Consider the following 143165-nt stretch of genomic DNA (forward strand, 5'->3'; position numbering starts at 1 on the left):
GACATTCTTCAGCATTCTTCAAAATAATCTGTATAAAGAACTGGACTTGTGAATCAACAAGCCGTACACAAACAGCTTTCAACCCCTGTCCCTCTTATCTGAAGTCCTCACCAGTTACCACTACCCTCTCACCCTCCCGAACATGGCCATGCTATAAGTATCTAAGACGCATAGCTTCTATACAGTCTACCCAGCTATAGAAGAGAACATTCTGTAGAGATAACATGGAACAGACAAGGAGGGGCCTCAGAATTGCTGATGCTTAACTGGTGCATGAGTCTACCTCCATCCCTCAAATATACTGGGCTGGCAGGATCTCAAAACATGGATTTTGTTTAGGGATTTGACCCTTTTGTCTCTCAATTTTTTGCCTAAAATGACACACCCAAATCTAACTGCCTGTAGCTCAGGACCTGAAGCAAGGATATGCATATTCTTGATACCATTTGAAAGTTTGTGGAAATTAATGTCGAAGAATATAACACATTAGATCTAGCAAAAGATAATACAAAAGAAAAACACATTTTTTGTGGGTTAAAATAAAATCATCTTTGAAATGCAAGAGAAAGGCCAATATATGACTTGGGAATCTAGGCACAATTTAGATTTTGGCCACTAGATGGCAGCAGTGTATGTGCAAAGTTGTTGACTGATCCAATGAACCATTGTATTTCTGTTCAAAATGTTGCATCAAGACTGCCCAAATGTGCCTAATCAGCTTATTAATACATTTAAGTTCATAACTGTGCACTCTCCTCAAACAATAGCTTGGCATTCTTTCATTGTCATAGCTACTGTAAATTGGACAGTGCCGTTAGATGAACAAGAACTTAAGCGTACTGCCCATATCAGATACGTTTTTGTCCTGTGAAATGTTCTTGTTACTTACAACCTCATGCTAATCAGCCCATGGTAGCTCAACCATCCCAGATTGACACAGATCCTGTAGAGGATAATATGTACACATTCTAAAATGAGTGCCATTGGAGAACATAATTTAAATTTGTGACTGTCTGACAGTTACAGCAAAATATATGAACAAAAATATAAACACAATGTAAAGTGTTGGCCCCATGTTTCATGAGCTGAAATAAAAAGATCCCAGAAATGTTCCATATGCAAAGAAAGCATTTTTGGGCACAAGATTTGATTACATCCCTGTTAGTGAGGATTGCTCCTTTGCCAAAAGAATCCATCCATCCACCCAACAGGTGTGGCATACCAATAAGCTGATTAAACAGCATGATCATCACACAGGTGCATCTTGTGCAGGGGACAATTAAAGGACACTAAAATTAGCAGTTTTGTCACACAACACAATGCCACAGATGTCTCAAGTTGTGGGAGCGCGCAATTAGCATGCTGACTGCAGGATTGTCCACCAGAGCTATTGTCAGAGAATTGAATATTAATTTCTCTACCATAAGCCACCTCCAACTCAGTGGGTGGGCCAGTCTCCCAAGTGAGACTCGCCAGAGACTGCCCAGCCATGTGACACCCATAGATTAAGAATTCATGAATTTATTTCAAATGACCGATTTCATTATATGAACTGTAACTAGGTAAAATATTTGAAATTATTTATATTTTTGTTCAGTATAGATTAAAACATTGCCCTGTGATTTTGCCACCACTGTTAAAGTGGTGCAGCAGGGGCTACGGATTTCAGGGCAGACTGATACAGAGACTAGACAGATACAGATGCCCCAGTTATGAAAAAGATGCCCCAGTTATGAAAAAGATAACGGCTGTTTGGAGGCCTGAACACTTCCTGTTCTATGCAGCCATCATGCTCCTGCAGACACCCTATGATACAGGAAGTGGTGCTACGACACAGTCCAATATGCCAAATCCAACCAAGCAGCTATTGAGCTGAACTGGTGTGGCAACAGCGTCATTTCACAGAGAAATTTAGAGATTAAGAGAAGTTTCCTTAGTGAAAGATAAATAGTGATAAAATGGAGCTTGTTCACATCAGTTTTTCCAGAATTCCCAAACACCTTAAAAATCATTACTAAACTGCCACTGTTCTTATCATTCAAGTCACAGCTTTATTTGATTTTTCGAAGCACAGAAATATACATTCATGTTATAATTCTTTAAAAAACTAAAAGTGACAGTATTAATGAAATCTTAAGTTTTTTGTAGAGATTAAAAGCTGCACACCCATGCAACGTTTACTGAAGTTAGAATATTCTGTGGTAACACCTAGTAGCTACTGCAGATCGAGTTCTTTAAAGAAAGACAACGTTCTTTATCAAGAATCAAATCGATTAAACTGGAAACATTGTTGGAAAAACAAAGTTGTTATTTGGATAAAGTGCCTTTTCATAGATTTGGATAAGCAAGTTCCTAAAACGTTCAAATACTGCATTAAACATGTGGAATATTGTGTGGATATGTGTGGATAATATGTGTGGATATTAAACATGTGTGGAATTATTGACCAGTTTGAGACTCCTCCTCCACACCTACTTCACATGGCTCACTTTTATTTAACAATAAGAAATGACAAAAACCTACGAGGGTTACTTTCTCCTCACACTATGGGCCCGCCTTCAGTCATTACCAGATACATCTCAAATGCAGATAGCCTTCCCTTAAAAAATAATTACTGTTCAGGTATTTTACACGCAGTCATATGCTTGGAGAACTGGCACGTTTCACAGTACATTAGAATAATTAGTTTGGCATTTTTCTATCCCTTTTTAGCGCAGAACAGTATTGATGGCATCTTGCACGCATGTACCTTGGCAACAACTAAAGCTCAGGCCCAGCCTTACCATAGACAGCTGGTAGTACCCCCCTCCTATCAGGACCACACGAACCCCACCGTGGGCCTTTCTTCACACACACACACACACACACACACACACACAAATTGGTGTGAAAAATTAACAAGATACCCTTAAAAGCAGCAGCCCCCAAACTCTCCTCGCATTGGGAGTGATCCCAGTAAAACGCCAGTGTGTGAACGACGTGACTATGAATGATTGGTTGTGAAAAGGTGTTGTTCTGGACACCGACATCTCCATGTCTCCTCTCCACAACATCTCCGCGTTGGTTCGTCTTCTCTCCAGGTTCAAAGCAGACTGGCGCATGGGGGGAGGGGTGTCTTCAGGGGGTATGGGGATCTCTCCTCTTCTGGAGCCTCTGGACCTTCTCGGTCATCCGTTTGGCACTGTAGTAGGACAGGCTTAGGCCCATGATGGCGAGCATCATGGCTATCTGGTTGACCACACGGTCCTGTGGCTGGGTCTGCACCTCACCCGCCACCTGTCTCTAGAGAGAACACACAAAAGGCGAGTGATCAATGCATGGGTCGGAGAATATATCTGGAAAAACTAATGCCTAAAATTTTGCCTAAGTCAAAGATTGTATAAAAAGATAATTGAATGTGACGAAACATGACAATGTACAGAAATTAAAAGAGGTAATAAAAGCTTCTTCCTTTCATAAACGATACCAAAAACCCAACTTCCCCAACACCACCAGCGTTCCACAGTGCCCTGTCATGTGCCCAGGGTTGTGGTTAGAACAGTTATTAAATATTTAGAGGGCAAGGAAAGATTTTAGCAAAAAAGGGGGCACAATGTTCTTGGTACACAAGACCAAACTCCTTGCACGCTATACCAAAGGGCAGGTGCAGAAAGTTCCCTCACATCAGGAGGGTGTGTGGACAATACAGTCTCCCTCTTTGCACTCCATTATCCCTGGAGGGCCTCAAAGCAAATAAGATAGGAATCCATTTTAAGCTCAGGCGTTTAGAGAGCACTGCCATATCTTCAGTGAAAAAGGACTCTGGATACACCCGCAAGATAGCAACTACACTACATGGATAGAAGTATGTGGACACCTGCTCGTTGAACATCTCACTCCAAAATCCTGGGCATTAATATGCAGTTGCCCCCCCCCTTCGCTGCGATAAAAACATCCACGCTTCTGGGAAGGCTTTCCACTAGATGTTGGATCATTGCTGCAGCGACATGCTTCCATTCAGCAACAAGATCACAAGAGAGGTCGTGCACTGATGTTAGGCGATTACGCCTGGCTCGAAGTCGGCATTCCAATTCATCCCAAAGGTGTTTGATGGGGTTGAGGTCAGGTTGAGGTCAGGCCAGTCAAGTATTCTACACCGATCTCGACAAACCATGTCTGTACAGACCTGGTTTTGTGCACGGCGGCATTATCAAGCTAGAAAAGGGCATCTGCCAGATGGTGAAGTGTAATTCATCACTCCAGAGAACATGTTTCCACTGCTCCAGAGTTCAATGGTGGCGAGCTTTATACCACTCCAGCCGACACGTGGCATTGCGCATGGTGCGGTTGCAAGCCTAAGAAGCTCCCGACCATTGTGTTGACGTTGCTTCCAGGGGCAGTTTGGAACTCGGTAGTGAGTATCGCAACCGCTGACAGGCGATTTTTACACGCTATGAACTTCAGCACTTGGCGGCCCCGTTCTGTGAGGTTGTGAGGCCTACCACTTCGCGGCTGAGCCGCTGTTGCTCCTAGACGTTTCCACTTCACAATAACAGCACTTACAGTTGACTGCGGCAGTTCTAGTAGGGCAGAAATTTGACTGATTTGTTGGAAAGGTGGCATCCTATGACGGTGCCACATTGAAAGTCACAGAGCTCTTCAGTAAGGCCATTCTAATGTTTGTCTATGGCTATGTGCTCGACTTTATATACCTGTCAGCAATGGGTGTGGCTGAAATAGCCAAATCCACTCATTTGTGGGGGTGTCCATATACTTTTGTATCTATAGTGTATGTATGGAAGTGGGATTAGAGAGGTCTGGGGCTCAGAGGGGTTGGGTTAAATGCGGAAGACACATTTCAGTTGAACTGACTCTGTTTCCCCACTTTCCCTGTCAATGAGGATGTTAGAGACATCTGATTGCCTATGCCCACCTGAAAGCTCTCTCACTAATGGAGAGTATTGATTTAATAACCACATGGATAACTTCTTGTATCTGAAAGCATTTTAACCATCATAAATCCAACCATAAATCCAATCAAGAATGCAGAGAAGTGCTCACTTCCATCACACATATTCAAATCCTCCAACTACAAAGGAAATCAATTGTCACAGCAACATGTGGAATTTCACATAACAGCGAGTCACTTTCATCTAAAGTCTGTACTGGGGTCTTTGTTTTCCGAATTAGTAAAAATAACAGAAAACACTTTACACAAATGACGACATGCATCACATTCATGACTGTAAAGGATTATTGCGGTGGAGGAGGAAATACTATCGCCAACATTAGCGTTGATGCTAATCATATCAGTGGCTTTGTTGATGAAAGCAGATTGTGGGTGTCAGATGGGGTGGGGGGTCCTGGGAAAAGCGGCTACCATTATACACCAGGCCCAGATTCCCGCCTGGCTGAATTCAACATGGACTGACAAGTTAGTGTTGGTAATGCAGTTTTAACAACTGGTCACATACCTCGTTTAGAGTCTACAGTAGAACTCAGGCAAAAAGGGGGAAAACACTACTTACATTTTAAGAGGATTAGAGAGGCAGTTTTAATTTGCTTTCAGCTACTGGGTGTGAGCAGGGAACCCATGGCCTTGGAGTAACACTCAAATACTCTGAAGTGATCCATTTTTCATTTCACTTACATCCACATCCGAGCCAAGGGGGGGTGTCACTGCTCTCACTGCTCTCACCTTGTGTCACTGCTCTTACTTTCCAAGTCAAGTGAATCATCTGAGCTGGCATTTCCTAAGTCAACAAGTACTCTATTGAAAAATCAGTCATGGCCATTATTGTTATTCAAGCCTAAAGACCAGCAAATACAAAACTGTTAAAGGGAGAATAGGAATTTAATTGACTGGGTGGGTGCGGACATGGTGTCCAGATGATTGATTACTAATGTATCTGCAACACAATACTGGTATTTAGTTTTTCTGAAATGGAATGTTTTTTTTTATTTATTTTTTACAATCAAGTGTTGACGCTTCCATATGGACTGCATCTTTACAGGATTCAGTGCTGACTCACCGTAACAAGTCATATCAATAAGTAGACCGAATCGTCAATATATTTCCATGAATTCATACAGTATTGGGCACACCCAAAACGAAAAGTTCATCAATAGTTTACAAACCTGTAGGAGGCGGAAGTATCCAGGTGTCAGTCTGCCCAGTCTGATGATCATGTCTGTAGTGGGTCTGGGGTTGGTTTCTTTGTTCGGTGTGTTGATGCAGCTCTGGTCTGGAGACCTGCAGAGAAAGAGATAATGGAGTCACGCCATCTGACCACTAAGCCAATAGGAAACGATAATTCATCCCATGTGTAGAGGCATACTGATGTTTTCAGAACCATCCAAGTAGAAAACAATAGCGTAAAACTAAACTTTGTTAAAACACTGAGGGGGGGAGAGAAGAAGAAATGTGCTTACAAATGAAACCAAAGCCGCTCTTCAAGTTTGATACCGGCGACAGACTGGCATAATGAGAAACGCGGCCGTTCTCTATGCTTGCAAATAAACTCAAACCATTTGAACGGCTTCAAGAAAGGGAACAGTTCTTGCCTGAGGCGAAGACTAAGAACAAACCCAGTCTCCCTGATCCGGTCCAGTGCAGTCTAGTCTCATTACAGACAAACCCATTCAGAAAAAAGTACCGTCGTCAGGACTAACATCTGGTCTGGTTTTGGACCTGACACAGTTTCTCAGAACCTTTAAATTTTTTTTAATAATGATCTCAAATCAGCACATCTGAACTAGATCTGACAAGGGCAGCAATGATGCTATTCACGAAGCCGTGAACTTGACCCGAAAAACATTTGGGGGGGGGGCAAACACTAAATAGATCCTAATTAACTCGTTATGCCATCATCTAAATGCATCTCTCCATGACCAATAACATGGGTCCTATGTCGAAGTTCACCAATCCGTGAACATCGCATCAATAACGACAATTTCACTGGGGAGGCCAGGGGAAAAGCTGGCAGTGTGCAGGGAAGGTAGAAACATGTGAGGTATACATCTGCCAACCTGGTTGTGATTACACCCTTTTTTTCAGGCAAAAAAAAGAGGAATGCGCCAAACAAACCAAAAAATTACTAGAAATGTCAGGTTTCCGACTTGCTCCTGGGCAAAAAGCTGTCCGGAATGTAGTCGTAAAAAAAAAAAAAAAAAAAAAAGTGGGATCCTCCACACCTTCGACAGGCTCTGTGTTAAAGATCTTGTAGCTGCTACTCCAACTGGCCAGTCTGAATTCCAACCATCTAGCACCCAGACAACCGAAGAGCACCTGGTAGTTTGGGTACCCAACAGTGTGACGAACTACGGAGAAAGCTTCGGCTTTATGCTCCGCCCTATTATATATCCCAGTCTCACCCAACCAGATCTGCAGACTTGCCCAACACACACACACACACACACACACACACACACACACACACACAGCTGTCAAAATGCATCACTCTCAGTGGCTTGCGCTCTAACACACTCAAGCCCAACCCTCCTCCCCACCACAATAGTATAAAAACTCTGTGACCTGTCAGATGGTATTTGCTCATCCAGCCAACACATTGGAAAGAGAGAAAAAAAAAAAAGTGTTTATAAGCTTAACAGCACACGTCTAAGGAAACGTGTGTGTCAACGCGTTGGATTATGTAACATTGATCTGCCCTCTCTCCAACAGTAGCAGAAATATCAGGATTTTCCTTCCAGAATTGACCACTCCTTGTTCATGTTGACTTGGAAGAACAACATCATTCACATTAGTGGGTCATTTCACCTTTATGATTGTGGAGTCTGTGTTACATAAGCTCCTTCCATTTCACTGGGCTAATATTTGCCGTTTCTCTTCCAGAAATCTTCCAAACAATGATGTAACCAATGTTGACTCCACCTAATCGTTGAGTCTTCACCATAATCTTACTTTTAATTATGTTAATGGCTTCATGCCAAATTATGGCATTGCTCGACATCCATACTGTTGATGGACAATGACCTCACAACCTTGTAGTAGTATCCCATCACGCCATGCTAGATCAATGTCCTTTTGGGCAATGCTACTTGATGAGTTCTATATCTTTGAGGGGTTCCTTCACTACTCAACTATCAAAGACGTGTTACTACAGAGATTCATGGCCAAAGCCAGCTACATCACCTTGTGGCCAATATCACACAGTAGACCAATCAAAAGCCTTCTTTAAATCTGCCAGCAAAGCAGGGGTCCGATAAACAACCTTAAAATAATCTGATTGTTGGGTCTCCATTCAAGTAATCCAATTTGGGGATTCAATTAAAGTCAATCTATGGTTTTGAACAGGTTCTCTGTCGACATTCTCAAAACTAATAAAATAACATACAGATATCAATTTATCCAATGTAATTCAATTGACAAAAATCAGGGACAATTGTCTGGTAAACCAATTTTGGGAATTGGAACTCTGGAATGTTTTGAGGTAGAGGTTTGGATATCGGCTAAATCTATTAAAAAATATATATGAGTACAGTGAGAAGACATCCAGCCTCATCAATACATCCTCTCAAATGACATGCGAATTCCCAGACCTTTTTGGGTTATGATCTTTGCAGTGAACATGGCGTCAGATCACGCTATAAAATGCCTGCTTAAGAGCTGCTTTCAGACCAAGAAGAAAGGGACAGAGGCTGCGAAAACACACTAAAGGGGGATGGGTTGGGGAGAGAGAGCTAGAGCAGCAGCCCTCTGCAAAAATGACCTAATCTCTCTCTCTGTCTTAATTCCAATTTAAGGGCTTTATTGGCATGGGAAACATAGGTTAACATAGCCAAAGTAAGTGAAGAATAAAGTGAAATTAACAAAAATTAACAGTAAGCATAACGCTCACAGAAGTCCCAAAAGAACAGACATTTCAAATGTCATGTATACACACACACTGCTCAAAAAAATAAAGGGAACACTAAAATAACACATCCTAGATCTGAATGAATGAAATATTCTTATTAAATACTTTTTTTCTTTACATAGTTGAATGTGCTGACAACAAAATCACACAAATTATCAATGGAAATCAAATTTATCAACCCATGGAGGTCTGGATTTGGAGTCACACTTAAAATTAAAAGTGGAAAACCACACTACAGGCTGATCCAACTTTGATGTAATGTCCATAAAACAAGTCAAAATCAGGCTCAGTAGTGTGTGTGGCCTCCACGTGCCTGTATGACCTCCCTACAACACCTGGGCATGCTCCTGATGAGGTGGCGGATGGTCTCCTGAGGGTTCTCCTCCCAGACCTGGACTAAAGCATCCGCCAACTCCTGGACAGTCTGTGGTGCAACGTGGTGTTGGTGGATGGAGCGAGACATGATGTCCCAGATGTGCTCAATTGGATTAAGGTCTGGGGAACGGGCGGGCCAGTCCATAGCATCAATGCCTTTCTCTTGCAGGAACTGCAGACACTCCAGCCACATGAGGTCTAGCATTGTCTTGCATTAGGAGGAACCCAGGGCCAACCGCACCAGCATATGGTCTCACAAGGGGTCTGAGGATCTCATCTCGGTACCTAATGGCAGTCAGGCTACCTCTAGCGAGCACATGGAGGGCTGTGCGGCACCCCAAAGAAATGCCACCCCACACCATGACTGACCCACCGCCCAACCGGTCATGCTGTAGGATGTTGCAGGCAGCAGAACGTTCTCCACGGCGTCTCCAGACTCTGTCACGTCTGTCACATGTGCTCAGTGTGAACCTGCTTTCATCTGTGAAGAGCACAGGGTGCCAGTGGTGAATTTGCCAATCTTGGTGTTCTCTGGCAAATGCCAAACGTCCTGCACGGTGTTGGGCTGTAAGCACAACCCCCACCTGTGGACGTCGGGCCCTCATACCACCCTCATGGAGTCTGTTTCTGACCGTTTGAGCAGACACATGCACATTTGTGGCCTGCTGGAGGTCCTTTTGCAGGGCTCTGGCAGTACTGCTCCTCCTTGCACAAAGGTGGAGGTAGCGGTCCTGCTGCTGGGTTGTTGCCCTCCTACGGCCTCCTCCACATCTCCTGATGTACTGGCCCGTCTCCTGGTAGCGCCTCCATGTTCCGGACACTACGCTGACAGACACACAGCAAACCTTCTTGCCACAGCTCGCATTGATGTGCCATCTTGGATGAGCTGCACTACCTGAACCACTTGTGTGGGTTGTAGACTCCGTCTCATGCTACCACTAGAGTGAAAGCACCGCCAGCATTCAAAAGTGACCAAAACATCAGCCAGGAAGCATAGGAACTGAGAAGTGGTCTGTGGTCACCACCTGCAGAACCACTCCTTTATTGGGGGTGTCTTGCTAATTGCCTATAATTTCCACCTGTTGTCTATTCCATTTGCACAACAGCATGTGAAATTTATTGTCAATCAGTGTTGCTTCCTAAGTGGACAGTTTGATTTCACAGAAGTGTGATGGACTTGGAGTTACATTGTGTTGTTTAAATGTTCCCTTTATTTTTTTGAGCAGTATATGTGTTGTAATAATGTACAAATAGTTCAAGTACAAAATGGAAAATAAATCAAATATGGGTTGTATTTACAATGGTGTTTGTTCTACACTGGTTGCCTTTGTGTTGCAATAAGTCACAAATCTTGCTGCTGTGAAAGCACACTGGTATTTCACCCAGTAAATAAGTCTCTCACATATGGTCATACATTTGGCAGGAGGTTAGGAAGTGCAGCTCAGTTTCCACCTCATTTTGTGGGCAGTGTGCACATAGCCCGTCTTCTCTTGAGAGCCAGGTCTGCCCAGGTCGGCCTTTCTCAATAACAAGGCTATGCTCACTGAGTCTGTACATAGTCAAAGCGTTCTTTAAATTTGGGTCACTCACAGTGGTCAGGTATTCTGCACTGTGTACTCTCTGTTTAGGACCAAATAGCATTCTAGTTTGCGCTGTTTTTTGTTCATTCTTTCCAATGTGTCAAGTAATGATTTCATGATTTGGTTGGGTCTAATTGGTGTTGCTGTCCTGGGGGCTCTGTGGGGGTCTGTTTGTTTGTGAACAGAGCTCCAGGACCAGCTTGCTTAGGGGACTCTTCTCCAGGTTTGTCTCGCTGTAGGTGATGGTTGTTATGGAAGGTTTGGGAATCACTTCCTTTTAGTTGGTTGTAGAATTTAGAATTTTCTGGATTTTGATCATTAGCGGGTATCGGCCTAATTCTGCATGCATTATTTGGAGTTTTTACGTTGTAAACAGAGGATATTTATGCAGAATTCAAATCACTCCCTCTCTGACTCAAGAGCAGTAAAAATGTGAGCACATACAGCAAGCCCCCAAACTCACAGCCAATGACAGCCTTCTAAAGCTCCTTCCTCCCTCCCATCTTCCCACATAGTCACTCCCAGTACTGTTCCCATCTAAACTCCAAGTTGTTCAAGAGGTTCATTCTCTCCTCAGAGTCACCGATCTGACAGCAACGGCTCCGTAGCAGCATTACAAATCTGATCGATTTAAAAAGGTTTGTAATCTCCATTCTCCCCAATGCTTACTGGGCTTAAGACCTTCCCTCTACTTCACATGACTGTAGTGTGTGCACTAGTTCCCATAATTTCCTCATTCGAGCAGCGATAAGCCATGCCGACGTAGAGCATGCGCGCATTGACTGGCTTGTCCTCGTTTCTGTGGCGTAGAGTGGAAATCAGATCTGGTCAAGGGGCTTGCAAAAAAAAAAATGGTCAGAATAATGTAATCCTTCATCAAGAGGGGAAAGCATCACCACAACCCGCACAGTCAAGCCCCCTATGTCTGTGGTTGTCGTGATTCACAGTCAAGCCCCCTATGTCTGTGGTTGTCGTGATTCACAGTCAAGCCCCCTATGTCTGTGGTTGTCGTGATTCACAGTCAAGCCCCCTATGTCTGTGGTTGTCGTGATTCACAGTCAAGCCCCCTATGTCTGTGGTTGTCGTGATTCACAGTCAAGCCCCCTATGTCTGTGGTTGTCGTGATTCACAGTCAAGCCCCCTATGTCTGTGGTTGTCGTGATTCACAGTCAAGCCCCCTATGTCTGTGGTTGTTGTGATTCACAGTCAAGCCCCCTATGTCTGTGGTTGTCGTGATTCACAGTCAAGCCCCCTATGTCTGTGGTTGTCGTGATTCACAGTCAAGCCCCCTATGTCTGTGGTTGTCGTGATTCACAGTCAAGCCCCCTATGTCTGTGGTTGTCGTGATTCACAGTCAAGCCCCTATGTCTGTGGTTGTCGTGATTCACAGTCAAGCCCCCTATGTCTGTGGTTGTCGTGATTCACAGTCAAGCCCCCTATGTCTGTGGTTGTCGTGATTCACAGTCAAGCCCCCTATGTCTGTGGTTGTCGTGATTCACAGGCAAGCCCCCTATGTCTGTGGTTGTCGTGATTCACAGTCAAGCCCCCTATGTCTGTGGTTGTCGTGATTCACAGTCAAGCCGCCTATGTCTGTGGTTGTCGTGATTCACAGTCAAGCCGCCTATGTCTGTGGTTGTCGTGATTCACAGTCAAGCCGCCTATGTCTGTGGTTGTCGTGATTCACAGTCAAGCCCCCTATGTCTGTGGTTGTCGTGATTCACAGTCAAGCCGCCTATGTCTGTGGTTGTCGTGATTCACAGTCAAGCCGCCTATGTCTGTGGTTGTCGTGATTCACAGTCAAGCCCCCTATGTCTGTGGTTGTCGTGATTCACAGTCAAGCCGCCTATGTCTGTGGTTGTCGTGATTCACAGTCAAGCCCCCTATGTCTGTGGTTGTCGTGATTCACAGGCAAACCATCAGCTGTGCTTGAAGGAGTCCCAGGCCCAAAATTAAATTGTGGGAGTTTTTCCAGAAGTGGCACATGCACCTAATCTGAAGTGAGTCTTGCTCTGAAAAAGGAGGGCCACCACTTCCATTACATGTCTTTGCAGTGTGGCTTGTAAACAAGACCTTTGGACACTCAAGACCATTAGCACAAGCCATTTGAAGTCAAATCAAAACCAAAGGGCGTGTGATGACAATCAATCGTCAATTGGCATTGAGACATTGATTACATTGCTTAATTCATGAAAATGTAAAGATCACATAACGTATGATGCTTCTAGGAATCTCATATCAATACATTATCACCATATGATGCACTCTCGACTAGTGTGGGAGGGGTGGATAGGGGACGTATAGTCTTATCGGAGATACAGCAGAAGTTAACCAGAGATCAAAGTGAAGGGTTTAATCAGTTTAGTCCTGCAAAAAGGTCAAACTTACGCATGACCACACACACACACACACACACACACACACACACACACACACACACACACACACACACACACACACACACACACACACACACACACACACACACACACACGGTGAGAGGTGAACATTTTGGGACGGCAGGTAGCCTAGTGGTTAGTGTTGGGCCAGTAACCGAAAGGTTGCTGGTTTGAATCCCAGAGCTGACAAGGTAAAAATCCGTTGTTCTGCCCCTGAACAAGGCAGTTAGCCACTGTTCCCTGGTAGGCAGTCATTGTAAATAAGAATTTGTTCTTAACTGACTTGCCTAGTTAAAAAAAAAAAAATAGGCCTATTGTACATTTTAAAACACAACAGACAGCAAATTCTAATGACAAACACCCACGTGTGAAATTATGCCCATATGTAATTAACTGAAAAAGGTGTTGCTGAATTTCACATACCCCACCCTATGTGACCCTCCCCTCCAGACATGCCAGTGCCATTTTAATCACCCCATTGTTCTCCCAGCATTTCCCAGTCAAAGCCCCAATACCGCCACCTCAAACCTGGAAGGGAGGATTGCTGCTGCCACCTGCCTCTTGCATGTGTGAACTACCACTACAGTTGTTACAGTATTCACACATATAGTTGTACTTTTTTCAGTTAAACTAACAAATGTAGTAAAACCTTATTGATTTACCATGTTTTCTGAAGAGATTTACACAAGAGTTTAATAATCCTATGAAATGCATCAATTGCCATCAAATCATTACCTAATAAATCTAGTTGCCAGGACACCAGGGTTAACACCCCTACTCTTACGATAAGTGCCATGGGCTCTTCAGTGACCACAAAGAGTCAGGACACCCGTTTAAAGTCCCATCCTACACAGGGAAACGTCTCCAATCACTGTCCTGGGGCATTGGGATATATATATATATATTTTAAAGACATGAGGAAAGGGTGCCTCCTACTGACCGTCCAACACCACTTCCAGCAGCATCTGGTCTCCATTCCAGGACCAACCCTGCTAAGCTTCAGAAGCAAGCCAGCAGTGGGATGCAGGGTGGTATGCTGCTAGCAAGAACCAAAACAGTTGCACCGTATTTCATAGGCTGTTGAAACAAGACGCTTTCCAATTTAGCAGACATCAACAAAATACAATGAATACATTTAGATAAGCAGTGCTGCAGAGTAATTGGACTGGCCCAGCGTCGTCTAGGTTTGGCAGTCAATGTAAATAAGAATGTTAACGGGCATGCCTAGTTACAAATTAAAATAATTGCTCTCAAGGGTGATAAACTGGCAAAACTAAGGCTGTTCACATAGGCATTCTGATCTTTTTTTCCCCCACCAAATTGGTATTTTGACCAATCACATGAGTTTATTTTTACAGGGACAGTGCACATTAATCAACGTTTCAGTAAATGTTCTGGTTTTAGCCAGCCGGCTAATTTTCAACCGCAGTCCCTGGGCAGGTTATTCAAAACAATTACAATACAGACAATCAGTGAGCAGCGAGCAGAGAAAACATAGGACAAGCAAGACGTAGCATGCAGACAGAGCAACACAGCACAAAAAGCAACAAGACAAAATCCATTTCCAAACATGGAAAGCAACAGTGTTTCCACACCTCACAAGCAACAGACATGGAAAGCGGCAAAACACAGCTAGGGATTATGTTCACTAGTCTGACCGGCCTTGAGGCATGTCTTTATGTTTTTGTGAAAATGTGATAGGTGGTGCAGTTGTGTCTCTGATGGCAGTGTATTCCAAACATGGAACGCGCTCACGGAGAATGCAGATTGACTAAAGGTGCTTTTCCATAAGTAAACTATACAGTCACCACTCATGGCAGACCTTGTGGATCTGCTCCCATATGTTTGGGTTTTCTGTTTAACAAAAGTACTGAGTGGAGGGGAAGCCAGGCATTTAGGATCTTGAATACAAGACATGCGTCGGTGTATTGCACAAGATTTTTCTGAGGATGTAACAGTGATGGCTATTGGGCTTCCTATCAAGCGCCTGTTCATAGACAGACACTGGGTTTAAATGTTGTACAGCAAGCTTGGGCCCAACTAGTCAAGCAGTATGTTAAGTGGGGGAGTATCATAGATTTGAACTACAGTTTTGCTACCTCAATAGTCAAACAAAGTCCGCGGCCCTAGCAGAGTAAGAGGAACAACTACTTCAAGAACTACTTCAGAGCGAGTGACGTCACCGATTTAAATTATTAGCGCGCACCCCGCTAACCAATTCACATCGGTTACATATGCACATATATCACTGTATCATCTGCATACATTTGAACTTCAGGCCCAGTACATACAGAAGGCAGCTCATTAATGTACAAGCTGAACAGGAGGGGCCCCAGTATTGACCCTTGGGGCACGCCCACATCATAGCTAAGAGTGGGAGACAGCTCATTGCTCACACACCGAGTTCTGCCTTCAAGGTATGATTTCATCCATCTCAAGGTATCGGGGGAAAAGTTGAACTTGGACAACGTTGTGAGGAGAACCTCATGGTTAACAGTATCAAAAGCCTTCATTAGGTCCAGAACCACAGCCTCAACAACGCCCCCGTTGTCTGACAGGGCGGCAGGTAGCCTAGTGGTTAGAGCAACGGGTCAGTAACCGAAAGGTTGCTAGATCAAATCCGAGCTGACAAGGTAAAAATATGTTGTTCTGCCCCTGAACACAACAGTTAACCCCCGTTCCTAGGCTGTCATTATAAATAAGAAGTTGTGCTTAACTGACTTGCTTAGTTAAGCGGTTCAATTTTTAAAAATCTTGGACTTCACATTTTCCAGAAGAAAGCAGTTGGCCGTTTTTGTGGAGTGTTTTGCTCCGAAGCCAAACCGCATGGAGTGTAATGTGAAAGGGCTGTTGATGTGGGCAATCAGTTGTTCTGCTACACACTTTAACACCACAGGTAGTATACTAGTGGGCCTGTAGTTACTCACGTCAGCAGGGTCACCCGATTTAAAGATTGTCGTTATTATGGCCAAATTCCAGACCCATGGAAACACCCCCTGACCAATAGATGTGTTGGTGACCTTAGTAATGGGGCCAATGAGTGAATGTAGTTTGTAAGAAAGGTAGAGTCCAGCCCAAACACATCTTTGGCTTTAGAGTTCTTTAGTGACCTAATCACCTTGCTCCACTCCGACTCAGAAACCGCCCTTAGGTTGAGTGTCATTCACTAGCACTGAGCCCAAGAAACCAGTGGAGGGGTTCTGTGTCAGTACCCTGACAGAGTCAACAAAGTAGGAATTGAAGGCTATTGCGACTGCATCCTGTGTTAAATTGTCATTCACCATGATATCAAGTATTTTTGCAGTGTTACTATGGTCTTTCCCTGTTAACTTTTTTTTAATTTTTAGATTCTCCCAGATCAATTTAGAATTTCCCTTCGCTGCACCAATTATGTTAATAAAAAAAATGTTTGCCTTGGCCTGTCTGATTTATTTCTCAACATGGTAAATCTACATCTGTCATGCTCTAATTTGTACTTTAAGGATATTTTTAGAGCATGATCTCGTTCTTTCATCAGTTAGCAGATTTCTCCATTTAGCCAAGGAATAGTGCTCTTTTGGCCAAGTTTGGATTTGATTTTCTTTAGGAAGCCATTTGTTGTAGTCTGGATTGTGGATAGAAAAACCTAAGTATTTGCTTCCACATCTGTATAGGACAAGAGATCATTCCAGTTCATTACCTTAATTACGTTTTCAAAATAATGAATAATTCTTAGAAAGCCTGGTCAACTCAGAATACCTAACAGTAGAGGTTAAACCTGTTCTTAGAAAGCTTTCTGGCTATAAGTGTCAGAGTATGATCAGATAGCCCAGTAACCATATTGAATTATTTAGTCAGTCACGCTCTCTGGTTTAATTACTGAACACCAGATCAATCTGTGTTTTAGAGCAACAAGTCACCCTGGTTGGCCCTTTAACTAGCTGCGTAAGGTTAAAGGTATTAGTGATCAGTTTGAGGGTTTTCCTACAAGACTTTTCTTCATAATGAATGTTAAAATCTACCATTAAGATGACCTCTTTCCCCAAAATCACATTCCCTCAGCATGTTATTAAACTGATCAAAAACACTTTTGGTAGAAGGCGGTCTATACATCCCAATAAGGGTCAAATACATTTGGTGAGATAGTGTAATGTTTAGGCCAATACATTCTAGTTCATTATCACATGACCACTCAATTTGTTTACATCGTATATGTTCTTTAATGTAAATCATCACACCCCCTCTAACTTCAATCCTGTCTCTCCTGAAAACATTGTAGCCAGGCACAATCAAAGCAGCATATGGAGTTTTTAAATGGAGCCATGTCTCTGAAAGGCAGAGGAAGTCAAGGTGGAGTCTGTGAGAAGATGTTGAATGTATCACTTTTTGGAGTGTTCAAGTGCCCCCTTTTTAGTCCCTTGGGATTAGCTCGTGGGTCCCAGATAACTCGAGTGATTGAAAAAAAAGTTTCATTTTCTGTGTTTGGGCTGCTTGCACTGGATGCAGGAACTAATCGCGTGCGAGAAGTTGCGTCAGGGATCGCGTATATCGACTTGGATATGTTTGGAGAGTCAAAATCCAATTTGGAGCCGGGTGACTCGAGAGAAACCATGGGACTATAGCACTCACCCACTTCCGCAGCGGCGACGATCAGTGGATCCCATCCACTGCGTTCCACTCCAGTGAGTATCGCTGGCTCGGTGAAGTTACGCCCAGGGTTGAGTTGCACATCCCCGGAGGAGAGCCGGAGGGTAGTGAACAGGTAGTTTAACAGTTTCCAGTAAATGTTGGGACTTGTTTGTTACTCCAAAATGGTTCAGTGGAATGGGGAGCGAGGTATACTTGGCCACTATTCAGAATATTACGGTATGCTGTGTTCTTACTGTCCGCTCCCGTGGAACGGTGAGCCAATGTGTTTGGTGTTGGTATTCTCCGCCAGTAGATTGATTGTGTCATCCCAGCAAGGACGCACTGAGATCAGTAGGACAGCTACATAACTGACAATCGTGGCAATGTACTGGAGAAAAAACGCATAATTGCGCTTTAAATCTTTGCATTAGTTACTTAGCAGGAGTCGGCGTACACCTGCTGTTACTTTATCTAAAACATCATCTGGAGAAGCCTCCCTTCCGTCTGCCGTCTATTACGTCAAATCTTTTTTAATTAACTGGATCTGATGGTCAAAATATAAATTGTGAGAAAAACAATATTGGGCTGCCTGTCTAAGGAGTTTAAGTGGCTCATCACCAAATTAAAACCCACACCTATTAATTCCAAATGAAGAGTTAAATTTAACCAATCAATAATATCTATCCCATTGAACGGTTATACTTTAATTACAAAAAAGTTAGAAAAAAAAAAAGTATAAAATAAAACTTTGCCTAGCTGCTCCATCCATATGGTTAACCAAGTCATATTGTGACGTAAGAATCAGTTCTTCCCCCCCAAAATGTTAACAATTCAATTTTTCTACCCCTCCAGTACGTGCTCATGTCCATTGTTAGTTAATTAATAATTGAGTCAACCAATTACAAACAGTTGCAAATCAATTGTGGACACAAACTAATTTTCGTGCAAAAGTGTCATTTAAATAGTTGTAGATTGAACTGACCTGCAACTGTGCTCGGATTGAGCTGGTTTAAATGTGCTCAAACGAGGGAGTAAAAGCACACGATGGTCACGTAATCAAGCTATATAGGAAGCCAGGCCAGCCTATAGATACATGAGGTGGGTGGGGCAATCTGAGCCATGAGTGCACAAGACATTTAAGTGTGCATACAAGTCACACAGACCCCTCTGAATGGAATGTGCTCAGCTCGCCTAGTGTGATCGATAACACGTATTTCTAGTCAGAGAAAGAATGTTTCTTTATTGGTAATTAATACGTTTGTCCTATACATGAAATGTATGTTGTAGCCCTAATGAAACAGAAACAGACCGTGTTTGGTCGATGTGGTTGCGTTTGAGGTTCCCACGTTTTTATTTCGGTTTATAGGCTACATCATTGATTGACTGTTGTTGGAGTATTGCTTTCGTTGAATGGAGATAGGTTATTGGCCCAACGAGCAACATACAGACATTTAGCACACAAAATGGTTAGTTTAGTGCTCTGCTGCGTAGGCTAGTTGTATGTAGTTGAACTCTTGTCTAACGCAGGGCTGGGCAACTCCAGTTCTCGGGAGCCTGATTGGTGTCACACTGGTCTAATGCCATGGTGATGGAAGACAGAAGCTATACATTATTATAAACTGGGTGCTGATTGGCTGACAGCCATGGTATATCAGACTGTATACCACTGGTATGACGAAACATTTATTTGTACTGCTATAATTATGTTGGTAACCAGTTTATAACAGCAATAAGAAACCTCAGGGGTTTGTGGTATATGGCCAATATACCACGGCTAAGGGTGGTATCCAGGCACTCCACATTGCGTTGTGCGAAAGAACAGCCCTTAGCTGTGGTATATTGGCCATATACCACAACCCCTCATGCCTTATTGCTTAAATAGACCTAAATACATTTGGAATGTTCATATCCATTCCTCTTGTCAACACTATCCTAGAACAAATAGCAGAACTCTCAGAACCCCACCACCTTCCTCTTTCCTTTTAGGTTGCTTTCCCCTCCCCATAATTTGTTCTCCTTGTGAGAAACTTTCCCACTCCCTCTTCCCAGCTAGTCCCATTTGGGTAGTCACCCTCAAATAACTGCTAGTAGGCCTATGTGTATAGCTTAACGTTTGTCTTTGAGGATGCCATCCCCTCACCCTTCATGCTCGTCACATGAACTCAGCGGATGAGGTTTGCAGGGTGGAGATGGACTACCATCCCTTGTGATGTCTCACTAGTTGTTTTTTCAAAACATATTTACAGTGGATGTTTCTTTTCAGTTGAAAAGTCTGCTTTCACATTGTTTTCATGTTAATTCCCGTTTCTTGTCCATTAAGTGCCTCCTGACTATTGGGAATTCCAATAGGCCTACAGTATTTGAAAAGGGCACACCAGTCCAATGTGTGAGACCTGCGCGATAGAGAGCACCTTCACTATCCCTTACCAGAATGACAGTGGAGTGTGAAATCCTCATCTGTTCATTTTGATACATGACATACAGGCCAACCCCTGGTATAGACAGCGTCAAGGCCACATGTTTCAATGTTTTGCTTCTTTGCTGTTTGTACAGTCCTCCGCTGACTCAGGTTTGTACTGTATAGGCTTGTGTTGTGGATAGCGACACTCACAGGTTTACATATTTTTGCCAGTGGAGTGAGTGTTGTGTCTGTGTGTGACATCCCACTGTAGGGAGAGGCACATCATACACTCTCCTATTTGGTTGAAAAGATATAGCCACTTGCTTCGGCTATTTTTTCCTAATTCCCACATTGGAATGGGGAGACTATCCTTCTAATTTACCAAAATGTGTTAGAGCCTAGCCATGCTGATGTTGCAAAGTTTGGGATGCAAATGGTTGGATGTATATTAACTCTAAGTACAATATATGTAAATTGAAAACACTAACAGGTCTCTCCTTCTGTCAATTCTAGCCACTGACAAAAGTCCCTTAATTCTGGTCAGACACTGCCCTCTATTGGAGGCTAAAAGATATCACATTGATGTCTCAGCACTCCACCAACCCGGCCTTTATGACAGAGTGGCCAGAGGGAAGGCACATGACAGCCCGCTTTGAGTTTGCCAAAAGGTACCTAAAGGACTCTCAGACCATGATAAACAAGATTATCTGGGCTGATGAAACAAAGAGTGAAATCTTTGGCCTGAATGACAAATGTCATGTCTGGAGGAAACCTGGCACCATCATGCTGTGGGGATGTTTTTTAGCAGCAGGGACTGGGAGACCCAGTCAGGATTGAGGGATAGATCAACAGAGAAAAGTAGAGATCCTTGATGAAAACCTGCTCCAGAGTGCTCAGGACCTCAGACTGCGCCGAAGGTTCACCTTCCAACAGGACAACGACCCTAAGCACACAGCCAAGACGTGGCTTCGGTACAAGTTTCTGAATGTCCTTGAGTGGCCCAGCCAAAGGCCGAACATGAACCCGATCGAACATCTCTGGAGACCTGAAAATAGCTGTGCAGCAACACTCCCCATCCAACCTGAGAGCTTGAGAGGGTCGGCAGAAGAATCTCCCCAAATACAGGTGTGCCAAGTTTGTAGCGTCATACCAAAGACGACTCTAGGCTGTAATAACTGCTAAGGTACTTCAACAAAGTATTGAGTAAAGGGTCTGAAGACTTACACTACCATTCAAAAGTTTGGGGTCACTTAGAAATGTCCTTGTTTTTTAAAAGAAAAACACCTTTTTCTGTCAATTAAAATAACATCAAATTGATCAGAAAGAGTAGACATTGTTAATGTTGTAAATGACTATTGTAGCTGGAATCAGCTGATATTTAATGGAATATCTAAATAGTCGTAGAGGCCCATTATCAGCAATCATCACTCCTGTGTTCCAATGGCACTTTGTGTTAGCTAATCCACATTTATCATTTTAAAAGGCTAATTGATCATTGGAAAACCCTTTTGCAATTATGCTAGCACAGCTGAAAACTGTTGTACTGATTAAAGCAATAACACTGACATTCTTTAGACTAGTTGAGTGTCTGGAGCATCAACATTTGTGGGTTTGAAAATTGGCCAAAAACAAATAACTTTCTTCTGAAACTCATCAGTCTATTCTTGTTCTGAGAAATGATGTCTATTCCATGCGAGAAATTGCCAAGAAACTGAAGATCTTGTACAACGCTGTGTACTACTCCCTTCAAAGAACAGCACAAATTGGCGCTAACCAGAATAGAAAGAGGAGTGGGAGGCCCCGGTGCACAACTGAGCAAGAGGACAAGTACTTTGGAGTGTCTAGTTTGAGAAACAGACGCCTCACAAGTCTTCAACTGGCAGCTTCATTAAATAGTACCCGCAAAACACGTCTCAACATCAACAGTAAAGAGGCGACTCCGGGATGCTGGCTTTCTAGGCAGAGTTCCTGTATTATTGGCCAGTCTGAGATATTGCTTTTTCCTTTGCAACTCTGCCTAGAAGGCCAGCATCCTGGAGTCACCTCTTCACTGTTGATATTGAGACTGGTGTTTTGCAGATACTATTTAATGGAGCTGCTCCTTGAGGACCTGTGAGGCGTCTGTTTCTCAAACTAGACACTAATATACTTGTCCTCCATTTTAGAATAAGTCTGTAACGTAACCATGTGTAAAAAGTCCAGTGGCCTGAAATACTTTCCTAATGCACTGTATAACCCCTAAACCATGCACTACCTTTATGGGCATCAAAGGGAAGGGATTTTATCTATGTATTTTTCGTACAGGAAGGTGAGGACAGCAGCTGCTGTCCCTGCCCAATAGGAAAGTATCATATCCAGAAAACATGTGGATTTGTGCAAACTAGCACGTCAACAACTGTGACAAAGAATGTTTGCTGAAATGATTTGCTATGTTATATTGAGGTCTAAATTAAGCAAAAATAGCCTTTTTATCATTTTATTCAAGAACATTTAAAATTTCATAGGCGTCACAATAGCTCTTTCCACTGTTTTTACAGAACAATTTAATAAAATAAACAATAGAACAAATGATTAAGTTCACATTATTAATTTTGTGTGTTGACCTAATTAATACAAGTTAGTGATTACTTTCAAACGGTGTCTTTTGTCTCCTGAATGAGAAGATCTGATGTTGATTCAAAACATTTGGTATGTAATTAATTCATATTACTTGTACAATAAAAAACTAAAAGGAGTGGCAAAAACCCTATTCCTCTTAAACATTTTAGAAACACACTTTAGCTGCCTTTAATGTTTAGATTTTATGTTGGAAAATAACATTCAGCAGTAAAAAAATAAAACAGGGTTAGAAGTTTTTTTTATAGGTTTTTAAAACTTTGACTGGATATGGACGGTATTCATTTAAACAAGGCATAAAAAATGGATATGAACGTGACAACCCCTTGGAACAGCTTCATTACGTCAAATGTAAGCCCACAATGAACTATAAATGATATCTTTTAATATAAAAAAAACTTGGTAAAAAATACTTATTTTAAACTGTACAGTCACCAAGTACACAGAATGATCACAACTTCAAACAGTTCTTCATTTGGCGTCTCCAGCGGCTTCAACCTTCGCCTAGAAATGGGAGGGAAATGGACTTATTTCAGACCTACAAAAATAATTAAAACAAAAAATAAATGTTTGTATGCCATAAGAAAGTTACCGTTGAGCTGTTATTTTCAAGAGAATAGAAAATAAGAAACAAACTAAATACATATATTTAAGTGCATCTAACCCCATAGGCCTACTGTGTTGTTGTGAATATAATCCCCCCACCCATAAAGATCAGTTATTTTTGTTCAAATCGATTCAATTACATGCACTAATTTATGCCAGCAGGGCAGAAAGCAAATAGATTACATAGCGTCCAGAGGTTATATGTAATAACAGCTTAATAACAATTTCCACAGAACTGCTTGGTTAATATTATTCCACAATTCACACATAATTGAGTTGAGCACCCATCAAATAAGTAATGCATGTAGAGGTGGACTGAATGAATCACATCCCCATTAAGGGACACTGTGGTTTATTTGTGGTAAGGGCGACTGATGGATAGCAGATAAAGTCATGTACAGCCTAAAGCAAAACAAAATCTAAACCCTAATGGGGGAGAAGAATCACATTGAATAGATAGCAAACAGATCCTTTCAGGACACAAACCTCAGCCTTGGCATCACCGTTCTCAGCTGCCTTCTTTCCTTTGACTGGCTTCTGAAGAAGAAAAAACACGTTTGCCACTGTTGACTATTGAAAGAGTAAGTGGATTCTCTCCCCTCTCACTTCCTTCAAGATGTTATGCATCTTGTCAAATGTTCAGCAGTGCCAAATATTTGAGATTATTTTTCTGATGCTTTCCCTCATGTGGCTGTTAAACAATATAATAAATAGGACAACTTCTGAGTTGATGCCAAAGGTCATGAATCAATAACGCTTAGGCTAAGAGTTAACACAACCGCTAATAAACTCTAGATGCGAAAACAGCACATTGAAGAACGCCAAGTTTAAAACTTTATTAAAAGACAGATTAAACAAATATTTAACATACTTTGGGTGCTGCTGCTTTTTTGGGTTTGGCAGCCGGCTTTGGCGCAGGTCTCTGCAAAAAAAAGAAATAAGACGGTAATTAGTGTAAGTAAGACATGAGTTTGCAATAAAAAGAAATATACAGATCCTAAAGTGTCCTATGTCAATGGTACTACTTACAGATGACAAACGTGCTGAACGTCTTGCAGGCTGAAAAAGAAACACGTTACATATCTAGCAATGACTCAGTTACTACTATAACGATCCCACTTTTAAACAAACTACAACGTTTAACGAATAAAGATGATATAGATGTATCCGCAAATTACAATTCAAAAGCAAATGTCATGCTTTATAAAAGGGGTTCAAAGATGCAATGGCACATTTGACAAAGCACCAACCTTTCATATCACCCTTTATGTATATAAGTGTTAACAAATTAGCCGTGAAGCATTTATGTAGACCTAATTGCTCAAGACTTTATGAACATCCTATACAGCATTTATAAGTGTAAAAATTACAACGAATACACAAGCTAACAGTTTAGAATTAATATTGTGAATATTTGTATGCATACCTCATCTCCCTTGGTAGCACTCTGAAAATAAGAAAAAGCAGAAGGAAAATCTTTAGAAACTGGGAGGAAATTAATTCAGAAAGCAAATTTTAAATACGCTGAATAATAAATAAATGTAGCTAATGTATCATAGTACAGCATAGGTCCTTTTCAAAAAGTAAGATAACTGGAGCAGGTGTTCTGTCCATTTTTGCCCTCTCTTATTCTACAGAGGGCCCCTTTGATCAAAATGAAGCATCACATTCCCAGAGAACATGCTGGGCTTTTGTATAATGTATATTTTGCATAACGGATTACATACACCACAGTGGGCGAGAGAGCCATACATTTTTATGACCTACATTTCCGCTGTTCTTGGCTACTACTGACTTCGAAGGATTTCCCGCGCATATTCAAATTCAAATCCAAATCTGTCCTGTCACAACAGTCGGGCGCGCTTGGCACTTCCTTTGTTTTGCGTCAATTCGCGCTCGACAGCCGTCAACAAGATGAAGTTCGCGCTCAATAAATCTACCTAGCAACATTATTTCGACGAAGTTAATGCGGCTAAAGATGCAGTGATGTATTTAATTTAAAAAATACATATGTTTTTTTATTACGTGGAGGTTCAACGATAAACCCAATAGAAAAGGTAATTGAAAAGCACCCGCGCATATGCTGCTTGTGCATTCACATTAGAGATGCTAAACAATGTTGGCTATGCAAAGATGGCAGCCTGACGTTGAAATTTTCAGTGCCAGGGTAAACGCACTGAAGTTAACCTTAACTCCCAGCTAATGTTAGTTGGGGGAAAAATGCATTCGCAAGGCATTAGTATTAGCTGGTAAAGTAGAGGATTCATATGATTGCATTTAAGCGTTGCGACGGGTGTAAACTATTGAAAAACGACCAAGCATCTTTTCCCACCAATTTTTGTGGCTCACTGATTCAAGCCTGCCTCAAAATGACAAGAAAACTAGACACCGAGATGCTCACATGCAGCACATTGAATTACACATATTAATAGTTAAATCGTTTATATGTATGAAATATCTCAGTTGAGCCCCGCGAGCTTCTGCACAACTTCCAAGAAGCACCAAGCGCGTGATGCACAAATCGTACTTAGCTTTTGAGTGCATGGACTAGTCATAGGTATGCTCAATGTAGGACGAATAATATTAATAAATATGGTTAATATCTTTACACCTTATTTCTTATGTAATTGTATTTTTTTTAAAGGAATATATTTGACTGCGTTGAGAGGATGACCCATTTTGCCGCCATTTCTAAACGACGACATACAGTACTGATGAAGAGACCAAATGCAATTTAAAAACGCCAAGATGCAAGCAAAAAAATAATAATACAAATATATTTGTTAGCCGTAAAATGAAGGATTCCTTACCTTTCTTTTAGGCATGTTGATGATTGTTCGGGAATTGCAACACAATTTTTTTTATTTTTTAAATGTGAGTTGTTGGCTATCTCACTAAGCTCTTCTAGCCACGTTAGCAATGCAACAATGGTGAATGTAAAATAATGACCGAATGTAAAATATAAGATAGAAACCGGTTTGAACCAGTTTTTATATTTTAAGTCATACATTGGATGAAAACAAATCACGTGCTTGTGGGCGTCTCCATTTTCTTAAAGAGATAGTGCATGATAAATACCACGGCTGTAACAAGGTGGTGTGGTTTCTGCAGCAAAGACAGTACAGTATAGGGAGAAACTGCTTCTCCAATCAAAATCCCCGATCACGCTTGTAGGCGATGTCATGGAGACGTTGGCTTGCTAAACTCATGCGCAGAAACACAATCTTGTCTCAGGTTTGTCTCGCGTCGAACTGCGCATTTTACAGGCCATCAAATCAAAGGCACCCCTTCAATGTAAAGTAGTTTTTGTTGACAAATGAAAACGTCTCAATTGGTCAATTTCACGAAGTTGGGGTAATAACATGTTCAACTACTTAATACGTTTATAGGTTGTACCTACATTTCCAGAAAATGAACAGCTAAGGAAGAATGTTTCACTACTCTTTTGACTTCTTTAACCCAAAACCCCGGCATTGTCTGCTTGATCTGCTTCACAAGCATTCCCGGCAGTCTCGCGATGTTGCCCCTCTGGGTTTAGAAACTTTGTGTCTGCAGTGTGCATCACCCCGTCAATGATACAATATAAAACAGACTATAAAAAGTTTTAAAAAATCATCCATTCGGATGTACAATTTGTTATGAATATAAGTAATGTAATGAACATTACACTAAATTAACAATCACGTTTATTCAGCAAGATAAAGAAACCTGGTAAAAATATAGTTGGTTTACATGACAAATATGGGCATCAATGGCCATAACAGTTATTGCACAATGACATTAATTGAACATTTGACTTGACCAGTCCAGCACACATACCCTATAAACTCAGCAAAAAAGGAAACGTCCCCTTTTCAGGACCCTGTCTTTCAAAGATAATTCGTAAAAATCCCCAAAAACTTCACAGGTCTTCATTGTAATGCATTTAAACACTGTTTCCTATGCTTGTTCAATGAACCATAAACAATTGATGAACATGCACCTGTGGAACGGTCGTTAAGACACTAACAGTTTACAGACGGTAGGCAATTAAGGTCACAGTTATGAAAACTTAGGACACTAAAAGAGGCATTTCTACTGACTGAAAAACACCAAAAGAAAGATGCCCAGGCTCCCTTATCATCTGCATGAGCGTGCCTTAGGTATGCTGCACATGTGGCCAGGGCAGTAAATTGCAATGTCCAAACTGTGAGACACCTAAGACAGCGCTACAGGGAGGCAGGACGGACAGCTGATCGTCCTTGCAGTGGCAGACCACGTGTAACAACACCTGCACAAGATCGGTACATCCAAACGCGGGACAGGTACAGGATGGCAACAACAACTGCCCAGGTTACACAGGAATGCACAATCACTCCATCGATGCTCAGACTGTCCGCAGTAGGCAGAGAGAGGCTGGACTGAGGGCTTGTAGGCCTCTTGTCAGGCAGGTCCTCACCAGCCATCACCAGCAACAACGTCGCCTATGGGCACAAACCCACCGTCACTGGACCAGACAGGACTGGCAAAAAAGTGCTCTTCACTAACGAGTCGCGGTTTTGTCTCATCAGGGGTGATGGTCAGATTCGCGCTGATCATCGAAGGAATGAGCGTTACACCGAGGCCTGTACACTGGAGCGGGATCGATTTGAAGGTGGAGGGTCTGTCATGGTCTGGGGAGGTGTCACAGCATTATCGGATGGAGCTTGTCATTGCAGGCAATCTCAAAGCTTTGCGTTACAGGGAATACATCCTCCTCCCTCACGTGGTACCCTTCCTGCAGGCTCATCCTGACATGACCCTCCAGCATGACAATGCCACCAGCCATACTGCTTGTTCTGTGTGTGATTTCCTGCAAGACAGGAATGTCAGTGTTCTGCCATGGCCAGCTAAGAGCCCGGATCTCAATCCCATTGAGCACGTCTGGGACCTGTTGGATCGGAGGGCTAGGGCCATTCCGCCTAGAAATGTCCGGGAACTTGCAGGTGCCTTGGTGGAAGAGTGGGGTAACACCTCACAGCAAGAACTGGCAAATTTGGTGCAGTCCATGCGGAGGAGATGCACTGCAATACTTAAAGCAAATGGTGGCCACACCAGATACTGACTGTTACTTTTGACCCCCCCTTTGTTCAGGGACACATTCAATTTCTGTCAGTCACATGTCTGTGGAACTTGTTCAGTTTACATCTCAGTTGTTTAATCTTGTAATGATCATACAAATATTTACACATGTTAAGTTTGCTTAAAATAAAAGCAGTTGACAGTGAGAGGATGTTTATATACACACAAAAGTATCTGGACACTCCTTCAAAACTGGAGTCGGCTATTTCAGCCACAACCATTGTTGACAGCTGTATTAAAATCGAGCACACAGCCATGCAATCTCCATAGACAAACATTGGCAGTAGAATGGCCTTACTGAATAGCTGTGACTTGCAATGTTGTACAAGTCAGTTTGTCAACTTTCTACCCTGCTTGAGCTGCCCTGGTCAACATTAAGTGTTGTTATTGTGAAGTGGAAATGTCTAGGAACAACAACGGCTCACAAATCACCATCTGGCAGTCGGACGAACTAATCTGGGTTTGGCAGAACTGTAAAGGTTGGAGAAATAATGGTCGGGGGCTGTTTTTCATGGTTCAGGCTAGGCCCCTTAGTTCCAGTGAAGGGAAATCTTAAGGCTACAGCATATGACATTCTAGACGAGTCTGTGCTTCCAACTTTGTGGCAACAGTTTGGGGAAGGCCTTTTCCTGTTTCAGCATAACAATGCCCCCATGCACAAAGCGAGTTCCATACATAAATGGTTTGTCGAGATCAGTGTGGAAGAACATGACTGGACTGCACAAAGACCTGACCTCAACCCCATCGAACGCCAACTTCAAGACAGGCCTAATCGCCCAACATCAGTACCCGACCTCACTAATGCTCTTGTGGCTGATTGGAAGCAAGTCCACGCAGCAATGTTCCAACATCTAGTGGAAAGCCTTCCCAGAAGAATGGAAGCTTTTATATCAGCAAAGGGGGACCACCTCCATGTTTTTATTTATTTAACTAGGCAGGTCAGTAAAGAACAAATTCTTATTTACAATGACGGCCTAGGAACAGTGGCTTAAGTACCTTGTTCAGGAGCAGAACAACAGATTTTTACCTTGTCAGCTCAGGGATTCGATCTAGCAACCGTTTCAGTTACGGGCCCAACACTCTAACCACTAGGTTACCTGCCGCATATTAATGCCCATGGGTTTGAAATTAGATGTTCGACGAGCAGTTGTCCATATACGTTTGGTCATGTAGTGTAGCTGGTGCTGTGGTAAATGGTTGCCTCCGATGTGTATCTTCTCTGGGAGCGAGTACTGATTTCATTGTGAATATCAATCCAACAAGAATATCTATGGCATGCATTTGACGGACAGATTTTACAGAACTTATATAATTATTAGCTCTTTACCAGACTTCTCTTTTTATTAGACTTTGATCAGACTTCTCTTTTAGAATATACACATAAATATCCCACATACAGCCCCATAGGGGTAAAATCACTCATACAAAATAAGAAGTTTAAAACCACTCAGCCCTTTAGGGAAGAGGAAGAGAGATGGGATTGCTCCCCCAATTCAAGATGGGGAGCATTATGTTCCTCTCATCCCCTCTTTATGCCAGAGCAGCTTGGCTGGTTAAGTCAGTAAGGAAGGAGTCTCTCTTGTGCTGGAGTGCACCAAGGAAGTCCTGAACCCGTTCCTCTCGGCTGGCAGTGTAGTTGAGCAGTGCTTCCTGTCTCCTCTGGGCATCCAGGGGCTTTCCATTGCCGTGGTGCTGTAGGAGGTCTGCTAAACTGGCCCGGTCTGCCTCATGCTGCTGTAGGGCCTGTCCCTCTCTGTGTTGATCTCTGGCTTTCTGCAGCATACATAGGGATCAGTCATTCAAGCAGATCACAGTGTTCCATACAACACAGTAGTTTACTACAGGTATTCAGATGATCCTTCTAATGAATTCTCGCTCAATTCTGTAAATGCAACTTGAAAGAATGTGGCAAAAGTGCACACATGTTTAGAGATTGGATAAATATCGTACGGTGGAATGTACTGTATGTGGGGGATGAATGAAGGAAAGAGAGAGATCATACCTGAAGAGGTCTGTGATTGAGCTGATACTGCAGAATGGCATCACACAGGTTCCAGAAGGAGTACTCTGGCCACAGGACTGACTGGAACACTAAGCAGGAGTGGGACGTCTGCAGAAATGGCACAGACAAAACATATTCAATTTCTGTCTGCAGCGTTCTATAAACATTTCACCCCACTGAATAATCCCCATGGGTAACACCAGACAGCCTACATTTACAAAGAATAAGTCACAAGGTAGTGGGGGAGGCAGCTAAACCAGAGGGTCCATTGTCTGTCAGTGAAGTCACTAAACAGGAAGTAGGTCTAGTAGGTCTTGCCTAGCATCCAAAGAGGATGCTAGGCAAGAGGCTAATCTCATTTGCATTCAACATCACGCTGGAAACAGTAAGGAGTGTCTATCTCCTTACCTGCCACAGCAGGAAGTCACTGAGTCGCACCTCTCCAGACGTGCGAATGAGCAGGTCAGGATTGGGAGAGTTACTGCTGTACAGACACCGACTCAGCAGGGCCTCCGACACATCACTGGACACAACAACCGAGACAAGACAATAGAAACAAGCAGAGAAAAACAAGTCAGAAAACAAATCTAGATCTGTGATTATGCAAATGTAACAATTATATTTGAGAGGGCCATGAATGCACTCTTATGTAATATTCCTCTTCTGAATCACTGTTGAAGTAGTTGACCTGGATTTGATAAGTCCCTGCTCCACGCCCCAAGCCATCTCTCTGACAGCATTAGCGATTTCATGTCTTGAGGTGTAGGCAAAGCACACGTTCAGAAAGCATCTGTTGGCAAAAGAGGGTGGGCCGTTAATGAATGAGTTATTACAGCTGTAAGTAGCCACTCCTGAAGACATCTTCGATGACTGAACAGAGAAGCCCATGTGTTGTTTTACGCATAGAGAAACAACTGCAGTCCAGCATCTGCAGTAAACCTTGACGCATTTGTCAAAACGGCAATGGTTTTCCAGATGGCTGCACACAAGCTCACAGCCACCTAAGAGACGTGAGGAGCAGCAGGATGATGAGGTGGCGATGCCTACTTGTTATGAGTCCTGGTGGCCACCACAGCCCGGGCTATGTGCTGCTGCAGGTCCAGAGGCAGTAGTGTCAGGTCTCCCAACACCCGGATGCACACCCCATGCTTCTCCAGATTATCCCTGGATTGGAAGAGAGCAGACATGGCCAAGTCAGGGTTTCCTTCAATTGCTGGCTTTTAGTCCCCCCCCCCCAAAAAAAGGAACAGATGATAAATAAAACTGTTGCCGGCCAAAATGACCCCATTGTAAAATAATTTATGGAAATACCAGTCGGTCTATCGGTTAATTTGCATAATTTTGTAGAATTCAATTGGTGTGCGTATTTTGGTTAGTCATCATGCATCTTATTAATTCAACAACTACCACATGCACACAGCATAAAGAGACTATTTTGAGAGGGATGTCTCCTGCGACTACTGCATTTATAAGCTGGAGGCAGTATGCATTTTCAAAACATACTTAAATTGTTTGAACTCTGCATGTTTTACTTCATATTATGAGGCATGTCCCATAGGACGGCGCACAATTGGCCCAGCGCCGTCCGGGTTTGGCCATCATTGTAAATAAGAATTTGTACTTAACTGACTTGCCTAGTTCAATAAAGGTAAAAAAATTAATACAAATAAAAGATTGCTGCAATGTAGCCTATAGCCACAATCAGACCATGGAAACATGGAGGCAATTCTTTTACAAATATTTTAGACAGCGTGTGATTTAAGTTTGGGAAAGCTTACAATTTATCCAACCATTTCTACCAATTCTGATTTTTATATGCGCATTTTCATTTAACAGTTTAATTTCAATAATAACATTTTTGTTTCTCAAAATGCTAAAAATCTAAATTAAAATTCGACTAATGCGAGAGCACCTACCTCTGCCATATGGACACATTGATGATCCATTGGCAGCTAAATCACTGGGTCTGGCCCGACGCTTTCGCTAGTGAACTTGCAACATCTTATCAACTAGCCTATTCCAGGCCCTTAGAGTTTCCCGCGCCGTGTTTTATGAAGTTAGAACTGGATATATGGGCTCATCCGATCATTATAGTTTGCTCTTTGACACCGACGCTTGGTGATTATCGAGGGAAAGATTGTTTAAAATAGCCTACTGTGAGGAACTATAGTTTTAGTCTTTATTATCATTCGCAATGGATGTTAAAACGATTTTGTTGACTTTGATATATTTCTGTATTTATACCCCCCTTTCTTGTCTCAACATTTGAAATTATACCCAAGACACTATCTTCACACATATTTTAGATGCTTTTCACTGACAACCACAACTCAATATTCAGCAAGGCCTATTTCCACACTCACTGACCACATTGAATGAGTCCCAAATAGGCATAGGCATACGAGCTTGTGATTTGAAACAATCCACAGCAAATGTTTTAAGAAGATAATGATCCTCGATTCTTCTGATGCTAAGTCATGCTTTCTGGTGAAGTATTTTGAATGATTTGTATTAATTTCTGTATAGACAGGAGCAGTTTATATAATTTGGGCACATTTACTTCCCTAGTCATAGCTCCAGTAAATTTCTCAAATGGCCGGTGAATTTAAATCTTCCAGGTCACGTTGCCTGGCGCCAAGTGACACCCTGGGCCAATTACTGAGACACAATCTCGACGAGGAGGATAAGGTAGCTATGCTGCTTTCTCTCCCACTCACTGGGTCTCCAACACCTATGCATCTTTAATGGCAGTACTCTGGCTCCTCGGTTCCGACACTCACTGTTCTTCTAGCAGTCTGATAAACTTCTGCTTGGCCAGCTCCATGAGGCCGTCCACCTCGTCTTTAGACCGCTTGAAGTTCTCGATGCTGAAGGCATACACCGTGACCTCATGGATGCTCAGGTTCAGGCACCAGCGTAGTGTCTAGAGGAAGGAGCCACCAAGGTTGATCACCAGTAAAGCCAACATGAGAGTAGAATGTACAGTGGGGAGAACAAGTATTTGATACACTGCTGATTTTTCAGGATTTCCTACTTACAAAGCATGTAGAGGTCTGTAATTTTTTATCATAGGTACACTTCAACTGTGAGAGACGGAATCTAAAACAAAAATCCAGAAAATCACATTGTATGATTTTTAAGTAATTAATTTGCATTTTATTGCATGACATAAGTATTTGATACATCAGAAAAGCAGAACTTAATATTTGGTACAGAAACCTGTTTGCAATTACAGAGATCATACGTTTTCTGTAGTTCTTGACCAGGTTTGCATACACTGCAGCAGGGATTTTGGCCCACTCCTCCATACAGACAGTCTCCAGATCCTTCAGGTTTCAGGGCTTTCACTGGGAAATACGGACTTTCAGCTCCCTCCAAAGATTTTCTATTGGGTTCAGGTCTGGAGACTTGCTAGGCCACTCCAGGACCTTGAGATGCTTCTTACGGAGCCACTCCTTAGTTGCCCTGGCTGTGTGTTTCGGGTCGTTTTTCATGCTGGAAGACCCAGCCATGACCCATCTTCAATGCTCTTTCTGAGGGAAGGAGGTTGTTGGCCAAGATCTTGCGATACATGGCCCCATCCATCCTCCCCTCAATACGGTGCAGTCGTCCTGTTCCCTTTGCAGAAAAGCATCCCCATCAGACCACATGACCGTCTCCCATTCCTTCTCTGGATCATCCAGATGGTCATTGGCAAACGTCAGACGGGCCTGGACATGCGCTGGCTTGAGCAGGGGGACCTTGCGTGCGCTGCAGGATTTTAATCCATGACGGCGTAGTGTTTTACTAATGGTTTTCTTTGAGACTGTGGTCCCAGCTCACTACAGGTCATTGACTAGGTCCTGCTGTGTAGTTCTGGGCTGATCCCTCACCCTCCTCATGATCATTGATGCCCCACGAGGTGAGACCTTGCATGGAGCCCCAGACCGAGGGTGATTGACAGTCATCTTGAACTTCTTCCATTTTCTAATAATTGCGCCAACTGTTGTTGCCTTCTCACCAAGCTGCTTGCCTATTGTCCTGTTGCCCATCCCAGCCTTGTGCAGGTCTACAATTTAACCCGGATGTCCTTACACAGCTCGCTGGTCTTGGCCATTGTGGAGAGGTTGGAGTCTGTTTGAGTGTGTGGACAGGTGTCTTTTATACAGGAAACAAGTTCAAACAGGTGAAGTTAATACAGGTAATGAGTGGAGAACAGGAGGGCTTCTTAAAGAAAAACGAACAGGTCTGTGAGAGCCGGAATTCTTACTGGTTGGTAGGTGATCAAATACTTATGTCATGCAATAAAATGCAAATTAATTACTAAAAATCATACAATGTGATTTTCTTTTGAGATTCCGTCTCTCACAGTTGAAGTGTACCTATGACAAAATCGGCAGTGTATCAAATACTTGTTCTCCCCACTGTATTTCTAATGTATTTGGTGACGGCCCTATACAAATACATGTTATGATGGTAATGGTGAAGAATATGCTTGAAGTGCAGTTGCCTACTTGTGAAAGCTCATGCAAAAGACACAGCATGAATGAGAACAACTATGATAGAACGAACAATAACTACATCATGACATGACACCGATGTCCCCTGGGAACCTCACCTCTGCCAGTTTGTCAAAACCCTGTGTGTGTCCCTCCTGGCGCTCCACCTGACGCTTGCGGGCGTAGCGCCGGTTGCCATCCATGATAAAGGCCACATGGTTGGGCATCGGGCCAGCCTGGGAGAGACCAGGGGGTGGAATTCCATACAGATCGAACCATATTACATATCATGAAAATGTGGTTGTGATTTCATTCATTCAAATATCCTCAGAAGAGATGCATTTGCAAATAGTTAGTCATACCTTCAGTATGTTGGCTGAGAGCTTCTCAATGAGGTTCAATTCACCTTCCCTTATCCACGACATATTTAAACTCTGACACCCCTGTGGAGATATATGCATTACAAACATTAGAGATACACATAAACAGATACCTATAAACAAGCAATTTATGAACAAGGTTAGCCGTTAGGCTTGTATGACAAATCCAGCAGTCCCTGGTTTGTATAGCCATGGGCTGCATGAGACACAGTAGTGAGAGGTATGTAGCATAGTTACATATAGAGCATAGGCCTAGTTAAGTGGGGTGCAACAAACGTAACAGCAGTGCATTCATCGACAGTTAGTAGGATAAGTTCTTCAGAGGCCACTACTTTCTAGTCTTGAGCTGTGCTACAGGGGACTTTTACCACATACCAGACGTACAGGGAGGTGTAAAATGATTGGCACCCTTGATAAAGAAGAGCAGAAATGACTGTATAAAATAAATTATTCAAATACTGAGCTATATTGTATGCTCCAAAAAATTGGGAAAATATATTATTTTATACTAACACAATTTCTCGGAGAAAGCTATTTTGTTTAACAAGTAATATTTTTTTTCTCAATAAAAGGTAGGGGTCAAAATGATTGACACCCCAGTTGTGAATACCTTTCAATACCTCAACTTGCGGGGATAATGGCACGGAGCCCTTTTTGGAGAAGACATTGGGAGGAATCTTCGACAATTCCTCCATACATAATCCTTCCAGATCCTTGATATCCTTTGTCTGCGCTTATGGACTGCCCTCTTCAATAGACCCCCGCAGTGGAGGTGTCATCATACCTAGAGGTCAAATAGGGAAATGGTTCTGAGCAAAACGATTGGAACCATTTCCCTGTTTGACCTCTTGGTTTTTGGGTATTATGACTCATACTGTGGTACTCTATTCAAACCACAGGTTTTCAAATGGGGTTTATGTCCAGAGACTGAGATGGCCATTGCAAAATATAGATTTTCTGGTCAATTAACCATTTCTTTGTGGATTTTGAAGTCTGGTTGGGGTTATTGTCTTGTTGGAAGATTCACTTGCAGCCAAGTTTTAACCTCCTGGAAGAGGCAGCCAGGTTTTGCTGTTGACCTTAACAAGGAAGCAGAGGAAGCAAAAGAGCCCCATAACATCAAAGACCCACCACCACATTTTACCATAGGGGTTATTTTCTACTTATGCATTCTCATTTAGACAACAATCCCACCACTAGTGTGTGTGTGGCTAAAGAGCTCTATTTTCATATCGTCCAACAAATGTAAATGCCTCGAGTTTGCTAAACAGCACTGGCACTTGGATTGGAACAGGTGCTTTGGTCCAATGACATGAACATAGAGCTATTTGGTCACGCACACACCAGTGGTGGGTTTGGCCTAATGTTGTCATGATACCAGAATTTTGACTTTGTTCGATACCAGGTTTTAGTATCACGATACTCGATACTATCGCAATACTTGCTACCAAAACGATACCACGGCAAAAACAAGAAGGCATATTAGCAAAAGTCACAGAATGGCACTTGATCCAGATCTTCTGAGTTCAATATCATTACATTTTAAAATGTTTCATTTAAATTTTCCAAAGACAGCCATGCCAGCATTAACACAGGGCTCTCCAACCCTGTTCCTGGAGAGCTACTGTCCTGTAGGTTTTTGCTCCAACCTTAATCTAGCGCAAATGATTCTAATAATTAGCTGGTTGATAAGCAGAATCAGGTTAGTTGCAACTGATGTTGGACAGAAAACCTATAGGATGGTAGCTCTCCAGGAACAGGGTTGGAGAGACCTGCATTAATGAATCAATGATAGTATACAATCAATTTGACTTTGTTTTTACCAATCTAACTACATAACAACATAATGGTAATCATTTATTTGAATTGTAAATCACAATTGATAAACTGGGTAAATCAAGATGTAGTCTAGGCCTAATCACAATACAGGTGAATGCATATTCAATAGGAGTGTCTGCATGCATTGAGTTATTGAGGGTTAAGGTTAGGAGTTTTATTTTATTTTACCTTTGTTTAACCAGGTAGGCTAGTTGAGAACAAGTTCTCATTTACAACTGCGACCTGGCCAAGATAAAGCATAGCAGTGTGAACAGACAGAGTGACACATGGAGTAAACAATAAACAAGTCAATTACACAGTAGAAAAAAAGAGTCTATATACATTGTGTGCAAAAGGCATGAGGTAGGCGAATAATTACAATTTAGTCACAGGCAGCAGAGAACTGGAAGGAAAGGTGGCCAAATGAGGTGTTGGCTTTAGGGATGATCAGTGAGATACAGCTGCTGGAGCGCGTGCTACGGGTGGGTGTTGCCATCGTGACCAGTGAACTGAGATAAGGCGGAGCTTTACCTAGCATGGACTTGTAGATGACCTGGAACCAGTGGGTCTGGCAACGAATATGTAGCGAGGGCCAGCCGACTAGAGCATACAGGTCGCAGTGGTGGGTGGTATAAGGTGCTTTAGTAACAAAAAGGATGGCACTGTGATAAACTGCATCCAGTTTGCTGAGTAGAGTATTGGAAGCTATTTTCTAGATGACGTCGCCGAAGTAGAGGATCGGTAGGATAGTCAGTTTTACTAGGGTAAGTTTGGCGGTGTGAGTGAAGGAGGCTTTGTTGCGGAATAGAAAGCCGACTCTAGATTTGATTTTAGATTGGAGATGTTTGATATGAGTCTGGAAGGAGAGTTTACAGTCTCGCCAGACAACAAGGGAATTATAGATGTCCACAAATTCAAGGTCAGAACGATCCAGGGTGATGATGCTAGTCGGGCGTGCAGGTGCAGGCAGCGAATGGTTGAAAAGCATGCATTTGGTTTTACTAGCATTTAAGAGCAGTTGGAGGCCACGGAAGGAGTGTTGTATGGCATTGAAGCTTGTTTGAAGGTGAAATAGCACAGTGTCCAAGGAAGGGCCAGAAGTATACAGAATGGTGTCGTCTGCGTAGAGGTGGATCAGGGAATCGCCCGTTAAAGGGTTAGGGGAAGGGTTTGCTAAAAGGGTTAAGGTTAGGCTTAGCTAACATGCACAGTAGCTAAAACGTAATAAGTAGCTGATAATTAGCTAAAATTTTCCATGATGAGATTCAAACACCCATCCACCTCAACCAACCACCCTGCTCTCGTTTTTTCCTACCTTATGTAACCATACCAAACATAACATCATACTAATTTGAGTGTCCTGGATTCATGTCTAGTCTATGAGACCAGCCTGAGCTACTGGTATCTTATTGCATTGTAAAGTGTTCTAGCCTGTAATGAACATTGTTTTGTGAACAGTAATTAACAGTTGCAACATTTCTAAATGCTGTGTTGCATTATTTAAGTGTGTTAACTTCTGTGAAGCATAAGTGTGGCGCTAACGTGATGCAGCCAAGACTCCCAGTGAGTGCAGTGGTTCCTCAGGACAGGCTAGAGCCAGCAATGAGTAAGTGAAGCAGGCATGAAGCGCTCGCGCTATAATGGGACATCAGCTGCCCTGATAGACAGACGTGTTCCTCTCTCAATCAGTAGATGACATGAGACAATTTATATAAGTACCCGAACGTTTAAAACAATTATAGTACCTTTTTTCATGTTCTAGTTTTTTTAAAGTACTGAAGTTTCGGTTTACCGTGAAACACTAGTTTGGCGTCAATGAGAATGCATCAGCAGAAAATAACCCCATACCTACTGTAAAATATGTTGGAAGACATCCACATCATTGGCTCCTGGGGGGCAGTTTTTGTTGGGGGTTAACTACCTTGCCCAGGGGCAGAACAACCGATTTTTACCTTGTCAGCTCCGGGATTCAATCCAGCAAACTTTCGGTTACTGGCCAAACGCGCCAACCGGCCAGGCTACCAGAACAAGGGAGTCAATCATGTTGACCCTTGCCTTTTTGAGAAAAACATGTTACTTGTTAAACAAAATGTATTTCTCTGAGCAATTGTATTAGTATATAATAATATAATTTACAAAAAATGTTGAGCATACAATATAGCTCAATATTTGAATGATATATTTTAGAGCCATTTCTGCTTATCTTTATGGGTGTTAATGATTTCGTACCCCACTATCTGATTAGTTCTGATACACGCGCCACTAGTCTCCATGCATGCATGCATAAACGGGATATGTTTAACAATTAATATTCTGATAACTAGCTATAGGACTATGCATCTCTGATTCATGTAGATCAAGTCTGGGATAGCTACATAGTTATCATAGCTACGGTAGCTAGCTAGCTAACACAACTCAATCAAACCGGACAGGGAGCGATAACCAATGATGAACACTGTTTGAAATGTACAAAGCAATTGCACATTGCACTAAAATGGTCGATTTCATTCATATTGTTGAAAGAGATAATGAATTATCAACGTTATGAGCCGTATTATTATTATTTTTTTTTTTACATATTTCACAAACCTTCCAACTCACAGTTTAAGATGACGTCCCCTTCCTTATTCAACGGAGTGACGTATTCAAAAGACCAACAATTTCCGCCTGGAACTGTTTGTACAGATTTCTCTGCATGTGGATTGACAGGAAAGTTGTTCGGGTAAATTGATGTTCTGTGGGTCGAATAGGATATTTAAACATTTACTGGATAGGTTTCAAATTGGACTCAGTGCTATCTGGTATCTTGGGACGTCCCTACTGAAGTGGAATTTAAATGGGTTAGGGGTTTCCCAAACTCCGTCCGGGGGACCCCGTTTTGTTTTTTCCCCCTAACACTACACAGCTGATTCAAATAATCATCAAGCGTTTGGTTGTTTGAATCATCTGCGTAGTTCTGAGGCAAAACCCAAAACGTAGACCCCTTGAGGTCCTCAGGACCGAGTTTAGGAAACGTTGATTGGGTAGGGACGTGCCAACAATTCGGGATAGCACTAACCATGTACAGCTCAGCTGCTACGCCAAGACAACCCGTACAGCAGCCCTCCAGTAGAGGGCGACTACAACAACTCGTGTACAGAATGCAACATCATTCAAAGTCAAAGAAGAGGTTTCAGAATTCGGGGAGGGGGGGGGGACTGACCATTTTTTTTTGTTCCACTGGAGAATCGTTCTTGAACAGTGAGCATGAGCATAACAGACCGATAAGAAACCATAGCGCGACAGTTCATCTTATCAGGCCAGGTAAAGAGAGGAAAGAAACCCGATGCAAGGTATCGCACAAGAGCCGTTCAGACAGCGATTCTCTGGTCATCAGACAGGCAGCTTTTGTCGTTACAACTCTGCGTGTCTGGGGTACTGGAAGGGAAGGGGTTTGGCGAGTACGGAGAAGACTACACGCCGAGAGGAGGGGGCTGGAAGTCTGCAACTCTTCCAGCCTGGAAGGGCTGGCGCTGTGGCCATAGAACCCTGGACTGTCTAGTGCCCGCGCGGTTAAGTGGATGGGATGGAGCCGGGACCGTCTGGCGCTGGTATGTCTCTCTCTCTCTTCTCTGTCAAGGGTGGAATTTTTGCTTATCTTCAGCTATAGCAGCATATGGTAACATGCAACTGCCCATCTTTTTTGAATATCTGGTGCAGCGTTCTCTTATGCTAGCTAGCTGGCTGGCTGAAAAACCCGTCCATCACAACGATTGTGGGTATTTTTCAACCATAGCTCGTGGACTATACGAAATGAGGTATCATACCGAGGGACGGGTCTTTTGGTGCACTGAAAATGTCCAGGGTCAGGGGCGGGGGCAGGGGGGCCGTGGGAATCTTTGGCGTGGAGACACGAGGTAAAGCCCGCCTTCACTACTCAGCACCCCTCTCACTCACACACCCCAAATTACCAGGCTCTCTGTTTTGGCAGTCTGTCTTCAACATACCGATTTTGGAATGATGGAAAAGTGCACCGATCCAAATAGAATTACTTCACACCCTACCAAAATGAATCCACAATGAACTAACTCATGTCTATGTGCACACCCCAATTAGTTATGTTTTTGAATACTGAAAGGAGTAGCTATTGGACAACCTCCGTACATTGTGATTATTATTTAGATTAGTACATGCTATAGAAATGAAACCGCCATGGAACCTCCTTTGTCAACATTTTTACATCAAGGTCATTCCAATTTAATGTTCATATTTGGTAATGCTAGAGTTATTTACATCTTAGTAATTTAGCAGACACTTATCCAGAGCGACTTACAGTTTATGTATTCATCTTAATATAGCTAGGTGGGACATCCACATCTTAGTCAAAGTAAGTACATTTTTCCTCAATGAAGTAGTTATCAGCTTAGTCTGTGCTAGTAGGGGTGGGAAGTTAAGTGTCAGTGTTAGTTCACGAAAGGCAAGTTATGGCATATCAAAAAGCATGTGGTGTTTCACTTCTGTTACTTAAAGTGGGCAGACAGCCATACTATTGTAAATATTATGATGACCTGTGATATGATGCTGTGCTTTAGTCTGGTCTGAAGTCCAGTCTGCATAATCAAATCTTTTAGTGACTCCCTAACCAAGTCTGAAGTTGATCACGAACATAGGAGATTTAGTGACCAATGGAATGTGAAAGTTGATATCACAAAGATTGGTCCCCAGGTGTTAGTGTTAAGCACTAGTTATGTTAGCAAAAATTCACTGTCATTCAAATGGAGTAGGCCAATCGTTTGACAGCTTGTTGACACTTAAGTATGGAGTTGTTTGTTTTCAGAGAGGGGGGAAGGGGACAAACAGCTAATGACCCCCCCATTAAACACAGACCCTGTCCTCAAGACTAGAGTTAAGCTACGAGAATGTTTTATACCTGTACCTCAGGACAGCATTTTAATATTTATTTAAACTTAAACCTATAAATGGTTAACTATTAGCTATATCACCATTCCAAATCGCTATTAGACATGGGATCATCTCCAGTGATGTCAGCAGGGAATAGTGTGTGTAATTCCATGTTTCAATGAAAAAGGACCCTGGCCTAAACCAGACACCAGGGAGAAACACACACAGTTGACATGGAAAGGGCCCCAGTGCCAGGGAAAGACTGCTATTGTCTGGGGATGTGTGAGCCCTGGCTCCACTTCTCACCATCTGCCTACACTGGGGTGGGGCGGGCTGTGTGTGTGTGTGTGTCTCTGCAATTGTGCATGTGTGTCAGTGTGTTTAGCCTACTCGGTGTCAAGACTGTTGAGACTTATGCCGTAGGCGTAACAAACACACCTTCAGTAGAATCTTCCTAGTCTTATGTGGTTTATCATGCCAGATTTGCCAGTCCGTAGTTGGCTGCTTTTTCAAGGCCTAGTGAGCGTATACATCCTTGACTGACTGCTATGCTTGACTACAGGATTTCCAATGCTTGCCTTTTAAACCACAAGTTCTCCGCTCAGCTCAGCTATAGGCCTCGCATGTGAGAGAGATTAATGACTGAGGAGGAGGCTGTTCGGACATAATGTGGAAACACTAACGCTGCTTCAGGATGAAAAAGGCCAAGGTCCACACACACACACACACACACACACACACACACACACACACACACACACACACACACACACACACACACCCAATGCCCCTCCCGGTTTCCTGATCTCCATGACAATGCCAGTGTTGATGTGGAGTCTCCATGGTAAGCCTGGGAATGTTGGGGGGGACCTCTGTGTTTGTGTGTGGTAGTGGGGGCTCGCTCTCTCTCCCCAGCCCCCCTATCTGTGTGATGGAGGAGGAGGGCAGCTGGGTCTTTGTTGTGATTGTGAGAGGGCTGTTCTCTGGTGAAGCAGAGGTTAAGACATGGTCTGGACAGGGCTGGGCTGGGCCGGGCCTTCTCTCGGGCAGGGAGGAAGGCAGGAGTCTCACATTTTACCAGGCCGATCTGAAGTCATACACCTCTCATACTTGTTTTCCTCACTACAGTTTGTGTATTGTATTCACTCTCCGCTCAATAACAAAGTTTCAAATGATGTTTGACAAGAGGCTAGCAGTAGCATTCATGTCAAATGAAAACATCTCAAATGCAGGCTTTTAGTTGTCTTCTGTGACCGTTGGATTGTATGCCTATGCTACTGTCGCTAACTAGCTAAGGCACATTTGTGATCATTCCATCTTATTTCGGCAGAGGTCATATAATTATTTTCAATACAAAATCACACTAGAAGCCCTTGTGAGGCTAGCCTACTCCTCCGCTACCTGTTTCTCACCCTGCCTGCATGTTTAAGGAGATGTCTGTATCTTTCTCTGTCTGTCCGGCTTGGAGTATCCAGCGTCGCCCTAATGTATTATTTTTCTCTCTCTTACCCTTTAATTATCATTGAACCACCCCTCTCCCTTCCCTTCTCTTTCCTTCACACCCTCCTTCCTCTCACCCTAATCGCTTTGTTCCTCCTCCCCTCTCTCCCGCTATTCTCTCTCTCTCCACATACCCCTATTCCTTCATTCATTATCCCCATATTTTGCCGCTCAACCTTTTCCTTCCTGTCCGTCTGTTGCCCTTTTCTTCCTCTCGACTTCTTCCCGTCTCTTCCTCTGACTCGTCATCCAACTTATGACCCATCTCTCTGACTCGTCATCCAACTTATGACCCATCTCTCTGCCCGTCATCCAACTTATGACCCATCTCTCTGCCCGTCATCCAACTTATGACCCATCTCTCTGCCCGTCATCCAACTTATGACCCATCTCTCTGCCCGTCATCCAACTTATGACCCATCTCTCTGCACGTCATCCAACTTATGACCCATCTCTCTGCACGTCATCCAACTTATGACCCCTCTCTCTGCCCGTCATCCAACTTATGACCCCTCTCTCTGCCCGTCATCCAACTTATGACCCCTCTCTCTGCCCGTCATCCAACTTATGACCCCTCTCTCTGCTCGTCATCCAACTTATGACCCCTCTCTCTGCCCGTCATCCAATGCCCATGCTCACTTTTCTTTACTCATTACTCCATTTATTTCATCTCCCATACCCACATCCCTACCGTTTCTGCCCTTGCCTAAACTTCCGACACCCTTTCCCTAAATTGCCCATGTCTGCCCCTGCCCCTCCAGTGCCCATGGGGCCCTTCCCCCCACCTCTGCAGCAGGTGTTCCAGGCACCCCGCCGGCCGGGCATGGGCACTGTGGGCAAGCCCATCAAGCTGCTGGCCAACTACTTTGAGGTGGAGATCCCCAAGATGGACGTGTTCCACTACGAGGTGGACATCAAGCCTGACAAGTGTCCCCGACGGGTCAACAGGTAGAGTAACGTGTCACCCTACATAGTCTCATGTGCCAGACCTCGTCCCCTGTGGGCAATAGCCTGGGGAGTGAGGTTACCCAACTCGACACCTTTCACCCAGGTGTCCCCTACTATAGGTGATGCAGTGGTCTACTTGATGGCTAACATTTTCCCAATGTTTTTTTAAGAACCACAGAATATGGACTGTAGAACTGAGCCATAGTCAGAAGTTGGAGGACCACACTATGTAGAGGTCCAACAACTTCTCAAGGTGATTCAGAGAGAGACTCACAGTTCATTAGTGCACCATGACTATGACGCTCTAGTCCAGTGTCCACCGTTACCTAGCCAGGACATGACTAACGGTCTTCGAGAGATCCGCATTGTAGGGTGGTCATTATTGGCCCAATATATTCTAAAGCCCAGACATTGCTTTCAATGTTTGGCCAATTGAGCTGCCTGCGTTTCTTTCCTCTGCTTGATTTGACTGAGGATTTCTTTCAGCCGTTGTACAACCTCATAAAGTGTAACTCCAGTTCTTTTATATCCAACAAAAAACTGGTCCCAGAAGAGAAGCTTCTCTCTTTCGCTCTCATTTACTTGTTTAACAGAGAAACTGAGTTAAATGTGAAGTTTTTACTTTGGATGATGAAAGTGTACGAAGTATACACACACCGACACACGTCTCAGAGCTTCGTTCTTACTTAGTAGGAGTTTTTTCAGACAAAGCGTCCATGCAGGCATGCGAAAGGTCAACCCAACATGACCTCTCCTTTTCAACCCGTCCACTCTACCCCCCACACTTAGACGAAAGCGAAGGCACCATGTGTTCAGAGGTGCTGTGGCCCCACAGCTACCTCCCCTACCTTCCTTTGTCCTAGGGATTCCCCCACGACCATGAGACATCACTTCTCACCAGCTGTATCCTGCTTGATCCACAACCAATCGAATCGGGTCTTCCTTGCTCCCCAGAAAACACCCATCCTAAATCCAGATTTCTGATAGGATGTTGGGTTTAATTTGGAGCACTACATTTCTTGACAGATGGTAGTCTTTTGTGGTTTTGTCACCTCTGGTGGCCATGATGGTGACCCTGGTGTGTTTGACTCTGTGTCGCCCCCTGCAGGGAAGTGGTGGAATACATGGTGCAGCACTTCAAGCCCCAGCTCTTTGGTGACAGGAAGCCGGTGTACGACGGCAAGAAGAATATCTATACGGTGCTAGCACTTCCTATTGGAAGTGAGAAGGTAGGCATGAGGGAGAGAAAGTGTGTCCTGTACATTTCAGCAAGTCCCGTTCTACTCCTGTCTATATCCTTTCAATCGATGTATCCTGTAACCCATCTCCCCTCCACCTAATCTCTCCTCCATTCCTCTTTCTCCATTGAGGTGGACTTTGAGGTGACTATCCCTGGGGAGGGGAAGGATCGTATCTTCAAGGTGTCTATCCGCTTTCTGGCCACAGTGTCATGGCGTCTGCTCCAGGAGACGCTGGTCAGCGGGCGCCTGCAGGTACCCCTGGACTCTGTCCAAGCCCTGGATGTGGCCATGCGCCACCTGGCCTCCATGAGGTACGGTACACTAAGCACACACGTGCGTGTATACACACACACGCGGACAGGCGGGTAGGAGGGCACGCGCACACGCATGCAAACACACACTATAAAAGCAGGGGCAGAGAAGCTTGTGGCTAATTTCAACGCTAGGATCTATGATGCACAAACTACACACACGCCACAGGACAGCACTCTGTGTGCATGTTGTCTTCAAACTAATTGAAAGGCATATGTTTGCCTTGAGGTGTGAATAATTTATTTTAGCAAGACATTCCTGTCAAACTTGTTGAACAGCGATTTAGTTTTAGATTCTATTATATTTACATCTCTAGAGTTGATGAACAGAACAACAGATGCCGGATAGCTGAGAACTGTGTAAAGGTGTCCCATGAACAAAATCTAATAATCAGACAGTGACTTGGAGGCTTGACTAGATCACAAACACAAGCTGTTGAATCATTCTATTGGGCTTATGTCTGCAAAGCCTTATAGGTGACACAGAATTACTGGACATTGAATCATGCTGCGGTGCTGAGACTCAAATGAGTCATTCTCCATAACGTCATTTTTTTTTTTTGTCATCCAGGTACACTCCGGTGGGACGATCATTCTTCTCCCCACCTGAAGGATACTACCATCCCCTGGGTGGGGGGAGGGAAGTGTGGTTTGGTTTCCACCAGTCTGTACGCCCCGCCATGTGGAAGATGATGCTAAATATTGATGGTGAGTCGGCTGAGTCCCACCAGACAAGATCTACTCGAGGGTATGAAGTCACAGATCATAAAAAGTTGCATCTACATGATGGAATGAATTTTTAGGTAATTTTTAGGTAATTTTAGGTATGCTCTTAAAGTTCATTCACAGTGGTCTATGATTTAACATCTGTTTTGTGTTGTGTACAAATTCACTGCAGATCAATGCTTAGAAATTACTTCATTCTATAGTATTGGGTTGTGTTCATTAGTCACCAAATGGAAGAAAACAGACCGAAACAGGATCTAAGTTGATTTGTCCTACAAGAAACTCATTTTCCTTTTCTTCTGAAACAATTTCTTATATGTTTTCACTTGCATGCCCTAGCGAACACAACATCCACCTCTACGCAGACGACACCATTCTGTATACTTCTGGCCCTTCTTTGGACACTGTGTTAACAACCCTCCAGACGAGCTTCAATGCCATACAACTCTCCTTCCGTGGCCTCCAACTGCTCTTAAATACAAGTAAAACTAAATGCATGCTCTTCAACCGATCGCTGCCCGCACCTGCCTGCCCGTCCAGCATCACGACTCGGGACGGTTTTGACTTAGAATATGTGGACAACTACAAATACCTAGGTGTCTGGTTAGACTGTAAACTCTCATTCCAGACTCGCATTAAGCATCTCCAATCCAAAATTAAATCTAGAATTGGCTTCCTATTTTGCAACAAAGCGTCCTTCTCTCATGCTGCCAAACATGCCCTCATAAAACTGACCATCCTACTGATCCTCGACTTCGGCGATGTGATTTACAAAATAGCCTCCAATACCCTACTCAATAAATTGGATGCAGTCTATCACAGTGCCATCTGTTTTGTCACCAAAGCCCCATATACTACCCACCACTGCGACCTGTACGCTCTCGTTGGCTGGCCCTCGCTTCATATTCGCCGCCAAACCCACTGGCTCCAGGTCATCTACAAGAACCTGCTAGGTAAAGCCCCCCTTATCTCAGCTCGCTGGTCACCATAGCAGCACCCACCTGTCGCACGCGCTCCAGCAGGTATATCTCACTGGTCACCCCCAAAACAAATTCTTCCTTTGGCCACCTCTCCTTCCAGTTCTCTGCTGCCAATGACTGGAACGAACTACAAAAATCTCTGAAACTGGAAACACTTTACCTCCCTCACTAGCTTTAAGCACCAGCTGTCAGAGCAGTTCACAGATTACCGCACCTGTACATAGCCCATCTATAATTTAGCCCAAACAACTACCTCTTCCCCTACTGTATTTATTTATTTTTCTCCTTTGCACCCCATTATTTTTATTTCTACTTTGCACATTCTTCCACTGCAAATCTTCCATTCCAGTGTTTTACTTGCTATATTGTATTTACTTTGCCACCATGGCCTTTTTTTTGCCTTTACCTCCCTTATCTCACCTCATTTTCTCACATCATATATAGACTTATTTTTAAACTGTATTATTTACTCCATGTGTAACTCTGTGTTGTTGTATGTATCGAACTGCTTTGCTTTATCTTGGCCAGGTCGCAATTGTAAATGAGAACTTGTTCTCAACTTGCCTACCTGGTTAAATAAAAAACAACCCAATGATTAGGAATAACATAATCCTATACCACTGTGCTTCTGTTTCCGCTGCACTTCACTTCCATTGACTGAATGCATTACTTACTGCTCTCTTTCTCCCTCTAGTGTCTGCCACGGCCTTCTACAAAGCCCAGCCGGTGATCGAGTTCATGTGCGAAGTCCTGGACATTCGCAACATAGACGAGCAGCCCAAGACCCTGACCGACTCGCAGAGGGTCCGCTTCACCAAGGAGATCAAAGGTGGGCCGTTGAACAGTGAGTGAGTACCTTCCACACGCCATGCCGCCTGCCTCTCACCAATGCCCCCCCCCGAGACGATCCCCTCACATCACTCCCCACTCATCTCACCACTCCTTCCTCACTCACTCCTTCTCCCATTACTCATTCCTTCCCCACTCACTCCTTCTCCCATCACTCATCCCTTCCCCACTCACTCCTTCTCCCATCACTCATCCCTTCCTCACTCACTCCTTCTCCTATCACTCATCCCTTCCTCACTCACTCCTTCTCCCATCACTCATCCCTTCCTCACTCACTCCTTCTCCCATCACTCATCCCTTCCTCACTCACTCCTTCTCCCATCACTCATCCCTTCCTCACTCACTCATTCTCCCATCACTCATCCCTTCCTCACTCACTCATTCTCCCATCACTCATCCCTTCCTCACTCACTCATTCTCCCATCACTCATTCCTTCCTCACTCACTCCTTCTCCCATCACTCATTCCTTCCTCACTCACTCCTTCTCCCATCACTTATTCCTTCCTCACTCACTCCTTCTCCCATCACTCATTCCTTCCCCACTTACTCCTTCTCCCATCACTCATTCCTTCCTCACTCACTCCTTCTCCCATCACTCTCTCCACTCCTTCTCCCATCACTCTCTCCACTCCTCCACCTCTCACTTCACTCCTTATCTTCTCTTACTGACTCACTCACTCCTCCATTTCCTTTTCTCAACCTTCTTTTGACATTCATCCTAATGCATCCTTCTCTCTACCATGCCCCCTGTTATTTCCTACCCCAGGGCTCTCCCCAGAATGTTTTCATAGTGTAAAGCTCATCTTCAGTTAGTAGCAATCCTTATCACCCCTCTGTCGACTCTATCCTCAATTCTGCATTCCTGTATTTCTATAAAACGGCGTGATTGAAAGCAGTATTATACGTTTTCATAAAGAAATACATTTGAAAGTCCACATGATGGCGGTAAAAAGTGAAAGACTGGTAGAGCAGCACTTCTGTGCACACAGCCTATGGGGAGAACTCTGTCCTTCCCTTCTCCTCCACCCTCTCCCCATCTACGTCTGTCCCTGTGCCGTCTGCTGGCTCTTATCTTTGTGTGTCTGTGCCCTGCTGTCGGTGGGCGTTACCAGGTCTGAAGGTGGAGGTGACTCACTGCGGTCAGATGAAGAGGAAGTACCGCGTCTGCAACGTCACGCGACGCCCCGCCAGCCACCAGACGTGAGTCGCATCACATGGTTGATCCTACTGATGCTTCCCGGAGAAGGGATGTTTTGGGTGGATGATATGTCTGAGATAATTCCAATAAAAGTCATGACTAGAGGTCGACCGACTGATTTTTCAACGCCGATACCTATTATTGGAGGACAAAAAAAAGCCGATACTGATTAATCGGACTGTTTTTATTTTTATGTATTTATTTATTTATAATAATGACAATTACAACAATACTGAATGAACACTTTTTTTATTTTAACTTAATATAATACATCAATCAAATCAATTTAGCCTCAAATAATGAAGCATGTTCAATTTGGTTTAAATAATGCAAAAACAAAGTGTTGGAGAAGAAAGTAAAAGTGCAATATGTGCCATGTACAAAAGGTAACGTTTAAGTTCCTTGCTCAGAACATGAGAACATATGAAAGCTGGTGGTTCCTTTTAGGTTGAGGTTATTATAGGAATTATATAGGAATTATAGGACTATTTATCTCTCTACTATTTGTATTTCATATACCTTTGACGATTGGATATTCTTATAGGCACTTTAGTATTGCCAGTGTAACAGTATAGCTTCCGCCCCTCTCCTTGCCCCAACCTGGGCTCGAACTAGGAACACATCGACAACAGCCACCCTCAAAGCAGCGTTACCCATGCAGAGCAAGGGGAACAACTACTCCAAGTCTCAGAGCGAGTGACATTTGAAAAACTATTAGCATGCACCCCGCTAAGTTGCTAGCCATTTCACATCGGTTACATCAGCTTGAAGCATTGCGAAGAGCTGCTAGCAAACCCACGAAAGTGCTGTTTGAATGAATGCTTACGAGCCTGCTGCTGCCTACCACCGCTCAGTCGGACTGCTCTGTCAAATATCAAATCATAGACTTAATTTTAACATAATAACACACATAAATGCGAGTCTTGGGTCATTAATATGGTCAAATCTGTAAACTATCATTTCGAAAATAAAATGTTTATTCTTTCAGTGAAATACGCAACCGTTACGTATTTTATCTAATGGGTGGCATCCATAAGTCTAACTATTCCTGTTACATTGTACGACCTTCAATGTTATGTCATAATTACGTACAATTCTGGTAACGTAGTAAGCAACGAGCCAGGCAGCCCAAACTGTTGCATATACCCTGACTCTGCGTGCAATGAACGCAAGAGAAGTGACACAATTTCCCTAGTTAAAAATGTATGCTAACATGAATTTCTTTTAGTTAAATATGCAGGTTTAAAAATATACTTCTGTGTATTGATTTTAAGGAAGGCATTGATGTTTAAGGTTGTGTACATTCCTGCAGCGATTATGCTTTTTTCGCAAATGCGCTTTTGTTAAATCACCCACCGTTTGGGAAGTTGGCTGTCTTTGTTAGGAAGAAATAGTCTTCACAGTTCGCAACGAGCCAGGCGGCCCAAACTGCTGCATATATACCCTGACTCTGTTCCACAGAACGAAGGAGAAGTGACACAATTTCCCTAGTTAAAATAAATTCATGTTGGCAGGCAATATTAACTAAATATGCAGGTTTAAAAATATATACTTGTGTATTGATTTTAAGAAAGATGTTGATGTTTATGGTTAGGTACAATGGTGCAACTACAGTGCTTTTTTTCCGTGAATGCGCTTATTAAATCACCCGTTTGGCGAAGTAGGCTGTGATTCAATGATTAATTAACAGGCACCACATCAAGCTAGATAAACTAGTAATATCATCAACCATGTGTAGTTAACTAGTGATAATGTTAATTGATAACAATAATTTATTGTTTTTTATAAGATACGTGTAATGCTAGCTAGCACCTTACCGTGGCTCCTTGCTGCACTCGCATAACAGGTAGTCAGCCTGCCACGCAGTCTCCTCGTGGAGTGCAATGTAATCGGCCATGATCGGTGTCCAAAAATGCCCGATTACCGATTGTTATGAACTTGAAATCGGCCCTAATTAATCGGCCATTCCAATTAATCGGCCGGCCTCTAGTCATGACCCATAAATCATCGGTGTCAGTTGGGATATTGGTCTTTGTGATTCTGAGTAAAGATATGGTCCATGACCAGGATGGATGTTTTTTTTATTATCCACCTTTTTTTCTAGCGTTTAGTGAAGACACCAGCGCTTTTCTAGAGGCACTTGCACGTGGTGACTATGATCAAGTCGCTGTGTTAGTCAGTTTTGATGTCTTTATTACACATTCCCTACCAGGTTTCCCCTGCAGCTTGAGAGCGGACAGACGGTAGAATGTACGGTGGCCCAGTACTTCAAGCAGAAGTACAATCTGCAGCTCAAGTATCCCCACCTGCCCTGCCTCCAGGTTGGTCAGGAGCAGAAGCACACCTACCTGCCCCTGGAGGTGAGAAATATGGGACCGCTGACTCTTCTAGAGTGAATACATTTAATCCAGTCCAGTTGCTTTATGTGTTTGAGATGGAAATTCCTGCTTATATAAAAAGCTCAATGGTTTTTGGTTTTGTTTCGCTGCAGGTGTGTAACATAGTAGCAGGGCAGCGCTGCATCAAGAAACTGACAGATAATCAGACTTCCACTATGATCAAAGCCACGGCTCGCTCTGCACCTGACAGACAGGAGGAGATCAGCCGGCTGGTGAGTGAGTGGCGCCGCCTGGTGGCTGGAGGCTGCAATGCGAAACTACCAGCTATGAGCATGAGAATTGGCATTAATGAATTTAACACAAGACCATCCAACACAGATTAACACACTACTACTAGACTTGAGGGAAAAGACAATACATAGTAAATTACTTCCTATTATTCTCTTCACAGATTAGATGTGAATTGACAGCACAGCAGTGTGGATGTGACATGCGAGAATGTATAACATATCTTATCTGTTGTCCCTGTCTATCCACAGATGAAAAATGCCAACTTTAACCTGGACCCGTACATCCAGGAGTTTGGGATCAAGGTGAAGGATGAGATGGCGGAGGTGACAGGAAGGGTGCTGCCTGCCCCCATCCTACAGTATGGAGGACGGGTAAGAGACATCGCATTTATTGTACAGCCACATTAAGCATCCTTTCAATTGTGTGTACTTGGTGCAGAAAAAAATGTGTCCAGGAAAGTAAATGGAGGAGTAATTAATTTGCTACTCGCATTGGGCTATGTTTTCTTTAGCACAATTTACTGTCCAGTTTGTGTGTGTGTGTGTAATGTAATATATATCTCTCTCTCTCTCTATATATATATATCTATATCTATATATCTCTATATATATCTCTATATCTATATCAGGAGTAGCCCACACAGCTACTCACCAGTAGGCTATAGAGTGGTGAGGAGGACTTCACCGTTCATTTTCTGGATTCAGGTTCACTCGAACTTCGTTTTAAGCTTTGTTTTACTATTGTCAGTTACTGCTAATTTCGGGATTGTATATCGATTCGCTCTCAAATATTTGTCATCTGATGTATTCGTTTTAGTCTCTGAATTGCTTAATCAAACTTTTTGCTGCCAGATTCCTGATACCAGGGTATAAAAACTGCAATTTATGTCCTGAATGAATCAAGTGTGCATGTGCGCCCAGCTATATTCTGCTGGCTAGCTGAACTATGCTAGTTTGTCCTCATTGCCAAACTTCATAAATACTGCACCCTCAACTTCAAAACTCCTTTACTAGTTATACAATCATGTAACTAAGAAATTAGCTGAAACTGATTTGTTTTGTTGAATAGTCATGACTGGTTCGCGCTATCTGTCATAATAAGCTGTGGTGAAGTATCATTGCTACTTAACACTGATCCAAGTTCAGTTTTGAGATCCACCATCATTGGCGTAGGTTTAGCAGGACGTTTCTGACGGGTCTTGGAACTGTGACAAGGGGCGGCCTCTCCCCGCTTTGCTTGATGGGATATGTAGTGATTTTGCCAACACGGCCATGTACACAGTCCTGTACCCTTAACTTTTTTTAAAATTGACTACTTTTTTGTTGTTGCTTAAATCAGACTTTATTCGTTTTATGAGCAATCCAGCAACATCACGAGTTCATTGACACGAGACAACCCAAGAAAATAGCAACTCTCCAGAGCACCAACGGCTACAATGAATGACTAAAATACTCCTGGACACAAAGGGTGCACAGAGTTCCTCCTCACCACTCTATATCAAACCAGGCTTCTGGCTTCAGAAGTCAGTCCCCACTATGGTAAATGTGGATTTCACAGAGTGCAAATAGCCCTGACATTGATCTGGTTCTGAAGCTTTTGTCTCCCACCTGTTCCACCTCACAGAACCGGGCCATTGCCACGCCCAACCAGGGGGTGTGGGACATGAGGGGAAAGCAGTTCTACAACGGCATTGAGATCAAGGTGTGGGCCATTGCCTGCTTCGCCCCCCAGAAACAGTGTCGGGAGGAGGTGCTCAAGTAAGTGCCCTGCTTGGAGTGGGGGTAGTATGGGAAGTGGTGGCTGAAGTGGAAATATTAGAGATTCCTGTCACAGTTGTAACGGTTTTGACTTGAGGTTATTATTCATAGGAGTGCCAGGTAGGTTGTGCCTACCAGAGAAAACATTGGTTTCTCCTTTTGGTTTGGGAGGGAATGAGTCCCATCTGGTCCGTCAAGTCTACACCAATACAAAGGACTTATGTAAAAGTCAGGATGGAAATAAACTTTTCATAAACCCTTAAAACATTGGAAAGAACTTCAAAAACAACTATATTATTTTGCGTGGGTTGTATTAACAACATCAATGATTACACACACATATAATAATATTATAATGTAATAATAATAAATGTAATAAATGTAATAATAATATAACACAATGAGTTCTGGTTCCTCCAGAAATGTCCTGCATCTCGGGCCTAAAAAGAGTCCTGCCCGGTAGAGTTCAGGGAACTCAAGTGACTTCTGTCACGCAATGTTTGTCCGTTCATTCAGTGTAGCGTAAACCCTGTATTAATCATACAATCAACATAACACTAATTTTTCCACAGAACTTTAAAGCGTATCAACTCTTACTAAGTCCTCACCTACAACTAACTACATAAATCATCACAGTATACCTCACATCAAAACAAATGAAATACCGTATACAAAAAGGTGGTAGTTAGTCGGTCAGTCAGACAATCGATTCCGCCAACAGATCTCCAGCGGAGAAAGGCCACGAAGAACGGAGAGGTGTAGTCCACGGACGCAAAGAGTGGATCCGATCCTGGGAAAACTCTATTAGGCTACAAAACACACGGAAAAGAGAAGCTTCGGAACTGAGGGTTGAACACATCCTCATTCACGTCTCCATCACAACCCCACTTTTGCGCAGCTGATGCTGGCTATTTAATTGGGAATCAAAGGGAAAGCGCCCTATTGGAAGGAGCTGCACTGAGACGGTTCAGAAAAATTCAGGGCCGTCACACACCCCCTCCCCTGGAAAAAGCCGACCATTGCCCTGGAAGGCACATCTTGGTCGGGGAAACCGAGAAAGGTCTCCTCATCACTTTCCTCTACAAAAATATTAATGACTTTTTGGAGCTCACGCTCCTCAGCTGAGGGGTCACAGGCCTTAAGGTGTGAGACTTCTGGGTCTGGGAATCCGAGAAAAGTCTCCTCACTTTCCTCATCAAAGATATCCAGGACCTTGCGGCGCTCAATCGCCTCCAATTCCTCAGCCGAGGGGTAACACAGGCCTTAAGGCGTGAGACATGGACAATGCGCATATCTTCACCTGTGTCCTCTTTCACCACTCGGTAGTTCAAAGGACCCATCTGCTCCACAATCCTATATGGTCCTTGCCATTTAGGAGCGAGCTTGGCCGAGAAGAATTGTTCAGCTTTCGAGTAAGGATGAGAGCGAAGCCACACCCGATCACGAAGCTGGAACTGCATGTCTCGTCTGTTCTTATCATAATTTCTCTTCTGCTTGAGTCAAGCCTGGATCATGTTCTTTGAGACAAGCGCTCTCAAGTCATGGAGATAGACTACCTGGTCATAGTAAGCAGCGTCTGGAGTAAGCTGCTGGGGCTGTAGCACCATATCCAAGGGTCCTCGGAGAGGACGACTTAGGTTCAGCTCTGCAGGTGTGACTCCAGTGGACTCTTGCACAGCAGAATTCAGGGCAAATCGAAACTCGTGAAGGTGCTTGTCCCAGTGTTTGTGCTGGGTCCCTACATAGGAAGCAATCATTGTCTTCAAGGTTCGATTTACTCTCTCAGTGAGATTGGTCTGTGGGTGATAGGCCGTGGTCAACTTCTGTCTCAGGTTCCATCTTTGGCAGGTCTCCTCAAAGAGATCAGAAACAAATTGGGAACCTCGACCAGACAGGATGTAATCAGGCACTCCCCAGCGAGTCAGGATCTCTTTCGTAAGGATGTTAGAGACGGTCTTTGCTGTGGCCTGACGCAGGGAAAAGAGTTCCACCCACTTTGAATAATAATCAACAAAAAAAAGCATGTACACATTCTGATTGGAACTTCTAGGAAATGGACCCATCAAATCCACTCCTAACATTTCCCAAGGTCGGGTAACCACCGTTTGCTGCAACTTGCCAGCAGGCTTTCTACCTTCTGGTTTGTACATTTGACAAACCTGACCGTTTCGGATGTGTGACTTCACATCCATGCTCAGATGTGGCCAGTACAGTAACGCTTGCAACCGCTTGTAGGTTTTAAACCTGCCCAAATGACCAGCTAATGGGTCTTCATGGAAATGTTGAAGCAGTTGCAGGCGTAGAGTTTCCGGTATGTACATTTGGTAGAGTGTTCTGTGAGGTAGTTGTACAACTCGGTAGACTTTATCTTCACTGATGGTCAGCTTTGTGGTAGGATTGACCATCTTTTCTCCATCTTCCAGGATAGTCTGGTACAAGGCCTGTACTTCTGGATCATCCTGTTGGGCTTTCCATATGGCCTCATCAGAGATGGGAAAGTCAGTTTTGGGCGAGTCTCGATTGCTTGACAGGACAGTAGCACATGTAAGATGAGGGCCACCGTTATCACAAGCAGGAGCTCTGGACAAGGCATCTGGAACAGTGTTGTATTTTCCTTTCCTGTATTCCACTGCAAAGGTGAACTCTTGCAACCGTAGAGCCCATCTTATGAGTCTGGTAGTTGGTTTGTTGGTCTTGAACACCCACACAAGAGAGGAATGGTCAGTGACCACAGTGAAGTGTCTACCCTCCAGGTAGTACCTCCACTTTTCAAAGCCCAGACAACTGCAAGGCACTCTTGCTCGGTTGTGGAGTAGTTCCGTTCTGCTCCATTTAATGTCCGACTGGCGAACGCTAGCACTTCTTCAGTGCCAAGTCCAGTCTGTTGGACTAGGACAGCACCAAGTCCAACATCACTTGCATCAGTGTAAACAACAAAAGGGCAATCAAAGTTGGGATGACCTAAAATGGGAGGTGTGACGAGGTGTCGTTTCAGGGTTTCAAAGGAGGTCTGGCACTCTGCCATCCATTGGAATTTTGCTCCTTTTCACTTCAACGCGTTGAAGGGTTCTGCCACCTGGGAGAAGTTAGACACAAACCGATGGTACCATCCAGCCATACCAAGGAACCGTTGAAGGGCCTTGAGTGTGGTTGGCACAGGGAAGTCTTGTACAGCCTTTGTCCTTTCAGGATCCACATGAATGCCGTCGAAAGACACAATATGGCCAAGGAACTTCAGGGAGGTTTGGCAGAAGTTGATCTTCTTCATATTCAAGGTCAGACCAGCTTCTCTTAGCTTGTCCAACACTGCTTGAAGATCTTGAAAGTGTATTTCTCTGTTCTGAGAGTAGATAATTATATTGTCCAGGTAGATGAAACAGATCTTCCCTTTGAGCTCACCTAATGCAATCTCCATGAGTCTTTGGAAAGTGGCAGGGGCATTCTTTAATCCAAAGGGCATCACCTTAAAGGAAAACAAGCCCTCAGCACAGACAAAAGCAGTCTTGTCCTTGCTTTCCTGGTCCATCTCAACCTGCCAATAACCACTATTGAGGTCAAGGGTAGTGAACACAACAGTGCCAGACAATGACTCCAGGATCTCATAGATGGTGGGAAGAGGATAGGCATCAGTCTGGGAAACATTGTTGGTCTTCCTATAGTCCACACAAAATCTAAGACCACCAGTCTTTTTTGGGATGAGGACAACAGGAGCAGCCCAGGGAGAGGAGGAACGTTCTATTATATCTTGTGTTAACATATCATTAATGAGTCCCTTTTGGATGATTAGCTTCGCTGGGGACAAACGATATGGCTTTTGCTTGATCGGCATTTCCTGTGTAAGGAATATTTTGTGCTTCAGGAGCCCAGTGCGTCCCAGCTTTGAAGTACATACATCAGCATTATTCTGCAGCTGTTCCAACAGCCTTAACTCCTCTGGCTGTTCCAGCTGAGCTCTTCTCACAGCCTGTAAAAGGAGATCGTCAGAAGGATTATCAAGGGTTAGTGGTACCGGAGCAATGGCAGAGAAGACTGCCCCATTTGATCCCCAATCATGTAACTTCCAGCTTCTGATTGGAATAAATGCTTCTTGCTCGGATTGTATGGAAACCAGTAGCAATTGTGTGCGATATCAATCTGGACACCACTGAGTACATAAAATTAATTCCCAACACGACAGGAAAAGCAAGGTTCTTGGTTTGTAGGATAACAGAAGGAATCATATAGGAGCGGTTACACAGGCGGAACTCTACCTCACTCCATCCAAGTGGTCGTTTAGCCTCACCATCAGCCAGATAGAGTGGACCTTCTGTCCACGGCTTCAAGTTGTATTGTGGACCGTTAACCTCCTTCCACAGTTTCTCATTGAGCAGTGTGTAGGATGACCCAGTATCCAAGATGGCTCTTCCTGTCCATGGGCCTATGGACAGGGGTAACACCAGTTGGTGTGGTATTAACTGAAAGGAAGGGGATGTCGATGGGGGGGCGTAGGCAGTGACTCTTGGGGTTTCATCTCTGGTTAAAGCACCCAGAGAAGGATGGTCATTCCTGCGAAGAGAGTTAGGTGTGTTGGCCTGTTGTGATCTGTGGTTTCTGGAAGGGTTTACTTGATACGGTCTTGGACATCTAGCTGAAGAATGTCCCTTTTGGCTACATCTCCAACAAAACATAAGAGGGGTCTTGGCTTGAGACTCTGGCTGTTGTTGATGGTCTGTCTTGGGTAACTGTTTGGGTGTCTGTTTCTTTCTCTGGTCATATTGCTGTTGGTATTCTCTGTCCTTCTCAAACTGCTGTCCCAAGCGAACCAGTCCATCGACAGTGGTGACTCGTTCTCGGAGTTGACTGGCTAGTAGTGGGTTGATGTTCTTCAAGATCAATTTAATGACCTCTTTCTCCTCAATACCAGGTTTCCACCTTCTGCACAGGGAGTGGTAACCGTATGCAAAGTCACGGATACTCTCTTTCTCTCTTTGTACTCGATTTCTGACTCTGTCTGCCAATTCATCTGTGTAGTCCTCAGACAGAAATGCAGAGGAAAACTTGGCCTCAAAGTCAGCCCAGGATGTAGTGGTGAGACGTGCCACATCCCACCAGTCTCGAGCTGTCCCATGCAACACATTCCTCAATGTGGCAAGGAGTTCTTCGTCAGCCAGGGGATTGAGGGCAGGAAAGTCACGACATCTTTCTAAATACATTAGCGGATCAGGACTGTCATCTTTTTTTCTCAAAGGTGGGAAATTGCAATTTAATGGGCATCGCCCCCACATGACGTCTACTCAAATCACCATGAACAAACGAGCTAGGAGGGATTGAGGAAGTAGAGGGGGAGGTGTAGTCCACGGACGCAAAGAGTGGATCCGATCCTGGGTAAACTCTATTAGGCTACAAAACACACGTTTAACGGCAACAAAACAAACGGAATAGAGAAGCTTCGGAACTGAGGGTTGAACACATCCTCATTCACGTCTCCATCACAACCCCACTTTTGCGCAGCTGATGCTGGCTATTTAATTGGGAATTAAAGGGAAAGCTCCCTATTGGAAGGAGATGCACTGAGACGGTTCAGAAAAATTCAGGGCCGTCACACAGTGCAACAGTATTTATCTAAAGATAAAATATGTACTGTTCTTGGCTTTGCTAGGTAGTTTTGTGTGTTAGAGTAATATTATTTGTTTTACATTTAGAGCTTTACTTGCTGTGGCATGGGTCTTGTTCATTAGTGCACACTACAGGGAAGCGTTCTAAAACATTTTGCAATTGGAAATGACCATTTCGTTGGAGAAGTCCAGATAGTACATCCCTGTTTCAGTCCATTGTCTTCCGTTTGGTGCTTAATCAACACAGCCCCGGGCTCAGCATACAGAACCACCATGTGAACCAGGTTTCTTTCCTAACAAAACATTTTCACCACTCTCCTCAGGAACTTCACAGACCAGCTGCGTAAGATCTCCAAGGATGCTGGGATGCCCATCCAGGGCCAGCCGTGTTTCTGTAAATACGCCCAGGGAGCCGACAGTGTGGAGCCCATGTTCAGGCACCTGAAGAACACCTACTCTGGACTGCAGCTCATCATCGTCATCCTGCCCGGAAAGACCCCCGTCTACGGTAAGATTGGCCTTATTCATGCTGAGTTTGTGTTTGTTTATTCTTGCTCACAGATAAAACTGAAGAAATGCAGAATTTACATTACTAATAATTGCAAAACACTCATTTAAAATAAATAACACATAATACGTGACATAAATAGAATATTGAGCAATTGAAAAAAATGACAGGGCATTTTTCATAATGGAAATTTAAATATTAAAACGTGATTTAAAAAAAAAAAAACATTTTTGGGAGAACCATTTAAGAGCTCGAGTTATTATACAGTCTGATAGCAGAGGGTTTTGCAGGCGGTTCGTACGGGCAGTTATACAGGACAGTTCGTGGCTTTTTCTCAGGAGCCTGGTGGTGCAGTTACCTCTTTTTGGAGGGAGCAAGTCATTCAGTGGATGGTCAAGAGTGTGCATGTCCTTCACCGGATGCACTCCAGCCTGCTCTCGCCTGCTCTGCAGTGAGGGGAGCTGTGGTTGGACTGCTCCACCTCAGGAAATGATTCTCAAGGCCCTCCTCTGCACCCTGTCTAGATGCTGAATGATTCACTTAAAACATTCTCTTAAGGTCGAATTATTTAACCAAAATATCAGTTTACTCAACTTGCTTGACCACCACCCTTACAGAAATATATTTTGTATAATGCATTTTGTATAATGCATTATCTTTACATTTACATTACATTACATTTAAGTCATTTAGCAGACGCTCTTATCCAGAGCGACTTACAAATTGGTGCATACACCTTATGACAACCAGTGGAACAGCCACTTGCATCTAAATCTTGTTGGGGGGTGAGAAGGGGGGTGAGAAGGATTACTTACCCTTACTTACCCTATCCTAGGTATTCCTTGAAGAGGTGGGGTTTCAGGTGTCTCCGGAAGGTGGTGATTGACTCCGCTGTCCTGGCGTCGTGAGGGAGTTTGTTCCACCATTGGGGGCCAGAGCAGCGAACAGTTTTGACTGGGCTGAGCGGGAACTGTACTTCCTCAGTGGTAGGGAGGCGAGCAGGCCAGAGGTGGATGAACGCAGTGCCCTTGTTTGGGTGTAGGGCCTGATCAGAGCCTGGAGGTACTGAGGTGCCGTTCCCCTCACAGCTCCGTGGCGAGCACCATGGTCTTGTAGCGGATGCGAGCTTCAACTGGAAGCCAGTGGAGAGAGCGGAGGAGCGGGGTGACGTGAGAGAACTTGGGAAGGTTGAACACCAGACGGGCTGCGGCGTTCTGGATGAGTTGTAGGGGTTTAATGGCACAGGCAGGGAGCCCAGCCAACAGCGAGTTGCAGTAATCAAGACGGGAGATGACAAGTGCCTGGATTAGGACCTGCGCCGCTTCCTGTGTGAGGCAGGGTCGTACTCTGCGGATGTTGTAGAGCATGAACCTACAGGAACGGGCCACCGCCTTGATGTTAGTTGAGAACGTCAGGGTGTTGTCCAGGATCACGCCAAGGTTCTTAGCGCTCTGGGAGGAGGACACAATGGAGTTGTCAACCGTGATGGCGAGATCATGGAACGGGCAGTCCTTCCCCGGGAGGAAGAGGAGCTCCGTCTTGCTGAGGTTCAGCTTGAGGTGGTGATCCGTCATCCACACTGATATGTCTGCCAGACATGCAGAGATGCGATTCGCCACCTGGTCATCAGAAGGGGGAAAGGAGAAGATTAATTGTGTGTCGTCTGCATAGCAATGATAGGAGAGACCATGTGAGGTTATGACAGAGCCAAGTGACTTGGTGTATAGCGAGAATAAGAGAGGGCCTAGAACAGAGCCCTGGGGGACACCAGTGGTGAGAGCGCGTGGTGAGGAGACAGATTCTCGCCACGCCACCTGGTAGGAGCGACCTGTCAGGTAGGACGCAATCCAAGCGTGGGCCGCGCCGGAGATGCCCAACTCGGAGAGGGTGGAGAGGAGGATCTGATGGTTCACAGTATCGAAGGCAGCCGATAGGTCTAGAAGGATGAGAGCAGAGGAGAGAGAGTTAGCTTTAGCAGTGCGGAGCGCCTCCGTGATACAGAGAAGAGCAGTCTCAGTTGAATGACTAGTCTTGAAACCTGACTGATTTGGATCAAGAAGGTCATTCTGAGAGAGATAGCGGTAGAGCTGGCCAAGGACGGCACGCTCAAGAGTTTTGGAGAGAAAAGAGAAGGGATACTGGTCTGTAGTTGTTGACATCGGAGGGATCGAGTGTAGGTTTTTTCAGAAGGGGTGCAACTCTTTACCTTGACATATTGCAGTAACTGAGACATCTATGATACACTGAGTGTACAAAACATAATGTACACCTGGTCTTTCCATGATAGACTGACCAGGTCAATCCAGGTGAAAGCAATGATCCCATATTGATGTCACTTGTTAAATCCTCTTAAATCAGTGTAGATGAAAGGGAGGAGACTGGTTAAAGAAGGATGTTTAAGCCTTGAGACAATTGAGACATCAATTGTGTATGTGTGCCATTCAGTGTGAATGTATGGTAGTAGGTGCCAGGCACACCGGTTTGTGTCAAGAACTGCAACGCTGCTGGGTTTTCCACTCAGCACTTTATTTTTTATATATTTTTATTTATTAATTTGACCATTAAAAACAAAGCTCACAACTTGAAAAAGCCATACATGCACATGAGTAAAATAATCAAGGATAACACACAAAGTCTGAGACTTATTTCCATTGTGGTCCTCTTGAGACAAGATCGAACACTGTTGAACACTGTTGAACACTGTTGAACACTGTTGAACACTGTTGAACACTGTTGAACACTGTTGAACACCGTATGACAGCGAGATAATAAAACGAAGAAGAACATCGATCTCATCATTGCAGTTACTTTCAAGTGTGTGTCATGAATGGTCCACCCTCAAAGATATCTAGCCAACTCGATATTAGGAAGGTGTTCTTAATGTTTTGTACTCCGTTTATAATAGCTTCAGTTTAGCAGTCATGGATCTGTACTTAATTTCTGCCTGTTACTGGTCCTGTGTAGCGGAGGTGAAGAGGGTGGGAGATACTCTCCTAGGAATGGCCACTCAGTGTGTCCAGGTGAAGAACGTGGTGAAGACGTCCCCCCAGACCCTCTCCAACCTCTGCCTCAAGATCAATGTCAAGCTGGGGGGAATCAACAATATCCTGGTGCCCCACCAACGGTAAACTTTCACCAACTCTCTCCACTCGGTTGGGTGGGTTTGTTTACGGCACACAAAGTCCCTTCCTTTTTCAGTCCGTCTTGTTCTGTTTGGGACCTAATGGATACGACCTTGGTCTGAATGTGCTCTGGATGGAAACCCATTTATGTATATGAGCACTCTTTAAAATCAGACAAACTCCTGTGAGTTTGACTGAATTTGTCCCTTCTCCCTTCCTGTCTCACAGGTCAGCTGTGTTCCAGGAGCCTGTCATCTTCCTAGGGGCCGATGTAACACACCCCCCTGCTGGAGATGGGAAGAAGCCCTCCATTACTGCTGTAAGGCTGCTTCTACAATACTACCACTACACCATGTTAACACAAATTATTATGTATTAAGAGTACATTGTATTTTAAGAGGGAGGGATGAGGAAACAAAGAATAGGTGGAGAAGGGGAAGAGTGGCTCAGTGCTGACTCACTGACAGGGAGGAAATGACGTCGCCCCGATCCTCGCTGTCCCACAACCCGGGTCTGGCTGTGGTTGGCTGTGTAGTTGCCAAGCAATCATGGCCGGCTGTTGAGTCACACAGCCCTCTGTGTGCGTTTGTATGTGCTTCTGTATGTGTGAGCTTATAGAGGTGGTCAGGAAGGATGACCATTTTTCTCACAATAACAAGCCGTAAGGCTACAAGGTTACTGTTATAGATGCTGACGACCCAGAGCTCCCCACACTGCCTATCCTGTGCCTCTAGAGGATGCTAGTGCTCACATTGTATCATTAGCAAGAGGTGAATCATAGAACACTGAATTAAATATGGATGTTTTGGGTTGTCTATCTGGTCTTTGTTTTTCAGCTCATCTCTGTATTTCCAAAGCTTTTGCTTTTTAGGAGTGGTTTCTGAGTTTTGGGCCTGGATTGACAACGAGTCTCAGAGTAGTAGTGCTGATATAGGATCAGTTGCCTTTTGGCTAATCGTGAATAAGATTATGTGGACAGGAGGACCAGATGATAGAGCATCACTTTTATACGCTTTCTGAATACAGGTCCTAGTCTCTGTCTGTATGGTTAGTCCCCTCATTTCTATCTTATTCTCACCCCTCTCTCTGTTCTTTCTCTCCCTCACTCTCTCCAGGTGGTCGGCAGTATGGACGCCCACCCCAGCAGGTACTGTGCCACAGTCCGGGTCCAGAGGCCCAGGCAAGAGATTATCGAAGACCTTTCTTACATGGTCCGAGAGCTGCTGATCCAATTCTACAAGTCGACCCGCTTCAAGCCCACCAGGATCATCTTCTACAGGGACGGAGTGCCTGAGGGGCAACTGCCGCAGGTACTTACTGGTCTCTGTCGTTGGGGGTTATAAATGGTTATCAATAGAGATGGGGATCCATTTTTCATTATTTATAAGTGACAGTTTGATTGGCCAGTTTACTATATTTTTTTCCCCATCACTTTGACCAATAGGCCTAGTAGTTTATAGCAGTTAAATAATGGTACATACTTAATCAGAGATTAACTATGATTTGATATTATATAGCATGTCACAATGCACAATACTGGGAAGAGTTACAGAAAGAGGTGAGCAATGCAACTACCTCTAAAGATATCAGTTAGACAGATAACGAGTAAATATTTAATTTTTCTGCATAGATACTCCACTACGAGCTTCTGGCCATCAGGGATGCGTGCATCAAGCTGGAGAAGGACTACCAGCCTGGTATCACCTACATCGTGGTCCAGAAGCGCCACCACACACGCCTCTTCTGTGCCGACAAGTCTGAGAGAGTGAGTCAACAGTCAGCTATTCTAACCATAACTGTATCATGCTTTATAGGTTTCACTCTAGAACAGGGGTCTCAAACTATCGGCGCACGGGCCAAATGCGGCCTGTGAGCTTATTTGAGGTGGTCTGCGGTTGTAATGTTAGGATTAGCGTTTGGATTTAAATATTGTGGTCCTGTATTGTCTTTCCTTTTTCTGTAGATCGGGAAGAGTGGTAACATTCCTGCAGGGACCACAGTGGACACCAGCATCACTCACCCATTTGAGTTTGACTTCTACCTTTGCAGTCACGCGGGTATACAGGTGAGTGGGGAGGTGCTTCCTGCGGCTGTCCAGCTGTGTTTGTCTAACCTGAGCCATTCTAAACCTCCTGGCTCTGGAGTCACATGCAGCTCTTTAACGCTCCTTTGTGGCTCCATGACGATTTTAATTTGTATACTTTTATTTATTTAACCATAGAAATCACATTGAGATTTACATCTCCAACAAAACAACATGCATATATTTACACGATACATAACAATGAATGTAAGTTAAAACAGCGCGTATGAAAACTTTAAAAGAGCAGGTTTAAAAACATATAGTTAGGGCCCTGTGTTTTGCACAATCATGTGACATAGCAAGATTCTATTCTGTATTTTAATCCTTATTCAGAAATGAGAATTACACCAAAGATTAAACAATTGTCAGAGGATGGTGCTGGACCATCTGACATGGAAATTTTAAACAAAAGTTTAAAATCCAGGCAAAACACAGGGCCCTAATACTAGTATTTTGAGTGTTGAAATGGTCTTTCCACTCTGCAGGGGACTAGTCGGCCCTCACATTACTACGTCCTGTGGGACGACAATCGTTTCACCGCCGACGAGCTGCAAATCCTCACTTACCAGCTGTGCCACACCTACGTGCGCTGTACCCGCTCCGTCTCCATCCCCGCGCCAGCCTACTATGCCCGCCTCGTGGCCTTCCGTGCCCGCTACCATCTGGTGGACAAGGAGCATGACAGGTGAGCATGGTGGTCTAGTTAACATTTAGAGGGACGTTACACTTAAATCTGTTGTCAGATGTTGACTTCAAATGTAGTCTAATGTTAAGATGAATTCAAGTTCCATGCCATCGGTTTTGTAGATCCAGCTGTATGCCTCAACCTAAAATGAATGAAAAGGGTAAGTACCATAACAGTTCCAGATCTTATTCGGTACTTATTGCGTCCTGTGTCTTTCTGTCCATACTGTAGTGGGGAGGGGAGCCATGTCTCTGGTCAGAGTAACGGTCGAGATCCCCAGGCTCTGGCCAAGGCGGTGCAGATTCACCACGACACGCTGAGGACCATGTACTTCGCCTGAGCACCACCCAACACCACCGCCACCACCACTGTCCTTAAGACTCACCATCCCTCGGTGAGGGGCCTGGGAGCCCACAGGAAGCCTTCCACCTTTCCTCCTCCCCCCATGGCTGTGACCACCCACACACTCCACATACCCTCTCATGACTGACCCACCACAGCCAAACCACCCCAGTACTAGAACTATACATCCCTCACCTGATCAACCCAGGCAGACTCTGCAGCGTCCTGCACTACGGTTATTATTGTCATTATTGATATTATATGTTTATTTTTTATTTACTTTACCAGGACTGTGTTTTTATGTTGACTTCAAAACAAAAAGAGGGTATTATTGTATTGTATGCGACCTTCCACACTCCTATGTATGCAATACGGAGGGGAGGAAAACGGGCGCTGAGCTGCCCCGAGACTTTTGACTGCCACCACAATGCTGCCTCTTACCTATCCGAGTGGCGGATGCCAGTGTTCTGTTCCAAGCCCCTGGTACAACAGGAGTCATGGGGACCCTGGGCGGGGGAAGGGTGACAAAAAAAGGACACACTTATTATTGTTAACTTTTTATCATGAACTCCATTCTAATGTTGCCGTTCTCTCATTTTTTGTTATGGCCTTGATGCGCGCAACGGGACGTATGGTACATTAGCACTTAGAGATTAGCATGTAGTCAACGCCGCTCACCCTGCACCTATATGAAGTGTTTATGTCTGTGTGAGACTAGCCCTCTGCTCTTAATTGTGGAAATAGAAAGAGCAGGTGTAGCATGTCGTAGATACATTAGACTAAGTGCTTCTTCACTTCATCTGTGCAGGTTGGGAGTCTCCTCTTAGAATTAGCCAGTAGAGAGAGGTCAATGTAGAAGTTAGAGGGACCATTGCATTGAGTGTATTGAATATACTCACGCCCCATGCACCTAAACCAGCATTATTATTATTATTATTATTATTATTATTATCCAGCCTAATGTGATGCTTACCAATGGAAAATGGGCACCTCTGTAAACAGGAAGAAGATAATCTTTTGTGTCAGAATGCATTTACTCTACGGAGGAATTACGAGGCACTTTCTTTACCTGATTGGTTTATGTTACTTCAGAATGGGGAGATTTGTCTTCCCTGAGGCTTCACACACAGGCCTACACACACCCCCACCTACCTACCTACATAATACATATTCTCACACCTACAACCTCTCTAAGCTTGCTGAACCAATAGAGTAACAGTAGCAATACAAGGTCTTCATCTTGTCTTTGTAGGTGTGAAAGCTGCAAAAAGACGTGGGCCAGAGAACATTGATTTAAGTGTTTCTCCCTCACTTTTAGCACTTGGCCTTGGCTACATGATCATTCTACACATTGTAGGTACACATTCCAACCTATGTCAATGGAGATGATGTACACACCAAAACACTACGTTGACATACACACACACATACTGTACGCGCACACAGCGTCTCTTTTTTTAATATTGTAAATAGCTTGTCCTACCTACAGACATCGACCACTGCATCGTCAACACAAGCACACTCATGCCTCCTCACCCTGTCACATTCTCCTACGGAATGTGTACCGAGCCGCCTCCACGCATGCACTTGCCCCCTTAACTCCCACATGAATACTTGCCCCCTCCTTCGAACACCACCACCCATTTTTCCCCTATCCATACCCCGCTCAACCCTCTGCCTCAGCTCCCCTCCTCCCAGCCTAGTGTATGATTCCCCATTGGTGCGCTGTGTGCATGGACAACACAGATAGGGGTTTGCTACACAGGTTATTGGGGGGGTACTTACTCTATGCTCTGCCTTCACTTCTGATCACTTTCTGACTTTATAAAATGCATGAAACACATTTTTATTATGACTGGGTATTCTGAGCCACCTTAGTTTTCCTAGGAGCTTGTTACGCTCACTTCTGCCTTTCAGTCATAGCCTCTTTTGTGTAAACATTGAACTGAAACGCTGCTTTTTGTTTTCTGTATTGTGTTGAGTAGTGTCAGAGTGGATCCTCAAGGTACTATGTGAAAAGTAGTCTGACGACTTTCACTTCTTGTGCTTCAAGCGCCTCCAAACATGTCTGATGGTTTGTAGAGCCCCTTTATGTTGGAAGGGAATGACGATAGAGATTTAATGATGTGCCATTTTTGGGAGAATTCATGTTTATGGATTTACGCAATCAAAATACTTTTGTACATCATTTTACTGACCCCACATGTCCCAGGTAATTTGTATATAACCTGTAATGAATTTGGGCTCACCAATGTAGCGGGGCCTTTGCAGTTGGGGTTAGTCCCCCCAAGCCCCTCTGTGTTCAAATTCAGCTTGGGTAGCGCCACTGATCCAGATGCAGTTCTTATCTTCACTCTGGGAAAAGCATCATGATGAGGACACAAGCGAATCTGCTCCACACTTACTAAGCAATATAAAAGCCACTGATCAAGAACAGTCTTTGTCATAGCACTTCCCAATAGGTTGAATGAAAGGAAATGGAAGCAACTTATTTTGGCTCTGTATGGTGTAATAGTATGGGGACTCTGTTGGGGAGGGCTATTTTTTAAAGAAAATACATTTGTTTTTTATTACTCTTGATTGTTGTTGTTCTGACAAACCTAATGGATTTATGGTCAGTCCTGGAAGACCCATGTGTATGCAGGTTTTTATTTTTTATTATGACAGATACCGACACTTCTGTAGCCTAGCCTAAATCACATCATAAAGCTCCAACCACTATCTCTGAAACCTTAATCCATTTAAAATAAATTTAATAAAAATGTACGTCAGTCTGTAGAGAGGAAATGGGAAATATTTTAACATAAGAACTTACATGGTTTCGGTGTTATCTGTAATATAATTAATTCCCATTGGCAGAAGTCGAAGCACAGAGTTTGTAAACAGAGGCGCAACATCGCGAGACTTGCAGGAATGCTTGCGAAACTGGCCAAGCAGACCAGGCCGGGGTTTGGGGTGAGAAGTCAATGAGAGAAGTGAAAAAAAAATACTTCGTTAATTTTTCGAAATCTAAAGGCACAAAGTAATTGAACATGTTATTACTCTAACCTCGTGAAAGTGACAAACGGACTCGTTTTCATCAAAAATAACTTATAATGAAGGGGGTGCTTTTTGATTGACGGTGTGCACATGCGCAATTAGCCGCGAGACGACCGTTAGATCCAATAACGTATTTCTGCGCATGAGCTTAGCTAGCTAACGTGATCGGGGATTTCTATTGGAGAAGCCGTTTCTGCCTATCTTCATACTGTACTGTCTTTGGGCGAAGTGCTTCATTCTGACGTTTGGCGTTTCCTATTGAGATAGAACACACCTCTTCCTGTCGGTGTCAGAGTAGTAACTTCACCATATTTAGTTGGTCAGAGCCCCACAGAGTTGAGCACAGAAAATCTGAAAATCTTAGTCATATCGGCGAATGCAACCGGGAGTTGACAGCCTAGAAACAGCGAGACTGGCCGCTGTTGGAGAGTGACATCAGTGGAAACAAGGCTGCACATCAAAACGGGTGCAAGCTGCCTATCGACAGCAGACTTTGAGTGATAAGTAGCTGTTCAATTGTCGGATGAGAATTCTAACTAGTAGTCGAATGTGCTAGCTAGTTTATCGCCCAGCCTTAAACTCGATTTCTGCTTTACGTAAAGCCGAATTTATCAGATTTTTATAACGCGAACTGGTAAGAAACTAAAGAGCCCAGTGAATCTGCAATTATGATATCTTGACAAGTGTCAGTTGGCTATGTTTTTCTCAATCCATTTGCTAATCTAGCTAGTTGCTAGCTAGTTTATCAGCGTCGTTGAAGCTCGAGCAAGTATCGCCGTGGCAGTGAAATCTGATTGGATACCTTGATCGTGTGAACAACTTGCAGACGCTGGGACACGGAAGACCCTCGTCCAAAGGGACTGGAACAGAGGCTCGTTTGACAGTGAGTGGAGAGGAGAACTCTGGGGAACCCGTAACTACTCGGCTGCATCGCCTGTGAGGCGTTGAACTGCCGATAAACCAGATTGAACCAAGCAAGAGTTCCTGACGTTTGACATCTGTGATCCGGGGAGTAAAACCGGGCAGGGACCTCATGAATGGAAATCGGAACTACAGGTAACTAATTGGTTGTCATTGCTCTTATGCCAAAATTATCTACTAAATTGTTGCATGTGATGTTTCCCAACACTGACATTGCAACACAAGCAACCAACCTTCCTGCACAGTAAGTTGAAATTGAATTGTATTTAACTTCTGGCTTCACACGGACTGTTTTTGTTAAATACAATTGAAAGTAGAGGTCGACCGAATTATGATTTGTTTAACACCGATTATCGGTATCGGTGTTAAACAAATCATAATACATAATATATATATAACAATTACAACAACACTGAACACTTTTTTTTTTACATTTAATACATAAATAACATCTCTTTAGTCTCAAATAAATGAATCATGTTCAATTTGGTTTAAATAATGCAAAAATAGTGTTGGAGAAGAGTAAAAGTGCAATATGTGCCATGTAAAAAAAAAAGCTAACGTTTAAGTTCCTTGCTCAGAACATGAGAATATATGAAAGCTGGTGGTTCCTTTTAACATGAGTCTTCAATATTCCCAGGTATGAAGTTTTACTTTGTAGCTTTTATAGGACTATTAATCTCTATACCATTTGTATTTTTTTACATTATTTATTCATCTGTTATTTTACCAGATAAGTTGACTGAGAACACGTTCTCATTTACAGCAACGACCTGGGGAATAGTAACAGGGGAGAGGAGGGGGATGAATGAGCCAATTATAAACTGGCGATTATTAGGTGACCGTGATGGCTTGAGGGCCAGATTTAGCAAGGACACCAGGGTTAACACCCCTACTCATACGATAAGTGCCATGGAATCTTTCATGACCTCAGAGAGTCAGGATACCCGTTTAATGTCCCATCCAAAAGACGGCACCCTACACAGGGCAGTGTTAATGCCCTGGGGCATTGGGATATTTTTTAGACCAGGGGAAAGAGGCTTGCAAAAATGCAGATGACCGCTTATGAGAACTTGAAATCGGCCCTACTTAATCGGCCATTCTGATTAATCGGTCAACATCTAATTGAAAGCAATGCTAATGCATGTAAATACACCCATTGTTGCTAAAAACACCTAGGTAAATTCATGAATGGCTACTGGCTACTATTTGTTTAACTGTAGCTAGGGGAGTTCCTCAACAGTTGTCTGTTGGCCATGTGTGAGTCACAGGTGAAATGTAATTCAATACATCCACAATGTGGGAGTACAGTGTCTTTGAAATGGAGATTTAACAAACGTTTTGTGGCATCACAGTTCACACTTCAGCCTTCATGGGTATCTTCCTACTCACATCGGTTAATCGTTAGTCATAGAAAAGTCCACATGGTTATGCATGAGTCGTTCAGCACACGTGATTGGCGGCACCTTAATTGGGGAGAACGGGCTCGGGGTAGTATCAAACACATGGTCTCCAGCCATCTCCTGCCATTCCATTTGAGCTGTTCCGGACATAATTATGAGTCGTTCTCCCCTCCGCAGCCTCCTGTGGTTCATCAATAGGATCGTCTTGTTTGTCACAGCAGACATGTGCCACACTGTTTATCAGAGCTCAGTAGGGCCCTATAAAATCAGTTCCGGAACATGAGGACAAAATCCAGACATTAAAACGGAATTCAACAATATTCAAAAATGTATTGAACTTATTAGAAAAGGTATTATTTTGCTCAAGTTAATCATAAGACATGAACAAAATGCTTCAGTGATTTTGAACAAAATGCTTCAGTGATTTCCTTCAACTTTCTGAAACGGGAATTCCCCTGTGTGCCTTTAAAAAATAAAATAAATGTATCCCTTATTTTACCAGGTAAGTTGACTGATAACACGTTGTCATTTACAGCAACGACCTGGGGAGTAGTTACAGGGGAGAGGGGATGAATGAGCTAATTGTAAGCTGGGGATAATTAGGTGGCCATGATGAGGGCCAGATTGGGAATTTAACCAGGACGCCAGGGTTAACACCACTACTCTTTTGTAAGTGCTATGGGATCTTCAGTGACGACAGAGTCCGTACACCCGTTATTGAAGTCCCATCTGAAAAACGGCACCCTACACAGAGCAAGGTCCCCAATCACTGCCCTTTAGACCAGAGGAAAGGGTGCCTCCTACTGGCCCTTCAACTGTCTCTAGCTGGTGCACACTTTGCATTAAAGGGTAACTACATCAACATTTCTTAGATTTTTCCCAGACTTCAAAAGTGGTCTCGTGATGTTTGAGCATTGTTATGGACTTAGAAAACAAACAAAAAAGAACCATGTTCTATTAGAAAAGTTTGATTTAGATTTTATAGGGGCCTAGTTCAGGAGAGGCAAAGTTACTGACTAGTTTTCCTTATTCAAAGCATTTCAGTTTGAATCGTAAGTTTGACTGCATGGTCATCTTTTCTCATGACGAGACTGCAAAACAGTGGTGATGTGTAGGCTAGGCCTAAATCAAAAGGGAAAGCATCCATAATAGAGGAGACCCTGTACAACCTAGATGGTAGCCTAGGTCAGACAGTTCCTTCTTGCCGTTTACAATGACAGGCAGGGAAACTGTTTTTTACAGTTTGCCTTGTCTGTTGTCGTAACGGAAGCTTTCCACTTCTCCTGCAACGATACCCTAGCAGGTAGACCCAGTGAGCGACACCTGATACGGTCATGCCATACAGAGCTATATTGATTCCCTCCAGAGGAAGTCCCCCCCCCCGGCAACTGACCTCCGAATCTCCTCAGGTTATAGAGTTTAAAAGGGGAATAACTGGGGATTCTACTGATAAGAAGCTCACATTTTGCTTTTCTGTTTCAAAACATTTTGCTACAGTGTGCCCTTAAACAAATTCATTCCAATGGTAGTCTGGCATCATGCAAAGATTAGCTAGAGCTCATAGCATATGACTTGAGCTTTTAACCCTTAAAAATCTTGTCCATCATACACGTATTTGAAAGGCAACACATGATCATAAATCTTTGTTCGTATGAGGTTGGATATTACACTGAACAAAGATATAAACGAAACACGTAAAGTGTTGGTCCCGTGTTTCATGAGCTGAAAAAAATAACCCAGAGATCTTCCACATGCACAAAAAGCTAATTTCTCTCAAATGTTGTGCACAAATTTGATTACATCCCTGTTAGTGAGCATTTCTCATTTGCCAAGATAATCCATCCACCTGATCGTTGTGGCATATCAAGAAGCTGATTAAACGGCATGATCATTACACAGGTTCACCTTGTGCTGGGGACAAAAGGCCACTCTAAAATGTGCAGCTGTGTCACAACACAATGCCACAGATGTCTCAAGTTGAGGGAGCGTGCAATTAGCATGCTGACTACAAGAATGTACACCAGAGCTGTTGCCATGGAATTGAATGTTAATTTCTCTTCCATAAGCCGCCTCAAGTCTTTTTAGAGAATGTGAGGCCGGTCGGACGTACTGCCAGAAACGCAGCGGTTTGCTGATGTCAACAGAGTGCCCCATGGTGGCAGTGGAGTTATGGTATGGGCAGCCAACGAACACAGTTGCATTTTATCATGGCTATTTGAATGCACACAAATACTGTGATCGAGGCCCCTTTTCTTCCCCTTTTTTTTCCCTTCAAAAGTTCTATATTTTTGCCGTATAGTATTTTGCGTTAAGATTAGTTCTATTGTCAATTAGTTTTGGATGGGTAACCTGGCATGCTTGATAGTCCATGAGAAGTGCAGCTGCTTCCTGTTGTAATGGATACGCCCGTGACATACACAGCCTCATCCACACACACACTTGTGTGGGGTTTACCAAAAGACAAAGTGACACCACACAGGCAGTACAGGGGACCCCCCCTCCCCCCCACTCTGTCCCCTTACACCTCAGGCTAGTTACCAACTATCAAGGTGGTTACCAACTATCTAGGTAAATGTGGTTGAGGTACTTAAAGTTTGTTAGCAGTAGCTAATTTTGAATGGGCATATATAGCAGTTCTGTCTTTCTGATTCACACTTTCCTTCTCCTTCCTCTTGTTCTTCCCGCTCTTTTTTTGTTTTGTTTCACTCAACCCCCACGCCCACCACCTTTCTTATCCTCCCTCCTTGATCTCTCCCTCTCTCTCCCTCTCTCTCCACTTTACTTGATGAATAAAGGCGGGAATTCGAGAACCACCTTTTTGATTTTCAAATCCTTGTCCAAAGCTAGCCCATTTGGGACACATTGCACCACTCACATTAGTATGATGTTGACGATCAGCTGGAATATTCACACACAGGCTAGACCTGAGTAGTTGGTATTCATTAGGCACCAACCAGAAGAAAACAGACCAACAGGGAGGGACAACCTGGAGTTTTCATATGAGAAATACTCCATTTCTCTTTACCATTGCAAGGCGTTTTTTGTTTTGCGTGCCCTAATGAACACGAGCCTGTGTTCGTTAGGATCTTGCAGCCTGTGTCTCCATAGCCTAGAAAGGAATGTTATTTTTCACTTCTAACAACAAGTTTTAATTAAAACAGTCCATGCATGGGTGCTAGATTGAGAAGCATCTGTCTGTGTCGACCTTCACATGTTGTGAGCGTGGCTAGAATTGAACTCATGAGGGGGAGGGAGGGCGATAAATCAGCGGAAGAGAGTGGGAGCGCCAGAGAGAGTGAATCACTGAGCCAGAGAGGGAGAGAGTGTGGGGATAGATGGAGAGGACTGACAGTCAGTAGGAGGGCCCAGTAGAAGTGGGCTGTGAGGCTGGGGGATGTCTGTTTCAGCTCAGTGGGATGAGGGGGAGGCCTGGATTGGGCACTTCTCTCCTTCCTGAGCTCTGTTTTGTGAGGACCATTTAGCCTAAATCTATAGGGGGAACACAAGTGGCACAGTGCGGGCAGGGGGGGGCTTCAGACAGGAAGAGAGGGACCCAGGGCTGATGTGAGGGGTGTCTTAAAGGGGTAACCAGCTTTGTTTTTGTGTGAGAAGACAGAACCTGATGTTGTTGAAAGTGAGAAATTACCCCAGAAAAGTAATCTTTTTGTGTGCTGTCTTGAAACAACGCATTTGATTGGCTGGCACTAGGATGTCTTTTTTTTGTATCACTGACTGATTTAATTGAGATAAGCCTACAGAGGTCGCGTTTGAGTTCATAAATCTTCATTTTCAAAACGCAGACCATCAAAAATCTGCGTTATTAAACCATTTCACCTGCGTTTTGTTGAAGTTTTCACTTCAATAGAGTGATCAGGGGCCTGCGACTGTAGTTTTCCTTCACAGAAAATGCTTTCGAGAAACACCATTCGTCAGAAAATGGCTTCATTTTCAGAAGTGCATTGATGCATGGCCATTATATTTCTAATGTTGATCATGGAAAGAATGTAGCCAGCTAAGTTTTCAAATATTTAGCTAGATGTTCATCTTGCATTTTACCGGAGAAAATGAGTTAGACATCAGAGCACTGTCTGCTGATGGAATGCCCTTTCATGAATTCTCATCCGGGAGAAGTGCAACTGAAGCACAAAATGAGTCTTGATGCCGAGCAGAAATTACAATAAGAAGCATTTTAGATCTGTGTTTACAAAACGCAGCAAGATATTTGTTCTGCGTTTTTTAAAAATATATATATTTTCTGTTACAAATACATCATTCTGGATTAATGCAACCCCTGGCCTAATGCCAGTCCATATCCCTCTCCCCTCCTCGTCCTAATCACAGAGTTGGAGGTTCTCCCTCACCACTAAACATGTTTTAATTGTGCCCTCTGCTCGTACCAAGTGGGTCGTTCTGACCAGGCTGGGCTTGCCCTGGTTTACACAGTGCTTCATTTAACATTCACCTGTGGAATCCTCAGCCAGGCTATCTCATTCACGTGTATCTGTGTCCACTCTAGGTCCAGCCTGCCTTGCTTTCCCCCCCTGCCATCCATCCTCAGAGTACTTCATGTTGCCTCTCCCTCCTCGGTCTCCCTGTACAGCTTTGGCTTGTGTTTTGTTTGACACACATCAGTCCCTCCCAGCCCGTGGCGTTCTGTCACTGTGCGTCCGTCCAGCCATGTTTGCCCTGGCCGCTGCCTGCTGTGACTGATGCCTTGTGCTCCACATCGGAGCGCTCGCCCTGTTCCCACAGCCCAGGCCTGTCCAGATTAGACATACAGCTGTGTGGGTCTGTCCTGCGTCTGTGTGAGTATGTTTGCAGCCAATCATTGTTGAAGGCAGCGGGAGTGAGGAAGGGAGAGCCCAGACTTGATGTGTATTGGTAACTAGGTAATGTTCATTAGTGCACACAGTTGCAATATGTTTTAAGAGTTTCTTGTTGGAGTTCATCGAGTTCAGGTAGCAGAATGCATCTCTGTCTGTTTTTATCCATTCTGTGCCTACTGAACATGACCCCAGTCAGTGTGGGTATCCATTGCTTTTCAGGGATGTGGCAACTGGTTTCTCTCCTAGCCTGTAATAATATAGCCTAGTACTTTTTCACCTCAGAACGTTACCCAGTGTCCAATCTTTGAGTATGGCAAGCTGAGGTCGCCTGAGATTGAATGCCGGCTTGCTCTTAAAAGACACTTAAATAAAATAAATGATGGAGCCAACCTGGCAGAGTTTGTTGCTTTGTACCCATTTTGGCACATCCACTTCAGTTTGACTGAGAAATTGTCATAAGGTCAGTTCAGTGATGCCTCCTTATCTCTCCTCATACCCACTGACTTTTTCTTTCAAATATCAGGGGCATATTCATTAGGCACCAAACGGAGAAAGCAGTTATTTCTGTTTCTGACCTTGTCCAATAACGCTCTTTTTTGTTTTCTGTGTTACGCCGTTTTCCTACGGTATGCCCTAACGAATACTACCCAGTTAGCTGCCTCTTTTTAGTTGGTGTCTGTACTGTAGTCCGTAACATGAAGGTCATAGGGTCAGGAGTCAAAATGAGACAAAGCGTTGAAAGACTTCAGTACCTAGAATTCTTCTGTTTGGGAAAACACGTTCTTCCTTTACGAATCTTCTGACCGCACAGTCTTTCAGAGTAAACACACGAGTGGTAGGTTTCCTTGAACCTGCTACCTCTCTCACCGCTAAATGACGCAGAGCACAAGCCTTTGATTCCTCCACATGGGCTTTTGAGTAGGCCATCTGTCGTTGCCGGAAATCTTGTTATGTCTATGGGAAGGCCTACAGGTCATGGTATTCCAGGATAGTTGAGTACTAATTTTGGTGTGCAGTTTAGGCCTCAACTTTTTTGTTTTGTAGAGTTTGACATTTTTGGTTGATCCTTTGGTGTGTTTCTCAGGTCGAGTTCATTGGAGCAGTTCAGCTTCACGTGTGTGTGTGTGTGTGTGTGTGTGGGCGCCCTTACAATTCTGCTTGTTTGTGTGTGTTCCTCTGAGACACTGGTCTCTCTCTGCTGTGTTGCTTGCATGGTACTGAACATTCCTTATATGGGCAGTGGGTGACCTGAGGACAGGGCCAGCTCGGGGCCACTGGGGCCGACAGTGTCAGAGAAACCTCAGACTAGAGTAGTCAGCTCCCCCCACTACGTAACTCCCTGCCCTGGCCCCTGACAGCCGCATCCCTCCAATGTTCCCCTCACTCTACAGTTCCCAGGGGCGTGCTTGTACTTGTTTTGTCTGCAAGGGGCTGAAATAGTTTAGACGGGGGGAGAATTGAGATACTAGGCCGTGTGTGTGCTTGAGAAGCATTCTGAATGATCAGTAACAGAGAAAATAGGCTAGCATGCCTTGGAGGTGATTTTGCGACAAGGCTTTTTGCCATCTAGTTAAGTTCTGCACACAAGTGTGTTTTGAATCAATTTCTTTGAAAGTCTGACTCAGAAATAGGCAGGAGGGTCAGGTTTAATAACCGAAAGTGTGGAAATGTTGAGTCGTTTCTGCCACTTGTTGTTTTGCAGTTTTCTGCATTTCTGATCCGCTGTTTGTGGGTGTGTGTGTTATCCTTTTCTCTCTGTGGCCTTGGTGTTTCTTTGTCTCGCTCGCTGCATGGTAGGATGATGACGTTGCAGCTGCTTTCCTGTGTGTGTGGTTGTTTGTGCTTGCTTCGTTAAGGGCGTGTCAGAAGACACCTGTGTGTGTGTGTAAGACGGCATCAAATTGTATTTGTCACATGCACCGACTACAACAGGTGTAGACCTTAATGTGAAATGCTTACACACACATCAGGAGGACATGTATGCGCGCAAGGTCTTGTCAGAAGGTTGGGTTGGGGGGTGTGTACAAAAGATCATCAGGACTAGGAGGAAAGTGTCGTTTTACATTTTGAGAATGCCTGGCACAGTGTCCAGAGGCAGGACGGACACTCCTCCTCCTGTGTTTCTCTCTCTCGCTCTCTGCGTTGGCCCAGTGACTCAACCAGCGTGGAGCCTAGTTCTACGATATGTGTGCCTGAGCGGAATACCAGCCCTCCCTGCCCACTCCCCCAGCCATCCTACTCCTCCCTCTCCTCCTCTTTGGCTTACTCACCCCCACCGCAGCACAGGAAAAGCTCTGTTTGTGTGGCAGTATGTGTAAACTAGTCTCCCACCGGCCCCCTGGATAATTTCCATCACAAAGGGCTGGTGTGTGTCCGTGGGACAGCTTCGGCTGGAATTCCAGACATCTCTAACGATCCCCCTTTCTCTGCTGTCATTCGTGACCCACCGAGGTCTAGCCTTAGCCAACACCCAACCTGTATCTGTCACCCCTGTACCTACCCCTCATGGTCCACCAGGCGAGAGAAACAGAAGGGGAGGCAACCATGAACGCTCTGGCTTCTGAAAGACAGCCCTAAACAAACCTCTTCACTCGTGCACCAATCCCATGAGCTGGCAGCACCTGAGAAACGGTTCTGTTATGTTTTTTTTACCCCCCCCCCCTGCGCTGGGGCTCTGAATGAACTGACACCCACTCATGTATGCTCATCATGACTCAATAGGAGGTGAATCATTCATAGCACTGACACTCATTGATCAATGACACATTGGGGCAGTTTGGTTTTGGTGGTGGAGAGTACAAGAGAGGCTGAGGGGGAAGCTCCCATGGTTTACTTTCTGCCTGATTGAGAGATGGAAGTGTTGAATAGGGGTGATGAGGATATGTGTACTGAACAAAAATATGAACGCAACAATTACAGTTCATTTAAGGAAATCAGTTATTTGAAATCAATTCATTAGGCCCTAATCTATGGATTTCACGTAACTGGGCAGGAGTGCAGCCCTGCCAAGTCCATCTGAATTTTCCCCCACAAAAAGGGCTTTATTACAGACAGAAATACCCCTCGGTTTCAGCAACTGTCCGGGTGGCTGGTTTCAGACGATCATGCAGGTGAAGAAGCTGGATGTGGAGGTCCTGGGCTGGCGTGGTTAAACTTGTTCTGCAATTGTGAGGTTGGTTGGACGTACTGCCAAATTCTCTAAAACTATGTTGGAGGTTGCTTACGGTAGGGTAGAGAAATTATCTGGCAACCGCTCTGGTGGACATTCCTGCAGTCAGCATGCTAATTGTGCGCTCCCTCAACTTGAGACGTCTGTGGCTTTGTGTTGTGTGACAAAACTGTACATTTTAGAGTGGCCTGTTATTGTCCCCAGCACAAGGTGCACCTGTGTAATGATCATGCTGTTTTAATCAGCTTCTTGATATACCACATCTGTCAGGTGGATGGATTATTTTGGCAAAGGAGACATGTTCACTAACAAGATTGTAAGCCAATTTGTGAAATAAGCTTTTTGTGTGTCTGGAACATTTCTGGTATCTTTTATTTCAGCTCATGAAACATGGGACCAACACTTTACATGTTGTGTTTTTTAAAATATTTTTGTTCAGTTTAGGATGGACAAACAATATACTGACTGACTCCCCTCATCTGAACTCAGTTGTTAGACTGAGTGTTGTGCAATAGTTAAGCAGCTCACACAGGCCAGCGGAGCAACGTCATAGCAAATGTCTGGCTAAACCAGCACAAAGCTTCAAAAGGCGAGTCCCCCCCCCTTTCACATCAGCTGCCCCTGATGATGGGCAGGCCACGAGACGGCAGACCCAACATGGCACTGGGATGAGTGTGGCACATCGGGTTGTTTTTAAAATAACTGTCGACTAGGTTATTGTTAATCCTGTGTAAGACATCCTGTGTCTGGTGGTGGCAATGTGTGTTACGTACCACTGTGTACACACGTCTGTGTGTTAGTTTTGTTGTTGGGTTTCATTTTTTATAGTGGAACCAAACCTTTTGTATTCCCCCCCCCCCATAGCATTCCTCGCTGTCTCTGTACTTTCTAAAGTGATTCCTTCCAGTTGATTCTTTCAGCCGACATCTCTATCTTCTTGACACACCGGCAACAAGTGATTTTACATGTCATTTTTATATACAGTGCCTTGCGAAAGTATTCGGCCCCCTTGAACTTTGCGACCTTTTGCCACATTTCAGGCTTCAAACATAAAGATATAAAACTGTATATTTTTGTGAAGAATCAACAAGTGGGACACAATCATGAAGTGGAACGACATTTATTGGATATTTCAAACTTTTTTAACAAATCAAAAACTGAAAAATTGGGTGTGCAAAATTATTCAGCCCCTTTACTTTCAGTGCAGCAAACTCTCTCCAGAAGTTCAGTGAGGATCTCTGAATGATCCAATGTTGACCTAAATGACTAATGATGATAAATACAATCCACCTGTGTGTAATCAAGTCTCAAATCAAGTTTGGGCCTGCTTTTCTTCAGCAGGGACAGGGAAGATGGTTAAAATTGATGGGAAGATGGATGGAGCCAAATACAGGACCATTCTGAAAGAGAACCTGATGGAGTCTGCAAAAGACCTGAGACTGGGATGGAGATTTGTCTTCCAACAAGACAATGATCCAAAACATAAAGCAAAATCTACAATGGAATGGTTCAAAAATACACATATCCAGGTTTTAGAATGGCCAAGTCAAAGTCCAGACCTGAAACCAATCGAGAATCTGTGGAAAGAACTGAAAACTGCTGTTCACAAATGCTCTCCATCCAACCTCACTGAGCTCGAGCTGTTTTGCAAGGAGGAATGGGAAAAAATTTCAGTCTCTCGATGTGCAAAACTGATAGACATACCCCAAGCGACTTACAGCTGTAATCGCAGCAAAAGGTGGCGCTACAAAGTAATAACTTAAGGGTGCTGAATAATTTTGCACGCCCAATTTTTCAGTTTTTGATTTGTTAAAAAGTTTGAAATATCCAATAAATGTCGTTCCACTTCATGATTGTGTCCCACTTGTTTTTTTATTTTTTTTTTATTTTTTATTTCACCTTTATTTAACCAGGTAGGCTAGTTGAGAACAAGTTCTCATTTGCAACTGCGACCTGGCCAAGATAAAGCATAGCAGTGTGAACAGACAACACAGAGTTACACATGGAGTAAACAATTAGCAAGTCAATAACACAGTAGAAAAAATGGGCAGTCTATATACAATGTGTGCAAAAGGCATGAGGAAGTAGGCGAATAATACAATTTTGCAGATTAACACTGGAGTGATAAATGATCAGATGGGCATGTACAGGTAGAGATATTGGTGTGCAAAAGAGCAGAAAAGTAAATAAATAAAAACAGTATAAAAACAGTATGGGAATGAGGTAGGTGAAAAAGGGTGAGCTATTTACCTATAGACTATGTACAGCTGCAGCGATCGGTTAGCTGCTCGGATAGCTGATGTTTGAAGTTGGTGAGGGAGATAAAAGTCTCCAACTTCAGCGATTTTTGCAATTCGTTCCAGTCACAGGCAGCAGAGTACTGGAACGAAAGGCGGCCAAATGAGGTGTTGGCTTTAGGGATGATCAGTGAGATACACCTGCTGGAGCGCGTGCTACGGATGGGTGTTGCCATCGTGACCAGTGAGCTGAGATAAGGCGGAGCTTTACCTAGCATGGACTTGTAGATGACCTGGAGCCAGTGGGTCTGGCGACGAATATGTAGTGAGGGCCAGCCGACTAGAGCATACAAGTCGCAGTGGTATAAGGTGCTTTAGTGACAAAACGGATGGCACTGTGATAGACTGCATCCAGATTGCTGAGTAGAGTGTTGGAAGCCATTTTGTAGATGACATCGCCGAAGTCGAGGATCGGTAGGATAGTCAGTTTTACTAGGGTAAGCTTGGCAGCGTGAGTGAAGGAGGCTTTGTTGCGGAATAGAAAGCCGACTCTGGATTTGATTTTTGATTGGAGATGTTTGATGTGAGTCTGGAAGGAGAGTTTGCAGTCTAGCCAGACACCTAGGTACTTATAGATGTCCACATATTCAAGGTTGGAACCATCCAGGGTGGTGATGCTAGTCGGGCATGCGGGTGCAGGCAGCGATCGGTTGAAAAGCATGCATTTGGTTTTACTCGCGTTTAAGAGCAGTTGGAGGCCACGGAAGGAGTGCTGTATGGCATTGAAGCTCGTTTGGAGGTTTGATAGCACAGTGTCCAATGACGAGCCGAAAGTATATAGAATGGTGTTGTCTGCGTAGAGGTGGATCAGGGAATCGCCCGCAGCAAGAGCAACATCATTGAAAAAAATACAGTTTTATATCTTTATGTTTGAAGCCTGAAATGTGGCAAAAGGTCGCAAAGTTCAAGGGGGCCGAATACTTTCGCAAGGCACTGTAACTAGTCAGTTAAGAACAAATTCTTATTTACAATGACGGCCTAGGAACAGTGTGTTGCACCTTGTTCAGGGGTAGAACGACAGAGTTTTACCGTGTCAGCTCTGGGATTCGATCCAGCAACCTTTTTGTTACTGGCCCATCGCTCTAACAACTAGGCTACTGGCCGCCCCATTTAGACCTAACTTTTTAGTAAAAAAAAATGTTTTTAAAGTGTCCACCTCAAAGCTGATTTTTAGCAATTTACTAATCTAAGCCTATTTCTCAAAGAGCTGGTCTGTTGTAATGGAAGTTGAATGATTGTTCTTTTTCCATTTCCCCCGCTCCCTCCTTCCATCTCTAGGAGCCGTTGGAGCCCAGCCCCTGTTCACTGTGCCGCGGCGGCCTGGCTATGGCACCATGGGAAAGCCCATCAAGCTGCTGGCCAACTGCTTCCAGGTGGATATCCCCAAGATAGACGTCTACCTCTATGAGGTGGACATCAAGCCCGAGAAGTGCCCGCGCCGCGTCAACAGGTACGCCTAGAATAATGCCTTTCGCTAGGATCTCAAAATGTTTCACGTGGTATCAGATTATGGCTTGTTGAAGTGTGACTAGAGCTAATTCGATGTGTCTATTCTACTTCTATTATATTTTATGTATTATTTCTTTGAATACTAATTATAGAGCTACATATGGGTAGTTTAAGAGCCGCATGTGGCTTCAGAGCCACAAGTTGCAGACTGTTGGACAAGTTTAAAAAGAGGTTAACTTGTTTTGGTCTTGTGTTCTGTAGGGAGGTGGTGGACTCCATGGTGCAGCACTTCAAGGTTACCATCTTTGGGGATCGTCGGCCAGTCTACGATGGGAAGAGGAGCTTGTACACAGCGAACCCGCTGCCTGTGGCAACCGCAGGGGTAAGATGGATGTAGACTGACACCCAGCCACACACACAGTCAGTCCTACTCTACCTGGCGCTCCTACAAGGGTAAGACTGAAAACACACACACTCTCACACACCCATACTTCTTGATCTGTTAACGCACACACACAGGTGGATCTGGATGTCACTCTACCGGGTGAGGGGGGCAAGGACCGGCCCTTTAAGGTCTCAATCAAGTTTGTGTCCCTGGTGAGCTGGCACATGCTGCACGAGGTGCTAACGGGCCGCAGCGTGCCTGAGCCCCTGGAGCTGGACAAGCCCATCAGCACCAACCCAGTACACGCTGTGGATGTAGTGCTGCGACACTTGCCCTCCATGAAGTGAGTTGGACAGTCGCCGCCCAAGTGGTCATAATGGGGAATGTTATAACTTTGTGATTGTGTTAATTATTTGATCAACAGGATGCATGTATTTCTGAAAAGTTGAGCATTTATCCCTGGAAACCTCAGTGAACTGATTTTAAAAGCAAACGATGCAACTCTGCTACATGTTAATTTGACTTTTGAGGCAGATTTATTTATTGGAGATGTAGGCCTAATAAATAAATAAATAATAGTTCATTTGCTGGCACACGAGACTGATTTTTATTTCAAGATAATTTCCTAAAATGACAAATCAAGTAGAGGTCGACCGATTAATCTGAATGGCCGATTAATTAGGGCCGATTTCAAGTTCATAACAATCGGAAATCGGTATTTTTGGACACTTATTATTATTTTTTTAAATGTATTTTTATTTATTTTATATATATATATATATTACACTTTTATTTAATATTTATTTAACTAGGGAAGTCAGTTAAGAACACATTCTTATTTTCAATGACGGCCTAGGAACGGTGGGTTAACTGCCTTGTTCAGGGGCAGAACGACAGATTTGAACATTGTCAGCTCGGAGGATCCAATCTTGCAACCTTACAGTTAAGTAGTCCAACGCAATAACTACCCGCCTCTCTGTCGTTGCACTCCACATTCGCCTGTTATGCGAATGCAGTAAGCCAAGGTAAGTTGCTAGCTAGCATTAAACTTATCTTATAAATAACAATCAATCATAATCACTAGTTAACTACACATGGTTGATATTACTAGATATTATCTAGCATGTCCTGCGTTGCATATAATCTGACTGAGCGGTGGTAGGCAGAAGCAGGCTCGTAAACATTCATTCAAACAGCACTTTCGGGTGTCTTGCCAGCAGCTCTTCGTTGTGCGTCAAGCATTGCGCTGTTTATGACTTCAAGCCTATTAACTCCCTAGATGAGGCTGGTGTAACCAAAGTGAAATGGCTGGCTAGTTAGCGCTCGCTAATAGGTTTCCAACGTCACTCGTTCTGAGCCTTGGCGTGGTTGTTCCCCTTGTTTTGCATGGCTAACGCTGCTTCGAGGGTGGCTGTTGTCGTTGTGTTCCTGGTTCGAGCCCAGGGAGGAGCGAGGAGAGGGATGGAAGCTAAACTGTTACACTGGCAATACTAAAGTGCCTATAAGAACATCCAATAGTCAAAGGTTAATGAAATACAAATGGTATAGAGGGAAATAGTCCTATAATAACTACAAGCTAAAACTTCTTACCTGGGAATATTGAAGACTCATGTTTAAAGGAACCACCAGCTTTCATATGTTCTCATGTTCTGAGCAAGGAACTGAAATGTTAGCTTTCTTACATAGCACATATTGCACTTTTACTTTATTCTCCAACACTTTGTTTTTGCATTATTTAAACCAAATTGAACACGTTTCATTATTTATTTGAGGCTAAATTGATTTTATCGATGTATTAAGTTAAAATAAGTGTTCATTCAGTATTCTTGTAATTATTATTATTACAAATCAAATTTAAAAATCGGGCGATTTTCTAATCAGTATCGGCTTTTTTGGCCCTCCAATAATCTGTATCGGCGTTGAAAAATCATAATCAGGCGGACCTCTAAAATCAAGTACTGAATTTCAGTGAATAATTACTTCTGCTTAGTGCCACATTGGAAATTAAACGCGTGAATGTATGCTCTTGCAAAACAAGTGTGCTTGTTTTCACGGCATGATGATAATTCGGCAGGAAACCAGATGTATTCCTATGCCGTCATACCTGACTTCACTCATAGCCTCCTCCACTCAAAAGCAATGTGTTATCAGTGTGCCTACCAATACTGAATGAAAACCTTTTTTAACCTCTTTGGGCTGAGATCCTGCTAACAGGATCGATATGACAACAGCCAGTGAAAGTGCAGGGCGACAAATTTAAAACAAGTCCTATAATTAAAATTCCTCAAACATAGAAGTATTTTACACCATTTCTTGTTAACCAGTGTCCCATTTCAAAAAGGCTTTCCAGTGAAAGCAAACCAAACAATTACGTTAGGTCAGAGCCAAGTCACAGAAAAACACAGCCATTTTTCCAGCCAAAGAGAGGAGTCACAAAAAGCAGAAATAAATTAAACACTTACTTCATGTTACAAAATACATGTATGTTTTGTTCGATAAAGTTCATATTTATATAAAAAAATATGTTTACATTGGTGCGTTACGTTCAGTAGTTCCAAAACAACCGGTGATTTTGCAGAGGGCTACATCAATTTACAGAAGTACTCATAATAAACATTGATAAAATATACAACTATTATGCACGGAATTATAGATACACTTCTCCTTAATGCAACCGCTGTGTAATTTAAAAAAAAAAATTTTTACTTTATGGAAAAAGCACGCCATGCTAAAATCTGAGTACGGCGCTCAGACCAAAACAACCCAAACAGATATCCGCCATGTTGTGTAGTCAACAGAAGTCAGAAATAGCATTATAAATATTTGCTTACCTTTTGATGATCTTCATCAGAATGCACTCCCAGGAATTCCAGTTCCACGATAAATGTTTGTTTTGTTTGATAATGTCCATTTATGTCCAAATACCTCCTTTTTGTTTGTGCATTTAGCCCAGTAATCCAAATTCATGAGGCACGAGCAGACAAAGTAAAAAGGTTCCGTTACAGTCCATAGAAACATGTCAAACGATGTATAGAATCAATCTTTAGGATGTTTCTAACATAAATCTTCAATTTTCCAACCGGAGAATTCCTTTGTCTATAGAAATGCAATGGAACTCAAGCTAACTCTCACGTGAATGAGCATGGCCAGCTCGTGGCTTTCTGGCAGACCTCTGACTCAGAGCCCTCATTCCCCCCTCCTTCACAGTAAAAGTATCAAATAAGGTTCTAAAGAGTGTTGAAATCTAGTGGAAGCCTTAGGAAGTGAAATATGACCCCATAGACACTGTGTTCGATAGGCCAAAAGTTGAGAAACTACAAACGTCAGATTTCCCACTTCCTGGTTGGATTTTTTCTCTCAGGTTTTTGCCTGCCATATGAGTTCTGTTATACTCAGACATCATTCAAACACTTTTAGAAACTTCAGTGTTTTCTATCCAAATCTACTAATAATATGTGTATATTAACAATTGGGCCTGAGTTGCAGACAGTTTACTCTGGGCACCTTATTCATCCAAGCTACTCAATACTGCCCCCAGCCATAAGTCTTTTATTTATTTCACCTTTATTTAACCAGGTAGGCTAGTTGAGAACAAGTTCTCATATGCAACTGCGACCTGGCCAAGATAAAGCGTAGCAATTCGACACACAACAACAGAGTTACACATGGAATAAACAAAACATACAGTCAATAATACAGTAGAACAAAATAAAACAAGTCTATGTACAGGAAATAAATAGGCCATGGTGGCGAAGTAATTACAATATAGCAATTAAACACGGGAATGGTAGATCGGCAGAAGATGAATGTGCAGGTAGAGATACTGGGGTGCAAAGGAGCTAAATAAATAAATACCAGTATGGGGATGAGGTAGGTAGATAGATGGGCTGTTTACAGATAGGCTAAGTACAGGTGCAGTGATCTGTAAACTGCTCTGACAGCTGGTGCTTAAAGTTAGTGAGGGAGATGTGAGTCTCCAGCTTCAGAGATTTTTGCAATTCGTTCCAGTCATGGGCAGCAGAGAACTGGAAGGAAAGACGACCAAAGTAGGAATTGGCTTTGGGGGTGACCAATGAGATATACCTGCTGGAGCGCGTGCTACGAGTGGGTGTTGCTATGGTGACCAGTGAGCTGAGATAAGGCGGGGCTTTACCTAGCAGAGACTTGTAGATAACCTGTAGCCAGTGGGTTTGGCGAAGTGTATGAAGCAAGGGCCAACCAACGAGAGTGTACAGGTTGCAATGGTGGGTAGTGTATGGGGCTTTGGTGACAAAATGGATGGCACTGTGATAGACTGCATCCAGTTTGTTGAGTAGAGTGTTGGAGGCTATTTTATAGATGACATCACCGAAGTCGAGGATCGGTAGGATGGTCAGTTTTACGAGTGTATGTTTGGCAGCATGAGTGAAGGATGCTTTGTTGCGATATAGGAAGCTGATTCTAGATTTAATTTTGGATTGGAGATGCTTAATGTGAGTCTGGAAGGAGAGTTTACAGTCGAACCAGACACCTAGGTATTTGTAGTTGTCCACGTATTCTAAGTCAGAGCCGTCCATAGTAGTGATGCTGGACGGGCGAGCAGGTGCGGGCAACGATCGATTGAAAAGCATGCATTTAGTTTTACTTGCATTTAAGAGCAGTTGGAGGCCACGGAAGGAGAGTTGTATGGCATTGAAGCTCGTCTGGAGGTTAGTTAAGTATCCAAGGAGGGGCCAGAAGTTTACAGAATGGTGTCGTCTGCGTAGAGGTGGATCAGAGACTCACCAGCAGCAAGAGCAACATCATTGATGTATACAGAAAAGGGAGTCAGCCTGAGAATTGAACCCTGTGGCTCCCCCATAGAGACTGCCAGAGGTCCAGACAACAGGCCCTCTGATTTGACACACTGAACTCTATCAGAGAAGTAGTTGGTAAACCAGGCGAGGCAATCATTTGAGAAACCAAGGCTGTCGAGTCTGCCAATAAGAATGTTGTGATTGACAAGAGTCGAAAGCCTTGGCCAGGTCGATGAATACGGCTGCACAGTAATGTCTCTTATCGATGGCGGTTAATGATGTCGTTTAGAACCTTGAGTGTGGCTGAGGTGCACCCATGACCAGCTCTGAAACCAGATTGCATAGCAGAGAAGGTATGGTGGGATTTGAAATGGTCAGTAATCTTTCTGTTAACTTTGCTTTCGAAGACCTTAGAAAGACAGGGTAGGATAGATCTAGGTCTGTAGCAGTTTGGGTCCAGAGTGTCAACCCCTTTGAAGAGGGGGATGACCGCGGCATATTTCAATCTTTAGGAATCTCAGACGAAACGAAAGAGGTTGAACAGGCTAGTAATAGGGGTTGCAACAATTGTCAGATAATTTTAGAAAGAGAGGGTCCAGATTTTGCAGCTCTTTCAGAACATCGGCTATCTGGATTTGGGTAAAGGAGAAATGGTGGGTGCTTTGGCGGGTTGCTGTGGAGGGTGGCGGGCAGTTGACCGGGGTAGGGGTAGCGATGTGGAAAGCATGGCCAGCCGTAGAGAAATGCTTATTGAAATTCTCAATTATAGCGGATTTATCGTTGGTGACAATGTTTCCTAGCCTCAGAGCAGTGGGCAGCTGGGATGAGGTGCTCTTATTCTCCATGGACTTTAGTGTCCCAGAACTTTTTGAGTTAGTACTACAGAATACAAATTTCTGTTTGAAAAAGCTTGCCTTAGCTTTTCTAACTGCCTGTGTATATTTGTTCCTAACTTCCCTGAAAAGTTATATATCACTGGGGCTATTCAACGCTAATGCAGAACGCCACAGGATGTTTTGTGCTGGTCAAGGGTAGACAGGTCTGGCGTGAACCAAGGACTTTATCTATTCCTAGTTCTACATTTTTTGGGAGGGGCATGCTTATTTAAGATGGTGAGGAAGGCACTTTTAAAGAATAACCAGGCATCATCTACTGACGGGATGAGGTCAATGTCATTCCAGGATACCCCGGCTAGGTCGATTTAGAAAGGCCTGCTCGCAGAAGTGTTTCAGGGAGCGTTTGACAGTGATGAGGGGTGGTCGCTGGCAGTGATCGCTGAGATCTTGATTGAAAACAGCAGAGGTGAATTTGGAGGGCAAATTAGTTAGGATGACATTGATGAGGGTGCCCGTGTTTACTGATTTGGGGTTGTACCTGGTAGGATCATTGATAAATTTGTGTGGGATTGAGGGCATCAAGCTTAGTTTGTAGGATGGCCGGGGTGTTAATAACCTCTTGGGGATAGGGCTGTCTACTGCCCCCGCTGGAGTAATTGCGTGCCCATAGTAAACATAATTTTTTTTTTGTCAAAAGTTGCTAATATATGCAAATAAAAATATTATTGAATAGAAAACACTCTAAAGCTTCTAAACCCGTTTTAAATTATGTCTGTATGTAAAGCAGAACTCTCAGGGCAGTCATTCTCCCAAACTTTTTCTTGTCATCATAAACGTTGGCCAAACTTTGACGTCATCGCCCCCACCCTTCCCAAGCACCTACAGGTCTGGGAACAGTCTCTTGTCTTCAGCGCGATGTCTGATTCCAATGGGGCTTCTCATTGTGAGAATCGCGCGCTCACGAGAGTTTTGGCGGGCCGAAACCTTTTCGTAACGCGAAAAACAGGTCACTTTTATGCGCGCTCTGCTCAGGTCCTGTCTTTTTTCCAAGATCGATTATACAATGCATGCGTTTCTGTTAGTCCTCACGATTGCTGTACACCTTTATAACATGTTAAAGCTTGATTATGAAGTTAGTTTGACAAGTTTTATCGACATTTATGTAAGTTCGATGTTTTGGTGCGCATCCACTTGACTTTTGGCTACATTTCAAACGAAATGTGTCGTGTTTGAGAACTGAAAGACAGACTGCAAAACTAACGCTGTTTTTGGTAAGTATAATTCCTTCCAGGTCTTCTGATGGAAGAACAGCAAAGGTAAGGGAATATTTATGTGGTAAATTTGGGTTTATGTGGACTCTAAGATAGAGGAGCCATAATGCTACTTTGAGCGCAGACTCATAGTATAGCCGAGTGAAGGAAACCTGTAACGTTAAAAATAAATGTAACACAGCGATTGCATTCAGAAGTGTATCTAACTATATATGTAGAACATGCATATTTAGTCAGTTTATGATGTGTATTCCTTGTTAGCTGAGGTTATCTGCCGGAGCTATCGTCATTTCTCAGGACATTTGAGTAGCATTTTTTGAACGATGCATCATTGTAAAAAGAGATTTATGGATATATATAGCATATTATTGAAAAAAACATAAATGTACTGTGTAACATGTTATATTACTGTCATCTGATGAAGATTTCAAAAGGTTAGTGCATTATTTTTCATTTAATCCTGCCCCCCACGTTCAGCTGGAAGGTGGCACATGGAACGCAAAAATATTCCTAAAAATATTTAACCTCCACACATTAACAAGTCCAATGGCTCAAATGAAAGATAAACACCTTGTTTATCTACCCAGCAAGTCAGATTTCTAAAATGTTTTATGGCGAAAACATAGCACATATTTATGTCAAACCACCACCAAAGACACAGCTAATTTGCATAGCCAAGTTGAAAAAAAATATGCAATCAACAAACGCAGGATTAAAAGAAAAATAATGCACTAACCTTTTGAAATCTTCTCAAACACGACACATTTCGGTTGAAATGTAGCCAAAAGTCAAGTGGATGCGCACCAAAACGTCGAACTTACATATATGTCGACTAAACTTGTCAAACTAACTTCATAATCAAGCTTTAACATGTTATAAAGGTGTACAGCAATCGTGAGGACTAACAGAAACGCATGCATTGTATAATCGATCTTGGAAAAAAGACAGGACCTGAGCAGAGCGCGCATAAAAGTGACCTGTTTTTTCGCGTTACCGAAAGGTTTCGGCCCGCCAAAACTCTCGTGAGCGCGCGATTCTCACAATGAGAAGCCCCATTGAAAGCTGAGATCGCGCTGAAGACAGAGAGACTGTTCCCAGACCTGTAACTGCTTGGGAAGGGTGGGGCGATGACGTCAAAGTTGGGCCAACTTTTCTGATGACAAGAGAGAGTTTGGGAGAATGACTGCCCTGAGAGTTCTGCTTTACATACAGACATAATTTAAACGGTTTTAGAAGCTTTAGTGTTTTCTATTCAATAATATTTTTTATTTGCATATATTAGCAACTTTTGACAAACAAATTATGTTTACTATGGGCACGCAATTACTCCAGCGGGGGCAGTAGACAGCGCTATCCCCAACAGGTTAAGCATGTCCCAGTTTAGGTCACCTAGTAGCACGAGCTCAGAAGATCGATGGGGGGGGGCAATCAGTTCACATATAGTATCGAGGGCACAGCTGGGGGCAGAGGGAGGTCTATAGCAAGCGGCAACAGTGAGAGACTTGTTAATGAAAGTATTTTCCCAAGTCTTAAATAAAAACTGGCTTGTGTATCGACACCTGCCATAAGGCTATGTTTGCTATAGCTTCAGGCTACCGCATTGGCAGAATGTGTCCAGTATACGCTGTTATTAATTGAGTCTTTGCCGCTCAGTGATCAGTTGTCGATAAGGCCATGTGGAGTTTTCACCCTCTTGTTTCGTTGCTGTTCAGTGTCAACTGGGAAAATAGCTTGTCAGACTGTCGTTGTGCAAAGAGCCATTGACCAAGATCTTGGTCCAGGTTGCGGATACTAACTTCCCCATTATCTTATCTTGTCTGTCCCCCTTCTATTTCTCTCTCCTTATTTTGTCGCTCTTCTCTCTCTCCCCCTATCCAGGTACACCCCGGTGGGTCGCTCCTTCTTCTCAGCCCCAGAGGGCTACGACCATCCTCTGGGAGGGGGGAGAGAGGTGTGGTTTGGTTTCCACCAGTCTGTACGTCCCGCCATGTGGAAGATGATGCTCAATATTGACGGTGAGGACAGCGCACATCACTTTGCAACCAATCTTAACCGTAACCATTTAGGGGGGAAAAAAATCTGGGGCCATATGGATAAGAGTAGGAGTTCTGATCTAGGATCAAGTCCCCCTGTCCATGTAATCTTATTCAATGTGATCTAAAGGGCTAAACTGGTGTTAAATCATCACTCCTACTCTGAGACGCTTTATGAATGCAGGCCCTGAACCTGTATCGGTGTTTGAGGCAACTTCTAACTAATATGGGAGGACTCCATAGTGGGTGTTGTGCCGCATGCTGGCAACAGGGGGGTTTGGAAAGAGGGTTCTGGTAATAGGTGGGTGGGCTGGCCGTAGGCTTTGTAGAAAGTGTATTTTGGGGGGTTCTTGCTTTGTGGAAACTGTCTAGGCAGTTGCTGTGGAGACAGACTTACAGGGATCTGAAGGGCCCTGTGTTTGGGAGCTATTTTTGGTGGGCTGCTTTTGTTTTGGAGTGTGTGAGTGCCCGCTCTCCCTCTCTCGCAAATCATTTTAGAGCCCCTCGCCCATTCGCCACCAAAGGGCAGAAAAGTCCAGCCATCTGCAAATGATTCTCTTTCATTAGTCATTGTGTGCTCAAGGAATGAGGAGAATAGGCCCTAAAAGAGCGCGAAAACAAATAGGCGCCAATTATCTGTTTTTATATCTCACCAGGGGACATGTATAAAATCACACACATCCTAGCTGAAGATATAGCAACACTGAGAAAATGTACCAGTACATACAGTGGGGCAAAAAAGTATTTCGTCAGCCAACTTACTTTCCACCATAATTTGCAAATGAATTCATTAAAAATCCTACAATGTGATTTTCTGGATTTTCTTTTTCTCTCATTTTGTTTGTCATAGTTGAAGTGTACCTATGATGAAAATTACAGGCCTCTCATCTGTAAGTGGGAGAACTTGCACAATTGGTGGCTGACTAAATACTTTTTTGCCCCACTGTAAGCAACAAACAAAAATGTGCTCTATTTAAAACCCTTTCATTTTCACACTCCCAAGAGTAATGTATCAGCACTCTCACAAACCGACATCAAAACAAACATGAAATTGCTGCTGTCATTTCCTGTTTATGGGGATAAGAACCCTACTGTCTGTGTGGAGAGTGACCGTGACCTGTACTCCCCATCATTTCTAATCGCATGTATGCTCCGGTCGTCAGAGTCGCTGTCAGACGTGGCCCTGACGTCACTGTGAAGTCAGCACAGTGTCAGTGCAGCACCTGTTTCCTCTCATCTCTCCTTTCAGGTAGAGAAAAGCATTAGGGCCTTCATCTATGGGCCAGCTTCCTCTAATGGCACATAAAGCCAGAGGGATGTTGATGTTCCTCCTTTTATTTCGTGGCTACAGGCCTTGAGCTGCTGTACTTGGTTTGATTTGAGATATAGACAATGATGATGGCTGATAATTGATGACAAATGGCTGCTTCTGGCGTGACGAATTTGGCAGACCAAGATCAATTCACATTTTGCATCGACAGTAAAGATCTAGGGAGATTACTCTCGGTTTTGCAGGTATTACCAGTGATTGGTAATTCTGAGTGAGTGTGAGAGAGTGTTTAATGGCCCTGTCTGTCCTGCAGTTTCTGCCACGGCCTTCTACAAAGCCCAGCCTGTGATCCAGTTCATGTGTGAGGTCCTGGACATCCACAACATAGACGAGCAGCCCCGACCTCTCACAGACTCCCACCGGGTCAAGTTCACCAAAGAAATCAAAGGTAGTGTATTTTGTGTGTGCGTTTGTCTGTGTGCATGAAAGAGGATGTAAACTAGACTTTTGGGCGTGCCTGTGTACACACATTTGTGTCATTGCCATGTCCCTGAGGTCCTAAAAGCTGTCCTGTCCAGGTCTGAAGGTGGAGGTGACCCACTGTGGAACCATGCGGCGGAAGTACCGCGTTTGCAACGTAACCCGTCGGCCTGCCAGCCATCAAACGTGAGTCACGAGAGCCCCGGAGGGAGGGTGGGGTGGGACAGGAAGTAGATGAGATTGGGTGGAGTGGAACTAGGGAGAGAGTGGGGTGTGGTGGGACTAGGAGAGGCCAGAGAGAGACTGGGAGGAGACGCACATGGAGCCTGGGGTGCGGGATGGGAGAGGAGAGGAGCGTGCACTTGAATGTAGGTTGACCTGTTCACAAGAATTCACCAGAACCACAAAATATCTGAGTCAGATCCTTGTCTCGAGGTCAATGGGTGTTAGTCATCGTTGGCCAATATGCTATTACATGCAGCTGTTTATCTACTGCTGCTGCTTCTTTGCTTTCCAGTATCTACTGATGCTCAACATTTTGAGAATGATTTGCTCAACGTTTTGATGATCACTGTATTGATCTGAACTAGAAATTGAAGAACACTTTAGCTGTTGATAACCTTAGTCTACGTAGACCCCTCTTGCGCAGCCGCCCCTTTCAATGTTAGTAAAGAGTTCTTAACCCTTGCCGTTCCATCTACCTGTTGTGGTCAGGTTTCCTCTGCAGCTGGAGAATGGTCAAACGGTGGAACGCACGGTGGCCCAGTACTTCAGAGAGAAGTATAGCCTGCAGCTCAAGTATCCCCACCTACCCTGCCTCCAGGTGGGGCAGGAGCAGAAGCACACCTACCTGCCCCTGGAGGTGAGAAATATTCATTTCTTTGCCTGATTCACACTATAGGACCGACCCAAACCGTACTGTGATGGCTCGGATATTGTCTTTTCACGTGGTCCTTTTTAGCATGGCTTCAGTTTGGCCAAATAGTGTGAATAAAATACTTTGCAATATACTCAATGGTTTTGTGCTGTGTCCCTGCAGGTGTGTAACATAGTAGCAGGGCAGCGCTGCATCAAGAAACTGACAGATAATCAGACGTCCACTATGATCAAAGCCACGGCTCGCTCTGCACCTGACAGACAGGAGGAGATCAGCCGGCTGGTGAGTCAGTGGCGCCGCCTGGTGGCACGGAGTCTTACTTACAGTTATACAAGGGGTGGGTCTAATCCTGGATGCTGATTGGTTAACCCCATTCCAGCCGGTGTCTATTCCACAAATTAACACCGGCTAAATCTATGAAGTTGAAATGCCGATTGACTCTGTTCCATCTGTCTGCGTAATCCAAGGTCTTGTCAGTTCAGCCAGGCCATTTGTATACTAGATCTTCACTGTAAAAAGCATCTAGACATTATCTCCCATTTTTCTTTTAGACTTGCGTTTAGTTTTCAACAGCAAAGATTTTCAATAACCTTGCTATCTGTCTCTGACATTTGCAACATTGTTTCAATATTGAAATTCGATCTCCAGTTGTCCTATGGTAATGACCGCTATCGGGGTGGGCGAGACACAGGCTGGCAACTTTGGACACCTACTCATTCAAGGATTTTTCTTTATTTTTACTATTTTCTTCATGATATGGAATCCTGTAGTAACCACAAGTGTTAAACTAATCAAAATATATTTGACGTTCTTCAAAGTCGCCATCCTTTGCCTTAATGACAGCTTTGCACACTATTGGCATCCTCTCATCCAGCTTCATGAGGTAGTCACCTGGAATGCTTTTCCAACAGTCTTGAAGGAGTTCCCACATATGCTGAGAACTTGTTGGACTGCAGAGTGAAGGAAAAGCAGCCAACTTATCCCAAACCATCTCAATTGTTTTGAAGTCTGTGTGATTTGTGGAGGCCAGGTGATCTGTTGCAGCACTCTATCACGCTCCTCCTTGGTCAAATAGCCGTTACACAGCCTAGAGGTGTGTTGGGTCATTGTCCTGTTGGAAAACAAATGAAAGTCCCACTGAGCGTGAACCAGATGGGATGGTGTATCGTTTCAGAATGCTGTGGTATGCATGCTGGTTAAGTGTGCCATGAATTCTAAATAAACCATTGTCACCAGCAAAGTACCATCACATCACCTCCATGCTTCACGGTGGGAACCACACATGTGGAGATCATCTGTTCACCTACTCTGCGTCTCACAAAGACACGGCGGTTTGAACCAAAAAAATCTCAAATTTGGACTCATCAGACCAGACATTTTCTGGATTGACTGACCTTCATGTCTTAAAGTAATGACAGACTTTCGTTTCTCTTTGCTTATTTGAACTGTTCTTGCCATAATATGGACTTAGCCCTATTTGGTAAAAGACCATATTGTGTATACCACCCCTACCTTGTCACAACTGATTGGCTCAAACACATTAAAAAGGAAAGAAATTCCACAAATGATTTGTAAAAGGCACACCTGTCAATTTTAAATGCATTCCAGGAGACTACCTCGTAAAGCTTTTTGAGAGAATGCCAAGACTGTGCGAAATTGTCATCCAAGGCAAATGGTGGCTACATTGACGAATCTCAAATATAAAATCTATTTTGAATGAACACTTTTTTTGGTTCCTACATGATTCCTACATGTGTTTACTACGTGTTATTTCATAGTTTTGATGTCTTCACTATTATTCTACAATGTAGAACATATTAAAAATAAAGAAAAACCCTTTTGACTGATACTGTCCACGAGGAAATGTCAATAGAAAAACAGGAAATGCAGCTGGTTTACTGTATTTTGGCTACACTGTTTGACCTGACTGTGTTAGCCAAAGTTGGCTAGCTAGCTAGCAAGCAAGTAAGGGATAAAAATGTTTGCCAGCCATCATGGCAACGGAACATTTAGAACAAACGACTGGGTTGTGTCCATAGATTTAGAACAAAAAGACTTAGCGACTGGGTGGCTGGCCGATAGAACGAAGCCTTTTAGATCATAAAGAACAAGACGGGGACTAGATTAGCTCTCAAACTCTGAGCCGTTTCGTCAAACCGAACCGATAGAACGAATGACCAGCCGGGTTGGGTAGCAACCATAGATTTTTGTCGGGACTATATCTTGTGGAAGGATGAAATTGTATGAATAAATTGATCAAAATAAAGTTAATGAAAATGTCAATCATTATTTTATTATGTTGGTAATGCCCTCAACCGGTATTTGAGGATGTATTGGTATGGTTTGCCAAAATGTCTCAGAGTTGGAGAGCTAATCTAGGATCAGGTCCCCTGTCTTGTTCTTTATGATCTAAAAGGCTAAACTGATCATCGATCGGCACTCCTACTCTGAGACACTTAATGAATACGGGCCCAGGTCAGTTTTAATTGAGGTCAGTGAAAGGCTAGTTTGAAGATGGTATTGTTGGCTAGCTGTCACCAGCACACTGCCTGGCCATGGTGTTTTCTGAAGGATGAGAGAGGCTAACACCTCTACCATTCGACTCCAATAGATGGCATTTAATTCAGGCTCTGCTTCGGCTACCTTATTAAACAGACTTCCGATCTCCCGCCTGGGATTAAGACATACCTCTGGCTGATAGTACACTGCCAGAGACGGTAAACTTCTCATTTAGATGCAGAGAACCATCAGTGAGTAGTAACTGAATTAAAGTGTGGTTGGAATAACTTTGAAATATGCATAACGATTGGACAAACCGAGGGGGAAGTTTGACAATGTTTTAAAGATGTCTTAAGGTTATTTCAGGATGTTGCGTGTGACAGAGTTCTGGGGGAAATGTGAACTAAAAACAATCTACATACTTGTGAGTTGTCTCAACATCAACCTCCTCAAACCTCAAATATTCATTAGGGCATTCCGTACCAAATTACTGTTTTATTTTTTGACAAGTTGAGTGTTTCTAATAGGAGTATTTTATTTTTTTTTCTTCTGTTTTAGTGCATTGTGAATATGACACTGCCTTCTGGATACCAACTTACCTCACCACCCTAAACACCCCTTTCTCTGTCTCTGTGTGTGTGACCCCTGCAGGTGCGTAGTGCCAACTACGAGGCTGACCCCTTTGTGCAGGAGTTCCAGTTCAAGGTGCGCGACGAGATGGCCCACGTGACTGGGCGCGTGCTGCCCGCCCCCATGCTGCAATACGGCGGCAGGGTGAGCACAGAGCACTTTATGGTACCCTTCCTCTAAATCACGCTCCATACTCTGTTTGTTTGACACGCTACCTACCCTTGCTATATGAGGGAACTAACCCCCTTGCTTTGGTTTGATTTGATTTGTTTGTCTTTTCTCTCTGTGAATCGTCCAGGAGCAGGTGTGCTGATCTAGGATCAGGTCCCCCTCTTCTTCATAGTGATTTCAAAGACTAAATTGATCCTAGATTCGGCACGCCTACTCTTAAGACAATTTATGAATACAGGCTTGTCTGTGTGGATTAATATAAACTAGTAGTCTTTGCTCAAAGCTAACACGGCTACATCATTTTTAATTTCTGCTTTTATTGAGAATGCATAGTACAGATCGTTATGACATATGCTTTGACTCAATTTAGCTTCCTTTTGTGGTGTTCATGCTTTAAAAAATATATATATATTTTGCAATTTCACTTTTTGCAATTTGTGAGAGTAGATGACACATTAGTGGGATTTTACTGGAAACAGTCAAATCAAATTTTTAGCCTTAATCCCAGACCCAGTTTTGTATTCAAACATTTTAAAGTGATTAGGACTGCCCAAGGAGAACTCCAATAAATCTGTTTTTCTGGACAGTGGATGAGGTCAGCCTAAAGATTCTGGTTTCATTTTGTTAAGACACTCCAGGACCTGACTTGTCTGTAAATTACTAAACCATGTACGTAAACAGCATATTTGGTGCATATTTTCAAATAAAATGTTATCAAATTCAGATTTTTCACTATAAACAAATTTTGTGACGGCTAAATTTGGAGAATGCAGATGATTCTGAAGCTGAGAGAGTTGGAGTGTTGGAAGAGTCTGACTTTCAGGAAATAAATGGCCATTAAAGTGAAGTACAATGAATTTACCTTACCAATCGCAAAACACCTATTGAGACCTAATCACAATCTCTTCAAATGAAGTTACTACATATACAGTGCCTTCGGAAAGTGTTCAAACTCCTTGAATTTTTCCACATTTTGTACATTATAGCCTTATTCTAAAATGTATTCATTTGTTTGAGGAAAAACAATCTACACACACACTACCCCATAGTGACAAAGGGAAAACAGGTTTTTAGAATTTTTTGCTAATATATATATATACATATACATATATATACATATACATAAGTATTCAGACCCTTTACTAAGTACCTTGTTGAAGCACCTTTTGGCAGTTATTACAGCCTCAATTCTTCTTGGGTATGATGCTAAAAGCTTGGCACATCTGTGTTTGGAGTTTCTCCTGTTCTTCTCTGCAGATCCTATCAAGCTCTGTCAGGTTGGATGGGGAGCGTTGCTTCACAGATGGTTTCACGTCTCCAGAGATGTTCGATCGGGTTCATGGTCGGCCTTTGGCTGGGCCACTCAAGGACATTCAGAGTCTTTGCTGTGTGCTTAGGGTTGTTGTCCTGTTGGAAGGTGAACCTTCGCCCCAGTCTGAGGTCCTGAACCTGCTCGAGTGATTTCATCAAGGATCTCTTTGTACTTTGCTCCGTTCATCTATCCCTCAATCCTGGCTAGTCTCGCACTCCCTGCCGCTGAACAAGAAACCCACAGCGTGATGCTGCCACCACCGTCCTTCACCGTACAGATAGTGCCAGGCTTCCTCCAGACGTGATGCTTGGCATTCTGTCCAAATAGTTCAATCTTGGTTTCATCAGACCAGATAATCTCATTTATCATGGTCTGAGAGTCTTTCGGTGCCTTTTGGCAAACTCCAAGTGGGCTGTCATGTGCCTTTTTTACTGAGGGGCTTCCGTCTGGCCACTCTACCATAAACGCCTGATTTGGTGGAATGCTGTAGAGATGGTTGTCTTTCTGGATGGTTCTCCCATCTCCACAGAGGAACTCTGGAGCTCTGTCAGTGACCATCAAGTTCTTGGTCACCTCCCTGACCAAGTCCTTTCTCCCCCGATTGCTCAGTTTGGCCGGGTGGCCAGCTCTAGGAAGAGTCTTGGTGGTTCTGAAAATCTTCCATTTAAAAAATGGAGGCCACTGTGTTCTTGAGGACCTTCAATGCTACATAAATAGTTTGGTACCCTTCCCCAGATCTGTGCTTCAACACAAACCTATCTTGGAGCTCTAAGGACAATTCCTTCGACCTCATGGCTTGTTTTTTTCTCTGACATGCACTGTCAACTGTGGGACCTGATATAGACAGGTGTGTGCCTTTCCAAATCATGTCCAATCAATTGAATTTACCACAGGTGGACTCCGTTGTTGAAACATCTCAAGGATGATCAATGGAAACATGATGCACCTGAGCTCAATTTCGAGTCTCATAGCAAAGGAGCTGAATACTTGTGCAAATAAAGCATTTTTGATATTTTTTATACATTAGCAAAAATGTCTAAAGCCTGTTTTGTCATTATGTGCTATTGTGTCACTTGTTGAGGATTTCTTTTTGAATGTATCAATTTTAGAATAAGGCTATAACGTAACAAAGTGGAAAAGTCAAGGGGTTTACTTTCCGAAGGCACTGTTGTCCAGTTTGTAATGGCCTTTTAAATGATTTATAGTTAATTACACGTAGTGAGCTTTGAAATTATGTCCATTTTTTGAATGTGGTTAAAATTCATGACATTTTGATGTTAGTATGATGATAAACAAACAAAATAAATATGTACATAGTTTTGGACATTTTTGTTTACTTTTTGAAAGTACTAATATTAAAGACTCAAATATAGATGTAAAAATGTAATTTCAGCCTGTGGTGCCTTACCTTAAAGGGTTAATGTAAAGGTTGGTGGCAGTATATTTTTGACACTTTCATTGTTGAAATGCTCTAATATTCATAGAACATTTTGAAGCAGCTTGGGGGAGGCATTTTAAAACACAGCACCTGTCTTTCAGTCTATACGTGTGTGTGTTTTAAATTGGACTGTATCCATAGTGTCGGTGTCCATGCATTTTTGTGTCATTTCTTCATGTGTGCCTGCATGAATTGTCTGCATGTCCTACTCTATTGGGTGTATGTGGTTACTGTGCAATTTTTTTCTATCCTCGTGGGGACCTGACATCCCCAAATGTCCCCAAGGATACTAAAACATGGAAAATGATCCCTCATGGAGACATTTCCCACATCCCCATGATGACAAATGCTATTTTAAACGTAGGGGTTAGGTTTCTGCTTCCAATTAGGTTTAGGGAAAATAGGATTTTTATTGGAAATACATTTTTAGGTCCACACAAGGATAGAAAAACAAGTGTGTTTTTGCGCAAAAGTGTGTGTACACGCATCAGATCAACCGTACTACACTGTGGTTTCAGAACCGGACAGTGGCCACCCCAAGTCACGGGGTGTGGGACATGAGGGGCAAACAGTTCCACACGGGAGTAGAGATCAAGATGTGGGCCATCGCGTGTTTCGCCACACAGAGGCAGTGTCGTGAGGAGATCCTCAAGTAAGAACCAGCCAGTCTTATCTGTTTCACCCACTTACTATGTGTACAACTATGTTATGCTCGTTAGGGCACACCGTGGCAAAATGTTCAACGGAAAACAAATGAGCGTTTCTTATTGGTCCAGGTAGTCCTGCCCTGTTTCAGTACATTTTCTTCCATTTGGTGCCTAATAAACATAACCCCCCCTATTCATAAAGCAGCTTCTCACATAGCCACAGGGATACATGGAAAGGAATCCCTCCCTGTTACGGATGTGTTGGAGATGACCTTCCAGATAAGAAAGTGATCCTTGTGTAATTAGTTTGTCCTCTACGCCTCCGATACAACCTTGATAGAATTTACACAGCCACTCAAGGATGACATTACTAAACCACTCCCTAACCAACCAGATTAATATTTGGTCTTTACAACCTTCCTTTTTCCCTACTCTCCCTCCCTCATTTCTCCATTACTGTTTCTTCATTCACTAATTCCTCCATCCATTACCCACCTCTTATAGGGGTTTCACAGACCAGCTGCGTAAGATCTCCAAGGATGCTGGGATGCCCATCCAGGGCCAGCCGTGTTTCTGTAAATACGCCCAGGGAGCCGACAGTGTGGAGCCCATGTTCAGGCACCTGAAGAACACCTACTCTGGACTGCAGCTCATCATCGTCATCCTGCCCGGAAAGACCCCCGTCTACGGTAGGCGGCACCCATAGACATACATATTCACATGATATTCATTGGAATCGATCAAATTTATTCATAAAGCCCTTCTTACATCAGCTGATGTCACAAAGTGCTGAACAGAAACCCAGCCTAATACCCCAAACAGCGCAGGTGTAGAAGCACGGTGGCTAGGAAAAACTCCCTAGAAAGGCTTGAACCTAGGAAGGAACCAGGCTTTGAGGGGTGGCCAGTCCTCTTCTGGCTGAGCAGAGGGAGACTCTTTGTGTTCACCTTCACAGTCCAGACTACACTCAATCATAGGACCTACTGAAGAGATGAGTCTTCAATAAAGACTTAAAGGTTGAGACCGAGTCTGCATCTCTCACATGGATAGGCAGACCATTCCATGAAAATGGAACTCTATAGGAGAAAACCCTGCCTCCAGCTGTTCGCTTAGAAATTATAGGGACAGTAAGGAGGCTTGCGTCTTGTGACTGCAGCATACGTGTAGGTATGTACGGCAGGACCAAATCGGAAAGATGGGTAGGAGCAAGCCCATGTAATACTTTGTAGGTTCGCAGTAAAACCTTAATCAGCCCGAGCCTTAACAGGAAGCCAGTGTAGAGGCTAGCACTGGTCCTAAATGGAGCCTTGAGGAACACTGAAATGTACAGTCACCTTATCCATGCTGATTAATTGTCTAACATTTTCTGTATCTATATAATAGTTCTACCAAAGCATCTGCTTTTCTTTGAAATTCTTGTTGCTGAAGCAGCTTTGATAAGGGATGTGTGTTAACAGATAGTGTACATCTGTCTGGTATCTATCAATACCTTCCCTTTAAAGCATAGGTGGTACCTTACTCTTTACTTCCCTAATCTGACTGACTGTTAATTGCACAGAGATTGATTGATCACTGCCTGTTACTGGTCCTGTGTAGCGGAGGTGAAGAGGGTGGGAGATACTCTCCTAGGAATGGCCACTCAGTGTGTCCAGGTGAAGAACGTGGTGAAGACGTCCCCCCAGACCCTCTCCAACCTCTGCCTCAAGATCAATGTCAAGCTGGGGGGAATCAACAATATCCTGGTGCCTCACCAACGGTACGAGTCCACCGTGGCTGGAGGATAGAAGGACTGGAATGACCATACAAATATTTCTAATCAGCTGAAAGCATATTTAGTCATATTTATCTTCCATTAGAAGTGTGCACCACTTATTTTTGAGACTTGAAGTGGGGCATCCGTTTAAACAGTAAATTTACTTTGTTAATCCTTAGAACTTACTACAATAGTCCATATCTGTTTCAAATGCTGTATGTAAGAGAATGTTTTTGTTTTTTTGTACACAAATTACATCAATAGCAATCTCCCAATCAAGTGTCCTCCAATTTATGATTGACATAATGTACATAGTGTAAAATCTAAACCCATAATCATTTTAGAGAACCTTTGTTTGAACTCTGTCCTCACTGGTCCTTCCCTCTTCCTCCACCCAGACCCTCAGTATTCCAGCAGCCAATCATCTTCCTGGGGGCGGACGTTACACACCCCCCTGCTGGAGACGGGAAGAAGCCCTCCATCGCTGCAGTGAGTTCACTTAACTCCTATTGGCCTATACCAGGGGTCTTGAACTCATTTAGCCCAGCCCAGGGGCCACATTTATATATTCTTTACTATTCCAACCATGGGCTACTAAGATAACCGCATGTTTAAAACTTCTGGCCTGGTGTATACTGTATTGCCAATGCATTCAAGTTCATAATGTTTGTGCAGAGCTATTCAATTTGCTCAGGGCTGGTGTTTGTGTGTCTCACACACTCTCTCCCTCTCCCACCCTGTTTCTCTCTATACATCTCCAGGTGGTCGGCAGTATGGACGCCCACCCCAGCAGGTACTGTGCCACAGTGAGGGTCCAGAGGCCCAGGCAGGAGGTGATCCAGGATCTGGCCTCTATGGTCCGAGAACTGCTGATCCAGTTCTACAAGTCGACCCGCTACAAGCCCACCAGGATCATCTTCTACAGGGACGGAGTGTCAGAGGGCCAGTTCAGACAGGTGAGCAAAGGCCAAGTGACTATCCTGGGGGGAAAAATGTAAGTCGCTCTCCACCTCCAGAACTTCAGAAACTAGAGGGTCAAATGTTGTCCCTCTTTAATTAAACTGATGAAGTTAGGTAGATGTCCTATCTAAGTAAACCATTGATGCACATCATGAAGATCTACAAAGAGGACATTAGAATAACATGCATGACTGTGACCAAAACATGAAAATGCTTATTTCCCCGTCACATTGTCAGACGGTGGCAAAAGGGTGCAATGTCGAGGCCTGTATCATCTACCTTGACTGGTGCGATCTAGAAAAACTGCTCAGAGCCAAGATGGTGGACATCCAAAGTCATATCGTCCGTAATGGATGTTTTATCCCTCTGCCCACCCCAGGTGCTGTACTACGAGCTGCTGGCCATCCGCGAGGCCTGCATTGGCCTAGAGAAGGAGTACCAGCCCGGCATCACCTACATCGTGGTCCAGAAACGCCACCACACCCGCCTCTTCTGTGCCGACCGCAACGAAAGGGTGAGCGGGCCCACTTGAGTTCTGGCCACCCTCCCAACTACCTTACGGTCATTCTGACATGATACTCATGCCTGAGTCACACTATAGGGTCGACACCCACCCAAACTGTGCTGGCTCTTATATTTTCTAAGGCCAGCTCACTACAGCTTGGTTCAACTAAGTTTGGCACAGCAGTGTGAAAAGCCCTTTTATAGATTAGGGGGGGGGGGGCTGTGTGTTTTGAGTTGGTCCGTGTTCTTTATTACCCCCTAGTTTATTAAGCGCTCTAAATGGTTGTCCTAATTATCCAATTACCCTGTTGTCAATGGGCCTGCTCTCTTGGTAATTATATTCCATTATAGCATTAGGCCTGATGTGGATTGACGGACCTGGAGTGCCACTCGAGGTCTGGGAGAGCAGGGCTTTTTGGCGTTTATCACCTTGTTTACAAGTGAAGTGCACTTTTACAGACGGGGAGAAATCCATTTTGTCATTATTCTGGTTTTGTTGATTACGTCATTCAGAACTGTGGATATGGGGCGCCTCAATTGTCCCGGCGTCGTTGTAATTAAGTATTTGTTCTTAACTGACTTGCCTAGTTAAATAAATAAAACATATAAACATTCTACACCTCCCTCCCGCTGTTTGTTCGTTCACATTCTGCCGTCGTTAAATGAGTCCAAGGGATGGACGTGTGTTTGTGTGAACCTTGGTGTTGAAGAAGAACAGGACAGGTGGAAGGACGTTTTTAACTTTTGCCAGTTTATTAATAATAACCCCAAATCGACGACAACTTTTCTTTCAGGTTGGACGTAGTGGAAACATTCCTGCTGGCACCACGGTGGACACGGACATCACACACCCCTATGAGTTTGACTTTTACCTCTGCAGTCACGCTGGAATACAGGTACTGGAGCATACACCATCTGTTCATCTAGCCTGCTGCCTCACTGCACTTTACTCTCAGGAAATATGCCTCCTTTTTAGAATTTAAACACACTGTGTTTTGTTTTTTTGGTAGGTACATTTTTTTTTACTGAAACTAAACGACCAAATACTCTATGGTTTTCAAGGTGAAGAAAATTTGACAAAATGTGTAACTAAGTAGGCCTATAGTTCATTCTAAAAACCCAATTGTCCTGAATTTCAGTTGAAAGCCATTGTCTTTCTACTTCAGTCTTAATACCACATCTATATTAAATCCCCATATTGAGGCTGTGTAGTATGTGTAACGTCTGCTGTCCCCAGGGCACCAGTCGGCCATCCCACTACCACGTCCTGTGGGACGACAACTGCTTCACGGCCGACGAGTTCCAGCTGCTCACTTACCAGCTGTGCCACACCTACGTGCGCTGCACCCGCTCCGTCTCCATCCCCGCGCCAGCCTACTACGCCCACCTGGTGGCCTTCCGTGCCCGCTACCATCTGGTGGACAAGGAGCATGACAGGTGATTGGCAGGGATGGGGGGTGGGGGTTACTCTCACTGCACAAAACAGACTTAGTCTGATTTAGTCTTTCTGCATGCTTCGCCTCTGTTGTGCTCAACTTTACGTTTCATATTTCCTATCTATTTTGGGTGAGATGTACAGTATTGCAATACTGTTTTTTTGTGTTCTACTGCCCCCCAAGGCAGCGCTAGGTATTATACTGCCCCCCAAGGCAGCGCTAGGTATTATACTGCCCCCAAGGCAGCGCTAGGTATTATACTGCCCCCAAGGCAGCGCTAGGTATTATACTGCCCCCAAGGCAGCGCAAGGTATTGTACTGCCCCCAAGGCAGCGCTAGGTATTGTACTGCCCCCGACAGCAGCGCTAGGTATTGTACTGCCCCCGACGGCAGCGCTTGTACGCCCCGACGGCAGCCCTCGGTATTGTACTGCCCCCGATGGCAGCGCTGGGTATTGTACTGCCCCCGATGGCAGCGCTAGGTATTTTACTGCCCCCGACGGCAGCGCTGGGTATTGTACTGCCCCCGACGGCAGCGCTGGGTATTGTACTGCCCCCGACGGCAGCGCTTGGTATTGTACTGACCCCAACGGCGGCGCTAGGTATTGTGCCGCCCCCGACGGCTAGCTTTCTCTGTAAATATTATTTTTTTGCTTCAAATAAGTGTGTATCATAGTTGACTTGTCTTTTTGATCCATTCATGTATGTCTCTGTCCTGATGAATGTCTTCTCTTCTCCCAGTGCGGAGGGCAGCCATGTCTCTGGTCAGAGTAACGGTCGGGACCCCCAGGCTCTGGCCAAGGCGGTGCAGATTCACCACGACACGCTGAGGACCATGTACTTTGCCTGAGCACCACCCCACACCACCATCATCGCACTTAAAACACACACCCCCACACCCCTGCCTGCCAGTCAAGGAGGGTTGCAGCCCCCTACAACCAGTCAATCCGGACCTGACACTGTGTAGAGGGGGGGGGGTGAAGCCCCCCGCAATGGACTGAGGATGCAGACAGACGCTGCTTTAAAACAAGAGAGGAAGAACGTGGCACTATTATGCAATATTAAACCAGGCCCCTGCTTTTCCTGGACACCCTAACTCCGCCCCCACCTCCTCCAGGCCCTCCCTCCTTTTCTCCGGTCATGAAAGAGATCTGTGGTCTTGATTCCGGATGTGTATGGTCGACGTTGCAGAGTTCGTTCCCATTCGTCATCATGCCTTTTACCTCAACTCAGTTTAACGGCAGCACTTTCTGCCCTTTTTCGTTTGTTAGTTATGTTTTGACTTTTTCTTTATCAAAGTTTGAGGAGAGAAGAAGAAAAGGATGAGGTGTTTGAAGAGTGGATCTCGATCTGTGAAGAGTGGATCTCGATCTGTGCAGAACTATCACGGCGCACTAGCTTGCCATTTATTTTCCTCTTTTTTTTTTTTGCCAATGGTGACTTATCAAAAGTGTGAGCGTGTCAATGGACACTGTGTACTAGGAGATGAACACGAGCTCTTATTTTGAGCACAGTGCCACCTGGAGTCTGAACGTTGTAAATGCTCTCTTCAAAAGTCCTAACCTCTCTGGGGAATAAGCTATGATGCTAATCATATGATTTGTTACTCGTTATCATTTGACTTGACCCAATAAGTGATGTGCGTATACAGTGGCACACATCCGTAGAGGGTAATACAATGATATCAAACCCGAGGTCAGTCCCCTATGACATCGATCTAATGTGCTGTCACAGCAACATTGCAATGTGACCCTGTTTGGAATTTTCTTTGCTGTACATCATGTTTGATATTTAAGATGCTTGTTTTTTTTTACCATTCTTTCCAGTATTTATTAGTACGCTCAAGATATAGTAATTTAATGAGAAGAGCGTTTTATTTCTGCATTCTTTCATTCTATCTGCTCTCTTGGATTTGAGTTTTGTTGTGGAAGATCCTACATTGAATGACAGATCATGTTGCTTTCCTCTAGTGCAATAATGTTTTAGCTGAGGGAAGGAAGCGTCTTCTAGAGGATACGACTTGAATGTCTGGAAGTCTGCAGCGGTGAGTTTGAGAATGTACTAGAACCCAGATCTCTTACGAGAGCTCTCGGATAGTAAGAGAATGTTTTTGAGACACACAATTGGCACTTACCCCATTGCTCCTCTTTATGAAGGGAGTATCGGGGTTCATAGGTCAACGGGTTATGTCAATGAGTGTGTTATGGGTTAGAAATCAAGTGCCTGGTTTTGGAAATTAACGGTTAAATGGCTGGTTGTATGGATGGATTATGACGTGGCGGTCCTAGCTTTCAAAATGTATTCGAACAAGGAAGTTAAAGGGCAAGGTTTAGCTGGAGAAAGTTGACTTCAAGCTACATTTTGCCTCATTTTTGACAGAAGTTGCATCACATTGAAATCCTTGCGATAGAAATATATCATGTGTGTGAGAGCTTCTCCAATCATCTTTGCCTAATAGCAGCGGTATTTTAGCAGATCAAGTCGTGCTGCACTCTGCCTCATCAGACACGGATCTAGCTGCTATATCTACATGTACTCAAGGTGACTAAGAATCGAGGCATGCCTCAGTCATGAGCGGCAGGAGAGCTAAGCCGCTAAGACAAATTAAATTTCCCATATAACTGACCATCCAAACCAATAGTAGCTAGCTGTGTTCTAGAGTCAAAAATGTGATGACTCTTGGAAGTCCGGGAGACTGAGTGAGTGACTTGTGTGGTCGCTGCTGAGCTCCTACGTGCTCTGTGACATGAGGCATGCCTAGTGGTGTTCAAAAGAGACAATTATCTGCACTAAAATAAGTGTGTGTTGGACCGAACACATGCCTCTGGTGCTATGAAGTAGACGAGAGGGTCTGTGTTATGTGGGGAACTGTAGGGATTTCTCGTCCTAACTGTTAGTGGAAACGGTTGCCATTTGAGAATCTCTTGTTTTTGACGGTACAATGATACAAGGACGCAGTTCTCAAGGCAAGGACTGCCCCAATAGGTGAACGGTAGTGTGGTCCAATGGTAGAATCCTGTGCCCCCCCCCCCCTATAGTCACGTTTGACTGCCTTCCCAACTCTAGCCTTCCCCTGGCTGGAAGCCAATGAGTTTGAGCCTTCATGATCTTCACTCGTGTCCAAAAAGCCTTTTTCAAAAGCCAGATTGGAAGAAGTGTGTGTGTGTGTATATATATGTATATATATATGTACATTTCACATTATTGTAATGCACACCACTTATTTTTGCTAACAAAAAATCGAACCTATGTAGTTATATAGTTATTCATCATTAAACGTGAAGGGTAATAAAATGTGGCAAGAATTGAGTCGACTGTTGTTGACTCGTGTCCTGTGGCAATGTATACTGTTATTTGTGTATTTTGTCGTGCCTACAGTGCCGGTGGCTCTATTTCGACATGTAACGTGTGTCTGGGTTGTTATACTGTTATGGATCGGGATGCGGTGGACTTCTAATAAGTAAGAGGTGCTTTTATTTCTGTCACTCCCTGTTGTCAAAGAATACAAGTGAAAATCATTGGCCTTTTTGTTTTTTTTAGAGCATAATTGTTCTGATCCTGCCTGATCGTCTCTCTCAGGCAGGAGTTGATGCCTGTAGAACAGGGGAGAGCGGGAGAAACCGGGGCTTGTCAAAGTGTTGTAGACCCACTTTAAAAGATGTAGTTGATTTAAAGAATGAGATGGTTACCTGGACTAGTCATCTTGAACGTTGAGTACCAATGTGGCCCGCGGTGTTTTATTTCAAGCCTTGTGGGCGATGGGGCCCCTATGCAGCGAGACTTGGCCTTTTTAACTGTTGTTGCTTTTCTCCTCTCTCCTTGCGCAACCACGGGCGCTTCTTGTGCTCAGAAATACAAAGCCTTAAGGCCTCCGGTAAGTCTGCAATGTCACAAAGTATATAATCTCATTTAGTTTTTTCCACTTTCTCCTTACTTTTGATTCCCAGAGGACTACATTCCGTAGCCTGTAGATTATCTGCCATCTGATTCCCCTGAGCGCTAAGTGGAGAAAATATGGAAGACTAGAGGACAGAAGAAGTTAAGTTTGCTCCGTAAATGTATGATCCAATGGTGTCTTGGATCGGTTTGTTAGTGTGTGCTTGGTTGGTAAAGAGTAGGGTATTTTTGTTAGATGGGTTTTTGTGCATGTGGCTGGTTCTGGTGTATGTAAAGTGAGAAGTAGGGCTGCCATTTGAGGGAGATGGTGTGTATGGATCGGTACATGGTTTAGCAAGCGACAAGCGTAGTGATCATCCAAGCTGACATGATGATGAACGTCAAGGACTGTATAGAACATTCTGATTTTCCTGGGCAAAAGAACACATGTTTACATATAGCAGATGTGTTTGCCTACCACCTTTTAACTTTTCATCTCGCTAAACTGTCAACAGTAACGTTTTTCAGATGTTTGTTTGTGTTCAGCAGTTTCTTTTTTTGTTTTTTTTTGCTTAGTTTATAGATATTTATGAGCAAGGCCTTCTAGGCCTTAAACATCAACCCAGAGATTGCTATACTCTATGGAAAAGTAGCTATGTGTGTTCATTCCATTGCCTGTGACGCACAGATATACTGGATTTTGAGGTGGAGGTTCTTTCTTTTCAGCGCGGAATCTATGACAGAGTGAAGAAGTCCACAGGAAGTGCCTTTCTTTATGGTGGTGCTGTAAAACAAAACTCAAATGGCAAAGACTTGTCTCATTTTTTAAGAAGAAAAATAGAAAAGCATTGCAGCATTGCAATATATATATATATATATACGCACACCAAGATGCATAAAGACACAGTATATGATTGTTGTTGAGCGTTCACTTAGTGGTGCATTTTGAGTTTGGACCAATCGACTCGGTTGGTTGGTACAGTGGAACTTGCGTTGACAAGCGAGGTCATAGTTAAAACCGATGTGTGTGTGTGACACAGCCTGGGCCACGAATGACGAACATAGCACAGCACTTTATAGACTGCCACTCCCACTCGGACACATAGCCACAACGTTTTCTGTCTGTGTACCTCATCCAATCCCCGCCTCCCAGATACAGTGGCGTGTCGAGGACTTGTTGTGTGATTTGAGGAGATTTTCCTCCTCTGGGAATTGGATTACGACACCAAACAAAACGGTTCCTATCGCTACTAAGTGGTCATTTTAAAGGTGTGCCTCCAGCTCATGTGACTCCGCTGATGATGATGATGACTGTTTTGAGTCGGCATGCGTTTTGTGGTTTCTCATTAAGAATCTGAAACCACCAACGGTTTTGAAGTGTTCCAATGTAAGGAAGTTGGAAGTAATGGCATTCATATTAGGATGTCGGCAGTTGTCTGGCCCATGGCATTCTCATCCCAGTGCCATGCCTCGCCCTGCCGCGTGTCTGTCTTGTCCTTAATGGAAGGATAGTGGGCCTACTTCCATTGGGGTTTTGGGACAGTTTGGGTGTGGAATAAGACTCAGAGAGGGTCTGTATGAGTCATTTGGGGTATTAATCAGTCCAGGGGGGTGGTATCTTTTTTACAAGACATTAAAAAAACAATGCGCCTCACTTACCTTTGTATGCTGCATACGTTATACTACATGAGAGGAGAAACTGCAAATATTGCTTTGGTTATTACAGTATAATGCTTGATTAATACCTGATTATGATATTCTCATAACTGTTTTAGTGACAGAAGTATAACTAAGATTCTCTTGTTTCGTTTTTTTTGTCTTAACACTTATCTGACTTGAGCCGAACATTTTATTTTGTCCTATTTAAATGTTCTTTTTAATATGTATATGAAATATATATTGCAAGATATTTTATGCTGTATTTATTGAGTGCATAAACGAGCAGCTAGCTAGTCTCCACAACATTGGCAGCATGGTGGAGGTGCAGCTAGGGGACAAGGCCTTAAACCCCTCCCCCCTCCATGTTGAAGACTTATCATCCCCAAACACGCAAGCACAGGAACGTGTTGGAGGGCGGACGGAGAGGCACAGTTGAGCAGGGGCATCTGTTTTTAAATTAGGTATTACTTATGTAGACCCCTGCTTTTAGCTTTCTGTTTGGGGGAAGAGGCCTTCTCATATGTCCTCATCACCGACTTGTACTCTCTAGTCCCTCTCTCCTCTCTGGTTCTCTCCTCCCATCTTGTTGAGCCCACCCACCACCCCCACATGTTGCAGCTCATCTCTGTAGGGGTAGGGAACCTTCACTGAACCACACGGACTGGGCTGAGCCTTGTAAAAACTGACTTCCTCATCCAGAGCTGCTAATGTGTTATCTATGTAAACTCCCCTGGCCTGGTGGAGTACAGTTGGGTGAGAATAGAGGGGAGGAGGGAGGGAGGGATAGTGCTAAGGCAGAGGATGTATGGTTAGGTGTGGCTTCTGTGCTTTCATGTCTCCTCTGTGGAGTTTTTTTTTCTCCCTTGTGCCAGAGACTTTTACACAGTAAGGAGTAGAGACCAAAGTCCCATTCCACTCAAATGCTAGCCTCAGTCTTAAGTGTGTTCTTACTTCGTTGTTGGGTTTTTATTTACAACTACAGAATGCCTGAGTTGAGTACAAATTAAGGCCCAACTCCAAAATGTCATCCTCGTGTTTATTTTCAAACCACTAACAGTGCTACAGTAGTTGGTGAGCCTCAACGTACAAAAGTGTATGTTTCCCCACGTGTGTGGATGTAAGAACAGGAGCCCGAGGGTTCTGTGTGCTGTACTTAGACTTGTACCTGTGTAACGAATCAAGGTGTTGTAATAATGAGTTGCTGTTCTGTTTGCCCACTGTCCATTAGTCGTTCCCACCTCACTCTAGGGTCAGAGGCATGGAGCTTCGAAGGGGTCGTCAACCCCTGTTCAGAACTTCAATAGGCTTTTCCTACCTATTACCCACAGACAAATACTTTAAGACACGTTGACTCCATTTTAGCTCTCTGTTTTGATGTGCAAACAGACGCTGCTTGCTTTCAGTCCATTCGCAGTCCATGTTAAGGTTTTGAAATGTCGTTTGCTCGAGAGATTATCGGATGCTGTTTTCCCAGTGTTAAAACTGGTTTGAAGACCAATTTCGTCAGTGGCCGAGGATGCTGGACTTTTTAAAGGGTTTCCTATGTGTTTCATCCTTATCTTGAGGTTATTTCGTATTTGACGTGCGGTCAGTTTGTCATCAATTAAAAAAGTAAATGTCAGTCAGGATTGTGTGCTGTGATACCATTTTGAGTCCTGAGGCACCTGCTAAAATCAATGGGTGTTTGATGATACGAACAAGGTAGCCACATGAGTTCCATGCCTCTGGCTCTGTTTCAGTCTTTGTCTCTGTGTGTGTCTCCTCTGTATGTTTCAAACTCTCTGTTGTACCAACAGGTCTTTTTATTTTAGTTTTAAATGTCTTTGTTTTGTATTTCTCTTTAGGTCTTTTAGTGTTACTTTGCTTAAGTTTTTGAAGTGTATCTTTCACAAATACTTGCAATAAAAAGCTTTGCTTTCATACCTTCCGTGTTCTGAAATGTGTTTCAAGACCACGCACGCACAAGTGATCACACACACCCACCCCTCTTTAGTTTATGGTGGAGTATAAATAAAATACTCCGGCTATTTAGCTATACCGCTGTAGTCACTAGCCAGTTCTAGTGATGCTAGGTTCAGCGCAGATGTAATGTTCCTAAATTATTATGAGGTCATTGCACCTTATGTCATTATACATGGTCATTGTGTTCAAATTCTATTCTTCCAGTATTCTTCTGATTTTCTGTTGTTGCACCAGACAGTTCCCTGTGGTCTAGACCCATTGTGGTATTAGTCTCTTCATTTCAAGGAATGTGAAGAATTTGTCTTGAGAAGTAGAAGTCAGAACATATTTTTTGGTATGTAACTCCTGTATAGTGTGGCAATGGGAGTGTATATTACTGGAAATGTTCAGTTTTACAAGTAAACTACTAGAATTTTGGTAACTTTCAAGGAGTATATGGAATTTTATGATAGCTGGTGGCATTTTTGAGTACTTCAGATTATCACAGGTGTCAAATCTCTGGCACTCTGTGTGGCCTTAAATATAATTTTACATGTGTAATAAAACAGGAGCCCTAATAATAAACCAATTTAGTGAATTAATGAGGGTTTCACCATGACCTTTTAAAATGTATTGATTTTTTTTTTACACTTTTTACATTGTCAGTATGTGTTTATAAAAATGTTTTGTGGCAGTATTTGGAAGAGTTGCAGAGTTAATTATAAATAATGCCATTGCGGACAAGTTGCTTAATGTTTTTGTCAATTCTCATAAACCATATGGTATATCCACTTGAATCTCGTGGCAAATATAGACGAAGAATATATGTATATATATCGCACATAAACACACATTCAAGCAAACAAATACGTATGTCGACAACCCCTTGTCTATTAGCTGACCCTGTATAAAATCGAGCACACAGCCATGCAATCTCTATAGACAAACGTTGGCAGTAGAATGGCCCGTGCTGAAGAGCTCAGTGACTTTCAATGAGGCACAGTCCTAGGATGCCACCTTTCCAACAGGTCAGTTCATCAAATCTCTGATCTGCTAGAACTGCCGTGGTTAACTGTAAGTGCTGTTATTGTGAAGTGGAAATGTCTAGGAACAACAACTGCTCAGCCGCGAAGTAGTAAACGGGACCTCCGAGTGCTGAAGCCTTGGTCCTTGTCCTTGGTTGCAACACTCATTAGAGAGTTCCAAACTACCTCCGGAAGCAACGTCAGCAATAGAACTGTTTGAAGGGATCTTCATGAAATGGGTTTCTTTGGCCGAGCAGCCGCACACAGCCTAAGATCACAATGCCAAGCGTTGGCTGGAGTGGTATAAAGCTCACCACCATTGCACTCGAGTGCAGAATCACGCTTCACCATCTGACAGTCCGAAAGACGTATCTGGGTTTGACGGATGCCAGGAGAACACTGCCTGCCCAAATGCATAGTGCCAACTGTCAAGTTTGGTGGAGGCGGAATAATGGTCTCGGGCTGTTTTTCATGGTGAGTCCCCTTAGTTCCAGTGAAGGGAAATCTTAACACTACAGCATACAATGACATTCTAGACAATTCTGTGCTTCCAACTTTGTGGCAACAGTTTGGGGAAGGCCCTTTCCTGTTTCAACATGACAATGCCCACATGCACAAAGCAAGGTCCATACAGAAATGGTTTGTTGAGATCGGTGTAGAATAACTTCACTGGCCTGCACAGAGCCCTGACCTCAACCCCATCAAACACCTCTGGGATGAATTGGAAAGCTGACTGCGAGCCAGGCATAATTGCCCAAATTCAGTGCCTGACTTAACTAATGCTCTTGTGGCAGAATGGAAGCAAGTCACATCAGCAATGTTACATCTAGTGGAAAGCCTTCCCAGAAGAGTGGAGGCTGTTAAAGCAGTAAAGGGGGACCAACGTATTCATGCCCATGATTTTGGAATGAGCTGTTTGACCATGTAGTGTATATACATATATTTTAAGTTATTCAAGTATAAATTACCATAGATTACCTACTAATTACCTAAGATTACAAACTTTAGTAAATTACCAGTAGCTTTGCAACCATACTCCTGTACAATGCATTATGAATCCGTTATAATGTATTGTAGCCTACAGTATAGCCTAGCCTACTTTGGAAATCTGAACCTGTCAACGTTTCAGGTTAAAAACTTCTCATGGCTGGGGGCAATATTGAGTGGCTTGGATGAATAAAGTGCCCAGAGTAAACTAGCTGCTACTCAGGCCTAGTTACTAATATATGCATATCATTAGGATATTTGGATACTAAAGTTTCTAAAACTGTTTGAATGATGTCATTGAGTATAACAGAACTCATATGGCAGGCAAAAGCCAGAGAAAAAAATCCAACCAGGAAGTGGGATATCTGAGGTTTGTAGTTTTTCAACTCTTAGCCGATCTAAGAGTGTAAATTTGGTCCGATTGCACTTCCTAAGGCTTCCACTAGATGTCAACAGTCTTTAGAACCTTGTTTGATGCTTCTACTGTGAAGGAGGGGGGAATTTGGAGCTGATTGAGTCAGAGGTCTGCCAGAGTGGCATGAGCTGATCACGTGCGTTCAGAGTTAGCTTTCGATCATATTTCTCCAGACAAAGGAATTCTCCGGTTGGAATATTATTGATGATTTATGATAACTTCCTAAAGATTAATTCTATACATCGTTTGACATGTTTCTATGGACTGTAACGGAACCTTTTGACTTTTCGTCTGCTCGTGCCTCATGAATTTGGATTACTAGGCTAAACGCACAAACAAAAGGGAGGTATTTGGACATGAATGATGGACTTTATCGAACAAATCAAACATTTATTGTGGAACTGGGATTCCTGGGAGTGCATTCTGATGAAGATCATCAAAGGTAAGTGAATATTTATAATGCTATTTCTGATTTCTGACTCATGGCGGATATCTGTATGGCTTGTTTTGTTGTCTGAGCGCTGTACTCGGATTATTGCATGGTGTGCTTTTTGGGTAAAGCTTTTTTGAAATCTGACACAGCGATTGATTTAAGGAGAAGTTTATTTCAAGTTCCATGTATAATACGTGTACACTGCTCAAAAAAATAAAGGGAACACTTAAACAATACAATGTAACTCCAAGTCAATCACACTTCTGTGAAATCAAACTGTCCACTTAGGAAGCAACACTGATTGACAATAAATTTCACATGCTGTTGTGCAAATGGAATAGACAACAGGTGGAAATTATAGGCAATTAGCAAGACACCCCCAATAAAGGAGTGGTTCTGCAGGTGGTGACCACAGACCACTTCTCAGTTCCTATGCTTCCTGGCTGATGTTTTGGTCACTTTTGAATGCTGGCGGTGCTTTCATTCTAGTGGTAGCATGAGACGGCGTCTACAGCCCACACAAGTGGCTCAGGTAGTGCAGCTCATCCAGGATGGCACATCAATGCAAGCTGTGGCAAGAAGTTTGCAGTGTCTGTCAGCTTAGTGTCCAGAGCATAGAGGCGCTATCAGAAGACAGGCCAGTACATCAGGAGACGTGGAGGAGGCCGTAGGAGGGCAACAACCCAGCAGCAGGACCGCTACCTCCGCCTTTGTGCAAGGAGTAGCAGGAGGAGCATTGCCAGAACCCTGCAAAATGACCGCCAGCAGGCCACAAATGTGCATCTGTATGCTCAAACTGTCAGAAACAGACTCCATGAGGGTGGTATGAGGGCCCGACGGTGGGGGTTATGCTTACTGCCCAACACCGTGCAGGACGTTTGGCATTTGCCAGAGAACACCAAGATTGGCAAATTCGCCACTTGCGCCCTGTGCTCTTCACAGATGAAAGCAGGTTCACACTGAGCACATGTGACAGAGTCTGGAGACACCATGGAGAACGTTCTGCTGCCTGCAACATCCTCCAGCATGGTGGGTCAGTCATGGTGTGGGGTTGCATTTCTTTGGGGGGCCGCACAGCCCTCCATGTGCTCGCCAGAGGTAGACTGGCTGCCAATTGGCACCGAGATGAGATCCTCAGACCCCTTGTGAGACCATATGCTGGTGCGGTTGGCCCTGGGTTCCTCCTAATGCAAGACAATGCTAGACCTCATGTGGCTGGAGTGTGTCAGCAGTTCCTGCAAGAGGAAGGCATTGATGCTATGGACTGGCCCGCCCGTTCCCCAGACCTGAATCCAATTGAGCACATCTGGGACATCATGTCTCGCTCCATCCACCAACGCCACGTTCTACCACAGACTGTTCAGGAGTTGGCGGATGCTTTAGTCCAGGTCTGGGAGGAGATCCCTCAGGAGACCATCCGCCACCTCATCAGGAGCATGCCCAGGCGTTGTAGGGAGGTCATACAGGCACGTGGAGGCCACACACACTACTGAGCCTCATTTTGACTTGTTTTAAGGACATTACATCAAAGTTGGATCAGTCTGTAGTATGGTTTTCCACTTTAATTTTAAATGTCAGTTTTTCTGTAAATTGATGTGGCTCTCTGCAAAATCACCGGATGTTTTGGAACTACTGAACGTTACGCGCCATTGTAAACTAAGATTTTTGTATAGAAATATGAACTTTTTTTCGAACAAAACATTAATGTATTGTGTAACATGAAGTCCTGTGAGTGTCATCTGATGAAGATCATCGAAGGTTAGTGATTCATTTTTATCTCTTTTACCTGCTTTTTGTGACTCTCTTTGGCTGGACAAATGGCTGTGTTTTTCTGTGACTAGGTGCAGACCTAACATAATCGTTTGGTGTGCTTTCGTCGTAAAGCCTTTTTGAAATCGGACACTGGGGTGGGATTAACAACAAGTTTATCTTTAAAATGGTGTAAAATACCTCTATGTTTGAGGAATTTTAATTATGAGATTTCTGTTTTGAATTTGGCGCCCTGCACTTTCACTGGCTGCTGTCATATCAATTCTGTTAGCGTGGTCTAAGCCATAAGAAGTTGTTAACAACCACGAGAATGCAGAATACAATCTAGTCTACCAACTGAAATTTATTTCATTTTCCACCATTGCCTCAAATTAAATGAATCATAACAAACTGGTCTCAATGAAAATGGAAAGTGTACCCGAGTGCACTGTACCAGTTCAACCCTACTGGAAATTATGGGATGGATTGAATTGAAACTCCTAAAATCCCATTTTTAGTCACATTTATCCCTCAATCTCACACAATCTCACACAAATTATCAAGGAACCTACCAGGTACAACCCTAAATCTGTAAACATGGGCACCTTCATAGATATCATCCTTACCAATTTGCCCTCCAAATACACCTCTGGTGTCTTCAACCAGGATCTCAGCGATCACTGCCTCATTGTCTGCGTCCGTAATGGGTCCGCAGTCATTCGACCACCCCTCATCACTGTCAAACACTCCCTAAAATACGTCAGCGAGCAGGCCTTTCTAATCGACCTGGTCCAGGTGTCCTAGAAGTACATTGACCTCATCCCGTCAGTAGAGGATGCCTGGTTGTTCTTTAAAAGTGCTTTCCTCACCATCTTAAATAAGCATGCCCTGTTCCAATTAAGAACAGATATAGCCCATGGTTCACTCCTGACTTGACTGCCCTTGACCAGCACATCCTGTGGTGTACTGCATTAGCATCGAATAGCCCCCGCTATATGCAACTTTTCAGGGGAGTCAGGAACCAATATACACATTTCGGAAAGCAAAGGCTAGCTTTTTAAAACAGATATTTGCATCTTGAAGCCCTGATTCCAAAAAGTTTTGGAACACAGTAAATTCCATGGAGAATAAGAGCACCTTCTCCCAGCTTCCCACCCACTGCACTGAGGCTAAGAAACACTGTCGCCACGATAAATCTACGATAAACGATAATTTCAACAAGCATTTTTCTACAGCCGGCCATGCTTTCCACCTGGTTACCCCTACTCCGGCCAACAGCTCTGCACCCCCGAGGAAACCTACCCAAGCCCCCCCCCTCCCCACCCCACACTTCTCTTTCACCCAAATCCACATAGCGGATGTTCTGAAAGACCTGCAAGATCTTGACCCCCTACAAATCAGCTGGGCTAGACGATTTGGACCCTCTCTTTCTAAAATTATCCGCTGCAATTGTTGCAACCCTTTTACTAGCCTGTTCAACTTCTCATATCATCTGAGATACCCAAAGATTGAAAAGCTGCCACGGCCATCCCCCTCAAAGGGGGAGACACTCTAGACCCAAACTGTTACAGACCTATATCCATCCTGCCCTGCCTTTCTCTTTGAAAACCAAGTTAACAAACAGATCACCGACCATTTCGAATCCCACCGTACCTTCTCCGCTATGCAATCTGTTTTCCGAGTTGGTCGTGGGTGCACATCAGCCATGCTCAAGGTCCTAAACAATATCATAACCGCCATCGATAAAAGGCTTTCGACTCTGTCAATTACTGCATTTTTCTTTTTATTACCCCCTTTTTCTCCCCAATTTCGTGGTATCCAGTTGTTAGTAATTACTATCTTGTCTCATCGCTACAACTCCCGTACGGGCTTGGGAGAGACGAAGGTCAAAATCCATGCGTCCTCCGAAACACAACCCAACCAAGCCGCACTGCTTCTTAACACAGCGCGCATCCAACCCGGGAGCCAGCCGCACCAATGTGTCAGAGGAAACACAGTGCACCTGGCGACCTTGGTTAGCGCGCACTGTGTCCATCCCGCCACAGGAGTTGCTGGTATGCGATGAGACAAGGATATCCCTACCTGCCAAACCCTCCCTAACCCGAACGACGCTATGCCAATTGTGCGTCACCCCACGGACCTCCCGGTCGCGGCCGGCTGCGACAGAGCCTGGTTGCGAACCCAGAGTCTCTGGTGGAACGCAGAGTCTTCAGGGTATTCAGTATGTATGTTTAGGGCTTTTCCTTCATCGCTAACTTTATCCTAGGTTTTTGACATTTCATGCTTCATTTGATAGCTGGGTAGAGTTTGTTGCATTTACATTTACATGCATTTACACTACCCTGCTTCCTATTCTGTGTCGACCCATTCCTCCCATGGAAAATATTAGAAAATGTTTACTTTAAAGCACTATGAAACCTTTTCAATTGAACATGGCCAGGTTTCATACCCTACTATTTGACATGTGATGATAAGAAAACAAATGTAGAAACTTAGGCCAGTTGGTTCACATCAGGAAGTGCTATAACAGCCTGTGTGCACATTATGGTTGGATTTTAACACTCTCAAAAATGTCATTTTAGTGGAAAGGAATTTCTCTTTGGATCTAGACCTGCATACAGGTCTCTACAGCCTTTGACTGACTAACTCAATTCAAGCTGTCTATTTATGTTGGTAGGAATGGCCACTACGAGTAGGAAGCCCGGTCAGCGTTACTGGGTGACAGACTGGGAGACCAATAACAAGCTGCTCACGGACACTGCCGAGCATCAACGCCACCATTCACAGCAGACAAGGCAGGAGGGGCGGGCCCTGAGGCACCAGACAGCCTGTAAGGTACAGAGACGGAGAGACAAGGGACTGTTATGAATGCCTGATGCCAGCCAGCAGGGAATGCATTGACAGAGATGACCAACTCATGTTCACCTCCTATACCCCATAATAACAAAGTAATACTGTGTGTGACCGTTGACTCTTCTCCGTCTCTCTGTCAGACACGCTGGGATGAGAGTGACAGCCGAGACAGGCTGGTTGACAGGATCAATGAGGTCACTGAGCAGAAGGACAGACTGCAGTTCTGCGTACAGGCAATGGAGAGAGAGATCAAAGCTCTGACACAGGTCACGAATACTTGTTATGGCAGGAAATGTGGGAGAACTACTTAATGTTCAAATCAATTTACTAACCAAAAACGTCATCAACACTTATACTGTAGTACGCATGTCACAGAACACAATCTGTCAGTGTCCCTAATTTGTTAAATCTAGGGACCTTCGGGAATCCACTTTCTACTATGCTATTTGTATGCATTGTTGTGTAGTCTGGTGCGGTCTACTCTACCCAAATCCTACCCGTATTAAGTAAGATAATCATAATCTAATTATTATGCCTGAGGGGTGTTATTTTTGTTCTTTCTGGAAGTATGTGTGTTGGTTGACAATGAATGATAGAACACGTTTAATCATCTAGCGGATCGTCCTTGGGCGTTTAGTACAAACTGTATCGTCAACCCGGTCTGTCTGTTTCTGTCTCTCTCCCAGGTGAAGGAAGAGACTGAGAGGGCCCTGGCAGAAACGACCGTGCCCCTGGAAGTGGTAGTGGAGTGTCTGACCCAGAGAGAGGGCCGGAAGGGGAGCGAGTTGGTCAGTGACCCCCTGGAGGGCCAGTTGAAGAGGGAGGCCCAGATGATTGACACCATGCAGCAAGAGCTGCAGCAGCACATCAGCAAGGCCTTCGAGCAGCTCTGGTAAGACAGGATAGAGATTTAACTGCTGAAGGTCTTTGGTTGTGTCTGGTTGATATGGTTTCATTGATCCATGGAACATAAAGGGTTTCTATCTAACAGGCAGCTGTGTTGCTCTTAAAAATGAAGGATAATGTGATGTGAAACCGAAACGGGTGGATGGTACTGACAATTGGAGGCATGCGTGTCGTCCTGATTTCATTTCACCATTGCTTCATTAAGATGAATTGCAGCAAATTTGACAGGATTCGTTAACATTCCATTTTGTTCTGTCGCCTGTGTGTGCCGATGTATGCATATCATTAGGAATTAGAACACTAGAATGGACATTAACTATCTTATGACAGTATAAAAGTTAGCCATTTTGGTCAGGGAGTTGGGCAGCCAGTGCTGTGATTAAAATATTGTAAAAACAATCAATTTAGAGATTATCTTCACAGTATGTTTATTAGCTAACTAGCCAGACGGTTTTATTTTTTTCAAATTAACTGCCAATGTGCCAATATTCCATACAAACAATGCAGTCAATCCACAGCCATACACCGGCTGAAATCAGTTGATGATATTTCAGAGGCTATTTATACAGAAAATTGGTCTAAAACCTGTGTAAACTGTATTCATAATTATATGACAATATTTTAGGTTGACAATTCTTTTACACCATTTCTGATACATCACATGCCTTTCTTTTATTTTCCTGCATAAGTAAAAGCAGGAAATGTATCATGTATGCCTCTACTGCCATTCATTCCATTTGGATTTCTCCCCGACCAAAACGGCTGCCATTATCACACCGTTCTGGAGCTTTGAGGGTTTATGATATATCCCCTCTAGTAATTTAATAGGATCTCCTGATGTATGCTTGCTATAGTTCTATGCGGGTGATAAATCTAATGTCCCTTCTTAGCAATGTAGCTTCAATAAAGTTTATTCCATTTAACTTCAACCTGTCTCAAGGAAGCCCACCAACGGCTGACCTTTGACCTAACCAACAAGACCGAAGCCCTGGATGTGGACCTATCATGCCTGTCACTCACAGACAGGTCACCTGACATATCTTTCAAGCCTGACCCCACCCATGTACCCACTAGGTAAGGATGGGAGCTGAGTACTGCCTTGTCAACCTACTGAGTCAACATGTGTAGAATAAAAGAGATGATCATGAGTGAAATTATACTGTATATTTCTAGGATATTTCTAAGAATTTTGTTTTACATAATCGTCACCCCTAAATACTATGTATTGTTGTTCAGATTCCAGAACACTCAATGGCAGACCAATTCTCAGCCTTTACCTAAATCTTGATTTATGTTCTTTTGAACCACTAAACCTCAACTGATCCTCTAAACCTAAAACATTTTCTAATTTATAACACAGTACTTACCAACGTATAACTGTGGCTGATTTATTGTCTTGTACCCTGCAGTACCTCCACACACCAAGAGTGGGAGCAGTTCACCCACTACAACGTGACCCGGGCTGAGGAGGAGATGCAGGCTTCCCTACAGCTGAGGGAGACGATGACCTCTACAAGGATACAGGTGCTAGAGGACTGATCTAGAATCAGTTTATCCTCCCCAAATCCTAACCTTAACCATTTGAGGTCAAAACACAAGACTGAGCTTCGATCAGTGTGTAGGGGCAACTTAAACCTACTCCTACAAAATAATGTGTGGGTGGAACTATCTGTATTAGTAGCACAGGAAGTCAGGGTCGGGGAATGGAAACTGGGGAGGGTGGGGGCTCGTCTGGATGTACGGTCAGAGACCAATTTACGCAGTATGAAAATTTATTCCATAAGGCGTATAGGGCAACTCCCATAACAAACTAATAAAAAAAGGAATGTTTGGTATTTCTAAGTGTTTTTGGACTGTATTTTAGTAATATGCTTGCTGCCCATTTCAAACTGTATACATGCCTGAGGCTGGTCGAGCCAGAGTGGGTACAAATCCTGGCCCATACCCTATTCTGCATCTCCCTCCTTCTTTCTCCCCTCTCATTTCATGCTAGCCCCATTTGAATAGAATGAAAATACTTTAAAAATAAATATATATACCACCGAACAGAAATATTAAAGGAACATGCAACAATTTCAAAGATTTTACTGAGTTCATATGAGGAAATCAGTCAATTGAAATAAATACATTAAGCCCTAATCTATGGATTTCACATGACTGGGAATAAAGATATGCATCCGTTGGTCACAGACACCCTTAAAAAAAAAAAAGTAGGGTCTGGATTAGAAAACCAGTCAGTATCTGGTGGGACCACCATTTGCCTCATGCAGTGTGACATATCCTTTGCATAGAGCTGATCAGGCTGTTGATTGTGGCCTGTGGAATGTTGTCCCACTCCTCTTCAATGGCTGTGTGAAGTTGCTGGATATTAGTGGGAACTGGAACACGCTGTCGAACATGTCGATCCAGAACATCACAATTATGCTTGATGGGTGACATGTCTGGTGAGTTTGCAGGCCAGGGAAGAACTGTGACATTTTCAGCTTCCAGGAATTGTATACTGATCCTGATGACATGGGGCTGTGCATTATCATGCTGAAACATGAGGTGATTGTGGCGGATGAATGGCACAACAATGGGCCTCAGGATGTTGTCACAATATCTCAGTGCATTCAAATTGCCATCGCTAAAATACAATTGTGTTCGATGTCCTTAGCTTATGCCCTTCCTTTACCATAACCCCGCTGCCACCATGGGGCACTGTGTTCACAATGTTGACATCAGCAAACCATACACGCTGTCTGCCATCTGCCTGGTACAGTTGAAACTGGGATTTATCTGTGAAGAGCACACTTCTCCTTCTATGGCCACAACACCAAACTGCAGTCAGGTCAAGAGCCTGGTGAGGACGACGAGCTTCCCTGAGATGGTTTCTGACAGCTTGTGCTGAAATTCTGCAGTTGTGCAAACCTACAGTTTCATCAGCTGTCTGGGTGATTTGTCTCAGACCATCCCTCAGGTGAAAAAGCTGGATGTGGAGGTCCTGGGCTACCGTGGTTACACGTTGTGGTCTACGGTTATGAGACCAGTTGGACATACTGCCAAATTCTCAAATTACGTTGGCCTCCAATAGAGAAATTACATTGGCTTATGGTAGAGAAATGAACATTCAGTTCTCTAGCAACAGCTCTGGTGTATATTCCTGCAGTCAGCATGCCAATTGCACGCTCCCTCAACTTGAGGCATTGTGTTGTGTAACAAAACTGCACATTTTAGAGTGGCCTTTCATTGTCCCCAGCACAAGGTGCACCTGTGTAGTGATCATGCTGTTTAATCAGCTTCTTGATATGCCACAATTTTAAAAAACAATATACAGTCAGGTCCGTAATTATTAGCAGCCTTGATAAAGATGAGGGAAAAAAGACAGTATAAAATAAATAATAAAAGTACTGAGCTATATTGCATGCACATTTTTGGGGTGGAAAATGTATTATTTTATACTAATGCAATTGCTCAGATATAGAGATGATGTTTAAGAACTAATAGAAAAACCTCAAAGATGGGGTTTAAAATGATTGGCACGCCTGTTTTCAGTGCTCCAGCACCCTCCCCTTGAGAGGGTAACGGCACTGAGCCTTTTTCTAAAATGTTTTATGAGATTGGAGACCACGTTGGGAGGGATCTCAGACCATTCCTCCATCTGTGCTTATGGACTGCCCTCCTCAAATCAAACTACAGGTTTTCAATGGGGTTCAAGTCTAATTTATCCTGTAACTCCCTCTGGATAAGAGTGTCTGCTAAATGACTAATGTAAGTCCAGAGACTGAGATGACATTTGAAAAATGTTGATTTTGTGGTCAATCAACCACTTCTTTGTGGATTTTGATTAGTGCTTGGGGTTATTGTCTTGCTGGAAGATCCACTTCCGGCCAAGTGTCAGTCTCTTGGCAGAGAAAACAAGGTTTTGGGTTAAAATGTCCTGGTAAAAAGAAAAAGTTAATGATGCAACGTTATTGACCTTAACAAGGGCCCCAGTACCAGCAAAATAGCCCCTTAACATCAAAGATCCACCACCATATTTTACCGTAGGTATGAGATACTTTTCTGTATACGGTGCCTTCGCAACGTATTCAGACCCTTTCACCTTTTCCACATTCTGTTACGTTACAGCCTTACTCTAAAATGGGTTAAATAAAAAAAATCCTCATCCATCTTCACACTATAGCCCATAATGGCAAAAACCAAGCCAAAAACCAAGCCATGCGGTCGAAGGAATTGTCCATAGAGCTCCGAGGCAGGATTGTGTCGAGGCACATATCTGGGGAAGGGTACCAAAACATTTCTGCAGCATTGAAGGTCCCCAAGAACACAGTGGCCTCCATCATTCTTAAATGGAAGAAGTTTGGAACGACCAAGAGTATTCCTAGAGCTGGCCGCACGGCCAAACTGAGCAATCTGGGGAGAAGGCCTTGGTCAGGGAGGTGACCAAGAACCCGATGTTCACTCTGACAGAGCTCAAGAGTTCCTCTGTGGAGATGGGAGAAGGACCTCAGACTTCACCTTCCAACAGGACAATGACCCTAAGCACACAGCCAAGACAACGCAGGAGTGGCTTCGGGGACAAGTCTCTGAATGTGCTTGAGTGGCCGGAGCCCAGACTTGAACCTGAAAATAGCTGTGTAGTGACGCTCCCCATCCAACCTGACAGAGCTTGAGAGGATCTGCAGAGAAGAATGGGAGTAACTCCCAAAATACAGGTGTGCCAAGCTTGTACCATCATACCCAAGAAGACTCTAGGCTGTAATTGCTGCCATAGGTGCTTCAACAAAGTACTGAGTAAAAGGTCTGAATACTTATGTAAATATGATATTTCTGTTTTATTTTTAATACATTTGCAAAAATGTCTGAACCTGTTTTTGCTTTGTCATTATGGGGTATTGAGTGTAGATTGATGAGGATTTGTTTTTTGGTATCCGTTTTAGGAAAGTCTGTAACCTAACAAAATGTGGAAAAAGTTAAGGGGCCTGAATTCTTTTCCAAATTCACTGTATGCTTCTGTATATGCTGTATATGTGGCCAAATAGCACTGGTTCCAATTCAAGTGCCAATGGCGTTCATCAAACTCCAGGCGGTGCTATGATCAGACGCTACGGTCAAATATTATATACAATATAGCTCAGAATTTGTATGATTTATTTTATACAGTATTTTTTGCTCATCTTTATCAAGGGTGCCAATAATTATGGACATCAATGAATTGCAAAGACACCAGCAAGTGGACTTCAGTAACTGTTGTATTGGAATGCTGGTGTCGGGGATTGTTTAAGCTGAGGAGGACATATGGGTTTATTTCAAAGGCATGAGGTAGCACTTGTTTTTTTTGGCTCAGGCTGAAGCGGTGTAAACTGTATCCGAGGAATATCATCCTGATCGATATACAGTACAAAAGCATTCAACAGGAACGGGAGTCTGATCAATAAATGCTGAAGATCATCTTTACGAGGGGATTGTAGTAATGTGTTCCTGAGGCTTGCTGGTATTCTCACTCACACAGTCTGAAGAGGACATTATCACCTTTTGAAAACATCATAAGCATGTTTTTGGGATAAGTTTGAAGGACATGTTACTTAAAAATAAATAAAAAACTGCCATGATTGGCCCTTTTCATAAACTGACGTGTATCTGACTAAGTATAGCAAGATCATCCTCTCCAAGAGGGGCGGCAGCGTAGCCTAGTGGTTAGAGCGTTGGACTAGTAACCGGAAGGTTGCGAGTTCAAACCCCCGAGCTGACAAGGTACAAATCTGTCGTTCTGCCCCTATTAACCTACTGTTCCCAGGCCGTCATTGAAAATAAGAATGTGTTCTTAACTGACTTGCCTGGTAAAAAAAAAAAAGAGTGTCTCAGAGTAGGAGTGGTAATCTACTGTAGGATCAGGTCCCCCTGGTCCATATAATCTTATTCATTAGGACCTAAAAGGCAAGACTGATCCTATATCAACCCACCTACTCTGAGACTTTCTGAATACGGGCTACATCTTCCTTATTACTGCACCATAAGACTCTTATTCATCTCTCTCCTCTGTATGGTGTCTGATGCCCCCCTCTCATGTCCCTTTAGAGCCAGAATGACCTGGAGGGGCAGTGGGTCACCACTGGGTTCAACCTGCGCAAGAGGGCAGCTTCAGCAGGCCTGCAGTCAGCTGCACTGGCAGCACACGGCTGTGAGTACGGAGTCCTGCTCATTAGAGCGCACAATGGAAAATGTAAATGTATCACCTTGTATCAAGAGCTAAGCCTTTGAAAGGCTCTTGTTAAGCATTAATGACATGCTTAGCTCTTACACTGGGTCCTTCTCATGCTATACATCCACTAAACCCATTAGACCTCCCTCCCTCCGTCTGTCTGAGACGCACTGACCTAAAGCTGCTCTCTCCACCCTTCAACTGATCTCCCTTCTAATCAGAGCAGCACAGCCATTTTCCTTTGTTAGCGCTCCACTGGGCCCTATCCATCTCCATAGACATGAATACATATCGTCCTGGTAAGGAAGTCCACTCCAGAGGCAATAACAATAGCAGTGTCTGGAATGCACAGGGTGGGATTATGTAAGACTGGGGTCAATGCAGGGAAGGCAGATCGCCTAGGTTTCTCATGAATGTGTTCTGGATCAGTAACATCATATATACCTTAGAGTACAGTAGATCCGAACAAGAAGTGGAATCAGCTATTGTGTGAGAGCTAGAGGCTAGACCAAGAACCATAGAGAGCATAGATGGTGATAAGGTAGTATTGACTAGCATAGAGTTTAGAAAGCAAAGAGGGCAATTCTAGACGGCCCTTCTTAGCTGTTGGAGGTTTCTCAGGCTTCTCAGTGCTGACTCTGTGATCCTTTGGCTCTGTCTGTCCCACCAGACCAGAGAGGAGATCACAGAGCTGTTGAGGGACATCCACCATCTTGAGCAGGAGCTGCTGGCTACAGAGTGTCCCTTGAAGCTGGTCCATACCAGGCTGGAGAACAGGAACTCGAGGCCCGGAGTGGACCTCTGCAGAGACCAGGTAGAACCATAATAATAGAATTACTGGAATGCGGAAAAAGCCCCTCAATCCAGGGCAATTTGACAGTACACTCACTATGAACGCTGGTCCACACGTCAAGGGAAATCGACTTGAATGGCAATGTTCGTTCTACTCATTCTATTTCTATGGTTGATTCTAACTTGTAAAGCAGGAATGGGTATTCTTTGGTCCTGGAGGGTCGTTGTGTTTTCAGACGTTTGTTCTATGAAAGCCTGCACAGATTGACCCTTCAGAGGACCTGAGTTGTTGTAAAGGTTGATTTTTGTCATGGAAAAGGAGCAGTGTCTCTGTTTGTCACAGTATACTGGACAAAAATATAAACTCAACATGTAAAGTGTTGGTCCCGTGTCTCATGAGCTGATGTAAAATATACCAGAAATGTTCCATGTGCAATTTTTCTTTTCTCTCAAATGTGTGCATTAGTTTACTTCCTCATTAGTGAGCATTTATCCTTTTCCAAGACAATCCATCCACCTGACAGGTGTGGCATATCAAGAAGCTGATTAAACAGCATGATAATTACACAGGTGCACCTTGTGCTGGGGACAATAAAAGGCCACTCTAAAATGTGTAGTTTTGTCACACACCACAATGTCACAGATGTCTCAAGTTTTGAGGGAGTGTGCAATATGCATGCAGGATTATCCACCAGAGTTGTTTCCAGAGAATTGAATGTTAATTTCTCTCCCATAAGTAGCCTCCAATGTAGTTGTAGAGAATTTGGCAGTACGTGCAACCGGCCTCACAACCGCAGACCACGTGTAACCTCCTTATCCGGCTTGTTCACCTGCAGGGTCGTCTTAGATCAGCCACGTGGACAGCTGATGAAATTGAGGAATATTTATGTCTGAATAAAGCCCTTTTGTGGGGGAAAACTCATTCTGATTGGCTAGGCCTGGCTTCCCAGTGGATGGGAAGCCATGCCTTGTCATGTGAAATCCTTAAATGAATGAATTTATTTTAATTGACTGATTTCCTTCTATGAACTCTAAATCAGTAAAATCATTGAAATGATTGCATGTTGCGTTTATATTTTTGTTCAGTATATAATGTGTGCCCATACCATGACTCTGTGATCTCTGTAGGTGCATTCTGGACTGGTGGAAGAGGCTAAGCAGTTGGGAGCCACCATAGAAGCGTTACAGCAGAATCTAGCCAAGTCTAGGTGAGTGTATGTGTTATTGAGTTGCTATGAAAGTGAGCACGTAATATATCCACCTCGTAATACTCTTTCACAGCATATTGAACATATGATGTGCTCCCTTTCATAGCATATTGCCGTTTAATTTAAGGACCCCCCCCACACCATCTAACCCTGTGTTGCTGTTCTGTGACCCTGTGTACCAGGCACTCTCTGCAGTCCCTAGAGGAGCAACAGGCCTGTATAGGTGAGGACCTGTCCAGGAAGCAGGAGGCCCTGGAGCTGGAGCAGCGTAGCGACCACATCCGCCAGCACCTGGAGGTCCTGTCTGAGGCCGAGACAGTCAAGATCATCCCTCGAGTCACTGTCCCCATCCTCGGCTTCACCAGAGAGATGTTCTGATGAGGTGGACACACACGCATGAACGCAAGCACCCTTTTATTCATGGCTGTAAAGCGTTTTGAAATTCACTACGTATGGAGCGGTTGTACTTTGACTCCCATTCCCTGACTGAATTTTGGATTTACAATAGCGACCAATTTAACTGAAGCCTCACACAGTTTAAAAACGGCTTTTTACTACAAAGAATACACAGCAAAATATACAATATGTTTACAATATTGAACAATTACAGAATAAGGAATTGTTTTTAAAACAAATAATTTTAGAGCGTTATATAAAAAAATGTCAAGTGTAGTTCAGGACAATGAGAGGTGGGGTAAGAATGTCAAGTGTAGTTCAGTACAATGAGAGGCGGGGTAAGAATGTCAAGTGTAGTTCAGGACAATGAGAGGCGGGGTAAGAATGTCAAGTGTAGTTCAGGACAATGAGAGGCGGGGTAAGAATGTCAGTGTAGTTCAGTACAATGAGAGCGGGGTAAGAATGTCAAGTGTAGTTCAGTACAATGAGAGGCGGGGTAAGAATGTCAAGTGTAGTTCAGTACAATGAGAGGCGGGGTAAGAATGTCAAGTGTAGTTCAGTACAATGAGAGGCGGGGTAAGAATGTCAAGTGTAGTTCAGTACAATGAGAGGCGGGGTAAGAATGTCAAGTGTAGTTCAGTACAATGAGAGGCGGGGTAAGAATGTCAAGTGTAGTTCAGTACAATGAGAGGCGGGGTAAGAATGTCAAGTGTAGTTCAGTACAATGAGAGGCGGGGTAAGAATGTCAAGTGTAGTTTAGTACAATGAGAGGCGGGGTAAGAATGTCAAGTGTAGTTCAGTACAATGAGAGGCGGGGTAAGAATGTCAAGTGTAGTTCAGTACAATGAGAGGCGGGGTAAGAATGTCAAGTGTAGTTCAGTACAATGAGAGGCGGGGTAAGAATGTCAAGTGTAGTTCAGGACAATGAGAGGCGGGGTAAGAATGTCAAGTGTAGTTCAGGACAATGAGAGGCGGGGTAAGAATGTCAAGTGTAGTTCAGGACAATGAGAGGCGGGGTAAGAATGTCAAGTGTAGTTCAGTACAATGAGAGGCGGGGTAAGAATGTCAAGTGTAGTTCAGTACAATGAGAGGCGGGGTAAGAATGTCAGTAGTTCAGTACAATGAGAGGCGGGGTAAGAATGTCAAGTGTAGTTCAGTACAATGAGAGGCGGGGTAAGAATGTCAAGTGTAGTTCAGTACAATGAGAGGCGGGGTAAGAATGTCAAGTGTAGTTCAGTACAATGAGAGGCGGGGTAAGAATGTCAAGTGTAGTTCAGTACAATGAGAGGCGGGGTAAGAATGTCAAGTGTAGTTCAGTACAATGAGAGGCGGGGTAAGAATGTCAAGTGTAGTTCAGTACAATGAGAGGCGGGGTAAGAATGTCAAGTGTAGTTCAGTACAATGAGAGGCGGGGTAAGAATGTCAAGTGTAGTTCAGTACAATGAGAGGCGGGGTAAGAATGTCAAGTGTAGTTTAGTACAATGAGAGGCGGGGTAAGAATGTCAAGTGTAGTTCAGTACAATGAGAGGCGGGGTAAGAATGTCAAGTGTAGTTCAGTACAATGAGAGGCGGGGTAAGAATGTCAAGTGTAGTTCAGTACAATGAGAGGCGGGGTAAGAATGTCAAGTGTAGTTCAGGACAATGAGAGGCGGGGTAAGAATGTCAAGTGTAGTTCAGTACAATGAGAGGCGGGGTAAGAATGTCAAGTGTAGTTCAGTACAATGAGAGGCGGGGTAAGAATGTCAAGTGTAGTTCAGTACAATGAGAGGCGGGGTAAGAATGTCAATGTAGTTCAGTACAATGAGAGGCGGGGTAAGAATGTCAAGTGTAGTTCAGGACAATGAGAGGCGGGGTAAGAATGTCAAGTGTAGTTCAGTACAATGAGAGGCGGGGTAAGAATGTCAAGTGTAGTTCAGTACAATGAGAGGCGGGGTAAGAATGTCAAGTGTAGTTCAGTACAATGAGAGGCGGGGTAAGAATGTCAAGTGTAGTTCAGTACAATGAGAGGCGGGGTAAGAATGTCAAGTGTAGTTCAGGACAATGAGAGGCGGGGTAAGAATGTCAAGTGTAGTTCAGTACAATGAGAGGCGGGGTAAGAATGTCAAGTGTAGTTCAGTACAATGAGAGGCGGGGTAAGAATGTCAAGTGTAGTTCAGTACAATGAGAGGCGGAGTAAGAATGTCAAGTGTAGTTCAGTACAATGAGAGGCGGGGTAAGAATGTCAAGTGTAGTTCAGTACAATGAGAGGCGGGGTAAGAATGTCAAGTGTAGTTCAGTACAATGAGAGGCGGGGTAAGAATGTCAAGTGTAGTTCAGGACAATGAGAGGCGGGGTAAGAATGTCAAGTGTAGTTCAGTACAATGAGAGGCGGGGTAAGAATGTCAAGTGTAGTTCAGGACAATGAGAGGCGGGGTAAGAATGTCAAGTGTAGTTCAGTACAATGAGAGGCGGGGTAAGAATGTCAAGTGTAGTTCAGTACAATGAGAGGCGGGGTAAGAATGTCAAGTGTAGTTCAGTACAATGAGAGGCGGGGTAAGAATGTCAAGTGTAGTTCAGTACAATGAGAGGCGGTAAGAATGTCAAGTGTAGTTCAGTACAATGAGAGGCGGGGTAAGAATGTCAAGTGTAGTTCAGTACAAGGAGAGGCGGGGTAAGAATGTCAAGTGTAGTTCAGTACAATGAGAGGCGGGGTAAGAATGTCAAGTGTAGTTCAGTACAATGAGAGGCGGGGTAAGAATGTCAAGTGTAGTTCAGTACAATGAGAGGCGGGGTAAGAATGTCAAGTGTAGTTCAGTACAATGAGAGGCGGGGTAAGAATGTCAAGTGTAGTTCAGTACAATGAGAGGCGGGGTAAGAATGTCAAGTGTAGTTCAGTACAATGAGAGGCGGGGTAAGAATGTCAAGTGTAGTTCAGTACAATGAGAGGCGGGGTAAGAATGTCAAGTGTAGTTCAGTACAATGAGAGGCGGGGTAAGAATGTTAAGTGTAGTTCAGTACAATGAGAGGCGGGGTAAGAATGTCAAGTGTAGTTCAGTACAATGAGAGGCGGGGTAAGAATGTCAAGTGTAGTTCAGTACAACACACTGGGAAAAAGTTGATATTTCCAATTTTAGAACTCGTCAACAAAGCAGTTCACTTTGCACTGAAAGGTCTTGTTGCTCACAGGGAAGGAAGCTCCTCCCAAAGCGTTTTACACACTTACTGTCCTTTCAATGAGTCCATCTTTGAGTTGGGGAGTGTAGCGAAAGTACTTGGGTACTGTAATCAATGGTTCACCATTACTAGTTGTCCTCAAAATGCTCCTGAAGCCTCTCTTCTCTGTTACTGTATCGCCTGTGTTTCCTGAACAGAAACCAACAGAAGCTCTAATATGTGTAAATACAACCACACACTGATTTTTAAAAATATTGTAGTCATTTAGCAGACACTCTCATCCAGAGTGATTTCCAGGAGCAATTAGGGCCTTGCTCAAGGGCACATCGGCATATTTTTCACTTAGTCGGCTCAGGGATTTGAACCAGAGATCTTAACTGTTAGGCTACCTGCCGCCCATATACTGCACTGATAGAATAAACAAAAGAATTGTAATATCAACTGACAATGTCAAGCGTGCAATTCCTCGATGTGATATCGTAGCTTCCCATTTTGAGTTATCTATCCCTTTTTTTACATTTCTTTTATCTTTTCCCTTCTGCCGTCTGTCAGCGACCTCTGTTTCCTTGCTATATACGGCTTTATCTTCCATTACGTACCGTAGCTCAAAATGAAATGTGTATCTGCACTGTGTGACTGTCAGTGTGTGTGACCGTGCCTCCACAGTAGAAAAGCTAGCACTGCTCCACACACCAGCAGGATGATGAGCGAGACCACCGCCACCGTGGTCCTTTTGCCCTCTCTCTCACACGGCTCTGACGGACCAGACGGGACAAGGTCAAGACCAAACAATATGGGAAAATGTTATGGTGTCCATCGCACAGCCCCGGTGTCACTCAGACTTGGCTCTCGAAACATAGACAGTGTACATATTAGCCCGAAAGCTACATAGGGCACGCCACTCACACCCACGGAGAAGGCTGTACATTCAATGGATATGAACGGTGTGGCGCTAGCTTGGGCGCCACTTGTCTGTCAAGGAGATAGGAGATTTCTTACCCATGCTTTGCACTACTATTACATAGAACATTGGTCACCAACCCTGGTCCAGAGACTGACAGACAGATGGAGTTTGTGTAAACTTATGGCTGATTCATAATATAGGGCCAACATGATCCTTTCTAGCACGGTTCCAACAGAAACAGTATGGTGGATGCGTAACCAGGCCATGCCAGTACAGATTGGCTTGGTTTGGCCCTGTAGTATGAATCAGGCATGAGAGGCAGATGGAAGACAGTTTGTGTAGAGACTGAGAGACAGATGGGGTTAGTTAGTGCGTGGGGTTCCATACCTGCTCTGTAGGTGGCAGAGCTGGGGCCCAGCTTGTTGCTCACCATGCAAGTGAAGTGACCACAGATGGGTGAGGAGGAGATGAACAGGGTCTTCCCATCAGGCGACATGTGTCCCACAGCATCGGTGATGTCTGCCCGCTCGTGGAGCCAGCTGAATTTAAGGTCTGTCCCCCAGGTCTCCACACAGAACAGGGAGGAGTGGGACACGTTCACTCTCACTGAGGGGTGATGCACAGCCTATGAGAGGAAAGACAAGAGACAGAGAACAGAGAAGGAGACCAGGTGTGAGAAAGGTGAGGTTGGAAGTTGCAACTGAAAATGGTCTCAAAAAGGAGAAAGGGAGACAGAGTGGAGAGAGAACAAAGGTTGGTTGTGTTGTGAAGTAACAGGGTGAGTTGAGCGTGCTGTCTACTGAGGCTTGGTGGTGGTGACTTGAGGAGTATGAGGCTGTGAGGAGAAAACAGATCAGAAACTTAGAAAGAAGACATTTGACAGAGACAAATATAGAGCTTGGAACTATTGAAGAGGGATTGCGCGAGACAGTCATTGGCCTGATAACATGAAATATTACCGACTCAAAGTTGAGTGTTGGACTGCAGTGAAGCATACATTTATATTATAAAGACAAAGAATGAGCTTATAGGCAGAACTGACCCAACAGTTATTCCTCTATAAGAACATAACTCCATGGGGACAGGAAGGAATGTCTAGCAAACAGCAATGTAATCAGAACGTCTGTCAGCTGTATTGTCACATAACTAACACCTCATTATAGTTACATTTAAGTAATAAGTCAGCATAGGTGACATAGAACAACGGTGAAATGTCACAATTTTGATATATTCTAATGAGACCATGTTGATCGTCGTACCGTACTCCTTGACGATACACTGTGCAGAGGTCTTGACGCCAGCCTGGTCAGTGACGGTCACGATTTACACTCTGCTGTCCGCCACGCCAAAGCCCTCCAGCTTCAGTATTGACCCCTGCTGCTTCAGACTCAGACGCCCATCCAAGCGTTTTTCTTGACCGGGGTACGTAATCAACGTCATTTTCCCAGGATTCCCGGGGGTTTTTGCATTCTCTGGCTCCCGCTACTAGGTTATCATGGAGATATTTTCTTTGGGACCGCGGTCGATCTGGACCTGGAGAACTAGACGTCCGGCTGGGAGTACATTGACCGGCTGCGGGGTCTGGAAGTGGACCGACACGCACTGGTACCCACAAGTCACTGGGGAAAGAAACATGATCATGCGTTGTTATCGTATTGCCTGGGGTGATTGGAGATCAATACCTTACCAACCTTCGATGGAGGCTGACAGAGAGAGAAATTGGAGGAAGGGCCCATTGTATTGGCAAGAGTGGAACGAATGGCCATTTCAATGAGCCTGTCCTCCGATTTAAAATGACACCAGCCTCTACTGATACGGTTGGTTTCTATGCTTTTCATGACTTAGCTCATGATTTCTCACATTTATATTGAGTATGGAGTGAAGAGGACTTTCATCGGTTCGTCAACCAGTGACTGGGGCGGCAGGGTAGCCTGGTGGTTAGAGCATTGGACTAGTAAACGGAAGGTTGCAAGTTCAAACCCCCGAGCTGACAAAGTACAAATCTGTCGTTCTGCCCCTGAACAGGCAGTTTAACCCACTGTTCCTAGGCCGTCATTGAAAATAAGAATTTGTTCTTAACTGACTTGCCTAGTTAATTAAAGGTTAAACAAAAATAATAAAAACAGAACACGTGATGTTTGTCAAGCTTTGTTGTTACATCACATAACCTCTGTGGAAACCTCCATCAAACATAAAGGGAAGTAGACATAATTTCCTCAGAAGACGCATATTGAAACACACCCTATTGTCTCAATCACCTCAGATGACCAGAGCTCCTTGGCTCGTTCTAGACATGTAAACTCAGCAAAAAAAGAAACTTCCTCTGCCAACTGCGTTTTCAGCAAATTTAACGTGTAAATATTTGTATGAACATAACAAGATTCAACAACTGAGACATAAACTAAACAAATTCCACAGACATGTGACTAACAGAAATGGAATAATGTGTCCCTGAAACAAAGGGGGGTCAAAAGTAACAGTCACTATCTGGTGTGGCCACCAGCTGCATTATGTACTGCAGTGCATCTCCTCCTCATGGACTGCACCAGATTTGCCAGTTCTTGCTGTAAGATGTTACCCCACTCTTCCACCAAGGCACCTGCAAGTTCCCAGACATTTCTGTGGGAATGGCCCTAGCCCTCACCCTCCGATCCAACAGGTCCCAGATGTGCTCATTGGGATTGAGATCCGGGCTCTTTGCTGGCCATGGCAGAACACTGACATTCCTGTTTTGCAGGAAATCACGCACAGAACGAGCAGTATGGCTGGTGGCATTGTCATGCTGGAGGGTCATGTCAGGATGAGCCTGCAGGAAGGGTACCACATGAGGGAGGAGGATGTATTCCCTGTAACGCAAAGCTTTGAGATTGCCTGCAATAAAAACAAGCTCAGTCCGATGATGCCTATGGGTTTGTGCCCATAGGCGACGACATTGCCGTTGATGTCTGGTGAGGACCTGCCTTACAGCAGGCCTACAGCCCTCAATCCAGCCTCTCAGCCTATTGCGTACAGTCTGATCACTGATGAAGGGATTGTGCATTCCTGGTGTAACCTGGGCAGTTGTTGTTGCCATCCTGTACCTGTCCCGCAGGTGTGATGTTCGGATGTACCGATCCTGTGCAGGTGTTGTTACACGTAGTCTGCCACTGCGAGGACGATCAACTGTCCATCCTGTCTCCCTGTGGCACTTTCTTAGGCGTCTCACAGTATGGACATTGCAATTTATTGCCCTGGCCACATCTGCAGTCCTCATTCCTCCTTGCAGCATGCCTAAGGAACGTTCACGCAGATGACTAGGGACCCTGGGCATCTTTTTTTTTTGTGTGTGTTTTTCAGAGTCAGTAGAAAGGCCTCTTTAGTGTCCTAGGTTTTCATAACTGTGACCTTAATTGCCTACCGTCTGTAAACTGTTAGTGTCTTAACGACTGTTCCACAGGTGCATGTTCATTAATTGTTTATGGTTCATTGAAACAGCATGGGAAACTGTGTTTAAACCCTTTACAATGAAGATCTGTGAAGTTATTTGGACTTTTACAAATTATCTTTGAAATACAGGGTCCTGAAAAAGTTTTACAATAGTACAGTATTCCTTGGCTTTGAACTCAAACCGTTTTCTTTCAAAAGTGTGGTGCAAGCAACTACGACATTGGTTGAGTGTGCACTGAAGACAGTGTATCACACACAAACCGAAAAACTTGAGAATCAATGTTCATGTAATCCCGACACCCAGAACCAACTGTCACGTGAGACTACTGATGACCTATCAGTTCAATACTAATATGGCAAATGCAACATACACAAATGGTCAAATAGAGCAGTCAAATACACTGCACCTGGTTGCACCAATACACTTAGATACAGTAGTGTGACATTTTTACGTAGTGTATCATGTTGCACAGAAGCACTTACACAAGAGCAGAAGTAGCAAAGAGAGGCTCCAGGAGAGACAGTGTTGCAGCCTCATGGCACTTGAAAGAGAGAGAGAATAACAGACAGTCTGAGAGTCTGAGAGGACGTTTGTCTTGGATGGTTCCCGTGACTTCTCTGATAAGAGACCCAGTTTTCCAAAGATGAGGTCATTGTTTCACTTCCTTTTCAAAGTCTGACTTAGTAGTTTGCCTTAAGTAACCGGTCTATATTTAAGCTTAGGCAATGACTTGCACTGGAGTAAAGTCAGCAGCAGTTTGAAATGCACTTACCTTCCCAAATGTACCATGGATTATGAGTCTGGAAGTGGCAAGAGTGCATTCATTCAAAAGCAAGCCCACTTTCCAGGGGTAGGGCACGGCACTCCAGGAAGCTAGGATGCAGTTTTACATTATAAAAACAAGAAAATCCTTTAGCAAATAGAACAGAAAAATGTCAACCATCAAAAAGAACACAAAGAAAAGGCTGTAGTGAATTTAAAGTTGCTCTGATAGATTGCAGTCTGGTGCAGGACTTTGTACTCAGTTAGGTACTTGGACGTCACGGTGCAATTTCCCCTTTCCCTTTCCTGCACAATAAAGTCCACCACTCAGCTGTGTTTAAACAAGTGGATTCTATTGTATTCTGTTGTAAAATGATCCCACTGATTATCACTCCTCCCCCTCCATCTATTTGTGTCCAATCACCCTTTTCAAATGCCAACGCAACAAATCATATTGTCCGGACACAAACTTTGACACCAAGGTTTGGACACAATAAGCAAATGGTTAATACAATTAGAATAGCGCTCTATCAAGGTAAAGTTAACAGCGTTGGAATGTTGTTCAAAAATGTGCTTTGTAGTTTTTTGGTGTTTAAAAATGTTTTTTGTTGTTGAAACTGGACACATGATGGGTTTTTGTACAACAATATCAAGCTATTCCTTAAAGACGCACACCAGCTATTTAAAAAAAAAAATACTTTTCATGTTGAAAAACAATATCCCACGTATAAATACAGTAATGTACACACACTTAAGGGTAAAACACTTGATCAAATCACATTTTATTGGTCACATACAAATGGTTAGCAGATGTTATTGCGAGTGTAGCGCAAATGCTTGTGCTTCTCGTTCTGACAGTGCAGCAATATCTAACAAGTAATATCTAAAAATTCCACAACAAAAACCTAACACACACATCTAAATAAAGGAATGGAATAAAAATGTATCAACATATGGATGAGCAATGTCAGAGCGGCAGGCTAAGATGCAATAGATGGTATAGAATACAGAATATACATATGAGATGAGTAATGCAAGATATGTAAATATTGTTAAAGTGGCTAGTGTTCCATTTATTAAAGAGGCCAATGATTTCAAGTCTGTATGTAGGCAGCAGCCTCTCTGTGCTAGTGATGGTTATTTAACAGTCTGATGGCCTTGAGATAGAAGCTGCTTTTCAGTCTCTCGGTCCCAGCTTTGATGCACCTGTACTGACCTCGCCTTCTGGATTATAGCGGGGTGAACAGGCAGTGGCTTGGTGTTTGTTGTCCTTCAGGATCTTTTTGGCCTTCCTGTGACATTAGGTGCTGTAGGTGTTCTGGAGGGCAGGTAGTTTAAAATCAAATCAAAGTTTATTTGTCACCTGCGCCGAATACAGTGAAATGCTTACTTACAGACTCTAAACAATAGTGCAAAAAAGGTGTTGGGTGAACAATACATAAGTAAAGAAATAAAACAACAGTAAAAAGACAGGCTATATACAGTAGCGAGGCTATAAAAGTAGCGAGGCTACATACAGACACCAGTTAGTCAGGCTGATTGCGGTAATAGGTAGATGTAGATATGGTTAACAGAGAGTAGCAGTAGCGTAAAAGAGGGGGTGGTGGGTGGGACACAATGCAGATAGCCCGCTTAAACAATATGTGGGAGCAGAGGTTGGTCGGGCCAATTGATGTAGTATGTACATGAATGTTGATGCGGTAGCACAAAAAGGGGCTCTGAGGACACCTCCTTCGCAGGATCAGCACACACCGTCACCACCGGCTCCGTCTCTTGAGTGGGGGCCGGATAACTTGCCCGAGGAGATGCCTTGCCTTGCCGGTGCCTTGCCTTGCCTTAAATTGATGCAAGAGTTGGGGATAGAGGATGCATCTGTCATTAGTAATGTTTCACAGTAACATGTCAAACTAACCCTTTACAGAAATAGCTCGCCACAAGGTTAGAATATGACTCAGCGCTAAAGCCGACCTGGTCCCGAAAAGACTATGTAAGGAGAGTGTCTTCCTTAAGAGGGCATGATAGTGCTACTTGACTTATCACCGACAGACAGCTCGTGATACTTCAACTATCATCAACCTAAAAGGTAATATCTGACTTTCATACTCTAGAACACTTGTACCTCTTGACTTCTGATTTCTGAACGAGACATACTGAGACAACTACCCTCCACACTCCTCGTGCTGAATAAATCAACCTAACTGAGGTGGGTGAATAGCAACAGTGGTGTTCTAAGTTTTTTTTTGCCTCTGGAGAAATTAATAGTAGTAAGTGTTTTGATGATTGTTGATGTTATAGATTAAGGACAAAGAAGAAACTGAAATAACGTGTACAACTGTGTGACTTGCAAACATTGAATTAAAAAGTAGAAACTAGACTCAAAACCCTAGGGGAGAGAACGCCTCTGACACTCCCGTTCTAGGGGAACAAGTCTAGTTTCTACACAAAAGACAATTTAAAGGATTGGACAACCAACTCATTTATATTGTAAAAAGCAAAGTTACTCTGTATTAATATTCAAGCAGTATTAACCGACAGGTGTAGTCATTAAATCGTAAATCGTTTGTCTAGATATTAAAAGTGATTGGGAACCCTATAAGAGCAATGGCGAGTTGAAGAGTCTACTCTTTGGGAACCCTATAAGAGCAATGGCGAGTTGAAGAGTCTACTCTTTGGGAACCCTATAAGAGCAATGGCGAGTTGAAGAGTCTACTCTTTGGGAACCCTACATTTACATTTACATTTAAGTCATTTAGCAGACGCTCTTATCCAGAGCGACTTACAAATTGGTGCATACACCTTATGACATCCAGTGGAACAGCCACTTTACAATAGTGCATCTAAATCTTTTTAGGGGGGTGAGAAGGATTACTTACCCTATCCTAGGTATTCCTTGAAGAGGTGGGGTTTCAGGTGTCTCCGGAAGGTGGTGATTGACTCCGCTGTCCTGGCGTCGTGAGGGAGTTTGTTCCACCATTGGGGGCCAGAGCAGCGAACAGTTTTGACTGGGCTGAGCGGGAACTGTACTTCCTCAGTGGTAGGGAGGCGAGCAGGCCAGAGGTGGATGAACGCAGTGCCCTTGTTTGGGTGTAGGGCCTGATCAGAGCCTGGAGGTACTGAGGTGCCGTTCCCCTCACAGCTCCGTAGGCAAGCACCATGGTCTTGTAGCGGATGCGAGCTTCAACTGGAAGCCAGTGGAGAGAGCGGAGGAGCGGGGTGACGTGAGAGAACTTGGGAAGGTTGAACACCAGACAGGCTGCGGCGTTCTGGATGAGTTGTAGGGGTTTAATGGCACAGGCAGGGAGCCCAGCCAACAGCGAGTTGCAGTAATCAAGACGGGAGATGACAAGTGCCTGGATTAGGACCTGCGCCGCTTCCTGTGTGAGGCAGGGTCGTACTCTGCGGATGTTGTAGAGCATGAACCTACAGGAACGGGACACCGCCTTGATGTTAGTTGAGAACGACAGGGTGTTGTCCAGGATCACGCCAAGGTTCTTAGCGCTCTGGGAGGAGGACACAATGGAGTTGTCAACCGTGATGGCGAGAT

At 43.8% G+C, this 143165-nt stretch overlaps 6 protein-coding genes and 1 long non-coding RNA gene across 27 annotated transcripts; 3 read left to right on the forward strand and 4 right to left on the reverse strand.

Moving 5' to 3' along the window:
• Positions 1-2466: 2466 nt before the first annotated feature.
• LOC127914284 (putative transmembrane protein ZNF593OS) lies at positions 2467-18923 on the reverse strand. 5 transcript variants are annotated; one of them, XR_008087880.1, is made up of 4 exons: positions 17815-18790; positions 14147-14283; positions 6118-6232; positions 2467-3282 (listed from the first exon to the last, which is right to left on the reverse strand). XR_008087880.1 is itself a non-coding variant. In XM_052489439.1 (4 exons), exons 2-4 carry the CDS (start codon positions 17847-17849, stop codon positions 3118-3120), a joined length of 315 nt encoding a protein of 104 aa, XP_052345399.1. In that variant the 5' UTR covers positions 17850-18202; positions 18797-18866; the 3' UTR covers positions 2467-3117. The 5 variants fall into 5 exon arrangements, 2 of the variants coding, with proteins under 2 accessions (XP_052345399.1, XP_052345398.1); XM_052489439.1 differs by lacking the exon at positions 14147-14283 and adding an exon at positions 18797-18866 and having other exon boundaries at positions 17815-18202; XR_008087878.1 differs by lacking the exons at positions 14147-14283; positions 17815-18790 and adding an exon at positions 18797-18923.
• Positions 18924-22677: 3754 nt separating this feature from the next.
• Positions 22678-26414, reverse strand: LOC118364306 (non-histone chromosomal protein H6-like). Of its 2 annotated transcripts, XM_052489450.1 has the most exons (6): positions 26248-26414; positions 24864-24884; positions 24467-24520; positions 24309-24359; positions 23924-23974; positions 22678-23335 (listed from the first exon to the last, which is right to left on the reverse strand). In XM_052489450.1, exons 1-6 carry the CDS (start codon positions 26260-26262, stop codon positions 23303-23305), a joined length of 225 nt encoding a protein of 74 aa, XP_052345410.1. In that variant the 5' UTR covers positions 26263-26414; the 3' UTR covers positions 22678-23302. The 2 variants fall into 2 exon arrangements, with proteins under 2 accessions (XP_052345410.1, XP_052345409.1); XM_052489449.1 differs by lacking the exon at positions 26248-26414.
• Positions 26415-29849: 3435 nt separating this feature from the next.
• LOC118364308 (dehydrodolichyl diphosphate synthase complex subunit DHDDS-like) lies at positions 29850-40037 on the reverse strand. Of its 7 annotated transcripts, XM_052489448.1 has the most exons (11): positions 39817-40031; positions 39168-39270; positions 37405-37458; positions 35380-35460; positions 35137-35253; positions 33320-33462; positions 31587-31703; positions 31228-31329; positions 30948-31062; positions 30540-30647; positions 29850-30310 (listed from the first exon to the last, which is right to left on the reverse strand). In XM_052489448.1, the coding sequence occupies exons 4-11, from the start codon at positions 35440-35442 to the stop codon at positions 30068-30070; spliced, it is 1008 nt and encodes a 335-aa protein (XP_052345408.1). In that variant the 5' UTR covers positions 35443-35460; positions 37405-37458; positions 39168-39270; positions 39817-40031; the 3' UTR covers positions 29850-30067. The 7 variants fall into 7 exon arrangements, with proteins under 7 accessions (XP_052345408.1, XP_035601644.1, XP_035601646.1 ...); XM_035745751.2 differs by lacking the exon at positions 37405-37458; XM_035745753.2 differs by lacking the exon at positions 37405-37458 and having other exon boundaries at positions 39068-39270.
• A 387-nt stretch (positions 40038-40424) lies between these two features.
• On the forward strand, positions 40425-69149 carry LOC118364307 (protein argonaute-1). 9 transcript variants are annotated; one of them, XM_052489441.1, is made up of 19 exons: positions 40425-40805; positions 44358-44544; positions 45653-45773; positions 45915-46096; positions 46668-46804; positions 48497-48650; positions 49748-49852; positions 52063-52210; positions 52342-52461; positions 52729-52851; positions 54074-54237; positions 60155-60339; positions 63304-63463; positions 63690-63780; positions 64577-64771; positions 65092-65226; positions 65425-65526; positions 66030-66229; positions 66461-69149. In XM_052489441.1, the coding sequence occupies exons 1-19, from the start codon at positions 40781-40783 to the stop codon at positions 66567-66569; spliced, it is 2643 nt and encodes an 880-aa protein (XP_052345401.1). In that variant the 5' UTR covers positions 40425-40780; the 3' UTR covers positions 66570-69149. The 9 variants fall into 9 exon arrangements, with proteins under 9 accessions (XP_052345401.1, XP_052345400.1, XP_052345403.1 ...); XM_052489440.1 differs by having other exon boundaries at positions 66030-66228; positions 66457-69149; XM_052489443.1 differs by having other exon boundaries at positions 54104-54237; positions 66030-66228; positions 66457-69149.
• On the reverse strand, positions 66085-69559 carry LOC118364310 (uncharacterized). The gene is made up of 4 exons (XR_008087881.1): positions 69387-69559; positions 68821-68926; positions 67013-67077; positions 66085-66206 (listed from the first exon to the last, which is right to left on the reverse strand). It is a non-coding gene; the product is annotated as an uncharacterized LOC118364310 (long non-coding RNA).
• Positions 69560-69716: 157 nt separating this feature from the next.
• Positions 69717-114408, forward strand: LOC118364311 (protein argonaute-3). Of its 2 annotated transcripts, XM_035745757.2 has the most exons (20): positions 69717-70244; positions 70437-70666; positions 83505-83676; positions 83937-84057; positions 84195-84403; positions 92821-92957; positions 94559-94693; positions 94824-94911; positions 95440-95587; positions 95765-95884; positions 98753-98896; positions 102171-102304; positions 102804-102988; positions 103896-104055; positions 104451-104541; positions 104814-105008; positions 105392-105526; positions 106311-106412; positions 106754-106953; positions 107693-114408. In XM_035745757.2, the coding sequence occupies exons 2-20, from the start codon at positions 70648-70650 to the stop codon at positions 107799-107801; spliced, it is 2604 nt and encodes an 867-aa protein (XP_035601650.1). In that variant the 5' UTR covers positions 69717-70244; positions 70437-70647; the 3' UTR covers positions 107802-114408. The 2 variants fall into 2 exon arrangements, with proteins under 2 accessions (XP_035601650.1, XP_035601651.1); XM_035745758.2 differs by having other exon boundaries at positions 69717-70666; positions 98753-98875.
• A 7307-nt stretch (positions 114409-121715) lies between these two features.
• Positions 121716-131631, forward strand: LOC118364037 (tektin-2-like). Its single transcript, XM_035745285.2, has 9 exons — positions 121716-121871; positions 122030-122155; positions 122576-122781; positions 123705-123869; positions 124205-124319; positions 128856-128969; positions 129650-129793; positions 130900-130979; positions 131162-131631. Exons 1-9 carry the CDS (start codon positions 121716-121718, stop codon positions 131355-131357), a joined length of 1302 nt encoding a protein of 433 aa, XP_035601178.1. The 3' UTR covers positions 131358-131631.
• The last annotated feature ends 11534 nt before the right edge of the window (positions 131632-143165 follow it).

Source organism: Oncorhynchus keta, chromosome 31, assembly GCF_023373465.1.
Source record: "Oncorhynchus keta strain PuntledgeMale-10-30-2019 chromosome 31, Oket_V2, whole genome shotgun sequence".
Classification (NCBI taxonomy): domain Eukaryota; kingdom Metazoa; phylum Chordata; class Actinopteri; order Salmoniformes; family Salmonidae; genus Oncorhynchus; species Oncorhynchus keta.

Coding starts and splice junctions, on each gene's coding strand:
- LOC127914284 (XM_052489439.1), bottom strand. CDS start 17,849: ATGGGATCCACTGATCGTCGCCGCTGCGGAAGTGG. Junction 6,233..17,814: donor CGTCGCCGCTGCGGAAGTGG/GTGAGTGCTATA, acceptor CTTTCTCTGCAG/GTCTCCAGACCAGAGCTGCA. Junction 3,283..6,117: donor GATACTTCCGCCTCCTACAG/GTTTGTAAACTA, acceptor TGTTCTCTCTAG/AGACAGGTGGCGGGTGAGGT.
- LOC118364306 (XM_052489449.1), bottom strand. Junction 24,360..24,466: donor GTTCAGCACGTTTGTCATCT/GTAAGTAGTACC, acceptor TTTTTTTTGCAG/AGACCTGCGCCAAAGCCGGC. Junction 23,336..23,923: donor ACGGTGATGCCAAGGCTGAG/GTTTGTGTCCTG, acceptor TCCCATTTCTAG/GCGAAGGTTGAAGCCGCTGG.
- LOC118364308 (XM_035745751.2), bottom strand. CDS start 35,442: ATGTCGTGGATAAGGGAAGGTGAATTGAACCTCATTGAGAAGCTCTCA. Junction 31,704..33,319: donor ATCAGACTGCTAGAAGAACA/GTGAGTGTCGGA, acceptor CTTCCAATCCAG/GGATAATCTGGAGAAGCATG. Junction 30,311..30,539: donor TCAATCACAGACCTCTTCAG/GTATGATCTCTC, acceptor TGTATGCTGCAG/AAAGCCAGAGATCAACACAG.
- LOC118364307 (XM_052489440.1), top strand. CDS start 40,781: ATGGAGCCGGGACCGTCTGGCGCTG. Junction 52,462..52,728: donor AGGAGGAGATCAGCCGGCTG/GTGAGTGAGTGG, acceptor GTCTATCCACAG/ATGAAAAATGCCAACTTTAA. Junction 65,527..66,029: donor GCAGTCACGCGGGTATACAG/GTGAGTGGGGAG, acceptor TCCACTCTGCAG/GGGACTAGTCGGCCCTCACA.
- LOC118364311 (XM_035745757.2), top strand. Junction 94,912..95,439: donor CGGCCTGCCAGCCATCAAAC/GTGAGTCACGAG, acceptor TGTTGTGGTCAG/GTTTCCTCTGCAGCTGGAGA. Junction 105,009..105,391: donor CAGAGGGCCAGTTCAGACAG/GTGAGCAAAGGC, acceptor TGCCCACCCCAG/GTGCTGTACTACGAGCTGCT.
- LOC118364037 (XM_035745285.2), top strand. CDS start 121,716: ATGGCCACTACGAGTAGGAAGCCCGGTCAGCGTTACTGGGTGACAGAC. Junction 121,872..122,029: donor GGCACCAGACAGCCTGTAAG/GTACAGAGACGG, acceptor TCTCTCTGTCAG/ACACGCTGGGATGAGAGTGA. Junction 122,156..122,575: donor AGATCAAAGCTCTGACACAG/GTCACGAATACT, acceptor TCTCTCTCCCAG/GTGAAGGAAGAGACTGAGAG.